The sequence below is a fragment of the Talpa europaea genome (genome assembly GCF_964194135.1).
Source record: "Talpa europaea genome assembly, chromosome: 1".
Taxonomy (NCBI): Eukaryota; Metazoa; Chordata; class Mammalia; order Eulipotyphla; family Talpidae; genus Talpa; species Talpa europaea.
In genome coordinates this window covers 9,514,811-9,645,178 of record NC_140073.1, presented here as the reverse complement: position 1 = coordinate 9,645,178, position 130,368 = coordinate 9,514,811, and the positions used below count along the sequence as shown (strand labels likewise).

General features: G+C 54.2%; 5 protein-coding genes across 5 annotated transcripts in view; 1 reads left to right on the top strand and 4 right to left on the bottom strand.

The window, feature by feature from the left end:
• Positions 1-32,164: 32,164 nt before the first annotated feature.
• TNKS1BP1 (tankyrase 1 binding protein 1) lies at positions 32,165-51,185 on the bottom strand (the record flags this gene model as incomplete). Its single annotated transcript, XM_084232428.1, has 10 exons — positions 51,080-51,185; positions 49,369-50,002; positions 47,948-48,017; positions 42,746-44,107; positions 38,558-40,899; positions 33,906-34,272; positions 33,485-33,635; positions 33,229-33,365; positions 32,447-32,604; positions 32,165-32,225 (listed from the first exon to the last, which is right to left on the bottom strand). Exons 1-10 carry the CDS (start codon positions 51,171-51,173, stop codon positions 32,165-32,167), a joined length of 5,376 nt encoding a protein of 1,791 aa, XP_084088554.1. The 5' UTR covers positions 51,174-51,185.
• Positions 51,186-55,524: 4,339 nt separating this feature from the next.
• On the bottom strand, positions 55,525-63,556 carry SSRP1 (structure specific recognition protein 1; the record flags this gene model as incomplete). Its single annotated transcript, XM_084232462.1, has 16 exons — positions 55,525-55,596; positions 55,811-55,997; positions 56,533-56,621; positions 56,819-56,989; positions 57,407-57,536; positions 58,913-58,958; positions 59,095-59,233; positions 59,654-59,726; positions 60,452-60,673; positions 60,915-61,043; positions 61,135-61,238; positions 61,388-61,618; positions 61,702-61,892; positions 62,161-62,266; positions 62,898-63,083; positions 63,503-63,556. The coding sequence occupies 16 exons, from the start codon at positions 63,554-63,556 to the stop codon at positions 55,525-55,527; spliced, it is 2,130 nt and encodes a 709-aa protein (XP_084088588.1).
• Positions 63,557-66,050: 2,494 nt separating this feature from the next.
• Positions 66,051-91,747, top strand: P2RX3 (purinergic receptor P2X 3; the record flags this gene model as incomplete). Its single annotated transcript, XM_084232619.1, has 12 exons — positions 66,051-66,169; positions 72,976-73,111; positions 73,488-73,559; positions 73,769-73,832; positions 74,737-74,830; positions 75,083-75,160; positions 75,704-75,845; positions 76,375-76,511; positions 89,661-89,754; positions 90,059-90,124; positions 90,722-90,799; positions 91,634-91,747. 12 exons carry the CDS (start codon positions 66,051-66,053, stop codon positions 91,745-91,747), a joined length of 1,194 nt encoding a protein of 397 aa, XP_084088745.1.
• A 4,018-nt stretch (positions 91,748-95,765) lies between these two features.
• LOC311168183 (proteoglycan 3-like) lies at positions 95,766-110,163 on the bottom strand (the record flags this gene model as incomplete). Its single annotated transcript, XM_084229547.1, has 9 exons — positions 95,766-95,935; positions 96,666-96,777; positions 97,639-97,770; positions 98,407-98,729; positions 99,147-99,212; positions 108,218-108,329; positions 108,789-108,920; positions 109,223-109,536; positions 110,106-110,163. The coding sequence occupies 9 exons, from the start codon at positions 110,161-110,163 to the stop codon at positions 95,877-95,879; spliced, it is 1,308 nt and encodes a 435-aa protein (XP_084085673.1). The 3' UTR covers positions 95,766-95,876.
• A 13,248-nt stretch (positions 110,164-123,411) lies between these two features.
• Positions 123,412-130,368, bottom strand: part of SLC43A3 (solute carrier family 43 member 3) — a gene marked incomplete at both ends in the record, with an annotated part of 14,406 nt that continues 7,449 nt past the window's right edge. The window contains 5 exons of the mRNA XM_084229423.1: positions 123,412-123,507; positions 124,404-124,527; positions 126,051-126,237; positions 129,271-129,390; positions 129,616-129,870. Of these exons, the coding sequence (XP_084085549.1) occupies positions 123,412-123,507; positions 124,404-124,527; positions 126,051-126,237; positions 129,271-129,390; positions 129,616-129,870 (782 nt within the window). The remainder of the gene's footprint in view (positions 123,508-124,403; positions 124,528-126,050; positions 126,238-129,270; positions 129,391-129,615; positions 129,871-130,368) is intronic.

Here is a 130,368-nt window from a genome sequence, read left to right as displayed (position 1 = left end):
ACGGGACTTGAGAACTCAGGCTGTGTCACTCCAGCCTAGTTCGAGAGCTATTGCCCTTCACTCATCCGCATCCCAGGTGAAAGAAGCAGGAGGCTTCTGTTCCCAGAGTCTCTGGCCTACTCTCTTCCTCTATCCTGTGACTGAGGGGTGGAGAGTATAGGCTCTCCAGCCCCAGGGGCTGCAGCAGGAGGTGGGGTGAAGCAGCTACAAGCCCTTTTAGGTATGTTTTTGTGACCTGGGGGACCAGGTAGCTCTCTGGCCACTCTCATTATCACTGAGTATTAGTTTACTCAGGCTGCCAGAACAAATGGCACAGAAGGAATGGAGTAAACAGCAGAAATTTGTTTTCTCAGTTTGGGAGACTATAAAAATCCAAGGTCAAGGTGTCAGCAGGGTTGGTTCTGGGAAGGATGTGTTCCCAGCCTTTCTCTTTGACTCAGGGATGATCCTCTTCTCCCTGTATCTTTATATGTTCTTCCCTCGGTAGATGACTGCACCCGAATTTCCTCTTATTAGTATACCAGTCATGTTGGATGTGGGCCCACCCTAATAGCCTTGTTTTAATATAATTATCTCTTTAACAACCAGTCTCCACCTGTGTACACTACTGGTAGGAAGGTAAATTGAGGCCACAGTAGAAAATAGTATGGAGAGTCCTCAAAAACTGAAAATAGAGGGGACTCCCTGGTGGCAAAAGGGGTTAAACATCAGCATTATCAAGCAATCCACAGCTACTGCAACAAGAGTTTGATCCCCAGCCAGGGAGCTGACCCGCATGGTGCAGCAGACCTTTCCTGGCTCTCATACTGCTCCCCTCAGCAGTGTATTTCAGTCAGTCTGCTGTTCTGATCCCCACTCTGTCTCTGGTGAATCCTTTCAGATACACCCACACCTCTGGCCTGCACCCCAGCTCTTTAAAAAAAAAACCTGAAAATAGAAATTCCATATAATCCAGTTATCCAACTTGTGGGTATATACCCAAAAAGTACAAAAACACTGATTCAAAAGATACATGTATGCCCATTGTTATTGAAGCACTATTTCCACTTGCCAAGAGTTGGAAATAACAAATGCCCATCAACAAACGGGTGAATAAAGAAGATATGGTATATACAAATTGAAATATTACTCAGTTATTAAAAAAAGATAAAATACTGTTATTTGTAACAACAAGGATGGACTTACTGAAATAAGCCAGACAAATAGATAAACACTACAATGTGGTATATAAAGAAACCAAAAATATGAATGTCTAAATGAAACTAAGATACATTTGGAGGCTATAATCCAAAGGAGAAGTTAATAGAAGGAAAGGAGGAAGGCACTTGAATGAACAGCTAGCCAGCTAGCCAGGATGACACCTAGGTCACATAGGTAATAAAGGAAGCTGTCAAAGAACCCTGGGACTCAGAGAATGATGGCTATAACCCCTATGAATAAGATGTGCCTGCTAAGGCAGTGGCCACCACTACCCAGAGAGAGCCTCGAATTCCAGATGGACCTGAGAGCACCAATAAACCAGCATAAGGCTAAAATTGATACTGAAGCTGTATGAAAAGCAGCATAGGGTTCCCAGCATTGCAGGGAAATATGGGTTTCAAGGTCCACCAGCAGGGCCCATCAGCACTAGCCTAGGGGTCCAAATCAATGGACAGCCCTACACCAACCTGACTACCACTCCTGAGGCTAAGGGCCCAGAACCTCCCAGACAGAGCTGCAGGATCCAAGGTCGGCCAGTTAGCCCAACCAAACCACCTGGGGCTAAAATTGATACTGAGGCCCAATCCTAAACAGCATAGGGCTTCCAGGCACAATAGCTTGAGCGAAGTAGGAGGCCAGGGATCCCAGAAATAAGAGCAGACAACATTCCTGCATCCCATTCCAAACAAGGATTAAGCTGCAAGGCTCATTAGCCAGGATGACACTCCTGAAAGAAAGTAAGTAAACCCTCCCTCCCCAATGACCTGGTGTCAACCAACAGCCCTACTCGAATCAGCCTGCAGATAGTCCTGCTCACAATTCTGCACAAATTGCATCCAGCCAGGGGCTATGATGTCTACCAGTTGACCCCATCTGATCAGCCTGAGGCCACTACTTGGATCTATAGCCCCATTAAAAGAACCCTGGGGGTGCCAGACCACACAGCCAGCAGCAACCAAAACTAACCTAGGGCTCCCAAGTCAAACAATTGGCTCCACCTAAGAAAATTGAGGCTTAAACTTGAACTGATTCCACAAAACAAGCTGGCTGGGCATACCAACAGTACCAGCACCCAAACTAGGGTATCCAGGAAGACCAGCAGGACAAATAAACAAAGCTTCAGAATCTGGGGTCAACCAGTTACACCAAACAAAAGAGTCTGGGGCTTAAATTAATGTTGGAGCACTATCTGAAGCAACATACAGCTTCCAGGATCAACAGCCTCAGCATACAAGGAGTCCAGGGTTCCAGATCGCTCAGCAGGACCCAAAACCACCTGGAATGGGTAAGAGCCTAACATATAAACCCAACAGAACTAGGCTTATACTGCCAAGGCCAGTTAGCCAAAATAGACAGGACCTAACCTGGGGCAGGAAGGTAACCCAACAGGACCAAATAGAAGAAACCTGGGGCTCCGAATTGAACCAACAACCCAATTTAACAAGCCTGTGATTCCCGAGGTCAAACCAGCATTAACTACACCCACCAGGACTATGAGGATAACAAATTGACACCCACACAACCAGCATGGAGCTCAAGTTGATACTGGAGCCAATTCTGTTTGACCAACAGGACTGAACACCCCCAATCCTGGAGTCCAAAGTAAACCATCAAGCCCAGCAAAACTAGGTTTATGATGTCCAGGCTGCTTTGTCAGGATCACCTGGACTGTTCACAGGAAACAAAGGAAACCCCATAGGTCCCACTCGAAACAGCCTGGGGCTCCCAGTACAACACAAAGCCAAACCCGAACCAACCATAAGCTGTGTATCAGAGCAGCCAGCACTATCAGATCCAGCTCCGTGACCGAGGTCAAACAGTTAGCCCAACCAAATAAGCCTGGAGCTTTAGTTGTACTGGAGTCCAAAGGTGGACAGCAGGCCCGATACCTCCAGCCCTGGGTCTGAAGGAAACATGTAGACCAGCCGAAATAGGCTCATGTTGCCAGGCTCCTTTGCGAGGATAAATCAGATCATTCGCAGGGAACCATTGAAATCCTGCAGTCCACACTCCAAGAAGCCTGGGCCTCAGAGTACAAGCAAAACCCCCACCAGAAACAGCCTTCAGCTGCTGGAGCTAGCATCCAGCACTTCCAGAACCAGCTAAGCATGGGAGGTCACCCTTTAGACCAACCTAATCAGGCAGGGACTTTAGTTGCTACTGGAGCCAAAAGGTGGACCAACAGCACAGAAGACCTCCAGCCCAGGGTCTGAAAGAAACCTACAGCCCCACTGAAACTATGCATGTGCTACCCAGGATCCTTTTCCAGGATAAACAGGGAAAAATTCTGGGGAACAAAGGAAACCACACAGGCCCTACTCAAACAAGACCTGGCCTCCCCATACAAGCAAAAGCCCCACGAGAAACAGCCTTCACCTCCAGGAGCTCAGGAGCCACACAATGGACTCAGCTACATGTCTGAGGTCGACCAGTTAGCCCAACTTAATCAGCCTGGGGCTTTAGTTATTTGTGGAGCCCACATGTGGACCTGCAGAACAGGTCACTTCCAGCCCTGAGCAAGAAAGAAACCTGCAGCCCCAGCCGAACTAGGCTCATGCTGCCCAGGCTCTGCTTTCAGGATAAGGAAGGACCAAACATGGAGCACAAAGGAAACTCCTCAGGCCCCACGCTAAGCAAATTTGGGCTCCCAATGCAAGCAAAAGACCCACCCGAGCCAGCCTTCAGCTCCTGGATCTCAGAGTCCGCACTTATCAAACACGGCTCGCGAGAAAGGTCAACCAGTTAGCCTAAACTAATCAGCCTGGAGGTTAAGTGGCTACTGGAGCCCAAAGGTTGACCAGCAACCTGATCATGGCCGGCCCTAGGTCAGAAGGAACAGTGCAGCCTCAGGCAAACTAGGTTCACAATGCCCACACTCCGTTGCCAGGATCACCCAGACTGTTCACAGGAACCAATGCAACCCCACGGCCCCACTCGAAACAGCCCGGGGCTCCAAGTACAAGCAAAACCCCACCCGATCCAGCCTTCAGCTGCTGGGGCCCAGCAGTCAGCACTTCCAGACCTAGCTAAGCACGGGAGGTTGACCTTTTATCACAACCTAATCGGCTTGGGGCTTCAGTGGCTACTGGAGCCCAGAAGTTGACCAGCAGGCCTGATCACAGCAGGCGCTGGGTCAGAAGGAACCCTATAGTCCCAGGCATACTAGGCTCACGCTGTCCAGACTCCTTTGCCAGTATCACCTGTTCCGTTCATAGGGTACCAATGATATCCTGCAGGCCACCGGCAGAGCAGCCTGCTCCTCAGAACACCAGTGAAATCCCCACCACAACCAGCCTCCAGTGGCTGGACTCAGCGTCCAGCACTTCCAGTTCACTTAAGCATGGGAGGTTGACCTTTTAGCCCAACCTATTGAGCCTGGGGCTGCAGTGGCTCCTGGAGCCCAAAGGTGGACCAGCAAGCCCGATCTCCTCTGCCCCTGGGTCAGAAGGACACCTGTAGCAGCAGCCGAGCAAGACTCACACTGCCCAGACATTTTTGCCCTCATCACGCACACTGTCCCAGAAATGAATGAAACCTCACAGGACCCACTCGAAGCAGCTTGGGGCTCAGAGTATAATCGAAAACCCCACTGTAGAGGCAGGAAGGGACACAGTGCAGGTTTTCTATGATCCAGCAGACCTGGTAAAGGAGGAGTCAGAGTCCTCAGTGGCTTTTGCAGGTTTTTTTATTTAGGTTACCAGGCACACGGCAGGAAGGGGTGCTGGGGGGCTGGGAGGCAAGTCTTCACTCTGGGCTCTCCGACCTTCTCTCACATTCTCTCTGCTTTTCTCATGGCTCTGCTTCTCTCTCGGCTTCTCTTTTGGCTTCTCCTCGGCTTCTACTGGTGTCCCTGTGACGCCGCCCTTAAAAGCCCAGTCTTAGCCCAGGTGAATCCCATCTACCTATGCCCACACCCTATTCCAGGTGCCCGCCATCAGGCATGCATTCAGGACCGCAAGGATCCAGCATCTATCCTGATGGCAGGAGGGCAGAAATGCCTGACATTTTTCCTTACCCTACACCCACCCAAATCAGCCTTCAGCTCCTGGATCACAGCGGCCACACTACCATATCCAGCTCTGTGTCCGAGCTCGACCTCTTAGCCTGACCTAGTCATCCTGGGCCTTCAGTTGCTCATGGACCCACAGTACAGGTCACCTCCAGCCCTGATCAAGAAGGAAACCTGCATCCCCAGCCGAACTAGGCTCATGCTGCCCAGGCTCCGTTTCCAGGATTAGGAAGGACCTAACATAGAGCACAAAGGAAACCCCTCAGGTCCCACGTGATGCAACTTTGTGCTCCCAATGCAAGCGAAAGACCCACTCGAACCAGCTTTCAGCTTCTGGATCTCAGCAGTAGCGCTTATCAGACACAGGTGCATGGACGAGGTGGACCTGATAGCCTAAACTAATGAGCCTAGGGCTTAAGTGACTCCTGCAGCCCAAAGGTAGACCAGCAGGCCTGTTCACAGCCGGTCCTGTGTGAGAAAGAAACCTGCAGCCCAGACAAACTAGGCTCACGCTGCCCAGACTCCTTTGCCAGGATCACCCGGACCATTCACGCTAGACCAATGAAACCCACAGGCCCCATGCAGAGCACCTGCACCTCAGAATACAAGAGAAATCCTCACCAGAACCAGCTTCCAGTGTCCATCACTTCCAGACCCAGCAAAGCATGGGGAGTCAACCATTTAGCCCAACCTAATCAGCCTGGGGCTTCAGTTCCTCCTGAAACCCAAAGGTGGACCAGCAGACCCAATCACCCTCAGCCTTGCATCCAAACGAAACCTGCTGCCTTAGCCAAACTAGGCTCTCTCTCCCAGGCTCCTTTGCCAGCTTTAACTGGACCGGTAGCAGGGAACTAAAATAACCCCGCAGTCCCCACTCGAAGAAGCGGCCATACTAGCAGACCCAGCAATGCCTCCGATGTGGACAGATTAACCCAACCTAATCAATATGGGGCTTCAGTTACTACTGGAGCCCTTATGTGGACCAGCAGGCCAGATCACCTCTAGCCCTGCATCAGAAGGAAACCTGCAGTCCTAGGCGAACTATCTTCCCCTTCCCAGGCTCCTTTCCAGGATAAACCTGGACCTAACTGGGGGAACAAAGGAAACACCACAGGCCCTACTCGAAGCTGCCTGTCTCCTAGTAAAAGCAAAAGCCCCACCCGAACCAGCCTTCGGCTCCTGGAGCTCAGCATTCACAATACCAGATCCAGTTCTGCATCCGAGGTCCACCAGTAAGCCCAACCTAATCAGAGCCCAAAGGTGGACCAGCAGACTTGATCATCTGGGTCGGAAGGAAACCTGTAGCCCCATCCCAACTAGGATCACCCTGCCCAGGCCCCTTTGCCAGGATCACCCATACGTTCATGGGGAATAAAGGAAACCCCACAGTCCCCACCCAAAGCAACTTCGGGCTCCTAGTACAAGCGAAAACTCCAACAGAACCAGCCTTCAGCTCCTGGAGCTCAGCAGCCAGTACTTTCCAAGCCAATGATGCATCTGAGTTCAACCAGTAGCCCAACATATTCAGCCTGGGGTTTCAGTTGCTACTGGAGCCCAAAGGTTGACCAGCAGGCCCAATCACCCCCTGGCCCTAGGTCTGAAGGACGCCTTCAGACCCAACAGAACTAGGCTCATCCTGCCCAGGCTACTTTGCCAGCATCAACCCCGACATAATACAGGGAAAGAAGGAAACCCCACAGGCCCCACTTGAAGCAGCCTGGAGCTCTGAGTACAAGTGAAATCCCCACCAGAACCTGCCTTCAGAGCCTGAACTTCAGCAAGCAGCACTAAAAGACCCTGCTATTTTTCCAAGGTGGAGCGGTTAGCCCAACCTAATCAGCCTGGTGCTTCAGTTGCTATTGGAGCACAAATGTGGACCAGCACAAATGTGGATCACCCCCGGCTTGGGTCTGAAGGAAACCTGCAGCCACAGCAGAATTAGGCTCATGCTGCCCAGGCTCCTTTGCCAGGATCACATGGACCAAATACTGGAAATGAAGGAAACCTCAAAGACCCCACTAGAAGCAGCTGGGGGCTCTGAGTACAAACCAAAACTCTACACGAACCAGCTTCGGCTCCTGGAGCTCAGCTCCTGGAGCTCAACACCCAGCACTACTGACCCAGCTCTGGATCCGAGGTTGACCAGTTAGCCCAACCTAATCAGCCAGGGATTTTCATTCCTGCAGGAGCCTAAAAGTGGACCAGCAGGCCCAATTCCCCACAGCCCTGCGTCCAAAGAAAACCTGCAGCCCTAGCCGAAATACTCACGCTGCCCAGGCTCATTTGTCAGCATCACCCGGACCATTCTTGGGGAACAAAGGAAACTCTCCAATCTCCCCTGGAAGCAACCTGTGGCTCCTAGCACAAGAGAAAGCCCCACCTAAACCAGCCTTCAGCTCCTGGAGCTCAGTGCCCAGCACTATCAGACCTAGCTCCACAGTCGACCAGTTAGCCCAACATAATCAGCCTAGGGCATTGATTGCTACTGGAGCCCCAAGGTGGACCAGCAGGCCCGATCACCGATCACCGCTGGTCCTGGGTTGGAAGGAAACCTGCAGCCCCAGGCAAACTAGGCTCACACTGACCAGGCTCCTTTGGCAGAATGACCTGGAGCAAATGTGGGGAAAGAAGGAAACCCTGCAATCTCCACTCAAAGTGGCCTGGGGCTCTGAGGGCAAATGAAAGCCCCACCTGAACCAGACTTCATCTCCCGAGTCTCACTGACCAGAACTCCATGACTATCTAGGCAAACGAGGTCGAACAGTTCACCCAACCAGTCAGCCTGCACCTAAAGTTGATTCTGGACTCCCGACAGGTCAACCAGCAGACCTAAGACCTCTGTCCCTGGTGTCCTAAGTAAACCTGCAGCCAATCCAAACAAGGCTTTCACTGCCCAGGGCCTTTAGCCAGGATGACCCGGACCTATGCTGGGGAACAAAGTTAATGCTCAGAAACCACTCAAATCTGTCCTGGACTCCATGTTCACCCTAAGGTCCCACCTGAACCAGCCCTCAGCTCCCTGAGATCAGATGCAACCATGTTCAGACCCATCTAAGCATTGAAGTTCAACCAGTTAATCCAACCAAACTAGCCTGGGCCTAAAGTTTATACTTGAGCTCCACCAGGTCGACCAGCACGCTGGGTCACCAATGTCCCTTGGTCCAAGGTAACACTGCAGCACCATTTGAACCATGTTTTCGATACCAAGACCCGTTAGCTTGATATTCAGTTCCCACTGGGTTCAGGTAGGCCCCATTTCATCCTTTCTGGGCCCATGATTTTAACCATCATTGGGAAAAGCCTGGGTTTCCCGATGCTCCACACTGTCACAGCCTTTGTCGCGCGTTGGGCATTGTTGACATGTTGACCCCTCCTAACCAGTATGGGGCCTCAACTTGGACCTGAAACTACCTTGAAGCACCTTGGGAATCCCGCGACCCCATAGTAGCACTGCCTAGACTGAGCTTCGTCTTTCCAGTTCCATAACTTCGCCCCTCATATTCCTCTGGGCCTCCAACTTGGCTCTGACACCACACATCAATCTGCCTCATGATGCCAGGGCTGACATCAGGCAGCATCCACAACAAGCCTAGGGTTCTGGGTCAACCAGTGGGCCTCTCTTTGCCCACCTGGTGGTCTGATTTCAACCTGCAGACCCATCTGATCCTGATTGACTTGGACCCATCCTGGGGCCCATATGTAAACCCGCAGCCCAACTGGAAACATCCCTGGCTTCCGAGTTCAACTGACAGCCCCACTTTAACCATCATACAGCTCCCTTTGTGCAGTGCCTACACTGCCTTGACCCATTCTCTAGCTCTGAGGTCGACAAATTGTCTCCACCAAAACAGCCTGGGACCTTGACTTGACTGGAAGATCCATAAAAGCACCCTGGGGTTTCCAAGATTCCACAACTGGCAGCAACTAGATTGAGCCTCAGGCTCCTATTCAAACATTTGGCCAGAACAAACCTGCTGGGGCTCCTACTGTGACCTGAAGCCACATACCAAGCACCCCAGTCAAGACACCTGTCTTTTGCCATTCTGCCCACACCATTTCTTGGCTGCTTGGAGAAACCAGTGGGGCACCACTGAGACAGTAGGGGCCAGAGGTGCTAAATGGGGAAGGGGTGCGCACAAAAGGGAAATGAAAATTCTGGGAACCAAATGACACCCTAAATCACTAGCTATCAGGGGTACTTTGGATTGGGGGAAGGAGAACCTGCTAATTGTGGCTATTTATTGATTGCCTTCTCTCTATCTTACCCTTTAACACATCACTTCATTTAATCCCCTCAACGAAATCGCAGTTTTTACTGACATCCTGTTTTATAGATCAGGAAAATACTCAGGGTGATTTAAAAACCATCTGTGGGGTCAGTGGGGCCAGGGGACATGGATTTAAGAATCATGGGGGCTAACTTCTCCACTCAACAGTCAAAAAATTTGTTCATTCCTTTGGTTGTCTTGCTCTTTCCAACCACAGAAACTTTGCCAGTGCAGTTTCCTTTAGTCAGGGATGCTTCCCCATCTCAACACTCCATTTGTCTCAGTTAACCACCGCTCCTCCTTCAACTATCAGCTCAAGCATTTCATCTTGTGAGAAGCTGCCCATCCACCCTGAAACCAAGTCCAGCTTGAGGCCAGGGCCCATATCTGTTTGCAATCAGCATGACACCCTCAGCACCTGGCACAGCAGATGCACAGAGCAGGTCCTCAACAAATCATTATTGGAATGAATGAATATTCACTCCTCTCTACAAACTCGCTAATGCTCCTCTCTCTCTGCCATTCAGCCTTCCTTTTTCTTCTTAGTTCCCATGACAGATTTGTTTTTATCTCTGAACATCTTACATTGAATTGTTCTAGTTACTCTCCAGATTATAACTCTTGGAAGATAGTGTTAGAGGAACAGTAAGGAGCAAACTCTGAGCCAGCAAATGGCATCCTAAAGAAACCTCATCCCCTGATGGTTTTATAGACAACACCCCCATCTTCCACAGACAGGATCTGAGGGATGGAGAACTATAACCCCAGATTGCCATAAATTTCACTTCCGGGGGGAGAGGGGGCAGGCAGGGGCTGATAGCTACTAGGGGCAGACTTAAGCAGCCATCCTTGACTTGTAACTTGTAAAGACAAGTTGTACAGCCATGCTTGACTTGTAAAGACTATGTTTCGACCCTTGGCTTTTCCAGCTTCAATTTGCACCCTCACACTACTAGAAGGAGATACATGTGGAGGAGAGACATGGAGAGACTTAGAAGAGATACTTGGAAGCAATATGTGGGTGAGAGACAAGTGGGGAGGCTGCTCCTGGTCCTTGGTAGAGACAATGGCAGCTGTTATCTGGATGTGGTATATTTTGAATTTTGAGTCTCTCAAAAATTCTCTGGGACCTGCCTAATCCTTTTTTTCTGGTTCTTTGCTATAGGTACCTTAGACTTTTTAGGACCCCACTTTGGGCCAAGCCTACCTGGCTAGACAGTTACCCATGAGGATATGGATAATTGTTGGAGTTTTATTGGGAAATCCTTTCTTTTATCTCCCTGTTCATACCAATTCTATTAAAACTCTATCAGACTAAGAGTGTGCTTCCTTTGCCATTGGACATAAAAATGGTCAAATCCCTTTGAGGGCATGCACTCCTTAATAGTTTTGGATCCTGGTTACCCCTTGGTCATGAGCTAACATTAAGACCCAGGTCCTGGGCCTCCCTGGTGGCTCAGGGGTTAAAGACAGCACTATCAAGCTATCACCAGCCACTGCAGCACAAGTTCTATCTCTGGCCAGGGAGCTGACCCACATGGCGCAGTAGACCTCTCCTGTCTCGCCGAATGATACCCTCAGCAGTGTATTTCAGCAGATCCTCCTGTTCTGCTCCCCACTTGTCTCCGGTGAATCCTGTCACCCCCACACCTCTGGCCTGTACCCCGTTCTTGTATGCATAAATAGATCTTTAAAGAAAAAAAGACCCAAGTCCTATTCATTTTTCTATCTCAGGAATCCAGTTGATGAGCATGTGCACAGTAAGTTACCTATTTGCACTGAGAGGAAAGGTGGAGAGTGGAAATACATCCTCATGGTGAGATTCCTCCATTTATAGTCTTCAGAGAGTCAGTCTTTTTTGGAGAATGCATCTATTGCTTATGACTATAAGCTAACTGAAAAGTTCAATCAGCCTTCAGATGTGGTTGGATCCTGGGGTTCACACATAAAGGTATCAGGGTGTGACATCTTTCCTTCTTGTAGCATGATGTTTTGCTATGTTAACCCTGGGCAAAGTTTCTCCACATACTTACTAGCTTCCAAAACCTCTATGTGCCTATCCTCCCAGCTGAGAGTCCAGGGAAAAGAGATTCTATTCTCCAGAAGTTAAAAAAAGTTCACGGATGGAATTCCAAGTGCCAGTTAGAATAGAATCAATGACCAACCAGAGTAGCCTGGAAGAACTGGCTTCATAATTGGTTGGGTTTAGATCTCATGCCCAGCCCTAGAACTGGAGATGAGTCAGCCCTGTTGAAACTATGTATTTAGAGATGACTCAGGAGACAGGACAACAGATGAGGCCCATTACATTCATTCTGACCAGTCTTTACAGCTTAGTCCACCATGCTGCCAAGATGACCAGCCTGCCAGAAATGCAACTGCTGAGATTTGGCGATGCTCGCCACTCTCTGTGGCTGTGAGACTTAACTTCAGTAAATTACAGCCTGGTTTCCCACCATCCTTCTCTCCTTGCAACAATGCAATCCTGGTGGACTGCAACCCAGAGATCCCTGGACGACCCTGGCATGAAGATTCCCCACTCCATCCCATCAAGCTATTCACACAGAGGGAAGATCCACCCCTAGGAGAGGCACTTATCCTTGAAGCCAATTTCCTGTCACTGCCCTTCCTACCAAGACATCATTGCCTTAGCTCCCTTCCTGATTTTTCTTCCTGTTTTCTCTAATAACCCCAGAGTTTCAGGTTCTATTGCCTTGCTGGCTAGAGACGCCTTTATAGATTCAGAGGATGGTATCAAATTTTTTAATTTAGTTTGTTGGATGGATAGATGGTGGATGGATGGTAGGTACATGGATGGATGGGTGCAGAGTGGAAGAATCAGTTCTAGGTACCCTTAGAAAGTCCCAACTACACGTCTTCTCATATTTACCGTCTTAGCTCCAGATAATTCTAAGAATGGAAAATACTTTCTCCTAAAATAAGTTTCCTTGAGCTAAGCACTCATTCAATCTTTATAGCAAGTCTGGGTGCTGTTATTATCTAGAATTTACAGTTAAAGACACCAAGATTCAGATTCGTTTATCCCAGGACACAGCCAGTCGATGCAGAGCCTAAAGCCACTGTGTTACAGGGTCCTGGGACCCAGGAGCTCTATACCAAATTTCCCATTCTCCCTTTAACTTGCCATGTGTTTGTTCACACTGCTTTGCCTGGAATAAAGTCTTCTCTCCACCCCCTATAGAGACTAATCACAAAAAATATACTTATTGGGTCAGCTCCAAGTTCACAAATTAACCCCCAAACAGCAGTGGCTTATTACAACAAAGTTTGTCTTTATTTCTTGTCACAAACTGAAGGTCAAGAGGCCTTCATCCATCTCAGCAAGGCCTCCAAAAGGAAAGGAGAGAGGAAAGGGCATTGTTGCTCTTCATTGCCTCCACCAGCAAGGAATATATTCAAGTTCTGCTTATATTCCATTGGCCCCAACAAATGAGGGTAAGGACATTTGGTGAACACACCCAGTCTCTGTCCCAAAGAAGCACACAATTCCTGCCAAGGGGCAAGAAAAGGTAAAGTCTCAGTCATCTCAGCCAACCAGAGTCAATGGGAGTTGGAGGGGGTGAGGGACCAAGGACCAAGATCCACACTGGTGGTGGGGAAGTAGCTAGGGATGAATAGGATTCTGGAATTAACCAAATATCACAGACTCCAAGATCCAATGCATGGGTGTGGCCCCAACTCCATTGTCTAGAATATTGTTCAAAATAATGAGCCAACACTGAACTTCTTGGCTAAGACTGGAAAATCTTGTTATCTGCGTTTAGGGCTGCTAATTACAGGATTTGACCTGAAATCTGGGAACAATGCAATAAGAATAACAAGCCATGATTTTTTTGGACATTAGCATTTACAAATTATTCTCACAGCCACGATCTCATCTGACCCTCACAATAACCCTATCGCATAGATGTGTTATCTCCATTGTGTGGTAAGGAAATTTAGAAAAAGATGATGTCATTGGCCAGAGTCACACAAAAACTGTGTTGTGCCAAAGGACGCTCAGAGCCAGTGTTCTGAATCCATGCTCAGGTCTTCTACATCTCAGCTGCCTCCCTTGCAGATTTCTATGGAAATTAATGACGTGAAAATGAACATCAACAGGATTTGGATTCAAGAGTGTGGGGCCCTGGGCATGGAGACGGGGGTAGCTAAGGTTGCAGGTGATATTTCCTGACATGTTATAAAGGCTGAATGGGTCCTCCTGGAGAGGTTATTTGTTTCCAAGTACCAGAAGGTAATAATTCCTTGATAGCTGCAAGAACAGACTATGTTTTGTCTAGAGGAGGAAAATATAAATGATCCAAAGGATATTTCCAGAAAGATTAAGAAAACTGTTTAAGAAAGGCATGACTCAGTCCTTAGGTGTGCATACCTTTCAACATCCTGGGGATTTGCACATAAAAAGCAAAATATTTTTCCCATTCCAGGCTATTTTAAGGAATTCTTTTTTTTTTTTAAAGACTATTTTTCTAAAGCCCAACCTTTTTTTTTCTTTTTTTTTAAAGATTATTTATTTTATGCAAGCATTGGGTACAGTCAGAAGCGCGGGAGGGTGAGAGAATTCACCAGAGCCAGAGCAGAGTGCAGAACAGGCAGAGTGATGAAGTACACTGCTGAGGGGAGCAGCGGGCAGCAGGAGAGGTCTGCACGCCATGTGGGACCCTCCTCCGGTGGCCGGGGATCAAACCGGCGCTGCAGAGGCTGCGGGCAGCTTTGCAACCCAACACTCAACCACTGCGTCACCGTGGAGGCCCTATGTTAAGGAATTCTTATTGTGCTCTTTTGTCACAGTTAAAATAAAGTGTTGGGAATTCAGTTATAATTTCAGAAAAAATATGACCCAAGACAGCTAAATGACTCTTACTTGGTGTGACGTATAAGGGAAAAGGGACCCTTGTAAATTAAGTGGTAAAAGGATAGGACAGGATAGGATAGAATAGGGGAGGGGAGGGTAAGGTTGGGCAGGTAGGGTGGGTGGGGTGGGGTAGGTGGAGTGGGGTGGGTGGGGTGGGATGAGATGGGATGGGATGGGATAGGATAACATAAAATAATATCATGAAATGTAGCTGGTGTTAAAGGCAGACAGCCTGGGTTTGAATCCCAGCTCTGCCACCTGCTAGCTGGGTGAAAGTTGGAAAATGAATCTGGGTTCACTATGCTCATTTGAAAAACAAGACAGAATGGGGACAGAACTAGAGGGGATGGTGCTGAGCAAAATAAGTAGGAGGAGAAAGACAAGTAGCGCATGATTTCACTCATATGTGGACTGCAGAGAAACGAAGCAAAGGAGCAGACAAGACCAGACCAAAACAAACCCTAGATGGCTGACTATAAAACTGAGGCTACCAGAGGGGGAATTGGGGAGGGGGCCAAGGGACTATGGTGGAGGACTGTGGGTGCTTTGGTGGTGGCTGTGGTGTGGTAATACACATCTGAAGGGTGCGGTATAGACCTCTGAATCATCTAGTGTTGTAAACCAATGTTACCTCAATTAAAAAATACGTACAGGGCCTCCCTGGTGGTGCAGCGGTTGAGCGCTGGGTTGAGAAGCTGCACGCAGCCTCTGCGGTGCCGGTTCGATCCCCGGCTGCTCCCCGGCCACCGGAGGAGGGTCCCACATGGCGCGCAGACCTCTCCTGCCGCCCGCTGCTCTCCTCAGCAGTGTACTTCGGTCCTTCTGCCTGCTCTGCTCCCCGCTCTGGCTCTGGTGAATCCTCTCACCCTCCCGCGCTTCTGATTGTACCCAGTGCATGTATAAACAAAAACAAACAAATAAATAAATAAAATAAAACATGCCTCTATAAAAAAAAAAATCATAAATAAATAAATAAATAATACGTACAATTTAAAAAAAAGAGTGAATGGCCCCTAACCCATAGAATCATGGTGGAATTTAATGAGGTGAAGAGTATAAAGCCTAGCACAACGCTTGACTCAGTCTTAGAGTTTAATAAACCCCAGTGCCGCTGCTGAGATCCTAGCTGGAGACAAACCACGCCACTCTCCCTTCCCCCCTCCCCAGGGCATGATCAAGTCTCACTACATTACACTCTGGGCTTCAGCCCAGAGAACAATCTGACCCCCTAACCCAGCTTCAGATGCAGCTGCCTGCAAGAAGAGAATGTCCTTTCTTTCTTTTTTTAATTTTGAGATGTCTTTTAAAGTTACTTTATTTTGGTAGGACTGATGTACAAAATGTTGCCTGTGTTTAATGTGCACAACTCACTGTGTTTGGGGGTAAGGACAGACCCCTGAGTCCACCCCCACAATCCATGGCACGCCCTGAGCAAATCCATCCCCTCCAAAGTGCCGTCTTGCCCTCTTCATTATTACTTTCTGTGATAAGGACACTTGACACAAGATCTACCCTCTTAGCAAATGTGCAAGTATACAAGATATTATTCACTGTCAGCTCTATGTCGAACAATAGATATTTAGGAATCACTAACTTCATGTAGCCTAAACTCTGTACCCCTTGATGAACACCCCCCGCCATAGTCCCTGGCAACCACCCTCCTACTCTCTGCTTCTGCGTCTGACTATTTTTGGTGCCTCATCTAAGTGGTATCGTGTGCTACTGCCCTTCTATGTCTAAAATATTTTCCTGACATCCTGCAGGTCCATCCTCGGTGCAACGAATGGCAGGATGCTTTTTTTTAATAGACTGGATCCTATTCCTATACTATACTAGGTGTAGACCACGTTTTCTTGGTCCATCTGTCCATCACAGACACAGGCTGCTTCCACATCTTGGCCATTGTGAATGATGAGGTGATGAACATGGGGGTGCAGAGATCCCCTTGAGATCCTGGTTTCAATTTCTTTGGCCATATCCCAGGAGCAGGGTTGCTAGATCACAAGTGGCTCTACTTTGAGGTTTTGGAGGAGCCTCGGGGAGGCTGTCTTTGTGAGCAGCTTCCTGCTCTCTGCTGCTCCCTCGTCTCAGTTTTGCTGCCATCCAGAGGCCGTTCTGGGCCTCACCAGGCTCCTCTCAGCATTCCTTTCTGGACTGTGGATTGCAAAGGAAAATGAGGGGAGAGGAAAGAGAAAAGCCTTGTCCTAAGCCTGGGGTAGGTGAGGTTGGGAAAGCTGAAAGCGACCCCGGATATTGGATCCGTGCCTCCTCTCTCTGCCAGAGACCCGCTGATCTGGGTAACAAAAGAAATGAGGGGAAGGGGACCAGGGGTCCCGTCTGTGTCACCAGCATCTGGAGTGTGTATGAGCTGTGGCTTCCAAGGGGCGTCAGCTCTGCCTAGCTGAAGAGCCAATGGTTTGTCTCTGACGCAACTCTCCAGCCAGTAAACACGGGAAGTTACAAAGTGCCTTTCCAAAGATCCTTCAAGGATAAGGGACTCGCATCCAGACTATAGAAAGAACTGTTCTTTCAATGACGAGGGCTCAAAGGTAGAAAGAAAATAACTTAAGTTACAGGAAATAGGTGTAAGTCAATACCTTATTCACTTTGCCCATCTATCAATGATTATACAATAAAAAGGTAAACATATTAGTTTTTTAAAAAAAAAAACTCTTACAAAAGAACAAAAACACAAATCAGAAAAGGATCTGAATAGATGTTTCTCAAAAAAAGATATACAGGAGAGCAATAAGCCAATGAAAAGATGATCCACGTCATCATGCCGCAGGGAAATGCAAAACAGGACCACAAAGACACCCCAGTGGTCTAGGGTGGAGGAATATGGGTGTTTCGGTGGCCAGGAGCTATATGGCGACCACATCTAAGTGGAGAAGTCCTGTGCTGTCAAAATATTAACAAGGATGTAAAACAATGGTGGTTCAATAAATAAATAAGAGAAACAAAAATGGTACTTCATTTTAAAATATTAAAGAAAAACAAGGAGGTGTCCTGAGGATGTGGAGACATCAGAAACCTCACAATGCAAAATGGTGCAACTGCTTGGAAAACAGACTAGCTGTTCACCCAAAAGTTTCAACATCGAGTTAATTAATGTATGACCCAGCAATTCCTGTCTTTGGTAGAAAGCCAACAGAAACGAAAACGAAAGTACACAAAAAAGAAGGTACACAAATGCTCAGAAATGCAATATTCGGAATGACCCGAGTGCCCATCAAACAGAATAGTCATAGGAGGAATATAACATAGCAATAAAAAGGAATGAAGTACTGATGAGTCCTAGGACAAGTTAGGATTAATTAGGCAGCCTTGGGGACAGTGTAGGCAGGGGCTTAGAGAGTTAGAGAGACTTCTGAGATAAGGACAACAAAGGAATAAGGGAAGGTGCAGAGATAGGGGCAAACAAACTCCAAAGGGGGTTAATCAAATACCCCAAAATCAGGGACAGTGGATGTTCCTGGATAAGGGTAATAAAAATAGGGGATTCTCTGATAAGGGCTGAGATGCAGGAAGATTCCAAGCATAGTAGCAGATTAAGTGAGACCACTGAGAACAAACCAATCATAGTGAGACTGACGGAATTTTAGAGTAACTAGAGTAAGAAAGTATCTATTCCCGAAGCAGGACTCCATAATGGCTGCCTTACCCCTCCCTTCCAGGTACATCACACCTGGGTGTCTTTGCTTTTGCCTCTTCCCCTAAATAAACTTTACTTTCTTAAGTAAGGTAAGGTTTGTTTCTCTTTGCTTATTCACCTGAGCTGCCTGTGAATTCCTTTTTACGGCTTCACGAGGCCAGAACTCGTGGTGGTTAAAGGGTTACCAGGGTGTGCAGCAGCAGCAGCTGTAATCACAGTAACAGCCAGTGCATGCTGGCTCCACTGACACCAGCTCTGAACATGCATGACGCTTGTGAGCACTATTCTCAACCCAAGGAGCCCATCAGGAAGCCTTCCTGTTTTACCATCCCATGTGTATGAAATGTCTAGAACAACACACAGAGAGACAGGAAGTAGATCAGCAGCTTCCCAGGCTGGAAGTGGGAGGAGGCAGGAGATGAGGGCTAAGGGATGCAAGGTGTCTTTATGGGGTGATGAAAATCTCCTCAAATTGTGGCAGTGGTTGCCCGACTCTGTGAATATACTAAGTGCCACTGATGTGAATTCTATCTCAATAAAGCTATTAAAAAAATAAATCAGATTCTTCTTTGGATACCTGTTTGAGGAAGGGCAGTTTCTGAGCACCTGCATGCAGCATAGCTCACCAGGAGTAAAACAAGTCCTTGGGGGGGTGGGTGTGGAAAATTGTATGCCCTGCAGCCCTGGGCCCAGAGGGCTCTCCCATGACTCCAATGCTAATGAACAGTGCTCAGCTGGGGGTGGGGGGGGCGGGGGGGGGCACCAAGCTGGCCCAGGCTGGAGGAGAGCAGGCGTCCACACCCCAGGAGAGCACACAGCTGGACTGGCCTTGACCATGGCTGTGAGCCACAAAGCTCTGCAAGGTCACTCATGCACTCTAGATCCCCCAGGCACCTGCTCTAAAGACAAAGACGGAGCCGAGGAGCCCCAGACCGCCCTTGCTGGCACCATGTCTCTTCGACCTATTAGCTTTATGACCGCAGGTCTTTTTTTAACCTGTTAAAAAATTCAATAATGCTTATCATGTCTTTATCTCCATACTCTCTCCTCCTCCCCCCTCAGTTTTGTGCTTAGCCAAACATTTGTAGAAGGCTGTTCATGCATTATTACCTCCTTTAGTCTTCACTGTGACCCTGGACAAAGCCTGGACTATGGTTACTATGCTCTTTTTACAAAAGAGGGGGCTGGGGCTCAGGAAGACCAACCAATGACTCCATTGTCACACAGTCAGTAAGTGGCAGAGCCAGCAAGCCGCTGTCCCCTGAAGTGCCATATTGCCCTCTGCGCATGCAGCAAGGGTGACATTTCATAATGTCAATAAAGAGCTTGACACAGAGCTGGGCCTCAGGAGAGAGTTCTCGGAGCCAGGGTGCCAGAGTCCTGCTCTGGGGACACCTGAGGAGCATCTCCATCCAGCAGCCACAGAGGGGACACCTGGTTAGCAGAAGGATGTGATTGTTTTCTGTGCCCGGAAGCTGTGTTATGGGATTTACCAGAGCTTGTTGGAGACTGAGCTCCCCAAATATTCCAATGCTCCCCTCTTCAAGTGTCCTGGCAGGGAAACAAAGGTCTATGGGAGGAATCGCATCCTCACTAGCACATGCCTTAGCTTTTTGAGGGTGGAGGGAGCCAGACATTGACCCTCGGCCTAAAACAGACCAGGAGGCTTTTGGAGAAGAGACCGGTAGGCCCATCAGACCTGGGAAGGAGCCGGGGCTCCGAAGAGCAGACTTTCTGTCCATTTTCCTCCCAGGGAGAAGGCTAAACTCAACTCCCTGAGTCCAGTCCCTTCTTACCCTGTGTTTCCATTATGATGGCCACATAACCCCGGACTCAGCAGCTTAAAACCACCATTACCTCACGCACCTGTGTGCTAATGATGGCGAACAAGGATAGAAAAACTGGAAAGGAGCCTACACAGATCAGATCCCTGGCTCACACAATGCCAACAGCTGGAGGTGAGAGTAGAACGGATTAAAACATAGTCCTCAAAACCAAATCTCCAGTCCCTTACAAATTCTACATAGTTAGCCAAAATCAACAGCAAACAAACCACTCCATGAGGGAGTGGGCCCCTTTCAAAGCAAGGAATCTCTGCACCGCACAGGGCAGCGGTCTTTCTGCCTACCTGTGACTACGCAGGTGCTTCTTTTCATCAGCTCTCCCTCCGCAGGGCAGCAGCCTCCTGCCTGCCAGTGACCTGTCCCACGCCGGAGCTTCTCTCCACTGACCTCCCTCAGCAGAGGCTGCTCCTCCCAAGGCTGCCCGCCTGCCACCATGCAGGCCTCTCAGCAAACCTGTCCCTTTCAGGTATAACCATTGACTGAAGCCAAAGACTTACAGGTGGTGCCCCCTGGAGGGGGTTGCTGTTGAGGATAGCCCTGGAGAAAATGCTATAAAGTATCACATTTGGGAGGTGAACAACTGATAAGAAATATAAGCAGCGTGTATCATTCAGTGTCTGGGATTCAGCGGTTTTGGATCTTCAGCAATTTTGGGCTCAGCAATTTCGGCCCCCACTAGGCCGTTTTCCAGAGGCTGGTGCAGGCCTCAGAAGGACGTGGAGAGGCTTCCAGCAGCCAGCCTCAGAGAGGAAGAGCTCGGAGGATTGCAAGTAGCCGAGCGGCTGAAACTGTCCCCGGTTTTGCTGCTGTTACAGCCTAGCAGGGCAGGTGAAGGCCCGAAGCGTGCGCCTCGCCCAGCTGCGTGTGTGGCTGTTCGTCGGGCCGTTGCACCACTGCAGCTGCTGTTTTGAGTGTCGCTTTCCTGTTACTGTGCCAGGGTGTCTCGGCAGCCCCAGGAGCATCTCCTGTTGTGCCTTCTATTGTCCTCATGAGCTGGGACCTGGCCTAGAATCTGGCTACTGCGTGCTCCAGGCGGGAAGACACCATCTTGGACACGTGACCTGTTGTTCAGGGAGGACCTGCGCATGCTGGTGGCATCGTAGCTGCTTTTTGTTTAGGACTTGAACACACCGACACTGCTTCAGGTGAGGTAAACGGCAATTTTTGGCCTCAGTAAATCTTTGTTTTTCCCTGGTTTGTTAAGTAAATTCCTGTAATGGCAGAAGGACACTGAGCAGGATCTCTGATTCCAGCAGACGGGTGAAGGAGGAATACTGGAGCCCTCGGTGGCTTTTGCAGGCTTTTATCGGGATTTACCAGGTACACGGCTGGCAAGGGGTTCCAGGGGGCTGGAAGGCCCCCAGCAAGTCTTCACTCTGGGCTTTCCGGCGTGCTCTGCTCTGCTCTACTCTACTCGTGGTTCTACTTCTCTACTGGCGTCCCCGTGACGCCGCCTTTGTAAGCCCAGTCTTAGCCCAGCTGTACCCACTTACGCATGTCCACACCTCAGGCATGCATTCAGGACCACCGGGTTCCGTCATCTATCCTAATAGCAGGAGAGCAGAAAAGCCTGATATTTTTTACCTTCCCCTACAATCCCATTGTTGTTCTGAGCATGAATAGTTTTGCAGTTATGCACGCGGGTGAAGAACCAAGACAGCAATGCATAAACTATTTGGGCAGTGTCCTTGGCCAGTTTTCGTGCCCCTTGCTGCCGGGTATTAGGGGCAGCTCTTTCTGCCCACTTGTGTCTATGCAAGTGTCCTGTATTCTTCTCTCCCTTTTCTTTTTTTTTTTAAGATTTATTTATTTATGCATACAAGAACCGGGGTTTAGGCCTGAGGTGCGGGGGTGGGGGGGGTGGCGAGGATTCACCAAAGAGAGTGGGGAGCAGAACAGGCAGACTGACTGAAATACACTGCTAAGGGGAGCAGCAGGCGAGACAGGAGAGGTCTGCTGCGCCATGGGGGTCACCATCCTGGCCAGATAGCTTCATAGTGCTGCGTTTTAACCCCTTGCGCCACAAGGGAGACCCCAAACCTGCTCTTTTGGATATAACTAACATCTCTGTCTCATGGACAAACTTGCCTGGTGTAGGGGAAGGTAAAAAGTATCAGGCTTTTCTGCCCTCCCGCCATCAGGATAGATGACAGAACCCTGGGTCCTGAATGCATGCCTGATGGCGGGCACCTGGAGTAGGGCGTGGGCATATGTAGATGGGATTCACCTGGGCTAAGACTGGGCTTATACAGGCAGCATCATGGAGACACCAGCAGAAAGAAGAACCACGAGAAGAACAACCATGAAAAGGCCACAAGAGAAGGCCAGAAAGCCCAGACAGAGTGAAGACTTGCTGGGGGCTGGGAGCCTGCCAGCCTCCCGGCCCCCCAGCACCCTTGCCTGCCGTGTACCTGGTAAATCCCAATAAAAGCCTGAAAAGCTGCTGAGGGCTCCAGGACTCTGTCCTCCTTTACCCGGTCAGCTCGGTCATAGAAAACCTGCACTGTGTCTTCCTGCCTATTACACCGGGGAAACTCACCAGTGCGGCTGAAAGGGGAGCTCTGGTGAAACCTTTCCCAGAGTGAACCCAAGGACCCCGCACTCAGAATCCAACAACTCCAAAAAACAACTTCACTAGGGGCCAGGGATTTGGGCAGGGCGTAGGGAAGGGGCAGTCAGGATGTGACTTGGCTCTGTCCCTTGATGTCTGTGGCCTCAAAGACCCAAGGGCAAGCTGGTGATTCGAACTCCAATTCCAACATGGGGGGGGGTCCCCAAACCACCAAACAATTTTCTGAAAACAACTGGATGCCCCAACAATTCAACCCAATCTACCCCGATATACCGCCCAGTTACACAAATGAAGGGTTCAGTCCAGCGAGACTGCCCCCCACACAGGGCCACCAGCAGAAGCTTCATAAAATCAGGTTGACCTTTGCTTCTGGCCCATTGGCTATAGACTGGGAGGGTCCAGGAACCCCCTCCTTAAGTTATATTAGTTTGCCAACATGGCTCACGGAACTCAGAAATACTTTACCGCCTAGGGTAACGGTTTATGATAAAAGAATATGATTCAGAGACAAGGTGCAGGGAAAGGGGCCAGTCTCCCTCCCCTCCACCTGTTCACCCACCTGGAATCCCTCCACACCTCCTATGGGGGTTTTGTGGAAGCTGTGTTGTTCCAGTTGATGGTTGACTCACTCACTGGTCATCAGTGATTAAAAGTTGGGAGAGAGACTGAAATCCCAAGCCCCTAATCATTTGGCAGGAGCAGCCAGAAGCCCCTCCTAAGTTACCTGGGGCCTTTCCATGAGTGACCTCATTAACATAACAGACTCCTTTCTCATTCTGATCACTTAAGAAATCCCAAGGTTTGTAGGCACTCAGGGCAGAAACTGGGGTGAAAACCAAATATCTATTTCTTATTCTAAGTCCCGGGGATGATTTGAGAGGTGGGGTCTGGAATCCTCTGGGGTCATTCACTCAGGCTGGATAGTCTCAAAAGGACACTAACTACAGGGGATCTACCAGCCTCTCCCTGCAGGGGGGCTTCCTCCAGCGTGGCGGCTGGGGTGGCTCCAAGTACCAGATCCCAGCACGGCACAAGAGGCAGAAGCTGCCTCTCCCTTTATATCTTGCCTACGGAGGGCTGCAGCAGCCCTCACTGTCCACCCACCTGGGTGGAAGCAGCCACCAGCCCATCCAGACTGCAGGACAGAGGATTTGGGAGCCCTGTTTCAGGGCGGAGGCAAGCTCAGGGCACATGTGGAAGGGACTAGCTGAGGAGGGTCTTCCCTGGTCTCGCCCCGTTTCCTGCAGAATCTGGTGGGAAAATTTTTCTCCAGCATACCAGGGAGCAAATGCAGCCAGACACAAGGGTGCCTGTGGTTCCGTCTATGTGACATTCAAAGACAGATAAATCTCATCTATATTCAGAAAAGTGGTTGCCTGAGGATGGGGTGCAAAGGGGCACAAGGGAAGGGGACTTCTGGTATGCTCTATGCCTTGATGGGCATGATGTGACATACTGTCTTCCCACATAAAACCTCAAGCGCTGCATTTCCTGCATAGGGCACCATAGGTCAACACAGGGCTTTAGGGAGAATTATCCAGTCAAAGTAGCCCACACTCCACCCCTGCCCAGCCAGCTTTGCATGCCCTAGAAACTCCAATTCCCCGGCCTCCGCATCCTGGGTGGTGGATGGGCCCCAGCAGGCTCTCCCCTGGGGCAGCAGCAGCTCCACCCCCTCCTCTGGCCCTTCTGCCCCCACTTCCTTCTCCACTTCCTAATCCCAAAGCCAGTGACAGAGGGGCCAGGCCCTGGGAGACTTCAGTCTGACCCCTCGTTTTATGGTGGGAAAGCAGGAAGCAGAGAGGTAGGAGGGACTTGACTGTACACCCAGAGAGACAGCGTGGAGTCCTCAGACCTCCCTGCTCCCAGGCCAGGACACCACCCCCCACCCCACCCAGCATGGCTTTGGGGACTGGAGCCCTAATAGCTAAAAGCAGCTCTGCCTCCCCTCCCCCACACCCCTGCTGCCCGGGAGGCTGAGCTCTCACACTCTGCTCAGGGAGGCCTTTGTGTAGCCATGCCCATCCGGATGGGAGTTTCTGGAAAGCAGAAGGTTTCCTACTTGATAAGCGCCTGGAGCCCGCCCAGCTGGGTGGGGTTCCTGCGGAGGCTGGAGAGGGCCAGGCTGGCCCTCCAGGGGCGTGGCCTCGAGAGCAGCCCTGGGGAGCTCACCACGCCCACAACTACCAGGGCTTGGGGGCTAGAAGATGAGGTGCTTCCGCTTTCTGGAAGCCAGAGCAGGTGGCAGCCCTGAAACAGGAAGCCCACCCCAGACAGGCCAGGCCTCTCCTAATCAAGCCCTGCCCACCCTCCTCGAGCCCCTAACCCCACCATCCTCGCCCCAGGCCCATTTTCTCCTCTTCCACGCTCAACTCCTGTTATGGACTGAATTGTGCCCCCACGCCATACACACACACACAAAATTAAAATAAATCACATGTTGAAGTTTTAACCCCTACATCTTGGATTTTGATTCTATTTAGAGAAAGGGCCCTTAAAGAGGTAATTGAGTTAAAATGATGTCAAACAAGGGGGCTCTAACCCAGACAACCAATGTCTTTATAAAGAGGAGGTAAGCTCATAGACACACCATGTGGGACATGGGGAGAGGGTGGCCTCCACAGCCTCCAGATCACCAGCTGTGACTTCACCTGGGCAAGCACCCCCACTTCTGGTGTTTTGTTTCACAGCCTAAGCTGACAGAGGGTCACAGGCTTTCACACCTGCCTTTGCCCAAGCTGACCCCCACATTGATGGAGGATAGGAATAGAAAAACTGGAAAGGAGGTGCCACAAGATCAGAAACCCAGCTTGCACAATGCCACGAGCTGGAGGTGGGGGTAGAATGGATGAGCATGGTCCTTAAACCAGCTATAGGACACCTCTGGCCTGTACCCCAGCTCTTGTATGTATAAATAAATAAATCGCTATAACACTTAGGCACCAAGGCACAGCCCCAAGCAAAGTGTCAGATGCTGTTAGTGTCTCAGTGCACAGACCAGAGGGAGAGAGATGGAGATTGAGGGTCATTGTAGAGTCTTCTGTCCCTTTCAAATTCTACATAGTTACCCAAAATCAATGGCAAACAAACCACTCCAAGGAGTGAGTCCCTCCCAAATAGAAGACTGTATCACCACCACCCCCGTCCTGGGCTCCTGCCCTCTGCCCTCCAAGCCTCTAACAAACTCCATCGTCCAGGCCTTCATCACGGGTCAATGGCCCTTCCCTTCGAGTTCCCCTGAGTTGGCAAATTGCCTGCACATTCCAGGCCTGCACATGTGGCTCTGACCATCCTCAGGACGCCCTCTTTTGTTATCTCCTGCGGCTGTCACCCAGACTCTGGCCCTGAGACAGACTCATCTCCACATCCCAGCGAGAACAGCAGATGGTTCCATGAAATGTTGGACTGAGTTGGATGGAGGAGTTTGCAGAGTGTCCCAGCCAAGCCCTATTGGGCTCTCTGGCCCCCAGAGCCCATGGCTTCCCTGTCGGGGCCTCTGCCCTGTTTCCTGCACTGAGCTGAGAAAGGTTTTAAGGTCAGAAGAATCAGCTCTGCCTTGAAGATTATACATTCTTAAACCCAGGAGGTCAATGCTTAACTCAAAGATAGGGGTTGTCAGTGATGACAAGGCAGGCTGGAAATTAGCAGATTTAGAAGAGGGGAAACCCTTCCCATCTTCCCAGAACCCCCAAAGCTTAAGTCAGTGACTCCTTCCCAAGGGTAGTCCCCAGTCTTATTTTGCCTGTGAACCTGAGGTGTATGCCTGTGTGTGGACTGGCAGTGGGGTTGGATATGTGCGTGTTTTGGGGAGGAAGGCACCCCAAACCTCAAACTCTCCTGTGTGATGAAGCAAGACTAGAGGTATCATGTCCCCTGGAGAGACCACAGCATTTGGGATTCAGATAGGCCTGGGATCTGAGGGCTAGAGCCTCTGCTGCCCACGGATTCAATGAGCCTCAGTGGGTGACCTGCCTGCATGAGATGGAGCCCTGTGATGTCTAGCTTGCCCCACAGCTGGGCCTGGAGCAAGGAAGCCACCCAGGGCCCAGGCTGGCAGGGGTTAACAAGAGGAAGGCGGGTTGTTTCTGGAAAACAAAGGACCGGTCAATAGATCTGCTCTGCTGCAACTGTGATTGACCAGCAGGGGCAAAGGCCACGGGGGAATTGCCAGCCAGCTTCTCTGAAACATCCAGAACAGAGAATCCGGGAACAGAGTCCACAGAGGCCCTTGCTCTGTCTGTCCTGGGGTCAATATCCTTGGGGCACAGGCCTCCTTCCCACAACCCCACCCCCAGCCCCTAGGGCTCAGACCAGATAACAAGGTGTGAAAACAGGAAGGGACCCCCCCCCCCAACGCCAGTTCAATTCTTCATCTGGGGTCCAGATTAAGAATTCAGCCATCTGTGAAACTGGATTGAATTTTAAAAAGTTCATTAATCTGTAACTGAAATTCAGGGTCCGTTTCTGTTATGAACACAAGTGTTAGGAGTGCAGTATTTAAGATTGTGTCACTAATTGTAATGACAGGTATTTCATAGCTCATGAGAGTCAAGCAGGAACTCTCAAAATGTATTAATATCACCTTCTCAACATTGTAGCAGTGATTGCACCCAGCGCTAGATCTGGTTTAATGTGTCAACAAACACATGCATTAATTACTACGTTGCAAATTTGGTTTTCAGTATTTGTGATACTCAAACTTTGATTTTTGGTAATTGGATATATTTCTGTAGTTTCTTTGCTATCTTTTATATCTTATTTTACTAACCTGCCAAAAGGATCCACAACACAAAAAAAACAGTTAACAAGTCCTACTCTGGGGGCCTCCCTGGTGATGCAAGGGGTTAAGTCTCAGCACTATCAAGGCAGCACTGGGATCCTTTGAATCCCAGGCCAGGGAGCTAATCCACATGGTGCAGAGACCTCTCCTGTCTCACCTGCTACTCCCCTCAGCGGTGTTTTTCGGTAGATCTGCCCGTTCTGCTTCCTGCTCTCTCTGGTGAATCCTATCACCCCCTGCACCTCTAGCCTGTGCCCCAGTTCTTGTATGCATAAATAAATCTTAAAAAAAAAAGTCCTACTCTGGTTCAAAACCCACTATCGATGGGGAAACAGTGTTTTTCCTGGATGGATGGATGGATGGATGGATGGATGATGAATTGACTTACCCAAGGCCACACAGCTCAGTGGAAGAGGCCTGATTCAAACCCACGCCTGTACCCACACCCCACATTGCTCTTAGCCTGTCCAGTTCAACACGTTTCGTGCTCCGCTCAGGACCGCAGACCAAGGCTTGGATTCCAGCACTACCACCTGTGGGCTGTGTGCCCTGGACAACTTCCTTCACTGCTACAAACCGCAGTTTCTCACCCACAACACGAAGGCGGGAGCATCATCTCCATCACGGTCCTCGGGGACCGGTGGCCCGGGAGCACTGAGCCCCGTGCCAGGCACCAAGTGCACCATCCTTTTGCTTTGATTGATGAAAGCGAGGACTGGACCCATTTGAAATGCAATGCATACTAAGAATTCCAGAAATGAAGACACAGTGTCAAGTTAGAACCCGGCTCCCAGCTCCTGGCACAATGGGTGGATGTCGGAAATTAACAAGTGCACTTCAGGAGTTTGCTTTCATTTGGGGGTTAAGGGTTGGAAAGGTGGAGACTAGAAGCAAATATATGGAAATTTCAGAGTTAGAGGCTTCTGTTAGTTAGAAAGGGGGAAGGAGAGTGACTTTACACGGGAGAAACCTGACAAGCACCCCTCAGCCAGCTGGTCAAGGTTAGAATTGACATGTTGTGTTGATAGTGACATGATCACATAAGAAGTCACCTTCATCTACCTCCCCAAAACCTATCATCCCCATCTAAGCTTGAGAAAAATATCCTGATAACTCAGATGGAAGGACCTTCTACAAACGATCAGACCAGTGCTACTCAAAACCGTCAAGGTCGTCCTAGATAAACATGATGACTAAATGTGACGTGATGTCCTGGATGGCAGCCTGGGCCAGAAGGGGACAGCAGGGAAATTAAGGAAAAGGCATAAAGTATGGACTTGAGTTAATAACAATGTAATCAATCAGCTATGAGTCCCATACAATGTAAGATATTAACCATATGAACTTAAAACATTGAGGAAACTGGGTGTGGGTTTAGGGGAACTCTCCTACTATTTTGCAACTGTTTTGTAAATCTAACTCTATCCTGAAATAAAAGGTAATCTTTTAAAAGATGTTAGCCGTACCCTTGGGCGCTGTGGTGACGACCAATGTTTTCATCTGACCGCCTCTTATTCTCTAAGTGGCTACAACAGAGTGTGCTTTGCTTTTGTCATCAGAAAAAAATTCAATCAACTTTGTTTTTTAAAAAAATGAATGAATGGATGTTTGGCTCTTTGGAGACACAGCGCTATATAAATAAAAGTATAATTAGAGTCGTTCCTTGGGCAGCGATTAAAACCCACTTTATCATGCAGCGCCCAGGAGGCTCTAGCCACCAGGGCCTGGCACTCTCCCCGGGCAGGGCGGTGCGCTGCGGAGACCTGCCAGCTCTCTTCCTCTGCAATCTGCATTTGCTGGCAGGGGAGGGGTGGGAGCCAGGGCAACTGCTACAGCAGCCAAAGGGCTTGTCTCAGGTGAGTCTGGCTAAGAGGCCCTAAAGGCAAATCAGCTCCCAGAAAATCCAGTCCACCAGCTTCCACACCAAGCATCAGAGGAAATAGGAGAAAGGGAAAAAGGTCCTCTGTTCCCACCAAACAAAACAAAGACAAGAGCAGCCAGAGCCACCTGCTTTGTCTCAAGTATGGTCCTTCACCATCTAGACTTCAAGCGGTTCAGTAAAGGGAATGTTTTGTGATGCCGCCTTTTTAAAGCAGAGGCTCAGAGGGCCCCTGGAGGTCAGGAGCAGAATCTAAATTCCAATCTGCTCACTGCCACACCAGAACGGGCTGTCTGGAACCTCTCGGGATGGGCCGTGACCAGTGCAGACGGCTGGACCCCATCCGGAGGACGGGATGCTGCAGGAAGGAAATGCCGCCAGTGGCAGTGACACTTCAGAGCACCAGCCCAGAACCGCCAGCCAAGTACTGCGGGCAGCATGGCCAGGCCTGCTGGTCCCAGGCCCACCCCAGCCCAAATGCCCGCCCAGCTCTGGGTTGTGGGGACTGCAGGTGCCACACCTATTTCCAGCCCCAAAGGCAGCCTCCTTGCGGGCAGGCCCTTGGCGAGGAGCACATAAAGACACTGTAGAGGTGATGGGATGGGGACAAGATTCTCTGAGCAGGGACAGCTCAGCTTCTAAGCATGTAGCACCGGTGGCTGTGGCAGAGGCAGCACACGTCCCAAACACTCTCCAGGGCTCATTCAGCTCTTCGGAAACTGCCTTGGGAGCACCTGGGACCAAAACCGTCCGACCCGTTCGGCTGCCCAGTGCATTCCCTAATACGGGAAGGCTTTCGGCTGTTCCCAACATCCAAATGCCACTCCTGGAGGCCACACCTGGCCCTCGCGGCCACTCCTGGAGCCCCAGGCAGTCCAGGCAGAAGAATCTGACAAAGACTTTCTCAGCAGTGCTCTTTGTCAGACACCTGCCTTTATGGCCAAAGCTTGTATGTGTTGGCTCCTTTCTCCCGCTCCCCACAGGGAGCAAGTGGGACACCCCACCCATGCCCCAGATCTGGCCCTGCTGCCTTCCGCCTCCTGTCCCAGGCGAGCCCAGGCGCTGGGAGACCCACCGGCTCCATCTGTCCCACTAATGAGCCCTAAGTGTTTGGCTTGGGCTCCTGCCAGTTCTACTGCTACGGGGAGGGGTGGTGAGCACAGGACAAAGCTCAGAACAAAGCCCAGGCCAGCTCGGCCGGGCCAGGCTCTCCGGGGGCTGACACCCACCCAGGGGCATGGCCAGGCACCTACTTGAGAACCCTTTCCTTTGCCGCCTGCCCCTGCACTTAGGGGGCTCCCCCAAATGCAGAATCCTGGGCCCAGTGAACAGACAGGTATCCCAGGGAGGGCCCACAACATCTGAGATGGGAACCCCAGGCCGGCCTGTAAAGCCAGACATGGAGCATTTTCCTAGAGAGCCCAGAGCTCTGGACAAATTCTCATATTAGGATGACAGCCCCAAGCCACCCAAAGCCCCAAGAAGACTAAGCAGCCCTGGGAATGGGAATGGGATGATTTCGAGCTCAGCTGCAGTCCTGAGCAGCTTCCTCAGGGAGTGTTGAGGACCCCCCCCCACCCCCAAGGCTGGGCGCCATCAGCCTCTCCTCTCACCAGGCTCCAAGGAAGGACAATGTGGCCCTAACAGAGGCTGGCTAGTCTGGGAGACAGGCAGGCACAGATCGAGCCTGCGGGGCAGTGGGGTGCCAGTGGATGTGGGCTGGGTGAGAAGGCCAGAGTCTGGAACACTCCAGAAGCATGGGAACCCGTAGAGATCACAGAAACCAATCACTCTTGGCTCCTCTTTCTCTAGCCACTTGGCCAAACTACATTCCAGTCTCCCCTCCAGGGCAGGGTCAGGCATGGCGTTCTCGTGGGCGGAAGGGCGGTCTCCCCCAGGATCCTTCCCTTGCTTCACTGGAGGTGCAGAGGACATGGAGGCTCCTGAAGATGGTTGAGCCTCAATAGGGAGGCAGCCTGGGTTCTGAGCGACTGTGGGGTGCAAAGCCCAGGCTGGATTGTGCCACAAACAAAAAACCAACCTTTGTGCATTCAGTGCCTGGAATGTAGGGGTTGCTGAATCGGACACCAGCCTGTTCTAACCAGCGCAGCCTCTCCTGCCCATTGAGAAATGACGTGCCCAGTGTCAGGGTGAGCTGCCGGGGGCCCAGGGCTGAAACTGGCACCCAACGGCAGCCTCGGACGGGGAACGAGGTGTCACAACCACACACCACAGCCTGGGCAGCACCAATTCCCAAAAAACTTTATTGTTTCAAGTGGCAAAATGTCATTGGTCTCTGTGGGGCACCTGGAAGGGTGAGGGAGACCTGGGATGGGGTCGGGCAGGGCTCCGCCCGTTACAAAAATCAAAGGCTTTTATAAAAAATGCTATAAATTGGTATCAAAAGAAAAACAACCCAAGGGAGGCTGGAGGAGGAAGCAGAGAGGGAGGCAGAAATAGGACGAGAGGGGACCAAAACCTTCGACCACTAATGACTGAATCCAGATTGGGAGGGAGGGCGTCGGAGTGGGGGGCGGGGAGGTGATACAAAGTGCATAAATGTGCCTCCCAGGATGCTCCTCAGAGGCGCTGGGGGACAGAGGCTGCGGCCTGGGGTGTGTGGGCCCCCAGCTGTCTCCTCACTGGGGACCCCACAGGAGCGGGCACTGCCTGAGACTTCCAGATGGAAGGACCTGCGGAGGGGAGGGAAGAGCAGCAGTCAGGAGCAGAGACCATGGAGGAGGAGAGGAGATAGCTCCTGGGGAGATGAGAGGGGTTGGCTGACCACGCTCAGGGCACAGGGGCTGTCCCTGAGCCCAGGGAGGAGGACAAGAACGAAGGCCTTCTGCACTGTCCCCGGCCAGACAACACCCTCCTCTGCGACCAACTCAGGGAAGCCGAGACCCACCGAGTCCGGGAGCTTGGTCTCACCTGCCTGCTCCCAGCCGCCCACAGGAGCATGGGCACTAAGGGCCAGAAGAGGAGGGCCCCCGAGTCCTCCAGAGCACAGCCTCGTCACCCTTAGCCCCACGCTCACCCCAGAGGCCAGAGCCAGGCACCCGCCCTCACCTCAGTGATTTCTCAGACCTTCTTCTTCTTCAGCTTCAGGGCTTGCAGCCAGTTGGGTGATGATCCTTCTGACCTACAAGGCAGAGGGCAAGGCAAACTCAGAAAAGCCAAACAAAATGTGGACGAGTGTAGGGGACAGAAATGCCTCCAACCAGAAGAGGCAGCTGGGCCTGGCTGCAGAGAACCAGCTCACTTCGGGACCGACGAACACCAGCCGGGGCCCGTGTTCCTCTCCGCCAAGCGGGTCTTCCCCTTTCAGGTCAGCACAGTGAGGTCCCCAGCGTGGTCACCTACCCTGAGGACTTGTCTGGTTTAGGAGGTAACGCCAGGGGCTTCCCCAGCCCCGGCACCTTGCAGGACTTGGAGCGCTGGACCGTGGTCTCCTTCTGGCTGGACTTGCTCTCCACCTGCTCCCCCTCCTCAGCTGAGCGGTTGCGGGGGCGAAGCTTGGCCTGAGAGACAAGTCCAGGTGCAGTAAAGGTTGGGGGGGACGGGCAGGGGGATTCATTCCAGGCCTTCCCCCCGGAGCAGCCACAGACCCCCCCTCCGAAGCCCCTCCACCGGATGAATGGGCAGTCCTTGAGCTTCCCCCAAGAGCGGAGCCCCCACAAAGACACTGCGCAGGTGAGTGCAGACTGATGGACTGGACCAAGCCCGTCGTGACTCCCAGCCTGGTGCCTTTGCTCATTCTGTGCCCTCTGCCTGGAATGCCTCCCCACCAACCACCCGGCCCTCCTCAGCCGTCTGCTAAGAGCCACGCCCAGCTGTGTCCCCCACTGTCAGGACGCAGCGCCTCTCTCCTCGAGCTGGTGAAGGCGCGTCTCTGACTCCCCAGTGGCACCTAAACCTCTATCCACCGGAGCCAATCACGGTGTCCATCACTGCCCGTGAGGTTCTGGACTCGAGAGTGCCTCGCTTCCTCCCAGCCCCTGAGACACAGCCCTGGCCCCACGGAACACAAGGGCTTTTCCGCTCTCACTGCAGAGCAGACGGGGACGGTGGCGGAGATGGTGGAGAGGAGGCAGGGCCATGCAAGGGGCCAGCTGGCCAGCGCTCTGCGGAGTGGTCAGAGGTACCTTCAGGGCTGACGGGCTCAGGCCCGGAAAAAGGTTGACTTTCAGGCCCTTGGAGCCCAGGGACATCTTTGTCCGGCGGTTCTGAGGCTCCTCCACGACCTCCTCATCGGAAGAAGGTACCCGAGCAGCCCGCGGCTCTGTGAGGGCCCAGACAGGGACTCAGCCAAGGCAGTCCGGCCCCCCGGCCCCCCCGGTCCCCGGCCCCACCCCTGCACAAGGCCAGGCAGCCGCACGCCCTCACGGAACCGCACGCTACCTGTACAGTCCCGGAACAGGCGTGCGTCCGAGTCCGCAGCCTGGGACAGGCCCAGGGTTCCCCCGGGCCGGATGGCGGGGGCCCGGTGTCCACGCTTGCGCCCCAGGCTGGCACGGCTCCGGTACATGGCACTGTCAAGGATCTCGGTGTCCTGCTCAAGACAACGGCGACACCACTGCCGTCGCTGTCCCGTGGTCCTGCCCATCCCGCCGAGCCGCTCCTTGGCAGCCCTCGGCCTCCAAGTCGCAAGACTTGCCCGCTCTCCACCTCCCAGACTGACACAGCTCAGGGCGCCCCACAGCCGAGGGACACCCCAGACACCAGGTTCCAGGTTCTGTCTCCCGTAGCCCCCACTGGCACAAGAGCCCACCCACTGCCCTGGGTGACCGCGAGGAAGAAGTCCTTCACCCACGCCACTGACCTCAATGAAAAAGAAGTCCTGACTGGGGGCGCTGGGGAGAGGGCCTTGGGGGGGCCGCCGAGGGGGCCGTGTGGGGGCCTGCTCACCCCGCCCGGCCTCGGCAGCGCCCCAGGTGCCGTCCACCTCTTCTGTCCGGCTGGCTTCGCCATCAGGCTGGGGCCTCCAGGAGGGCAGAGGGTCCCTGCCAGGCTCCCCGGGCTCCCCTCGATCAGCACCTGCTGTGGCTCCTGCCTCTTCCAACAGGCCCCTGAGGCCCGAGGCTGCAGACTCCCTGCGGGCCGCCGCCTTGGAACTGCTAGTGGCCAGTATCTCCTCCAGCAGGGCGTGGGAGCCGGAGGGTGGGGAGCGGGTGGAGCACCCACTGGGGCTGCAAAGGAGACGGAACAGAGGACAAGGTCACCTCTGAGGCCACACACCCCCTCCCACGAAGCCCACTCCCCAGGTCTCTTTCCCCTTCCTCCTCCTTCCCACCATTTCCCCGACTCCTTCAGGAAGGACACGGTCGTCGTGGCTTTGACAAACATGCATGGCCTGCAGAGGTCATGGTCTGGCTCAAACGCCAGCCCCCACTCGCTGACCCTGGGATGATTCCCTTCCCCTGTAAAGGCCTCAGGCTCCTCCACCGTCACGGGCCACTGCGAGGGTTAAATGAGAATGTAAAGCGGACAGCGCAGTGCCTGGCAGTCAGCACGTGCCCCGTAAGTAACAGCTACTATTACTGCAGCCGCTGCTGTTACTGATGTTAATGTGTGTCTCAGGACACCTGCTTGGGCCATTCTCCTTGGGATGAACCAGGTACTGAGACAGCTCAGGGCTCCCTGCAGCTGAGGAAAGCCCGGGGGAGATGGGCCCATCTGCCTAGCAACCTCTTTGCCCACCCCCCCCACCCCCCGCGTCTCAGCCTCCCAGAACAGGCAGGGACTCCCGTGTACACAGGCCCCGCACACACGCTGTGCATCTGGAGAAGCTGTTCCTTGGCCGGGGAACACACCCCGACACATCTCCTTTCCTGCAGCCACCCGCCAGTGCGCCCCGCCCTGCCAGCCACCGCCCCTACAGTCTGCGCCGCTGTGTCCGTCTGTGAGGTCCGCAAGGGCAGACAAGCAGGGCCCCTGTTCCGTCGGTGCCCCCAGCACCTGGCCCAGTGCCTGGGAGGAGCAGAACGCAGGCAATGTTTGCAGAATGAATGAGAGGCTGGGTCACCTTGCACCCCAGTGCAGCTCTGGCATCTGCCACACCCACAAAAGCATGGTACGAACACCCCACGCAGGCAAACGCACCCCTCACACAAGGAGCAAGTGTTGTCCGGCTCCCAGCCCGGAAGTACACAGATACCAGACACGCCCTGCAATACCCAAAGCACACGGCAAGCAGGGGGTACAGCAAAGCCAGCTGCTCCCTGAGACACACCTAGTACCCACTGCCCCCACGGCACAGCAGACACAGTGCACACTGGCGTGGGAAAGGCTGGCAGGCCAGTGCCCGGAAGCCAGGCCGCCAAGTTCCCGGCAGGACTGGAGGAGAGTGGAGCAGGTGAGTCAGGACCAGGCCAGAAGGGGGAAGGGCAGGAAAGAACATGTGTCAGTCAGTCCTTCCACAAGCTGCTGACAGAAGGAAATTAAAGCGTCTGGGGAGGGGGAGGGCGGGGGCGGAGGCAGCATAAGTGCCGCAAAGCAGGAGAATGGAGAGCAGCCCTGGACGGGGGCCAGAGCCAGCTCGCCCTGCCTAAAATCAGGAAGACAGGGCAGGGGGTGGCAACAGCACCCCAGCCTGAGAAGCCCTGCCCAAAGCCTTTCCCTGGGGTGAGTCAGGAAGAAGGCTGAGGGCATGTGGGCTAAGGGGATATGAGGGCTAAGGGGATGTGAAACGCTGGGCAGACGGCCCAGGGCAGAGTTGGCACATGGTAAGTGTTTTGAGTCAGCATCATAAACACAGTCCCCTGTATTGATCGAGACCATCTCTGCCCCTCGCCTCTCGTGGCCTTCTGAGTGTCCTCCGGGATTGGATACAAAGCCCCCCCACCACCACCACCACCACTCCAGGGCAAACGCTGATGGGCAAAGAACAGAGCTGCAGAAGCTCAGCCTCCCCGGGCTCAAGTCTGGAATGAGGGAGCCCTGGCCATGACTCCAGAGAGAAGGAAGGAACCCAGAGATGACCACAAGGCTGGCACAGAAACAGCAAGGGCCCTAAGTAACAAGCTGTGACCTTTGCACAAGGAACAATGCCTCTCTGGACCTCAGTTTCCCCACCCATAAGGTGAGTGTTCTCGCTGATCCCTGAGGCCCTCCCAGATTTTGCAAAGGCCCAAAAGTGAGCTGGAGGTGCCCGCATCCCTGGGGCCAAGGGGGAGGGGCAAGAGATGACTAAGCCAGTGACAGGAGCCTTCAGGGGACCCAGCAGCACCACTACGACCAGGAGGTGGTGGCCCCAGACACAGGGGAGGGGCTTGGGTTCTCCCCACATTCTCCCACGCTCCACCCACCCCCATCTGGCCTGGTCACAGCTGTCCAGACACAATTGCCATCAGGGTGCCTGTGTCCCCAAGGGCCTCACTCTACGGACAGTTCACATCCATCCAAATTTGCAAAACAAATACAAATATGGGCCATGAGCGCTTTTTCCAGCAATTTCCATGTACCGGGCAGGTTTCCATCACTTACCACATACTCACTCTTAACCCTCACGACAACTCTGAGAACTGGGAATAAGGACTAGGAATCAGGAGAGAAAAGCAACAGGCCCAAGGTCACAGAGGTGCTGGCGGAACCAGGACCCAAACCTGGCACAGACTCCTGCTGTCCTCAAGGACCTTCACAGTTTCCTTCAAAGAGATACTTTCCAAGGTGTAGAATTTCCCTAAGTCAGAAGCAAGGACCATTGGATCCCTAGATACCAAATAAGTGGGAATCACTGCCTTAAAGAAAGGTAAACACCCTTCCTATTCCTGAGCTATGGTGCTAATGGATGCTGAGAACACAGCTTCCTCCAAACTTACAGCACAGCCAGAAATACCTGCACGGAGTTTGTTTTGTTTCTCAAATTTGATTTGCCCATCGTTTTCAAGAAAGGTGCAGGGAGCCCGAAACGCAAACAGCTGCGGACTCCCCACTTCTCTTCGGCCATTGCACTTCCCCTCACCCAGTCACCTCATAATGCCCTGCCCCAGGGAAGCCTCTCCCTCCATCCAAAGCAAAGAGGAAGACATTCCTGAGTAGGGGACTGGAGACTCAAGAGCCACCCTACTCAGAGGGAGGCCCCAGGTGGAGGGCTGTGGGTCCCATCCCTTAGGAGACCTAACTCAGTGGCCACACCTGAGAGCTTTTAAGATGAACGCGGGGGGGAGAGGCCCTGCTAACTCTGTGACCCGAGCAGTCACACCTTCTCTCCACCTGCAAACTGGAGCTGATAAAATCCCCTTCCTGCTTCTCAGGGCAGCTGTGAAGATGAAGGAGGTGAGATGTGCCCGGCATCGGGGGGCTGACCCGGGAAGAGAAATCACCAGCAACACAGGGAGCCGGTGTTGTCCCTGCACTAGCAAAGTGAGAAAGTGAGGCCCAGAGATATGAGGGCTCAGGCCACGGACCCTACTCACCCACTGCCTGCAGTCTCCAGCCCCCCACCCCACGCCACCTACTCAGAGCTGAGCACCCTGCCAGGACACCTTCCACCCTGGGAACCATCCTGGTAACACCCCACGCGCTGCCCACCTTCCTGTCTCTCTCTCCACCTGACCCCTCTGACATCCCTCGATCCTGCAACACCCCACCAACACTCCAATTCTCTATCCTTCCTGTTCCCTCTGCTCTCCCCCCCCACCCCGCCCCGACCACCAGCCCTTCCCTTTACAACACGGTCCCACCAACACCGGCTTCTCCTTGCCCACGTGACCTGGGAGAAGCTCCAGGGCTGGAAAAGGCCAAACTCTCTCCTCAGTCAAGAGAATCAAACCAAATGGGTGGAAATGTTAATGCAAGAGACCCGATGCCTTTTTAGCACCCTTTCCAGGTATGAAATCACCTCAGTTGGTTTTAGAACATAAAAATCCCTGAGCCATTCGGTGGGTGCCTCATAAAACCACCAGTTCTTCCCTTTGGAAACCTCTCTGGGCAATTTGGTGGAGGTCAGGTGCCAACGCCCTTCAGGTTCCTGAACAGTTGCTCTTCTGGGAGTTAAGACAGGGCAGGCAAGAGACAAACCTTTCCCAGCCTCTAGGAGAAACCAGGAGTGCACTGGCCCCCCCCCTCAGACCAAGAGGACAGAGTCCTCCCTCCCTCACCTGTGAAAGCTTCATGTTCCTGGCCCAGGAGCACCTTGGCTTTGAGGCCAAGAGGCCTGGGGACGAGCCACAGAGCACCATGGAGGAACCCACCAGAACCATCCAAAAACATGACACGCATCCTGTCCTGCAGCACAGTCATGACACAGAATGTCCAAGAAGCCAAGAGCATGGAGTGCAAAAGCAACCCAAGCCTCGCCATCACCCTTCAAAAAGACTTCGCCTGTGTTATGTTTCTATCTAAACAAGTCAACTTAAAAATGTGCAGTTGAGACCATCTCAATTTTCCAAATGCTAGAAGTCCTTGGGAAAAGCTCTTACTTCCCCCTCAGAAAGGCTGTGACTGTTCCCACACTGGACACAGCTCCCTTACCTGGCTCCAAAGCTGGGTGCTTCTCCTGTCTCCATGCCTGGGTCTCCAGGGCGGGTCTCCAAGGAAGGTGAGGAGTCCTCATCCTCGCCCTGGGTCTCTGGCCCACTCGTCTCGCCGACCCCCAGCTCCCTGGCCTCCAAATGGTCTCCAGCCTCCAGGCCAGGGGACGAGCTATGGTTCCTGAGGCCTAGCTCTGGGCGCTGGCTGACCTCTCCCACCCCACGCTCCCTGGCCTCACTTAGGGCCCCAGAGAGCTCCGTGCTCCGAAGCTCCAAGTCCTGAGTCCAATCCATCTGCCCCACTCCACATCCCCGAGGCTCCCGAGAAGCTTCAGGTTCCAGGTCACACGGCACTTCCAAATTCCTCAGGCCCAGATTGTTGCCCCAGTCCACCTGGCCCACCCCAAGCTCCCGAGAGCTACAGCCAGCCGCCACGTTTCTCAGCCCAAAGTCGGGTGTCCAGTCTGCTTGCCCCACTCCACGTTCCCTGGATTGAAGGGACTCTCCAGACTCCACACCAGACCAGTCGGTCTGCCCCACACCACTCTCTCTGGCCTGGCTGTGGCCACCTACCTCCCCAACCCCAGCTAACTCTCTGCTCCTCACCCCGACATCTGAAGTCCAGTCCTTCTCCCCAACTGCAACACCCCTGGGCTCCTCAGGCCTTCCAGTCTCCAAACGGCTGGTCAGGCCCAGGTCTCTCGAGCTCAGCTTGTCTGACCAGCCCCTCTGGCCCAAGGCATCCTCCCTGGCCTCACTTGAGGTCCCAGAACCTGCACAGCTGGACACTTCCAAGTTCCTGAGGCCCAGCTGGTCAGTCCAATCCAGCGACCCAGCAGAGGTCTTCTCAGGAGACACAAAGTGACCACTTCCCAATTTGTCAGGAGGGCTCAGGCCCGCGCCGCTCACTCGATCATTGCCGATGATGCCAAACTGATGGCTCCTCTCGGGAGTCTCCATGCAGAAGTCGCCACTCCAGCCTTGCTGCCCTGGACTGAAGGTTATCTCTGGTTGGGGAACGACACTGAGGCTGAAGTCGCTGGCCCAGCCTCGCTGCCCCATCTCCCTGTCTCCCTGGTCAGCCCTGCCTGGGCTCTGGCACCCTGCTCGTGGTCTCCCCTGCAGCCCTCCAACCTCCTGGCTGGCACCGTCGCCTTGCCAGCTGCTCTGGTCTCTCTGTCCGAGGGCCCCGTCCTGCGAATGGGGTGTGTTGGGGCTGAACAGGCCCCCCAACTCTCTCTCTTCAGGCTGGCTGCCGTCCCTGCCTGCCTCCCCCAGACTGCCTCCACTGGGGAGCTTCTTCTCAAACTCCTCATCCTGCTGCTGAGCATCCTCAGGGCTGAACCCGGCACTCACAGTTCTCGACCCGAAGCCCCTGTCCTGCAGGCCAAGAGCCAGGGAGCTGCGGCCACCACTGCCGTCCCTCATCCAGGCACTCTTCCCGAAATCCTGCTCCAGCTGCTCTGCAGCCTGGCTGCCATAGGTGCGGAGGGCAGACTCTTTCCCTCCAAACTCCCGGTCCCGTTCATCTGCATCCTGGCTGCTGTACCTGCCCAGGTGCTCGCTATTCCCCAGTTCCTGGCTCTGCTCATCTGCGTCCCGGCTGCCATACACACCCAGAGAATCTCTCTTCTCAAATTCCCAGTTCCGCAGGCCCGCATCCCGGCTCCCGTAAGCGCCCAGTGAATCTCTCTTCCCGAATTCCTGGTCCTGGAGTTCCGCGTCCCGACTAGAGTAAGAGCCCAGTGAATCTTTCTTCCCGAATTCCTGGTCCTGGAGTTCCGCGTCCCGACTGGAGTAAGCGCCCAGTGAATCTCTCTTCCCGAATTCCTGGTTCTGAAGTTCCGTGTCCCGACTGGAATAGGAGCCCAGTGAATCCTTCTTCCCGAATTCCTGGTCCTGAAGCCCCGCGTCCCGACTGGAGTAAGAACCCTGAGGGTCCCTCTTCGTGAACTCCCAGGCCTGGACATCTGCCTCCGGGCTTTGTGGGGTGGGCTTGCCAATCACCCGGTCCTGGGCTGCCAGGCCCCCTGGGGCAGAAGCTCCACTCCCACCTGGGCTGCTGACCTCCGCCTCCTCCTGGCCAGTGCCTCGCCTGCTGGCCCACTCCCTAGTGCCCCCTTCCCCTACTCCTTGACCACACTTGGGGGACCAGTCCCTCTCTCCAAGGCCCGGGTCCCCTCTAGGACTGGCACTCCCGAGGCCATAGTCCTGAGCGGTATCTTGGGACCAGCTGGGCTGAAACCGCTGGGTTGAAATCACTGGGCTGAAGCTGCTGGGAGGGGGGTCTGCTGCAATCCCAAATTCACTCTGTAGATCCTTCTGGGCCCAACCGAGGAGTCCCTGGGAGTTGGAAATAAAAAAGAGACAAACAATGCTCAGAGTCAATCAGGACAGGAGCCGATCCAACATGGCCTGGTGCCCGAGAGCCCCAATTCGGCATCAGAAAACCTGGGCTGGGATCTCAGCTGTGTGATCCTGAGCAAATCACTTAACCACTAAGGGCCTCAGGGTCCTCATCCTTAAATGGGGATAGTTCCTACCACGTAGGGAGGTTTAGGAGAAATAAACAAGATCCTTTGAACCAGGTACTCAGCATAGCACACCTGGCACACACTGGGCACTCAGCAAGGGGCAGGCACTCAGTCAAAGATCCCATGGTCACGTCTATGGCCTTTGGGCAACACTTGGCTGGCAGCCAGGAGAAAGGGTGACTGGAGGAGGGGGTTTCACTGTGAGTGAAGCTGCACTTCCAGATTCCAGCAGCAGCCCCCCAGCCCTCCCAGTACCCATGAGTTCGAAGCCCCTTCCTCCCTAAGGAAAGCCCCCGAAGAGAGAAGGCTCAGCACTCCCCAGGAAGGCTGTTCAGCCCTGCGCTGGTCTCCGGGGAGACAGGAGGAAGCCTCTGACACAGATGAAAGGCCCAGCCAGGTCTCTGCACCCCCACCCATACTCCCTGACTCACTCCTGTGGCCGGCTGAGCCCTGGGCTCCGGGCTGCGGAGCCTGCCCGCCTCATCTCTCAGTGCCGCGTTGGCCAGCAGCCTCTCCAGGACAGACATGTTCGGCTCCCCGTCCCCAAGCCCAGCCATGGCCCCTGCCACCCTGCCTGCCCCCGGGCTGCTGGGCGCGGCAGGTGCTGGGACAAGGCTGGGCCGCTCCCCACGCCAGGACCTGTCCGACGGCTCTGGCTCCCGCTGGCCCTGGCCTCACTCCCTCTAGAGCAGCTGCAGCTCTGGCAGCCCCGCCCAGAAGCCAGTTGAGTCACCCACATCCCGGGACAGACACACCTACTGCAGGAGCCAGCTCAGGCTTAACTCCTTCCTGCTCTCCCTCCCCCTCCTCCCCGGAGGCCCCCAGGCTCCTCCTTCCTCCCAGCCCCGCCCCTACCAGCCCAGGCCGGGCTTGAAAAATCCACTTCAAAAGCCACCTGGACCCCAGCCCTGAAATCAGAGGCAGCGGGGAGGGAGAGGGTGCTGGAACCGGTGCTCTGGCAGGGGCCCAGCCAACCACTGGATAGGCCAGCTCAAGACTCTGCCCCTCGGGGCCCAGCAGCCGGTCTACAAGGCCCGGCCCGCCGGTAATAATAATGTCCATAAAACCAACTCTGACTAAGCACCCGTGACAAGCCAGGAGCTATTCTTGGTACTTTACAGGAACCGTAACTCGCTCCCTCTTCACCCATCACTGTTATGCCTGTATTACAGATGCGGAAACTGAGGCACAAGGTGGAAAAGTAACATGTTCAAGGTCACACCTGGGCAAAAGAACAGAAGAGCCAGGCAGGGCAAGCCAGGCGACCTGGTTCTGGAGCCCACGCTCCAGAGGCCACGCCGACCTCCCTTTCACAGCGCTCCTCTCGGGAGGGGCCTGAATGGCTGTCCAAATCCAGCATTCCCCAGGCCTTCCCCATCTCACTGTGCCCACAGGGCGTGGGCCAGCAGCAAGTGTTACTGTTTCGAAAGGACTCCAGGCCTAGAGGTTCTGGCACGTGCCAAGACCACTCCGCTAGCGAACGCTGGAGTCAGATGAACTCACTCCAGACCCCGAGTACCAGCCCCTGCCCCTCGCTCCGCCAGCTTTGCCAGATTGCAGCTCTGAGGGCCAGGTCCACAGAGCAATGCACGGCTGTATCCAAGCTCCTGGATAGGAAGCCTCCCTGTTCCCACCTCCCTGTGGCCTGTCCTCACCTCGGGGCAGGCACTCGGGGTCTGCGCATCAGTCAGTTCAGATCCAGCTCCTCGCCTGGCACTGCCAGCACTAGGTGGGGGTGAAGCCAGGAGGTCATCCAGCCAGCGGGAGCTGCTCTCAGGGCCTACAGGCTCCGGGGACACCCTATGGGGGTCTTGAGCCTCTGTCCTGGCTTGGGTGGTCTCAGCCTGAGTCAGGGTCACAGCCTCCTCCTCGGCAGGTGATGCTTGCCCGGGGTCAGCGGTGTCGGCAAAGAGGACGCAGGGCTGGTCAAAGGGTGCTGGCTGCTGCTGCCCCAGGATGGGCTCCAGGACGGGCAGAGCAGCCTCCCCAGTGGCCAGAGGGAGCAGAGACTCCTGTCTGGCCAGGGGCTGCCCCTCCTCGTACCTCTCCTCGGCTTGCAGCAAGATGGATCCAGGAGGGCTCCCTGTTGTTGGTAGGGGCTCAGGGGGAACAGCTGGGGCCTGCAGCTGACTCTCCCTGTAACCCTTTGGGCTTGAGGAGATGCCCAGATCATCAGCCTGTACCCAGGAACCCGGTCTTCCTGGCACCTCCGGAGCTGACCGGGCGCTCTGCCCCTGCTGGGACTCTCCTTCCTCTCTGCTGGATGGAGGCCAGTCACCAGCCTCAGCAGCCTCAGCAGCTTCAGTGGCTTCGGTGATGGGAGAGGGGGGCGGGGAGTCCAGCCGCCATACCCCGAGACCCGTAGGCCGAGTCGGGAAGGTCCATTCAAAGGACTGTGACAAGCTCCAGTTGGACTCTGTCCCGCTCCCAAAGGGACGATCCAGGGCCGACTGGCTCCCCTGGGCTTCGGATAGGGCAACCAGAGAGCCCCCCAGCTTCTCCTGGTCTTGGGGTGGAGGCCGGAGCACGCCTTCAGAAAATCGGCGCTGGGCCAGGCTGGTGGGCCGGAGGTGAGCCGGGGGAGCCTCCTCGCCAGAGGGAAACGTCCGCTGCAGATCCAGCAACTCGTCCGCCTCCAACAGGGGCCGGGGCGAGGCGGTCAGGAGCAATTCTGGGCTGTGGCGCTCAGAGACCTTGACAAGGGGAGGGCTGCCAGGGCCGGAGGCCTCCGGGGCTCCCGCAGCAAAGGGCTCTGGGCTAGGGGGGTGGCAGGAGCCCTCTTCAGGCAGGGTAGCAGCTGGAGAGGCTGGAGTCGTAGGGAGGCAGGGAGAAGCCCCAGAAGCAGCTGGACTCTGGGCTTCCGGAAGCTGAGATTGGTGGAGGGTAGTCTTCTCTGGTGAGTGGGGACAAGGAGACCCAGGGGCTGGGCCTGAGGCTCTAGTGGGAAGGCCTGGACTGGATGAGTCTCCATTCTGTGAAGCAGGGCCAGGACTTGCGGGCACCCAAGGCTTGGAAACCTGCGAGACAAAGGTCAAGAGCTGTCACTGAACTCTCGGCTGGCTGGGAGGCCAGGTCAGTTCTTCCTCCCACTACCCCACGGATAGGAGGAGGAAACTGGGGTTCAGCAGGGGTGAGGGGCATCTCTCTGGACAGCAAAAAAGCGCCCCAAAGGTGATTTAGGGCTTCTAAATTCTTCAGCTTCCTGGGGTTCACAGACCCCTCCTTCAGACTCTCTCCCCAGAAAGTGCGCAGAGTCTGACTCACAGTATCAATCCTTCCAGCTCAGAGTTTCAATTCTCCCCGCCCAAAGCTCGCCTAAGGATCTCCTGCAAGTCTGTGGTTCATGAGTCAAGAACACTCGCTTTATAAAGGAATCATGCCACCTGGGCCTTTGGGGGTTCCACTGGAACCCCTGGAGCACAGCACAGCTCTGGAAGGGGGTGGGGCACTCCCCACCTGCTCTGGGGACCCACAGGTCCCTGCACTACCCAAGGGAGCAGGCCGGCCTCAGAGTCCGAGAAAGGCACTGGGGGGTGAGGGCATCGGCGCCCGCCCGCACGTTGGTCCCTGGTCTGAGTCTCAGCCTCCCATGTGGGCCAAGGGCAGCAATGTCACCTTACAGAGTCAGGAGGGGATTAGATTTAAAAAGAATGGCCACCTTGAGGATGGAGGGAGGCACCGGGCACCTGACATTACTTCTCTGCTGTGCCAGCCTGAGTGGCTGGCCCCAGACAATGACAGGAGTCCTGCTGTAGGTGACCCTTGTCCTCCACAAAGGTCACGCCCACCCTGTCACCCTCTCCAAGGGGCTGTCTTCCCCTGAGTCATCATCTCCTGGGTCTGGACAGAAAGGATGTAAGTTGCTTCTCAAGGGCCGATCCATCCCTCCCTCCTCCTCTCTACAATACTCTAGTCTTACAGCTCATGCCCTTGAGCTACACCTGCCCCCCAAGCCCTCCTCGTGACACCCCGCCCCCAGACCCCGCACCCCTTGAGAAGCTGAGCTCTGGACCCTGCAGCCTGACCTCCAGCACCATGCCTGTTAGAATTCAGTGACTGCACCAGCCACGCTGTCCACCTGGCCAGCATCCTGGCTGTCCATTCCTTGACCTTGGGAACCACCTCTCTGGGGTCATACCCAAGACCTTGTCCTTATAACAAGACCCATTTGCAGTGTCTGCTCACACCCTCCCACCTTCCACATGTCCAGCATCTTCCTTGCTCCATCCTGAACAGCCAAAAGCACCAGGTTCGAACCCCCACCCCCTCCACCTCCCTGCCCCCCGGCCCTCCTGTCCTGGCTTCTTTTTGCCATCACTAAAGCCATCTCTTCACACTACCCTCTACGCCCTCCATCATTCACTTTCAAACTCTGCCAGCAGCTCTCCACCAGCTGAGGCTTGCGGGGGTAGCCGGTCAAGAGCAGGCACCCAGGATGACAGATAACACTTTAGATTCACCCTCCCCGACACGGGCCACCTAGCAGACCACCCTCCTTCCCCTGCTCCCAGGCTGGGCCTTCCCATCCTGTCTAGGGCTCCAAAATTCTCCATCCTCTTCAGGGGACAGCCTTGCTTCCATCCGCTGAGGACATGCACCCCCTGCCCGGGGCGGCCTGACTCTATCTCCGAGAACCCTCCCAACAGGAGCTGGGCGACGATCTCCTCCGCTCTGCTGGCAGGCTTCCATCAGCACACTAAGTACTCTTGTTTCTTCTGTCTTAAAATAAAAACACACTCTGCAGCGCACCTCTACCACCAAGCTCTCGCTGTGTCCACATCTCTACAGCCCTCTCATCCACTCCCGTGGAGCCATGCTGAGTAGGCCCTACTTCACCTGCCCCTAACTGCCTGAGTCAAGGTCACCATGAGCTCCTGTGGCTAAACCCCACTGCCCAGTGTTCACCTTGATGGACTGTGAGCACCTGTAGGGTGGGGGTGCTCCCGCAGTGCTGGGGTCTGCTATTACCTGTGGGTCTCCAGAAGCCACTGTCGCTGGCTTCCCTCTGACCTTGGGGCCACTCCCTGCACCCCCTCCTCTGCCTTCACCCCTTGGTGACCTCAGCTCATCTTTTTACTTTTTTTAAGATTTATTTATTTATGCACACAAGCACTGGGGTAAAGGCCAGAGGTGTGGGGAGTGAGAGGATTCACCAGAGACAGAGTGGGGAGCAGAACAGGCAGATTGACAGAAGTATACTGTGAGGGGAGCAGCGGGCGAGACAGGAGAGGTCTGCTGTGCCATGTGGGTAGCTCCTTGCCGGGGATCGAACTCATGCTACAGAGGCTGGTGATAGCTTGATAGAGCTGTGCCTTTAACCCCTGCGCCACCAGGGAGGCTTCCAGTCCTCAGCTCATCTGAACAACAATTTGTACACTGACAAATCCCACCTTTTCCCCCCCGACTTGCCAGTTTTCCTGAACTCCAGGCTCAAACACCGAAATGCCCACTTGCCATTTAACTAAGATGCCAAAGAGGCATCTCAAACTCAACCAACTCAGAAGCGAAGCCCTCCTCTGTCCCCACCCTGTGTCACCCTGACAAGTCCCCATCGCCGTAAATGACCACCACCTCCTCCCCCGGCTCAGGCCAAAGCCCTAGCGTCACCACTGATTCTGCACCCATGTACATGCCCTCTCCCTACATCCTTCTGCAAGCCCTGGCCACTTCGCCATCCACCCCTACCCAGAGGCACCACTTCTCACCGCAGGACACCTTCAAGGTTCCAGGCGCCATCATCCATCTCCCACCAGGATGACCCCACAGCCCAGCCCTGCTCCCTGCTGCTGCTCTTGGCCACCGCGGCCAATTCTCGCCTGGAAGGCAAGGTGACTCCTCACCACTAAGCCAGTGTGTGTCACCCCCTCCCCACATCTCCCAGCAACTCCCCACTCTTACTCAAGCCCAGGCCCTTCCCTGACCAATCACCTTGCAGCCCTCCCCCTGCATCCAGACCCCTTGGTCTCCTGTTTTCAAAGGCACCAAGGCCTTTGTTCTCCCAGCTCCCCCTGCCAAGGGTGCGGTTCCCAGCATCTACACAGCTCGCTCCCTCACCTTCACAGCATGAGCCTCACATGCTCTACTTCTGGGGCTCCCCAGCAGGGGGTTACATCTGCTGCTTTGCAGGAATGACTGTGCTTGTCCGCCACCCCGCTTTAGAAGCAAGCTCCCCGAGAGCAAGGGTGGCGTGTGGCCTGTTCTCTGCTGTCTCCCGGCCCCAGCTCCGGATAGGTGCTCGGTAAATATTTACTGGATGTCGACTGGTCAGCTCTCGTCACAGGGCAGAGGGGGCGGCACTGGCTAGCAAGGGCTCCGTGGGCAGGGAGACCATCCTCGACATCATTTACTCGGGCCCACTCAGGTGGGCCGTGGAGCAGAGGAGGAGATGGAAGAGCAGCCGCCCCAGGGAAGGACCCTCCTCTCTCCTGAACCCCGAGAAGTGCCCAGAGGGGAGAGCCCTGGTCAGACACTGGAATCCTGCCTCAGAGGTGAGCGACTTAGCGTCGGAAGCGCCGAGTGCTCCTCTCCCGTGTGGGACTAACAGGCCCCGCGAGCTGAGCCGTCACGGGGTAAGTTGGGGGAGGTTTCCGGACAAGCCCGCACACAGAGCACCTGAGGGGCGGGTGTGAAGGATGTTATCGCCCTTGGTCAGGAGGAGCCTGGTGGCCTGACCCGCACTTTGCCGCCTTGCGACAGACTCCCTGGCCCGAGAGCTGATAAATCTGTGTCCAGGGCCAGCCCTTGGGCGAGTGGCCCTTCGTTCTCCCATAAAAACTAGAAAGACGGTGGGAAAGATTCCCCTGGGAGGACACTCATGACACGCATGGTTCGAATGTGTGAACAGGAGGACAACTCACCTCGGCAGCTGGCTCCAAGCTGGCCAGCCGAGCCAGGTCACCATTGTAGGCCCGGTCCGCAGGGGGGCTCCTGGAGGGAGAAAGGAGGAGATGGGGGCACAGAATGAAGAAGCCGGTCACAGGTGGCGAAGGGACAGAGCCAGGCGTAAGTCTGGTAGGTGACTTTCCCAGCACTCACTGCTGAGCCCCGCCGCCTGGAACAGGCCCTGGACCGGTCGCCTGCTCCCTCCTGCACACCAGGGGTTAAAGTCCTCCAGGCCCTTCAGGAAAAGCATTCTGCAGCCCCACACTCTCATCTAGGGTTCCCAAAAGATAACTCCTCCTTCCCCTACCCCCTAAGGGGTTGAAGCACTCCTCCCACCAGGGAGAGCAGCTGGGCCGCCTGGTCTGCCTGCCCTGCCAATACTTCTTGAAGCATGGCCGGGGGAGGGGATGGGGAAGCGTGGCTTTCCAAGGTTGAAGCTGTTCCTTTTAAGCTCTGCTGGGTGCAGGAGGGGAGAAGAGGAGGATGGAGGATGGGATCCAGCCTGAGCGGGGTGTGCGCTCTTGAGACCCCCGTGTGGGACACAGGAGGGTTAACTTGGGGCCTTGCCTCCAGGCATTTTCAGCTGAGAGAAGGGCATGGCGGGAGGGCAGGGCGAGGTAGGGCAGAGGCATTAGTACAGTCAAGACCAAAGCAGCCTTTCCGGGCACAGGAGGGAACCCAAGGCCCCACCTGGGAGCCTTGAGCTGGCACTCACCAACCTGAGAAGGGTCGCGGGCACATGAGCGGCCTCAGTCTCTTTCCAAACAACCTGTGCCCATCACCCAAGGGCTCCTCCAGAGAAGTGGATCCCATGCCAGGATCCGCCTGCTGTAATCTGCACCCGACGTGAGCTGGCCCAGCCGCCAGGAGTGCTCACATCTTATCTCTCCCATCGGACACCTCACAGGCAGACGTGCCCTGCTCACTCTCTCCCTCACAAACCAGCACCTGGCACACAGCTCCACCCACCCAGGAGCCAGCAGGCCCAGGAATCCAACAGAAGGGAATCCAAACCCCAGCTCCGACTCCGCGCTGCTGAGGGATCACGGGCAGTGACTCCCGGCACCTCGGTTTCTTCACCTCTAAGAGGGAGCTCAGGTTCCCTTCACTAAACTGCATGGCTGCAGACGACACGAGGCCAAGTTCAGCGCTCAGTGTACAGAAACTAAAAATAAACTCCCATACTTGAACTCTACTATAAACAAACGTTAACTCTGTAAAGAGAATGGAAGTTGTAAAAAGAATACAGTACCGGTGACACCGTCTGCTGCGGAACGTCTGGGACAGAGACGGGGCTGCCAGGGCTCCCCGCACATGGCCAGCCCAACAGAGGAGGGCGCTGCCCAGCATCCTCATCCACAGGCTGCTACACAACACACGGCCTCCCACCCCTTACCTCTCCTCGGGGGTCTTGATGTGCTCTTCTAGGCACTCCGTGGGGGCCTTCACTGGCCCCTCCTGGGACCACCCCCTGGAAAGGGTCCCACCATCCTCATCCCGAGGACTCGTGGTCACGCCATAGGTCCTGGAGCCGTATCTGGAGCTGCCATCATGGTTAAAGGTGAGGCGGGAGCCCCAAAGGCGGTCAGGGCTGGCCGGGACCTCCTTTCGAGGCTGCTCCATCTTGGCCAGGATCTCCTCCACCGTGGTGGCTGCAAAGCGCTCCGAGGTTGGACGGAAGGGAGCAGGGGCCTTCCGCACACCCCCGAAGGGGGCACATCGAGCTGGGGGTGTCAAGGGGGGAAGCTCTTCTTTCCCAGACTCCTCTTTCCCAGTCTCTGGGGTGGCTTCCCCTGCAGTAGAGGCCTCAGTCACAGGCCTCGGTGCAAAAGGAAGGGGGCGCTTGCTGCCACCATAGGGCTGGGGTCCCGCCAGCATGTTCATCTTCCGGGCAGAAGGCAGCTCAGCCAGGGGACCCCGCGGGGGTCGAGGCCCAACAGGTACCAGCAGGCTGGGTTTGGCTGGCAGGGCTGGCTTGGCCGGCAGAGCCCGGGGTTTGGGCTTGACAGGGGGTTTGGCCCGAGGGTCACCTACCAAAAGTAAAGGGTTGTTTGGGGGACTGTCAGAAGAACCAGGAAGTAGAGCTTCTTTTATTTCCCACTCCAGCTCACCCCCCCACCCTACAAACTCAAAACATTCACAACTTTCACATGTGAGATCAGATGTCACACAAGAGATCAGATGTCACCACTTCCAGGAAGCCTTCCTTGAGTTTTCATACACATCTCAAAAGCATCTTCTCCCTTCTCCAAATTCTCAAAATGTTTAGTCAACTCCCCTTATAAGCTAAAGATATTTAAACTAGCACCTTAGTCTTCCTTGTACCCGAATATGCATCTAGCATATTTTCTTATGGAATGAATGAATGAACAAACAAGCCAATAAAGGAAAGACTGCCTGCCCACATCAAGCAGTCAGTCCACCACCTCCCCTGTGCACTCTTCCTCTTACGTGACCACTTAGTCTACTGTCACCCATAGTAAATCTTACATCCCAAATGAATTTCCCCACTTCGCCTCCTGGCTGCCCCCTCCCCCAGTGCACACCCGGCCACCTCCCCACTGTCATCCGGTGTGATGAGGAATGCAAACTTACTATTGACATAAGCCAAACAGAAGTAAATCTGCCACAGGAAAAAACACTAGATCTGAAACCTACCTTCTATATAAGGCATTCCAATGCCAAATAAGAGGCCTTGGAATTACTCATGGCCACAGCCCTTCTAATGGGATCCCGTGTCACCCACTCATCTGGCTCGGGGTAAGAGTCTAGACAGGGAGCCAGGAGACCTGGATTCCAACCCGAGGCGCACACCACTTCTCCTCTGGGCCTCAGTTTCCTCTTCTATAAAACATGGGCTTGGTCCCCATCAGCCTTGGTCCCCAAGGTCAGTCTGCTCTGATGCGGGGGGAGGGTCTGTGATCTCAAGCAATTCTGAAGGGTCTCAACAGAGCTGAGAATCTTCCAAACTCATTCCCCACAATCTGGCACTGCTCCCCACCTCACGCCCACCTCAGCAGATCATCCTTCCAAGACAGAGTGGGGATGCAGCCCTGCCCCTCCTCCTTCCTCTCTGCCACCCAGCTCCACCCTGCACCCATAGGTACCTGGCTCAGAGCCAGCAGATACCAGCTCCTCCTCCATCTCCCGGGGCGCTGGGGAAGCCATGGCTGTGCTTTCCCTGAGAGCAGACACTTTCATCACATGCGGCAGAACCTGCAGGACAATCAGGGAGCGGCGGGGTGTGAGCCGGGGTGGCCGGTGACCCAGGAGCACAGACACCAGGAGAGAAGGCAACGAGGGCAGGGCCTTGGCAGGAGGCTCAGCGGGGCAGTCTCCAGCTTCAAGAGGAGGCAGAGTGTGGGACAGGAAGAGGGAACTTCAGAAGGGAGGTAGGGGGAGCCGGGAGGGCCCAGCAGCCCTAATCGCAACTCTTCCCAGCTCACTCTCCAACTCTTGCCTCCTAACCCCAAAGTCCTGGGGCTACAGGGAGCCCCCCACAGCTCCCTCCTCTGGCAAGCTCTCCGGACACCCCACTTACCGTTCCCAAGGCAGCCCTTGGGTCCAGCGGCCCAGCTGGAGGTATGTGCTCCTATCTACTCCCCGGCAGAGCGAGAGGGCCACACGGTCTGAAGACGCTCCGCTCCGTGAATCACCTCATGGGAGACGGGAAAAACCCGCTCCTCCCCAACCTGCGGCTCCGCCCCACGGCTGCCTCCCCCTTCCCGCTCACCCTCCTTCCTTCCCTCCCCCTACAGCTGGGAGTGGTTCCCTCTCCCCCCTCGCCCCCCCCCACGTCCCGGCCCCACTCCCGCCTCCCTCAGAGCTGTCTCATCCAAACACGGAAAAATAAAGAATAAAAAGTAAACATCTGGAATACATTTTTTTCTCTAATTTCTCAATCGCTTTGGCTTCAGCTTGGAATTTGATGAGGTAAAGCCAGGGCCTAGTCCCGTTGCCATAGCAATGGCCTCCCACTGGATTTCCAGAGCCTCGCCAAGAGGAAGGAGGAGCCCGGGCTGGCCTGGGCTGGGAGAATGGGACAGGGCTTGAGAACATCCGGGGGGTGGGGTAGCTTGGGGGAAAACTCCCTGGGGTTCCCCCATCTAGGACAGTCAGGGTAAGACAGTTACAGCCTCTGAAAAGGGGCTCTGTGGGCATCACCCACCAGCCTAGGCTTGGCCTGAAGGAGATTTGAGGGGGACAGAAGAAGAAATTTAAAACCCGGTGGCAAGGTGCTATGGAAGAAGCCAAAGAGACAACCCCCCCAAGCCTGGGCCAGGAGCTTCAGATCTGCTACACCAGAGTTCAAGTACTGGGTGGCTCTACCACTTTCTAACTGTGTGACCTTGCCGACTTCTCTAAGCCTCAGTTTCCCTCTCTGAAAAAGGAAATGACTGAACCCGTTGGGAGGGTCACACGAGATAGTGCATGCAAACTGCTTAGCCTGGTGCCCAATAAATGCTGGCCATTATTAGTATGACTCCAACCAGTATCACCCACGAGCTATCGACTTTGGCAACCACCTCCTCCTCTCCCCAGACCCCAGCATTCCAGACAGGTCCTTCACTCCCGCAGGCCCCAGTCCTGTCACCTGTCTCCATGTGCTCCTCCACCTCTTCAGTTCCCATCCTGGTTCCAGAAGCACCTTCCCACTCACCAACCCCACCCCCAGCTCTCCAGGGAGGGGCTGGGGGGCAGAACGCTGCCCCTCTGGTTCCAAAGAAAGGGAATGTTTCCTATAACCTGTTAGGTATACACAGAGCCCTGAGGACAACCTCAGCCTCTCCTACCTGCAAGAAGCACTGCCTGCCTCCTCCTCCAGTTACCCACTCCAGTCAGGAAGACAGCACCAATCCTAAGGGACCTCTGCTATGGACTTTTGCAAAACACCCACTCCTCACCTTTGACCCTGCCCCAGCTTGCTTCAAAGGTGGAAAGAGTCGACAGAAACCCAGGGCTGCGAACCCCTCCACCCAAGTACGGCCCAGTACCCAAGCAAGGGGAGGGCTGCTCACCGTGGGTGGGTGAATAACTGTGCAGAGCCATCCAAGTGTGCGTGGGGGAGGGGCACGAGGAAAAAATACCATTAGAAAAAAAACAAGATCGTTTCCTTGTCCTTGAGTATTAGTACCAGGGACATGGTGTGGGTGGTCAGAAACAGGGGCGAACTGGCCCAGAACTGCCAAACCGTATCCCATCCCGGAGGGCCTGCTAGGTACCTCGGCAGTAGGCAGCAATGAAAGAGGGGGGCTCCCCCTCCCCAATTGAGGAGGGGGCCCCAGCAGCACAGAGGCCCTCGCCAGGATGGCCAGGTGACCAAGGCCTTAGCCAAAAGCCACGGAAGAACAGCGACTCTCAGCACGCCCACCCACGAGAGTCGGGGAGACCAGCCGACCCCGGGAGCCAAGGCAGCTGGGAGACTGGGCGCAGCCGGCAGCCCCGGGAGCCCCGGTGGGGGCCGAGGGGGCGTCGCTGCCGGCAGGGCGGCCCCTCCGGACCTGGGATCGGCGGCGGGGTCGGGGGCCAGGGAGGTCGGCGGGGCCGCACGCTCGCTGCTGCAGGAGGGCGGGCCAGCGGGAGGACGGAACAGCCCGGGGCGAGGGGCCGTCTGGAGGGGCCCAGTGGGGCGCTCTGGACAGAGGGGCCGGCGGCGGCCGCGCGGGCGCGGGCGGGCGGGGGCGGCGGGCGCCGGGCACCGGCGCGCGGGATGGGCAGCAGCCGCGGGCAGGGGCCGCCGCCGGGGTGGGGGCGGGCTGGGGGGCTGGGGGCGTGCCGAGGGGGCCGGGGAGGGGGCGAGCGCGGCCCGGGGGAAGGGGGAAGCGGGGGTCCCCCGGCAGCTCCGCCCGCCCCCGGCCCCGCCTCGAGCCCTCGCCCCCTCCCCCCTTTCCTCTGGCCGGGCCAGCGGAGCCCCAGACCGTGCGCCCCCCGCCCCCGCGCCACGCGCCGGCGCCCCCGCGCCCCCGGGCCCGGCCCCGGCCCCGGCAAACTTTCCTGCTGACACCCCGCCTCACCCCCGGGTCCGCGCTGGAGGCGCCCGCCGCTCCCTGCCTCTCCCCCGCCCCGCCCGGCCCCGCCCCCTCCTGCGCCCGCGCGCCGCCCGCCCCCGCCACTCACGCGCGCCCGGCTCCGGCTCCGCTCGGCTCGGGCTCGGCGCCCCACGCCAGCCGCCGCCACCGCCGCCCGCTGCCGCCGCCGGCGCGGGACCGAGCCAGAGCGAGCCCGGCGGGCCCCGCCCCGCGCGCCCCGCCCCGCCCCGCGCGCCTCATGAATATGCAGAAGCCGGTGAAATCCCGAGCCCCTGCGGGGCTCCTCTGGCCGTATGCAAATCGGCGCGGCCCAGCTACTTAATTATTCATGATCTTGCAAATGAGGGGCCCGCCCCAGGCTCGGAACTGGGCGAAACTGACGCAATTCAGCCAACCCCGAAGAGCGCGCGGGCACCGCGGCCACCGAGATGACAGCCTAGAGAGGACACTGCCTCGGGACGGCCGAGCCTCCGCCCGCAGCCCGCGGACGCCGCACCATCGAGTCACGCTAGGAAGGAGGTAACCGCTGGCGGCCTGGAACGGCTCTCGGTGCAGACGCCTGATAACCTTCGCCACGTGGCCACCCCACGTGTATAAATTCTGGTCTGTCGCCTGGGTTAGACTGGAAGCTCTTCCCTCGTCGGAGCTCTGCTTAGCTCCCGCTGTGCCCCTTCCCAGATGTGAGTCCTTCCCAAACACAAAGTGTGGTATTCCCTTCTCCTCTCCCGTAACTCATCTCCCCAAATTCTCCAGGCTCAGGTTTCTACACCCCCACCCAGCTGCGGGGGAGCTGGTCAATTCTGATTCCATTATCTAAAGCCTTGGAAGACCCTTGCCTCATATTGATTAAGGATGGAGCCTGCCAAGAGCTGCCTGCCTTAGGTTGGCTAATGGAGTGATCTGCGAGCGAGAGAGACTTCCTAATCAGATCAGCTCTCATTTCTACACTCTCAGGTGGCCCATTCCGGCAGAAGAGGGTGAAAACCAATGCTGGTCCAGCCGGGAACAGCACAGGATGTACCTGGAGACCTGCTTCCCAGCCCTGACCTGTCAGAGTGGTGTGGTAAACAGCACCAAGAAAAGTACAGACATGGTTTCCAAAGTCACTTCCCTTTTATTAAATGTTGATTTTTTTCACAGACCAGAAATACAAAATAAATGTAGAAATAGGTCCCAGATAGGAGCTACAGGCCTGACCTCACATGACCCCTGCCTGCTGCAGCTACATGAACATGACAAGCAGCAGCTGTATCCCTAAGGTCAGGAAAATAGGACAGGATTTGGATCCTGCACTGCCCTGCCTCCCACCCAGTCTCTCCTCCAAATTATAAAGAGCCATCCTGGTGAGGCAGCCCAGCAAGACAACACCTTTGCTGCCCCGTGAAGTGCATACTACCAGGAGAGCTTGTTCAGATGGCACAGAACCCAAGGACTACATTTCATAAGGAGAAACAGGTACCAAAACATGAGTGGGGAGCCTGGGGGGTGTAACGGGGCAAGCTGAAGGAGAGAATTTTCCTCCTCTACTCATCAGATCCCGACGCTGAGTCTTCTGAGCTGGGGGGCGTACTGGCTAGTTCCTCTTCTTCGGAGTCCTGAAAACCAAAGGTCTCTTATGGAGAAAGGTGTGGTCATCGTCCCTACCACATTTTAGTGGTGAAGGATCCGCAGTTCACACCCCCCTCCCCAAACTCCAGCACTCAGAACGTGACTCACCTCCCCACTCCATCTCATCACCTCATAGACCAACCACAACCCTAGCCCAGAAACACCCACTGCCCCCAACCATAGCAAAAACTCCTGGCACACCTCACTCCGCCTTCTCTTCTTTTTACTCTTGTTCTCTCCCGAAGAGCTCTCATCACTGGACACAAACTCTTTGCTCTTGAAGCTCTCGCTTAGCTGCCTCGCTGAAGACTTGGATGATGAGCCCCTGGAGGGCGTTGACTTCTTCTCCATCTTCACCTTCACTTTCTTCTTCTTCTTTGACTTGTCCCTGTATTAGCAAGAGCTGTGCGTTCAGGTGCTCCCATCATCAAGGCCAGACCTCTCCTAGTCTGACCAGGGCCTTTCCCAACCTGTCACACCTCTCCTTTCACCTACACATCAGCCACCGCGCACATCAGCCACCGCAGCCGCGCGGGGCCTAAGCGCCTGAGGGAGAGTACGCGGGTCAACAGCCAAAGGAATCGGGCCACAGCCCCAAGTAGCTTCATGCAGAACTTTTTTCACACACCTGGCTTTATTGTTAAAAACTCATGTGAATTATGCTGAACAATAATCATTTTTTTAAATCCCCCCATACCTTCAAATAAAATCAACCCTTAGGGAAATGGGTCCTATGTATTGGTGACTTGAGGAATTCCCTAGCGGCTTAGCTATACTTGCTCAACTGCCTATCCAGATTTGAGAAGCATCACCCTACTGCCGTGAGAAGCCTGTTATCTTAATACCCCAATTCTCAACTTGGACCTAAAAAATGAGCTGCCCAAAAAATGTAGTTACTGTGTCATTTTGTTCCCAACACTTACCTCTTAGAAGACTCACCCCGGCCCCCTTCATATTCTTTCATGGCTTTTTCATAATCCCTCCTGGCATCCTCTGCCTTGCGATCCCACTCCTGTTTTTCACACACACACACACACACACACACACACACACACACACACAGAGAGAGAGATTGAGAATATATGAGAAAAAGAAAACCTCTTCTTCCCTGGGGCAGACAAAATTTGCATAGAAAAGGTCCACCACTGGCCCCCCAGGCCCCTCCAGCATCTATAGGACTAGCCATCCCTCATTTTTGCGGTTGCTCACCTCTTTCTTTTCTTTGGACATTCCCTTCCAGATCTCGCCTGCCTTCTTGGAAAGATCCGTGATACTGATGCCGGGATGGTCTGATTTGATCTTCTCTCGGCTGGCATTGAGCCACAGCATGTAAGCAGACATGGGCCTCTTGGGGGCATTGGGATCTTTGCCCTTTTTCACCTACACAAGAATCCAAATGCCTTCAGTCACCTATTTTCCACTCATCCCCCACATTCTCCCAAAGAAATTACTGAGATCACTGCTTGGGGGAGGCAGGGGGGATTGGAGAAGGGACTCAACTATAGCAAGCCTCTCTGAGACCGCCCCAAGGGCAAGTCCACATCTCCCCCACTTTATACCCCAGTGCCTAGTGCTCAAGGCCCCCTTCCTTGGACTCCTGGGACAGAAGGCTGTCTCCTAATTCAGATCTCCCAGGACCAAGAGAAAAAGATTTCCAACAAGATTCTCCTCAAGGCCATAATCACTGGCTACACAAAGCAGCCCCAGGAGGGCCCGTCAGCAGATCCGACTGGTGGCGGACAGGGAAGACAGGGACTGGGTTCCCCACCACCCTTCCATCTTGGGGACAGCATGCACCTCTGTAGGCTTCTTGCGGCTCTTGCGATCCTTGGCCATCTTGGCCTTTTTAAGCTGCTTCCGTTTCTTCTCCTCCCGGTCACTGTCACCCTCATTACTGGAGGAGCTGGCAGAAGCGTTGCTGTCAAACCTGCCAAAAAGCCGGGTTTACACTCTGGGGGGAGCCAGCACCCACTGCCACAGGACGGGAAGAAAACATATCCAAAGGCAGCTGCCCTAAAAGGGGGCAGGAGAGGCACGGGACAGCCTCTGCCACCAGCCCCCACCCTGCTTCCTCCCCACCACCCCTCCAGACCAGCCACAGCAGGGTCAGTTGTCCAATCAATCAATGAAAACCAAACGAACCGATGGGTTTCAGCTGCTCTCCTTGGTCACGGCCTAGCGCAGTCCCACTCTATCCCCATGATCCCAGGGACAGAAAGGCTGTCTCATTCTCTCTCACCTGAAACAGGCCCCAAGTCTGTTCCTTCACTGCTTCCTTGAGTTAATCATCTCAATCTACCCTAGTCTTTTCTGACGAAGAGACAACTAGTTAAGATAAAAGTAGAGGAAACCAGCTTCAGTGCAACCTAGTACACATGAGCTGCGTGATGAGTAGTCCCATTTGATACATGCGGAGCTGGGGCTACCTCCCCGACTGGTGCTGAGCAGTTCTCAAGGTATTTTCACACGCACTGCTCACTCATCTCCACGAGTATATGGCAAGAGGAACTAGTGGGCTCCTGTACATTTTTTTCTTCTTTTGTGCTGCCAACCTTCATTCCCAAGTCTTCCGGATTAAGAGAGTCCCACTTTTCTTTTGGGAACCACCCTGCCTCCATTCAGGAGGGGCTCACCCTACACACAGGCTCTAAGGACTCAGCTCTGGCCCATAAGAGCACATCCTGGAAACTCAGACTCAGGAAGGGCAAGTAACACCGTGCACTGCTGCTCTGAGGAGGCACTTCTGGGTGTTAATCCACAGGGGTCAGCCTGCCCACAGCTCCTGAGGGTCATCCGGCTCCACACCGGGCAACCCTATCTAAAAATAAGGAAATCAGAAGAAATAAAACAGATTCCCCAAAACTTCTGAGCACCTCGACCCAGGTACCTGAAGCCCTGAACTCTTCAGGTACGTGACCTGATAAAATTCCCTTTTATGCTAAGATCAGCATGAGTCCCTTTTCTAAGGCTGGCCATCCAGGGTCTTGAGCAGTAAGCACAGGACAACTGCTGCTGTCTTAGAGGCAACAGTCACCAACAGACCCAAGAGCCCCCAGTTGTAAGGACAAGTGTGGCTGACACCCATCCTCTTTCCCCGCACTGGTCTGGCTTCACGGTAGGCCTCACACTTACAAAACCCTGGGCAATTTCTGTAGCATTTTCATTTTCATGCATCACCTCGATGGAGGCCACTTTCCACCCTGGGTCAGTAGCTAATGCTGGCACGTGACAAACATCCAGAAATCTGGCCCCTTAAGCTTATAAGTCACCACCTCACCCCCATAAAGCAGAACCAAAACTCACTCTTCTGCCACATCTTCCTCTTCTTCACCTGGGTTAAAAGACTCATCTAAAACAAAACAAAACACAGGCTGCATCAGCTTTGCCTCAGGGGAAATCTGCCCCTGACCTGGACACCCAGCTCTGGCCCCGGGGTGAGCCCGGCCCTGGTTCCCGGATGCCCGGCACTGCCAGGGCTAGCCCACCAGTTTCTTCTCCTGAGTCATCACTGCTGTCATTGGCGTTTTCTTCCCGGATCTTGCCCTCCTCCTTCATCCGCTCCAAGTAGGCATCGTGCTGATCCTCGTCGGAGTCAGCGTAATCATCATAGCTTGGGTTCATGCCCTAGCCAGGGAAGAGATGGGTGTGAGGGCCCACTCGCCTTGGCACCAGCACCCCTGCACACTCCAAAGCACTCCCCCATGCCTGTGAAAATCAAAGCAGCAGCTCCCAGAAGACCCTGAGCTGCATTGTCCACACACAGCCAACGTGCAGGGCCTACAACCACCAACTTCCTGCCAACGGGGTTAGTCCAAGCCCCTCCCTCTCCCAGCCCCACTGGGGGCGCCTGAGGGACTACAGAGACTGCTCTAAGGTCATGCTGAGGAAACCTGCACCAGGAAGGGGGGAAGGGTCACACGCACCTCCTTTTTCTATAAGGGTAAGAAGAGAAGAGAGAGTGAAAAAGCCGCCAGAAAAAACCCTGCCCTCTTCCCCCTTCAGAAAGAACAAGAGAGGGGCTCATCCTTCCACACACAGAGGTACCTCTTTCAGTCCTCGGTTTTTGATGTTGAGTTTTTTTGCATTAACAAAATCAAACAGCTTCCCGTACTCTTCCCTGTGAGGGGAGATGCACATGTTACCCGGCGGTAGGAAGGCAGGGGGTGGGCCACAGGCTGTTCTGACACCCCTGAGCAGGGAAAGACCACAGGGCCTGACTCGCTTCACTCCATTATCCAACCCTACGGCTCCAAGACCCTAGTCTTAAAAGAGGGACCTGCTCAGCTCTCAGGAGCTCTGAAAGGTGGGGAGGGCTGTGCACCTGTTTGTTTACCAAACATGCACAGAGCTGGAAGTGGCTGGTAGGGGAGGGGATGTTTTCATCTTTTCACTGGTCTGGATTTCACCACTTCACAGGGTCACAAAGATGGAGCAGGAAGGTGTTTGTCAAACATCTAACCCACAATGAGCACTTAATAAACATTAGTTGCTGTCTACCCAGACACAAAGTTCACTCCGAGAGAGAGAGAGAGAGAGAGAGAGAGAGAGAGAGAGAGAGAGAGAGAGAGAGAGAGAGAGAGAAGCGCGCATGCGCGCGCACGCATCCCCCGTCACGGGGAGAGCAGAGGAGAAGCAGGGCTAGCACTGAACATACAGAGCTTTCAGAATACAAGTACAAAAAGCAAGCAACAGAGAAGCTTCCAAGGCTGAGTGTTCCAAGGAGAAGGACCAAATCCCAGGGAAGCAAAAGAGTAATTCTGCTCAAGGTCTGAAAAGCCAGGGAAGAGTCACAGGTCGGGAGGGGCCCAGGATGCCCAACAAGTGGCCGGCGGCGGCTCTCACCTCTCGATGCTACTGAAGGTATACTGAGTGCCCTGCTTGGTCTCGATTTCAAAGTCAAAGGAACGAGTGGTGGTGGTGCCGCGGGCAAAGTTGACAAAGGAGATCTCGTCGAAGCGGATGTGCACAGGTGGCTTGTGGACGTAGATGAAGCCCCGCTCCAGTGGGTACAGGAGCCCTGAGCTCGCCTTGTAGGAGCAGGTGATGCACTGGGCCCCCGAGTGCCTGGTGGAGGGACCAGGAGCCCGGTCAGTGCTACCTGAGCAGAGGCGGCACGGAGCCCTAGGGCACCTGTGTCAGCATGACACCTGCACTCAGGCCCTCAGCGAGCTGCCCAGCAACAAGCTACAGACCCCCATCTCAGCACGAGCCAGCCACCTGAGGTTGTGTTCCCATCCCAAAGGGGTTCCCCAGGAAGAAGTGGCTTAGCTCACAGGACTGGCCAGGATGCCAGCCTCATCCTCACCCTTGGAAGTTTCCTGGCACTGTGATCTTGCGGTTCACCAGCGCCTTCATGACCCGGCTGACCATCTCGTAGAGGGATCCCGACATGTTCTTGGTGAGCCGCCCCTCAAAGCGCTTCTCCACCTCTTCCCTACGGAGGGAGGCATAAGAGGTCACGAGCCCTGCTGCCTCCCAACGGTACACCTGGACAGGGGCAGGAAACGTGTCCAGGGAGCACTCACTCGTTCATGTTGAGAGTCAAGGCAATGTCCTCATCCTTGGAGAAGAGGAGGATCAGGAAGTGGTAGCGGGTCTGGCCCTGCTTGATGGGGGGATCCAGGCTGATCTGGTAAGGAAAAGCCCAGGAGGATTAGCACCAGTCGTTCCACATGAACATGCTAATTAGCCTGCTAATTAAATAACTAAGCACCAGTGGGACCTATCTACTAACGAGGCAAAACCCACGACAACCCACTTCCAGGGGTTTCTGCTCACCACAAAGAACATCTGGCGCTGGTCCTTGTGGGGCAGCAAAAAGAGACGCAGCACAGTGGTGTAGGGGATCTTGTAGTCGAAGGTCTTGCCATGCAGGTGCAGAAAGGTGGGGTAGATCCGAATGTCGTACCGGCCTCGGGGAGTAAGACACTGCAGCTCCCGGAAGATGCAGATGGCGTCCCCAGTGGCCTGGATCACGTCTGCCTTAGACAGCACGTTCTGGGCAAAGGCCTGCCGAACACACAGTGGTTACTGAGTAGCGGGGAGCCAGGCTCAGCACCGTCTGCTCCCAAGGCAACCGGGGAAAGCCTCACCTCCACAGGATCCACACCGTCCTCCTGGGTGGGAGGCACGTAGAAGCGCACCTCCATGAGCGAGACCTCCGCGTCATCGTTCTGGTGGAACTCCAGCGTCACCTCGTTCTTGCCTGTGGTGCACTGGGACACGTTGCTTAGGGGTATCTCAAAGACTGGTTGGTCGCCAATGTCAAAGGACAGCAGCTGCCCTGTGAGCAGGGGGTAATCGTGTCACAAGCGCCTTGCCCCCAGTCCGCATAAACATCCCCACCACACCGGGACTGGCGCCAGTATGTTCACCCTGTGCCCAAGCCCAGGCACAGGGCCTGAACCATCGCTGGTCCTCACTAAATGCCTGATGAATTACCCATGGATAGGACGTCAGAGGCGGTGGCAGAAAGCAAGTGAAACAAGGCAAAGGCTGCAACCCTTCACCCAACCTCCTCCCCCAAAACCTCAATCTTCCCCAGGACTCACCACCAAATTTCACCGTCCCCCAGTTCCAGCCCTTCACACACAGGTCCTTCTCCATTAGCTCAAGGCGATAGTGAGTTTTGAAGAAATCAGAGAGTTTCTCAAACTCCTGTGGGTGGGAGAGAGCAAGCCCAGTAAAGGCCGAGGGCCTTCACACAAACCTCATTCTACTTCTGAGAAACTACCCCCACTATACCTTTTTATCAGAAATGCATGCCGACTTAGAATCTCAGCTGTAAAAGTATTTAAAAGGCTGTTGAAAGAGGTGGTTTCTGTGGGCTGGATCTCAGGCTGGGAGAAGAGTAAAGTAAGGCAGTGACCACCTGCTATGGGCCTCACGATGCTTCCTGACTTTGTGCACGATTGCTTTAGTGAAAGTGGAAATGAAGTCAAGTCTTTAACTCGAGCAATTCAAAATGCAAAAACACAACTCAAACTAATGCATCAAGTTAAGACAATGAACTGAGATACAGGTTTTGAGCAGAATCTACCGAAAAACCAAAATGGTTGAAAATCTTCTGGAACCAAGGTACAAAGAAACTCCCGTGACTTTGACGCCTCAGGCTGGACACTGATCATGTACTGGCCTCAGTATGTACTGGTCTGCTCTAAGCAGCCCAGACTAGCAATTACGTTGTTTGTTAGAAGACTAAGTCCCAATGTTCTCTAGAAGATTAAAAATAGACAATAGATGACACAGTAAGTTGGGGGGGGGGGGCTTCAGCAACAGGGCATCTCACCGATTCTCGGAAGCCATCGTATTTGTAAACATGGCCATTCTTCGTGAGCAGTTTGAGTCCGTGGCCCAGAGCCACGCGGCGCCAGATGCCTTCCGTCAACTCCCCAGCCTGGATGTTGTCCACTTTGCCAGTCTTACTGTTCTTGAAGATGATACCCTGGCGGCTCAACCTCAGCCGACCATCATTCTGTGGGAAAGACAGGCCCAAATGCACAGAAATGTACTGCCAGGTACAGTCCCATCCAGCACTTACTCTGGGCAGGCCAGGTTTCAATGCAAAAGGCAACAGCTAGTGAGGTCCGTAAGAGGACCAGTAACAGGAAAAAAGAAGCCAGGAAGTCTGGGTTCTAATCCTGGCTCTGACTCCAGAGCCTCTGCAAGTCCTCAGCAGCAGGGCTCTGGAACCAGCAGCCTGTACTCAGTTCCCACAACTTGCTAGTTCTCTCTCAGGAGTGCCTCTCGTTGGGGGAACGCCAGGTACACGTTGTATTTCATTCCTTTTCCAAAGGGAACAACATCACCACCAAAGCAAGCTCTTGCTGATGGGCAGAACATCTACTCCCCTCCCCTCTCCCCACCGATGTTAAAAGCCCAAGTCCCTCTCACCATGGAGCCTTTCACCTCCTGATAGACATCGTTGAACTCCAGTGTTTCTGCCATGCTGACCTGGGCCGGGCCGCACCTTCCCGGGTGGGTAGGTAGATCCTCTGCAGGCTGGGGGGGGGTGATTTCAGGAAGGAGAGCGGTAAGCACGGAAGGTAACAGCCCACTCAGCCGCGGCGTGAAGCCAGGCGGCCAGCCCTGGCTCGGGGATGTCTCAGGCCCGCCGCTGCCCGGGAACTCACCCGGAGGCGGGCTCGGCAGAGCTCGAGGGGCCAGGCCCGGCCCGGGCTGGAAACCCGGGCCTGGAGAAGCGCCTGCACCCCAACACCCGCTCCCGGCGCTCCCGCGGCGCCATGGCAACGAGCAGCGGGACTCCCGGGCCAGCCCGGGGCCCGCACCTCGCCCGGCCCCCACCCGGCTCCGCGGGCCGGTCTCCCCCCCCCGCGCCCCCCCCGCGCCGCGGCCCCGAACCCACGATCCCCCTCCCGCTAAAATGGATTCGCCCGCAGCCCGCGTATTCGAACGCGGAACGGTCCACCCCGGGCGTTCGGCGGCGGAGCGGGGCCCGCGCCCTCTCGGGGCACGGGACGGCCACCACCCACCTCCTCGAGCGGCAGCCTCGCGACGGCCCGGGGGCGGGCGGTGGGCGCGCTGGGGGACGCGAGGGGGGGCGGGGACTCAGGGGATGGGGGGACGCTGGGGAAGCTTTTCCCGCGTGCGCGGCCCCGCGTCCCGCCACCGGAAGCCGCGCACGGACCATGGAGACGACGGGCTGGCTAGAGCGACGCGAGCCCGGCCGGCCTGCGAGGCGGGCGCCTAGAGCGTCGGCCGCCGTGGAGGACCCCGGCGAGCCCCGCGGCGAGGACCCGCCCCTCCCGCCCGGGAGCCGGCCTCGCTTCGCGCCCGGGAGCGCGCGGGGCTCTCCGGGCAGGCGCTCCTGGGGGAGGGCTGGGTTCTCGGGGGAAACGGTGGGGTTTTATTTTATCAGACCGTCCACGGATGCGTGTGTGGATGCGGCGGAGCGAGGCGCAGCCTCTGTCCTGCACGCGGGGGTTTCCACGGAGCCCGGGGAGCTGGCGGGACCGCAGCCGCCGGCCAGGGAGGGGCGTCTCGCCCCCCCACCCCCGCCGCGGGGACCGGCCTCCTGCCCCGGCGCGTTCACACCCCACCCCTGCCCCGCCGGGTGGGCCGCCGGGCAGAGGCTGGCAACCAGCAGGCTCGATGCAAGTGCTGGTGTCAGGTTCACGCTGGAGCCAGAGTGATTGGAAATCACATTAGCCCGGAGGCTCTGCGCGCGCCGGCCCCTCCGCGGCCCGCAGGTGCAAGGTCCGGGGGCGAGGCCGGCCCCGACGGCGAGGTTTGGGGCTCTCTCCTCCATCCTCCGTTTGCAGATGGGAAAACCGAGGCCCAAAGGGATTTTGCAAACTCCCACTGTCGGCGAGTTGGCAACAGAGCCGGAGACCAGAATCCAGATGTCCACACCCGGCTGCAGTGCTCTCCTCTCAGCATCGCGGCGATGCTACGTTCAGAATGACCGTGACCCGTGGGAAGACATGAGGACGGAATATGGACACTCAAGGTTTCTTTGATAACCTGACTTAAAAGTTGCTGCACCTGGCTAACTCAATCCGGGGATTAGAGGCTGGGGGAACGCACTGTTGCGCCCTGAACTCCCGCCTTGACCCCTGGGTGACGGCCCCTGCAGCACTAACTAGAAACTCAAAGATAAACAGGTCCAATAAATATGCACTGGGCTCCAACACAGGTCTAGGGTTTGAGGACACTGATGAACAAGGCCGAAACAGCCCCGCCCTTCCAGGGACATGTAGTGCACTAGTGCTTCAGATTAGAAAACTGAGGGTTTTAAAAAATCCCCGCTGCAATGATGTCAGGCTACAGGTAGGGCTGCAGCCACCGCCAACTTGGATAAGAAAGACAAACTATGTGACTATATTCACCACCCTCCTCCCAGGAGACAGGGAGAACTATCCAAAAGACCCCCTTCCCCTAGCCCATGTATTGGGGCAACTCAGGAAGGGTGGGGATGGCTGCGGGAAGACTGCAGGGAGTGACGTTAGGAAGACACGGGAATGAAGGGGAACTCAGCTCAGGTGGGCTTTCTGGAGGCTGGGGCGTTGCAAGGGGCTTTGAGAAGAGCCTGGAGCAGCTGGTGAGCTGGGATGAAGATGCGGCATAAGCGAACGGAACAGAAACGGTAGACAGTGCAGATAAAACATGAGTCCCAGGGGGCCCAGCCAGCTGCATTCCAGGCAATCAGGAGCCTGGGATTGGAGACCCCACCCCTGCCGTGACATCACAGGGGAGTGGGGTGGAGACGAACAAAAAGGGGGTCCCCCGCCCTGGTCTTAGACTCTTGGCAGCCCAGAGTGTCAAGAGCAGGGAGACCCTGGCCCTGGTCTGGGGTTTCCTCTCTGGAAGGAGACCGCTCCCCTGTCTTGTGCCTCTCTAAGCTGCCCCCTCCTGGCCCTGAGGACCACTCCCTCCTGAGCCACTGTGGGTCCCTTCTGGGTGGCCCCTGAGCACTCTCAGCATGAACTGCGTGTCAGATTTCTTCACCTACGAGACCACCAAGTCAGTGGTGGTGAAGAGCTGGACCATCGGGGTCATCAACCGAGCAGTCCAGCTCCTGATCATCTCCTACTTTGTGGGGTGAGTCTGGCCCTTCGGGTCCTGGAAGGGGAGGGCTGCCCCGTCCTGTCCTCTCCTCCTCCCCTCCTTGTTGATTTCTAGACTCCTCAGTGTTTCCTCTCTTGGAAGAAACAGTCTCTTCTGTGGGGACAGGTCCCAAGGACTGGTCTGTGCTGCCCCCCACCTCCCAGGGGTGAGTTCCTTCTGGAGGATGGGGCAACTAAATCCTTGGAGTTGGAGAGATGTCTAGGCTTATACCCAAGGAGTGGAGCCAACCCCCCCTCCACACACACATGCGCACACACACAAACGCACGCACTTGTACAAGCAACTTCCCATTCCCCTCAGTGAACTCATCTCAGAGGACAAGGGAGCGCAGAAAGGGACGGGCAGGCACTGACACAGGGCGCTGTGACTGCTTGACCAGGTTGATGGTGGGGAGGAGAGGAGAGAATAGATCTGCTTCAGAATAAGGAGGCCCCCCTCTGGCATGGGGAGCTGAAGGAGACCACAGTAGGAAGGGCAGAGGCCCTGCTCTGGGAAAGCAAGGCGATGCTGGGGTGGGGAGGGGGTCTCCCCTGGGGGAGGGGGGAAACATGCACAAATAACACTCAAGGGGAAGACTGCTGAGGAGAAAGTGGCTATTCTAAGCAGGGTCCTTCCTGGAGATTCAGAAATGGGGGGCAGGGAGAAGGAAGGTGGATGGGAACCCAGGGGGAGGGGGCCCAATGAGTTGGGTAAAGGACTCTGGGTGCTTGCATGGTGGGGTGGGTGGTCCCATACATCCGAGGAGGTGTGAACCTGTTCCCCTACAGCATGCACAGTGTTGTTAACTAGTGTTACCTAAATAAAGGACAAATAAATAAATAAAAAGAATTCAGAAACTCTGCCCCTTGCCCGGAAGCATACACTCCCCACTTGTACCCCACTTTATACCATCTGACCCATCAGGGATGGCTTGACAGCAAGCAGGGTCTGCACACCTCCTCTCAGCCCCCACCTCTTGGAGGCACCCCCCACACACACACACACACAAAGGGCCGTGGAGGAGACAATGGCTGGGGAAACCACAGCTTCTGTCCTGGGGTCCCTCGCAGGCTCCGGGATGAACGCAGGCCAGCACCTCAAGGATTTTCTTTCCTGGTGTGTGGCGCTCGGTCGCGCTGGTCCTCAGACAATGGGCCAGTGTGTGGACAGCAACACCCCAAACCGGAAAGGAGACAAAGCTTGTGTGCCGTGGGGGCCGTGCAGGAGCAGCCTGCTTCCCCAGCCTGCTTCCCCAGTGGTTAAGGGGCTTTTGCTCCACGTGTTGGGCACCAGCCAGTGTGCTTGGGCGATGCGGACATCCAGTGCCCCCGCGGAGCATTAGAGAAGGGACTCAGCCCTGGCCGTCAGATTAAATGGCCTGACTTCCTTCCAACTTTGAGGTTTTGTGCCAGGCACAGTTTGCGAATGCTCCATGTCTACCTCTCCTGGCCAGGACTGGCTCTTAAAGATTCGCCGGCTCACATGCGCGCCAGCCTGTGAGTGGGGATGGCCTGAGATGGTCCAGGTGTGTGCAAAAGCTGCCTCAGAGCACTCCCCGCCTGGCCTGGCTCCACTGGCTCTGGGAAGATGGATGGAGAGTGGAGACAGCCCGGCTCCTGGGCCAGCAGGCTCGCCCCCCCCCCCACACTGCCCTGCTCCCTCCTTGTCATCCAAAGCGGCCTCTGGTCCTCAGGGCTGGAGCAGGAGAAGCTCTTTGCATCTTGATATCCAACTCCATCCATCTCCCAGCCGACAGCTCCCGGCGGAGCAGCTCTTCCCGTTACATCAGCATGCTCCAGGCCCAGCCCCCTGGCCCGCGCCCCATCTCTGTGCCCATGAGCCCGTGCACCATTTGGCCTGCACGAATCCATTGTCATGAATCAAGCAAAAATGCGAGGAGCGTGTCTTTGTGCCGCTAGGCCAGCGAGCAGGGCAGAGTCCTTGCCCCCAGGAGCTAACAATGTAAGAGACAGGCTTGAATCAAATGATTTCCACACACAAATGTAAACTTTCAGTGTGGCTCCAGGGTCAAGGAATGGAGGCGTGGTGCTGGGGAGCCCTGTGGGGCGCATGGAGGCTGCTGGGAGCTAAGGGCAGGCTTCCTAGAGATGTCACATCGGAGCCAGGCCCTGAAGGGCGAGTCAGTGCCACTAGGTGGACGGAGAAAGGAAGGAAGGAGGGAGGGAGGGAAGGAGGCAGGCTCACTCAGCCCTGCAAAAGGCGAAGAGCCTGGCAGGTAGGGAAGAAAAGAGGCCTTTAAGGCTGAAACCAAGAGAGTGGGGATCGCGGGGGCTTGGGGGCAGGAACAGACAGAGGGCAGGCCTCAGCACCCTCCAGTCTTATGCTTTACAGAAGAGTAGTGGGCAGAAGCTATGACACATTCTATTTTTATTTATTTATTTATTTATTTATTTATTTATGCATATAAGAGCTGGGGTACAGGCCAGAAGCACGGGAGGCTGAGAGGATTCATCAGAGGCAGAGTGGGGAACAGAACAGGCAGACTGACTGAAATACACTGCTGAGGGGAGCGGCGGGCGAGACAGGAGAGGTCTGCTGCACCATGGGGGTTGCTCCCTGAACCAGCCGGGGACCAAACTCATGCTGTGGAGGCTGCAGACATATGCACAGCGCTGTGCCTAACCCCTTGCGCCACCAGGGAGGCCCTAGGAAGCATTCTGAAGTGCACACGTGCAAACGTGTGTGTTTGGGCTTGCATGTGGGTGTTTTTGAAAGAGATACAGACATAAGGTGTGTTTGGGGACGCTCTTTCTGCTGATACCCCTTCAGGCAAGTGTGCATGCAGGAAACCTGCTCAGAAGCAGTGCAGCCACGTAGGAAGGGATGAGAGTGGCTTGGACTTGGCAGGACTGGAAAGGGTGCTGTGATGTGAGGACTTAAGAAATATTCAAGTCTCTTCCATAGGCCCAGCCAGGTAGGCCCAAGGTGCACACCTGGGACAAGTGTGACGGGAGCCAGCCATCTGATGTGCTCACTGAGACAAACCACCTAGTGGCCCCCACGTGCTCCTGGCTGCTTCAGCTCTGCTTCCCTCTAACCCCCAGTACACAGGGAGGCCAGGGCTTAACTGGTGTTTCTCATATCACCTTTGCCACCACCACCCAGGGGTGACCCCATTCTCCTCTGTGTACTTCCTACGAGGCAATCCCATTCTGGGTCCTCCTGTGGGGGCCTGAGGAAGAAATGGAAGGAGATCCTGGCATCTGAGTCCCCTGTGCGCAGGCCCTGAGCTTGGTTCGCAGGCTTTCCTGGAGAAAGCGCATCCCCAGAAACAGGTATTGAGGGGATGCCCCGTCTTTAATGTCCCAGCCATTGGCAGGACCTATGGGGGTGATGGGGCTGTGACCTCCCCTCATAGTCCATCTCTCCCAACCTGTTCCCCTCCCCCACCAGGCCCTTTGTGCACAGCCCACCCCCCACTTTGGCTCATAATATTTAACCTGATTTCAAACTGATATAGACACTCAATACATAATGTAGGCAAAACAGGGGACTGCTCTCCTTTAAAGAGGAGGGCCGGGAACACGCCTTCTTGGCTCCCCACCCCATCTTCCCATTACTGAGGCCCTAAGAGAGAAATATGGTGGGCAGACCCATCGGCACCCCACATGACAGGTCAAGAGAGAGGGGTGCCTTTCATGCTGGCTTTCCCTCTCCCCTCATCGCAGCCCCATGGAGCACCCAGGGCCGCGGAGGTCCGGCTGGCAGCCTGGCTCAGACGCCACCTGGAGTGGGCTGGGACCCGTCACTTTAGGTCTCTAAGTCTCAGTCGCCATATCTGGAAAATGGGCTGAGGATGCCTCTCCCGGGGAGTTACGGCTGAGGCCGCGTACATCAGCGCCTTTCCCAGCACGGTGACGTGTGAGACCGTGACTGTTATTATTTCATTAACTCCCCAGCACGCCCGCCTCCCCTCTGCCCAGCTCACCCCCTTCTCCTGCGCACACGCCTCACACCCGCTCCATGGCCTCCGCCTCGAGTCCCTGGGGGTGAACCGGACGTGGCTTTGGCCTCCTTCCTGCACATCCCTCCTGCCAAGGAGCTGCCACCCGCCTTGGCTCTATAAATAATAAACCAGAAACACGAGAAAAAAAATATTAAGTCAGAGCAGAAGAGTAAATGCCAAGAATGGCAAGCTCAGTCCTGCCCCATCCCTTCAGCCTGGCCCCCAGGGACAGACTCAGCCCCTTCGTTCAGGAAAGGAAGCGTATCCCCTCATTCCAGCTCCCCTCTGACGTCCGAGGGTCCCAGGGGGGGCCTTGAGATTCTTCCACTTGTTATTTAACTCAGAGAGAGGATTCTAATGTGGCCTCTCTCCCCGCTGGGCACATGAAGGCGCCCTGAAAGAGGAGAAGGAGGGAAGAGATTGGCTAATTGTTCCTCCGAGACACCGCACCTTCCTCCGGAGACATCCCCGGGCTAGGAGGTGCTCTCCAGGGTGACGGGGGAAGCCGGAGGACCGAGGAGCCAGGCTCCAGCTCAGAGGCTGGTGTGGGCTGGCCCTGAGCTGGGTCACGGAAGGAGACCCTATAGTGAGGCCGCCTGGCCAGTTAGCCCATCCCTCTGTGCCTCCCTTTCCTCATTTGTAACTTAGTGGTAAGAAAACCTTATCCCCAGGCCGTGGACAGGATGTGATGAGCCCACTGCTGGCCTGTGGTGTGCTGTGTTGGATCTGTGATATCATCATCTGATCGCAGCTTCTCTGCTGCAGACAGTCCTGGATGAGGGGGGGCGGGTATGGGGGCAGGGAGGGGGTCCGCCCAGAAACCACCTCATTCCATCACCCTCAGAGATGTGTCCGTCCCGTGGCTAGGTACCCCGAGGTTCCGGAAGGGTGTGTCTTGACATGGCATCCGCTCGGTGAGCAGAGCCCGGGCTGAGACCTAGGTCCCTCCAGGCCCAGAGGCGGTGCTGTTAGGACTGGGCTTCACCATGTCCCCTCCCTGCTAGGACAGATTAGAGCTCTCCGGGGAGGCACACCTCCTTGGGGGGCCTCGATGAAACCCCTTTCCTTCCCCCCAAAAGAAAAGTGCTAAGGAAATGAAGCACTCCACACCAGACTTGCAGAAGCTCGGCCTTCACCAGCATGTTTTATTGGCAGGCGAATGTCTCTTAGCTGTGCATCCCAGGCTGTGGCTGGAGCCCCGAAGTAAGGCAGGTGACACATTCGCAGCCGCCTGCCAGCACTGGCCATGACCCCACCCTCTCTCTCCCACTCAGCAGCATCTAGAATCGAGCACCTGAGGTACCACCCACCGCCCCTGGTCAGGAAGGACCTCTGAACACTCCCAATAAAATCCAGCCAGGAGCTTCTTGCAAATGGAGTCCTTGTTCACACACACAGGATGTGAGCTCACCCATCCCACAGGTGGCTGTGGCCCATGTGACTCGGGGCTGCACCCCTCTGGTCCTCCAACCTGGGGAGACCCAGATAGTCACCCGTCTGCTCTCCATACCCTGGAAGGTGGACGTGGGGCTTCCCCTTGCATCTGCCCAGGTGTGTGGCCCCACGCCTGCCCCCATAGCAGCTGTCCCTGGATGGCTGACTCCTACGGCTTCGGAGCTCCTGATTCGAAATCCTAACCCGTCCTTAAAACCCCCTCAGCTCAGCCCTCATGCTGCTCCCAGCCAGGACCTCCCCCCACCCCAACTATGTCTTCTCTGCACTACACAGTCTCTTGGCCCTTCCCCTCACCTTCATCTCATGGCATTCTCCAACCTTCTAGCCTGCAGGACACGATCCCAGCCCAGTGAGCTTGCAGGAAGGACACAGCCCAATCCAGCGCCTCCAAAAGCCTGCTCCAGGATGTCACCGTATTTCTGGTGCCACTGGATGTCACCAGTATTTCTCCAAAGCAGAAAGCGTGCCCCACTTTCCAAACACATTCATGAGGTTTTCTCATCTGTACAGGAGAGATAGTAACACCCTCTGCTTCCTGGGCACGGTCAGGAACGCCCAGAACTGTGCTTCAGGCTGGACACAGGGCCAGAGAGAGTCTTGAGTCCTGAGGACTGTGCAGGGTGATTCAGAGGAACGGTGGGCACCCCACTGAAATACAGAGGAGGAGCTGTTGGCAGTATCTGCAGACCCCTCCTGCAGCTGGGGAAGGCTGGGGGACTCTGGGGGGAGGTGGGCACAGAGGAAGGCAAGGGGGGACCCGCTCCCTGGTCTGTCAGCCCGAAGTTCTCCCAGGAGAGGCCAGACAGGTAAATGACCACTGGGTGGCAGCACAACCCCAGGAATAAGCCTTGAGCCTCCTCCCGCACCCAGCTCCCTGGGCCTGAGAGGTAGAGGCTCAGCGCTGTGGCGCCCTGCCTCCTCCATGCAGATGGAGACCAGCAAGTCAGCTGAGTTGTTTACTGAGCACCTACTGTGTGCCTGGCCCTTGGGATACAACTGTACTTAACACCGGGATGCACAGGGTCAGGGCCCTGGGTCCCGGCCCCGGCTCTCTCCGGGTGCCTGTCCTGCATGCAGGTGTGTTCTGAAGGGAACACACCTCGGAAGGAGGTGCAATTGCTAAAAATCTCACTTTTATATCTATATAAAAGCACAAATGTGCACACAGCACATAAGCAGATGTCTATAACATAAAAATTTCGTGGGGAGGGAGACAATCAGGGGACAGTTTTCTCCTTAGGGAGAAAATGCAGGGACCGAGTGGAAAACCTCCCCCTGCCAGGAGCCCGCTGCATCCTGCTGCGGCAGGGAGGGCCCTCCTGCCTCTGTCTAACAGGCCCTGCTTCTGTCTTGCCCTCCATACTTGCGCCCTGCCCAGGTGGGTTTTCTTGCATGAGAAGGCGTACCAGGTGCGGGACACCGCCATCGAGTCCTCGGTGGTGACCAAGGTCAAGGGCTTTGGACGCTATGCCAACAGAGTCATGGACGTGTCCGATTATGTGACCCCACCCCAGGTACGGCCCTGCCCCCGTGGTGTGTGGATGCCAGACATTGGCGGGGGGAGGGGAGGGGCAGGGCGGTGCGTGCCCGTGGCATTCCCAAAGCAGAATCGGAGGCATCAGTGACCCAGAAAACCCTCTGCTGACAGCTGGGCGATATATGGGGGGGCTGGGGACCTTGGACCTGCACCCCCCAGCACAACATCTGGAAAGCAGTGTGTGGCTGGCTACCACAAGGCAGGCCCGGAGGGTGGTAGGAAGGACCTGATTTGAACCCCCTCTGCCCTTGCTCAGCCAGAGCCTGGCGCCCGCGTCTGCAGAGCTGGAGACAGCAGTGCCGGCCTCGGGCCTCCTGCACTGTTGCTTCTCTCTCTGCCTTCTTCCTCCCAAGGGCACCTCTGTCTTTGTCATCATCACCAAGATGATCGTTACTGAAAACCAGATGCAAGGATTCTGCCCGGAGGTGAGCCAAGGGGTAAGGGGGGAGCCAGGGGGAAGAAGATGGGGGGGCAGGGGAGGGTGGGGATGGGAGTAGGGGCAGGTCAAGGGGGAAATGTTGGGGGGCAGCCTTGGAGCTGCAGCCCGGGGCCTCCCCACCAGGGGGCGCCGGTTGTGGGGCGGCAGTGGGTGCCCCGCTGACAGGGCCCGCACCCCCCTGCCTGTCCCCCGCAGAGCGAGGAGAAGTACCGCTGTGTATCCGACAGCCAGTGTGGGCCCGAGCGCGCCGCGGGTGGGGGTGAGTGTAGCCCCTTCCCCACGCCACCCCTCACTGCCCACCCCCCCCAGTGCAGATCCCCCAGGGGGACGGGCTCATCGGGGAGAGAGCGGCGCTGGCCTGCTCCATGGCATCCTGCAGCATTTATAGGGGCGCGATGTGTGCGTGGCCCAGCGCGGGCCTGGGGCGAGGAGGTCCCGGCCCCCAGAGGTGGTGACGCTGGGGCCATGAGGTGGCAGCTGAGGGCCAGAAGGCACTGCGGGAGCCTGGGAGTGAGAGGGGGTCCTGGACGGGGCCCCGAGCTCCCGAGAGGCGGTGCCTTTGTGCTGGGCCTGCGGGGTGGGCAGCACAGTGGGTTGGGGGGTGCAGAGGCCGGCTGCCGGCGCCACTCAGGATCGCCAAGGGCAGGGGGCCGGGAGCTGAGGCGACTGCGAGGCCTAGTTACCCGAAAGGTAAAGACAGGTGCGTGATCTGAGGAGGAGCGAGGACAGACTGAGAAGTAACCCAAGGAAACTCGTGGGCTCGGAAAACCAAACTGAGGCCACAGCAGAGGTGAAGAGGGCGGGGTGGGGCAACCCGGCCGGGGACTACATTTTGTGGGGCGAGTCTTTTGTTTAGGCTGGCTTTGGTTTCGCTTTCCAGAACAAAAATTAAATAAAACAGAACGGGTGTGGAGGTGGAGGACAGCGAGGCCCGGAACAAGAACAAGGGGTCCGCGGGGGGTGGGGTCTGGCCGGGCCGAGGTGTCGCCTCCCTGTGGTCTGGCCCAGGGCTCGGGAGGGAGGACAGGGGCTCCCTGCAGGGTGGACCTCCCTGGCCCTGCCTGTCCTTTCCCTCCAGCTCTGGGGTGGGGGTCCCCGATGAGGTGGGCAGGGGAGGGAACAGGGGGCACCCGGGCACCCAGCAGTGTGGCCCCACCCTGCAGGCATCCTCACTGGGCGCTGCGTGAACTACAGCTCTGAGCTCCGGACCTGTGAGATCCAGGGCTGGTGCCCCGTCGAGGTGGACACCGTGCACATGTAAGGCCAGTGGGGAGAAGCCAGCACCCCTCAATGCGGGGGGCCTGCAAGGGGAGGGGCTCCCGGGCACCCCCCAGCAGTGTCCAGTGCTGGGGCAGCGAGGTGGCCTCAGGATTTCATCTCCCCCAGGGGCCTCCCTGCCTCCCCCTCTCCCCCTCACCTGGGGCCCGTGGGCCCGTGTCCAGGGCAGGAAAGGCGGGCCCTGCACCGAAAGCCCCCTTGTAAGCCAAGGCCGCCTGCCCCTGCCCACAGGCCGGTCATGATGGAAGCCGAGAACTTCACTATTTTCATCAAGAACAGCATCCGGTTCCCCCTCTTCAACTTTGAGAAGTGAGTCCTAGCTCACCCCCTAAAACCAGGAAGCAGCCCCCACCCCCGGCCTGGCTTCCAGAAGAGCAGAGACGCCCTGCTCCGGAGACCCTCTCCTCTCTCCCCATCCCAGCCTCCGGGCTGCTGGACCACCACGGAGGAGGGGACTCTGGGGCCAAGTTCCCCGCCAGCCTCCCCACCTTGGGCCCCAGAACCCCAGGGGGGTGGAGCAAGCCAACCCTGGACCGGGTGCTCTGACGCCTCTGGAGCTCCGGGCCAAGGGGGCACGTAACCTTTCCTCCACCCTCCTCGCTGCCCCCTTCACTCCTGGGGCTCCTGCCACCTGCAAAGCAAAACCAAGGCGCCAGGAGCCCCCAGGCCTGACACACACAACCCTCATAAGGGAGTCATGGGGAAGATGGGGCCCGGGGGATGGGGGCCCAAAGATCAGGTCTCACCTCTGCCGGCCTGGCTGTGGCTGGCCGGGGGCTCCAGAAGTCCAGACAAACGTGTGCGCGGGGCTGTCCCTCCACGGTAACCCGGCTTTGCCTCTGTCCTCCCCAGGGGCAACCTCCTCCCCAACCTGACGGCCCAGGACATGAAGACCTGCCGCTTCCACCCTGACCGGGCCCCTTTCTGCCCTATCCTGCGGGTGGGGGACGTGGTCAAGTTCGCAGGACAGGACTTTGCCAAACTGGCCAGCACGGTGAGGACCTGGCCGCTCCGGCAGCACCCCAGCCCTTCCCCACCCCTGGCAGCCCTAGGGCGCTGTGGGGACCCCCCGCGAGGCAGCGCCACCTGGTGCAAGATCCCAGATCTGCACGGCCTTGCGCCCAGCGCACCTGCCTCCCTCTCTTCTCCTGGCCCAGGCCAGCTCCCGGCCGCTCCCTCGCGCCTCACCTGCAGGGAGAGGCTTTCCTTTCCGCCCCGAAAAGACTCGCACAGTAGCTTCTGTGATCCTGCAGTGGTCCCTGGCGTGGGCCACTTTCTCCTGGCCAGGAGCAGGGCTCCCGAAGCAGGGCTTAGCGGGCACGTGCCTCACCCCAGCTGCAGTGCTTGACTACGCAGCCGTGACAAGTGACAAGTCGCTCTTCTTTCTCCCTCAATCCCTCCTCCATCGAGAGAGTGAGTGGGAAGAAACCACTGGTCTGTGGCCAAACCCCACCCCTTCCCTGGCTGGGCCAGGGTGCCTGGGCGCTGGAGGGGTGAGCTCACACCCGCCCTCTGCTGCTCAGGGTGGAGTGCTGGGCATCAAGATCGGCTGGGTGTGCGACCTGGACAAGGCCTGGGACCAGTGCATTCCCAAGTACTCCTTCACCCGGCTGGACGGCGTGTCTGCGAAGAGCAGTGTCTCCCCAGGCTACAACTTCAGGTACCTGGCTCCGGGGCTTGGCGGGAGGCGACCAGGGCTGCTGAACAAGGCTGCATCGCAAGCAGCATGTGTGTTGGGAAGAAAAGGTCACGTGCCCCCCAATCCAGTTATGGTTCAAAATCAGGAAGGGCTGTCTACCAGGGAACAGACAGGCCGTGCTGTCAAACAGAGGGTGGGGGCACTGAGGCCTGGGCTCCTGGCTGGTCAGCAGGGCCTTCTGCTGTGCTGGGTGCGTGCTCCTTGGCAGTTCTGTGAGTCTGGCTCCCAGCTGAACTTCCCTCAGGAGCTCCTCAGGGGCCCATGCCTTCTCCTGCAACCACATCTTTGGAGGTTTCTCCATCTGCAAAGCAAGGGCAGGAGCTGGTGCTGCTTTTCAGAAAGTTGGTGTTTCCTTCCATAACCAGGAAAGTTCCTGAGTCTCAAATAGCGGTTGCCGTGGTCATTAGCTCTTCAATGCCTTTCCAGGCAGAGTCAAGTGAGACTTCAAATATCTGGTTTATATTCCTAGTGGCCTTGAGACATAAGGGATCTGTCCCCCACCCCCCACCCCTGCTCCCCCACCTCCCATTTTGGAGAAAAGGTTGAGGAGAAGCCACGATTAACTACTGGGAACCACCTGAAAGTCCTGAATAAGCCCTTGACTGTCTCCCATCCCATTTTCCCCACCTATGCAAGGGCCATGGCGAGGATCCTACTAGCCAGCGTGTGAAAAGCTTCAGCATTCTGGTTTCCCTCTCCTTAATTTTTGAAGATTCTGAGCTCCTGGCTGGATCCTGATTAAATCCGCAGTGTTAGACACCAGATAGGTTATGGGGTTAGACTGGCTGAATAGGCAGGGGTGGGGGAGGTGGGGACGCATGAGCATGTATTTCAGATGTATGCTCACATTCCCTGTGCTGTAGTGATCAATTCCAACACAATGGCAGACTTGAGCAAAAAAAAAATTTTGTAAAATTCACCTTTATTTGTAGTTTTACAAAGTAATTATCCACCCCCATTAAACTTCACATTTAATGGTTTAAAATATATATGTATATGCTCTAGAAAGAATTTTTTAAAATTGAAAGTGCTTTCATAATCAACTCCAAACTTTAAAAAATCAGAGGAAACAACACATATTTTAAAGTAGGTTAAAAATACTGTTTGGCTCACTGGCAGAAATTGGCATATTTATTCAGTCAGTACATCACACTGCAATCAATACAAAGGATATTTGTATGGCAGCTTAAAATAGTAACACATTAATAAAATCCTCATGATCTAAAATGTAAGTTTTCATCTTCATAACTTCCCTCTGGCCACTGGGAATTCTTTAATCCTCTAAATAACTTATTTGGCAGGAAAGCTTACAAAGGAATCAGCTGTTATGAAGACCCCGACTACTGGTGTCGTACAATTTTAGAACAAGCTCTCTCATTTAAAGAGTTGGTTTGGAGGCCTTTGTCTCCTCCTGGAGCCCTTTCCTGCATGCCCCTCCCCGCCTGGACACAGCAGGACTAGAGATAGACCCAGTTTAATAAACCTGGAGAGACCGGACAGAGGCTCTCAGAAGGCGCCTGTGAGCATCATTCCCAGGGACCTCAGGAAGCCATTTGAGAGGTGTGGACCCCTCACCAGACACCTCTCAGCCAGACTATTAGGGGCACAGCTGCACATTGGACCCTTTGTGTTTTAGAGATTTCAGACAGCCTGGGGAGTCACCCTGAGATCTGACTTGGGGGAATATCTGACAACCATAGTGAGCAGAGAGCTCTGCCCACCCTCGGCCCTCAAGGCTATGCTCACCCCCCGCCCCCAGGCTATGCCCACCCCAAGGCTATGCTCACCCCAAGGCTATACCAACCCCCCCAAGCTATGCCAACGTCCCCCCCCCCCAGGCTCAACGAGGGCCCCAGAGGGCTACTTCTCTGAGTCCTGGGAGAAGAGATAATTGGTCCGAGGCAGGTTCAGCACAAGTCACCGGGAGTTTTCTCTGCTGGGTAAAAGGCACGCTGCCCTTTGAACCTCACAGGGCAGTACCAGCTGCCCAGGTACAAGGTATTTCATGTGCTTCGGCTCACCCCACCTTGCCAGGCAGGAGCCACCATACCTCCCTCTCACAGGTGAGAAAAGCGAGGCTTGCATAGTCAAGCCTCCCCAGGTCAGGAGGCCAGTCAGGGGGGAACCCAGAGGCAAACCTATTCTTGTGGCTGGTCTCCATCCCAGGCTGGAGGGCTAGGGCTTTTCACCTTGGCTAATCCTCAGGAAGCCTGTGGAGGCATTGACACTGTCATCCTCACTTCAAAACGAGAATCTGAGGCAAGGGAGCCTGGGAGAGTAGCAGCTGCTGGGGACGCCATCCCTAGCCTTTGGTCTCCCAAACAAATTCATTTGTGTCTCCCGCTCCAACAGAGGCCAGCTCACCCCCTTGTCCTCCTGTTGCCGTGTGCTCTGGAGGGACTGGTATCTGCCAGCCAAGATGCAGCCTGACTTTAGCCTGCAGCAGAGACTTCCAGCAGCAGCTAGAGATCCGCATTCCCACCACTAATTACCTCTGCAGCTCCCTTCCAAATGCCGCCCCGCCCCATGCCTCATGCCCCTGCAGCACCCTCCCTGTCGCTGGGGGAGATCCTGGCAGCCCCCCACTGCAGATGAGGAAGGGGCCCCAAAGAGGGATACGATTGGCCTAAGACACAGGCATTACTTAGGGGAGCCTTAGAGGTCATCTGCTAACACCAGTCTCCCCATGACACAGCCCCCCACCAGCGGCTGTTTCAGAGGGCCCCCCCCCAGGAAGGGGGGCCTCACAGTGAGCCAACGTGTCCCCTCAACTCCCACCCAGAGGCCTGTGCCATCCGTCTGGGTAAATCTGTATGTGCATGTCCCTCTCTGAAAGGGGGTAGCTTTGATTTTCACTCTGAGGTCTATTCTGTATGGCTAAAGACACCAGGGCCACTTTAACTCAGCATCCTTAGGAGGTAATTAATAGCTCGAGTGTGGGCACCTGGTGGGTCCCCCGGGCTGGCCGCGGCACTGGGCAATATTTCTAAGTTGTCCCTTCCGTGGTGCAGGGTGACAGGCACCCCGGCGACAGGGGCCTAGACAAGGGTCAGGCTCCTACCTCCCTCTTGGACCCTCAGCTGCCGGGTATGAGTATGTAAGGGAGCGTTTAAGTGTGGGCCAGTCTGTATGAGTACGTGTGAGGGGAAGTGTGTCCACGCATGAGCAGGTTGTGTTGTGTGAGTGTGTTGTGTGAGCGTGTGCGAGTGTGCAGGCAGAGACAGCACAGACGCATTAAAAATGCTGTATCAGTCAGGGTCCCAGCAGGAAACAGATGGCGCGTGCAAACTGGGTGATTTGAGGAGAGTTTCATAAAAGAAAGATTTCAAAGGTGTGGGCAGGGTGTGGGGAAACCACAAGGGACGGGGCTGAGCCTGGGGACAGTAACCCAGAAACGGGACTTTGGAGACCTCCCAGGTGTGCAGGGCAGAGGCACGATGCAATTACTAGAACCTGGCGACAGGGGGCGCTGTGAGGAGGGCAGCCTGCGGGGAGCTGTGACCCCCCCCCACCCCCCACTGTGGACCCCTCCAGAAGCTGGAAGCCCAGAAATCAGCTGAGGCAGGACAGGGGGCAGGATAGGGAGGGAGGAGCGAGGGTCAGAGATGACCGCCGCAACTCCTAGCACCGTCCATTTGTGAAATCACAGCCCTTCATTATCATGGAGGTCCTGCCCTTTCAAGGCCCTGGAAAAAGCATGGACCATTGTCCAAGAAAAAAATGCACTTAAATCCCTAGATGTGAGCGATTTTGTAGACCTTTTTTTTTTTTTTTTTAAGGATACTTTGTTTCTACAAATAAGACATAAACCTACCCTCAAAATAACACACCCAAGCACTGGCTACATAGAGCCACGACATGGGAACTCCCCTCCACCCCTCCTGGCCTGCGCCACCCGCAGGAAGTCCCATCCTGGAGTTTGGTGAATTTCCTTCCAGTCCTTTTTCTCTGCACTTATATTTATGCAGCATAAAATTTCAGGATTTTGAAGATTTTAAAAATCCATCCCCGAGCCTCAGATGAAAAGCTCCTAGAGTTAAGTCTGCAAAGCCCTTTCACGCAGAGGATTCACAGCCACTGCCCCCACCCCCACAGTCAGCTCAGATAGATTTTGAGACTTGCCCGAGATTCCACAGCCTAAGGAAGAGGCGCTGTGCTTGGGACTCAAACCCAGAGCCCTGATCTGTAGCCAGTGCTGCTAACCACCTCCCCAGCACACGGCTGGCACACACACACACACACACACACAGACACACACAGATGCACACATACAGACACCCACAGAGACAGGTGCACACACAGACACTGATGCACACACACGTAGCTGTGAGAGCTAGTCCTTGCAGTTGCCACGCGATGGGAGGGAGCAGAGCCTTGCATGTAACAGCTTCTGGCTCCTCCGTTCTGCCCCACAAGCTCCCAAGACAGCCCTGCTACTAAAAGGCAACGCCGGCTTGGATTTCCTCTCCTGTGTCTGGGACAAAAAACACTTGTTCAGCTGCTAGATGTTCCTCGTGTTGTAGGTGTTTCTAGTGATCGCTTCGAGTTGGAAGCGTCCCCGCAGCAGCTTCTGCTCTGAAACTGGCGCCTGCCCTGCTTCCACGCTGAAATGAGCGGATCAGCAAGATCCTAGGCCAACTGACGGAGACAGTCAAGCGCACCCTTGGCTTGGATCACTCTCCCCACAATCTGGGTTCTTCTCCTTCCAGAAGCACAGACCATGTGTGAAAAGCAGCCATTTCCACCATTTCCATGATCCTGTCTCCTCTCTGCATCCTTTGTCTCGGGTTTCTGGGGGAAGCGAGGCAGCGGGAGCTGTCCTGAATTTACACAGCCCTCGTGGTCACCTCCATCCTGTTCCAACACCAGGGGCAGGAAATCGGGCTCACCCTCCGCGGGCACTGGCCTGGGGCTTAGCAGGAGCTCTTTGTGGGTCAGCTCATCCACTCAAAAGAAAGACAGGGCATCCTGTTCCGACCCCCGCGGCCCAGGGGGCCACACAGCACCTGGTGCTGAAGCTGGAACCCAAACCAGAGCTGCAGGCGCCCAGCCGGGCCCGCCTGGTGAGATGAGGAAACCCACATCCAGAAGATCATCTTGGGAGCAGGCGGCCGGTGCCGACGCTCAGGTAGCTCTGCGGCCACTGCTTCCCCCTGCCTCAGGAACGATAAATGAGTAATATGCTTAAAACAACAACAAACCATGTTTTGAATTCTGCCTCTGAGGTGGATTAGGCGCCTGGAACACTAGTAAATAAATATGGCTGGGCCCTGGAGTTAGGGGCGGAGCCCGGGCCTGCTCCAAGGAGGCCTCCCACTCCCCAGCATCGAGGCCGCCAGCAGATATTTTCCTATGAGTATAAAGTCAACTGTAAAAGTGTGTTTCTGCTGGCAAAGTGACTTCCCACCAGTCAAAAGCATCGCTGGGAACACCACCTCCTTCACTTCGAAACCCAAATCCCAGGCCCAAGTTTTCTCTTGCAAGCCCATCCACACCCCGCAAGTTTGCTGCTGTTTTTCCTGCCGCTGTGACAGTTACAAGCCCTGCTTTGGGGACGGGTTTCCAGCTCTCTGTGGCAGGACAGATCGTGTCTCAGCAGATGTGGAAGAGCTTCCAGGGGATCTGGAGCTGATGAGAAAAACCCTCCTCCATTCAGCAAACATCTCTTGACTGCCGAGGGCTGTGCGCCTCAGCGAGCAGGAAGGCTTCTGCTCCACGTGCTCCAGGCCCTGCAGGGAGTGAGCTCCCTGTTGCATTTCAGGCAGCCGCAGGGGAACCTCCAGGAGCTAATGAGATAGGAGGGGGACTTCCAAATTATATCCTGTGCCTGGCTTTGTGGCTGATACAGAAAAGAACAAGCCCAGGTCCTCTGGCCCAGGAAACTTATAACCAAGTGGAAAGGATAAACCTGAACCCAAATGACAACAAATGTTTACACAGAAAAAAATTTGTGCCGGAGCAAGTTAAGAGTAATAAGATGAAGCAGAGAGGCCGGACTGTAGGTCCAGAGCCTGAAGTTCTGGTCAGAGGCTCTGTGAGATTCCCAGCACTGCTCATCCCCTCCATGGCCTGTGTCCTCCTCTGTAAGGTGCGCTCACCTAAGGTGATGATCTCTCAGGCCCCTCCCAGCTCTGGAAGTCTGAGTCAATGTGTGTGGGTGTCTGGGGAAGGGCTCTGGAACTCGGGCTGCTAAGCATGCACTATTATTTATAGACCTCTCACTTTGGAATGTAGCTTCCACACGCCCTGCAGAAGCACATCTGATAGGTGATTTATTATGGTAATTGACGTTTGTACTTACTCATCCTTTATCTATTGCTAATGGTGGCATGAGAGTGCGTGTGTGTGCGCGCACACACACGCGCGCACACACACACACACTGTATGTCAGCACTGTTGGGCCCCAGTAGTGCTCGACTGAGTCCTGGGTTGGGGTGTCCTGTCTGGTCAGGGGACAGGTGTGGCACTGAAGGTTCAGGTGAGACAGCACCTCAGCTGGGATTTGTGAAGAACTCACACAACAGGGAGCTGAGAGCCTCAGGGCCTAGGAGAGTTGGTGGCTGTTTCTACCCCTTTTCTATCTCTCTCTTCCCCCTTTCTGGTCCCCAGAAACCAGAGAATGTCAAGGTCAGCCTGCAGGACACCCAAGTCCAGAGACTGGGTTTAGGGACAATGGGAGTAGTAGGTAGTAGGTAGTCCCTCCTCTCCCTTCAAATGTCTGGGCTGAGGTGGTCCCCAACCCTGAGAGCTGCAGCCCTGCCTGTGCCACTTCCCCCCCCACCAAGCTTCCTCCCCTTTGCGGGCTCAGGTGTGGGAGTCCTGTTCTCCCCTCTGATGGTTCCAACACCCTCATAGTCACAGCTCTGCTGCGCTGGCCTCACTGTGGAGGTGTTTTTACGGGCACCCACCCTTTAACAAGCTCCCTGCCCAAGGAGGATGTGCCGAGTCTGCCTCCTCCTGGGGACCCAGCAGGGGTTGCGCAGGGGCTTCGGATTCTAGCAGCCCAGTTCCGCTCCCCACTATACCCCTTGCGGGCCAGTAGCTGGAAGAGACCCGCTGTGCTTCTCTCCAGCCTGTGGCCCGTGCGTTGCTGCCTGATGAACAATAGGTAACATTTATTCAAAGCTTCGAGCCAGATATCATCTCAGCCGTCACCTCGCAGCTCACTGAATCCCCCCAGCAGCTGGCTGCGACAGCTACCCCCTGCTTTCCGTAATCTTGACACTTCATTTTTACAAAAGACCTGCCTTCAGACCTTTTTCAGTAACTGAAGGAAATCGGAAGATACTTCTGCTTCTATGACAATAGGTGAAAAGTGGAAATAGGCTTCAGTGTTTGCTTGCAGCACCAATCTAAACACTGTGGCCACCCAAGTGGTGAGAGTGGCTTCGCCAAGTCCCTGCCCCAAGAACGTTTTCCGTAGGCTGTGCTTTTACCCTACCATTCCTGCCCTTACTGCACGTCAGTGTTATTTTAGGTTTTATATTATTTGGTACATTGTTTGGGGGTGGCCTGGGAACACTCAACAGTTTTTCCATATCAATATATCAATCAAACACTTATGAAAGGTTTTGTAGCACGCTCTACTTCAGAGTGGGGGCAACCCTGTACCTCTATTTCTCATTTGGGGAAACTGAGACTCGAAGAACTGAAGCGATTGGCCCCAGGCTATGTGAACTAATACCAAGAGCGAAGCCTTGATGCCAGGCCAGGTCTGTCTCATTTCAAAGCCCCTAAGCCACCAGTTCCCCCTGAGTTGCTCTTGTAGGACCTCTAGCCTGGCGTTGGCAGAGTAAGAACCCCACAGACCCTTCCGGTCTCCCCCATTTCCATTCAGCAGGGGTCAGTTCCCATCCATAACACCTACTTTCCTGCCCAACCACCCGCAAGGTGTAAATGCTTGCTGTTTGGGAGAGAAATAGCCTGTGGTTACAAACTTCCACTAGCTCCACCTGAAGAAGTGGGAGGATCTGGAGTCAGTAGGGGGTACTTGGAAGCCAGTATTGCTGAGCTCCACCTGTGAGACATCACAAAAATCAGAACTAACTTTTTCCTGCAGCATGCATTGCTCTTCCCCTGCTGCACTAGGCCAGTGGGCAAAGAGACAGAGCTAGGGCACATTCAACAGTCCAGATTATTAAGTGCAACCAGGTGTGGCAGTGGCAGATGGCCTAGGCCCAGGCAGAAGCAAAAAGGACAGGTAGACTGGGGAGTGGGGGCTTTACAGCCTCAGCTCCACATTGATAAACTGGCTCTCTGCAAAAGAAGAAAACAAACCCCTGATGTGTGTGGTTTGCCATTTGACGTGGTGTGAATGCTCCATCAGAGTCCATTTTGAACTTGAGCATGAAGTCCCTGAACGTGGAATTCACCCGTCTGTTGTGCAGCCAGCTCACTGGGTCCTTCCTGCCCTCAGCCAGAAAACCTGCCCCCACCTCCGACTGTCTTACCTTTGAACCCTCCACACCTCCTCTCTCAGCTCCAGGGTCACCTCCAAGCCAAGTCTTCCTTGTGCCTCCTGCTTGGGTCAAACTGTGTCCTCCATGGTGGCCTCTCCTTCCCACCTGTAGGGGCAGGAATGACACAGGGCAGGATTTCTATGATCCCAGCAGATGGGGTAAAGGAGGAGAGAGTCCTTGGAGCCCTCAGTGGCTTTTGCAGGCTTTTATTGGGATTTACCAGGTACATGGCAGGCCTCCCAGCCCCCAGCAAGTCTTCACTCTTTCTGGGCTCTCTGGTGGTCTCTGCTGCACTCATGGTTCTGTTTCTCTCGGCTTCTGTGTTCTTCGCATGGGTCACTCTGCTTCTTTCTCGGCTTCTATTCGTTCTTGGCTTCTCTGCTTCCGCTGACATCCCCGTGATGCCGCCCCTAATAGCCCAGTCTTAGCCCAGGTGAATCCACTTCAGGCATGCACTCAGGACCACAGGGTTCCCTCATCTATCCTAATGGTGGGAGGGCAGAAAAGCCTGATACTCTTTCCTTACCCCACACCACCCTTATGCCCAAATTTAGCTATTTATTACACTGTGTGATGAATTAATATTTCTCTCCCTCTCATGAGGGTCAAGCCTCTGGTCAAGGTGGCAGCCATGCCCAGCACAGCGCCTGGTGTGAAGGAGGTGTGTTCTAGATCGGCTGAAAGAAGGAGAGGCCGCTGTGCAGGGCCCTAATGGATGACTAGGAAGGCGGGAAGGGTAGGACAGGGAGCAGCATGGGGAGAGGCAGAGTTGTGTGTCTGTAAAGTGTGTGCAGGAAATGCTGCCTGCTGAGTGCGGCGGGGAGATAAACTAAGTTTGCAGATGAGCCAGGAAGGTAGACGGGCCAGCTCAGTAGGGGCCGAGGGGTGGATGGCAACTTCATTCTCACCAACCCCATTTCGCAGCCAAGTGAGCCAGCACTGCAGAGTGGAACTGGAGAATTTGGGAGAAATCAGGCGCCAGCCTGGTGCAACCCAGCCCTTCCCCTTCTCAGATGAGGAGGCCGAGCCTATTCTTCCCACACTTCAAGGCTCTCCTATGCTTTCTTTCCTGCTCCCAACTAGTGACTCTGGGTGTTGAGACTGAACTTGAAATGCAGACGCACCCTCCAGCTGGAGAGCTGAAAGAAATCAGCCAGGATCTAGTAGAAACTAGGTGACAAAGACAACGGTCTAGAATGGTGGCTGAGAGTGTGGGCTCTGGACCTGGTCTGCCCGGGTGTGAAGCCCAGCGTGGGCTTGCTGACTATCGGTTACATGTCAAGTTGCTTAGCCTGTCTGATGTTGGTTCCTTGTCTGTCAAATGGGAACGTCACAGTCTTGTGAGTAGTCAATGAGTGAGTGTAAATCACTTAGCAGGGTGCTGAGCAGTGCTGAGCCCCCAGGATCTGCTGGCTGTTGTTATTGCTAATACTATTATCCCCAGGAACAGGAGAGTATAATAGGTAAAGTGGTTGTAGATAGCCTGGTTTCATTTTACTGTGATCTTAGAATGAGAAAGAAAAGGCTCATGCATCTAGCTCTTACTCTATAGGACACTATCTCGTCTCATCCTCCGCATAGCCCTCTTTATCCTCACTTCTTAGTGGAGGCAAACACTCAGAGAAGTTGAATGAACTGCTCAGGGTCAAAAATCCTGTTGAAGACAGTGGTGGAACTGCCTGGATCTTCTAGGATGTATCCCTAGGAATAGAAAGATCATTGGAATTTGCCCTTATCTCTGTCTCATTGCAAATAACTGCCCAGTTTTAACTCATTCTTTATCCTTTGGCAAATAACTTCTCCTCCTTGAGCCCCAGTCTCAGTCTCTATAAAATGATGGGAGTTTGTAGTAGTCAGGGAAGGTATTGCTCACTGCTGTAACAAACAAGCCCCCAGCCCAGCGGCTGCAGGAGAGCATTGTTCTGCTTGGGGTACAGTGCGCTGTGAGGCACCAGAGCTCCCCGCAGCCTCCCAGGGGTCTGGGCTCCTGCCATGTACCGATTCAGACTCCCAGGGCCTGCATTCTCCCCTGGCTCCTGGGCAGCTGGCCATGTATAAAGGGGGAACGAAGTGGGTACCCCACCCTAACACACCTCAGCCCTGGGGAAACTGAGCTCCCTCCCATTCACATTCTGTTGGCAGGAACTAGTGGTGGGGCCCCAGCTAGAGGCAAGAGGTATGGGAGATCTGGTCCAGCCATGTGCCAGGGGAGAAGATCACCCAGATCTGGTGCCACGGATGGGCCAGCTTCTGTGACCCCAGGCCACACTGGTGAGCCAGAGTCAGGATCCGGGTCCTGGCCCCGTCTGCAGCTGGGCCCTCCCTCCCTGAGCCCTGTTCCTCCTCCCTCCCACCCTGGAGAGGACAGTCCCTGCCAAGCCTTCTCCCAGGGTGGGTGGGTGGTGAGATAATGATCTTATCATGCTTATTGCCTCTTGGAAGGCAGGTGCTGGACAAAAACCAAGTCCGCTTTGGTTTTTCTCCCTGTTCTCTGCACATTCCTTCTGAAGATAAATTTAGCTAATCCTTGCTTTGAACAGCAGCACCCAGGATGCCGACTTTTTGTTCTCCGAGTCAGTGTCGGTGCATTTTTCATGGCTGCAGCCTCCGCCCTGCCCCAGGCACTTGTGACACTGCCCCCCAGTTGCCAGGGCACACAGGCAGGTGGAGTGAACACAGAGGGCTGGGGAAGGACCCAGGGATGATCAGGCGGGAAAGCTGCCATCTCCTCAGGCTGGCAGGGCCAACAGGAGGGAGGGCAGCTGTGGAGCAGGCCCTGGCCCACCTCCAGGCCCTGGCCCACCTCCAGGTTCTGGCCCACCTCCAGGCTCTGGTGGGGTCACCATTGCTGCAAGGTGCCCAGGGGAGAGGAACTGGGGGGCTCACCATCAGAATTTTCTCTCCTCCTTCTCAACCTCCTGCCCTGTCATGGCCTTGGTGCCCACAGCTGGCTGAACCCCACCAAAATCAAATGGCAGGGAGCTTGGAGGGAGCAGCGGGTTCCAGGTCCTGCAGAGAGGGGCAGGGACTGAGGTGTAGGGACAGATATGGGCATCGCACCACTGCCCACCCAGAGGGTTGGTCTTGATGTTTATCCCCCTCACTAACAGACCAGTAGGGAGCCTTGAGCACCCCCATTTCATAGAGAGGGAGAGTGAAGCCCTGGGGGCTAAGTCACACAAGGCCACACCGCTAGCAGTGCTGGAGCCAGGATTTAGACGCGCTTCTGCCTGGTTCCAAAGTTTTCCTGGAGCAGCTGTGAGGACATTCTATGATTGGGAGTGACTCTTCCTCCCCGCTCCCCACTAACAGGCTTCCTCCCAGTTACAGGTGAGGCCTCACTTATTCCCGTACTTGAACCGACCCTTCGCTCTCCCAGCTGTGCAGGCTCAAATGCACGTGTCCCTGGGAAAGGCATCTCATGGGCGGTGGGACACTGTGGGGAAGGGGTTCTCCAGCCCCTTCTTTCTGTGGGGGGAGGCCTGGGATGGAAGCTGTGGGGGCTGAAACGCTTCAAGGAAGGCAGCAGCTCCAGAGAAGAGCCGTGTGGACCCACAGTCTCGAGCTGGCCAGCCCTTCCAGCGCCACTGGTGCACTGAATCCTCCCCTTTTTCCTGGGGTGTGGCCAACAGGGGTCCACTTTGCAGCCGAGGGCCAGTAGCCCAAAAATATAACACTTTGCTTGTGTTGAGTTTTGCGTCTGCCGGGCAGAACCACATAGAAGAAACACACTGGCTTTAGACATAAGGAAAGTGTAAATCGAACCTTCAGAGTCTGAGCCTCCAGGCGAGTCTGTCCTGAGATGTCAGCATCGTCCCAGCAGGGCAGACTCAGTGGCTCACCCTTCTCCATCCCGGCACAGCCCCTGGCCCCAGCAGCCAAGACAGAAAGCCCAGAGCATAAAGCCTCGAACTGGGCAAATCTAGCGCTGAGCCCCCACCAGCTGGGTAGCCCTGACAAGTCACTTACCCCTGGGCGCTTCCTTTGAAAAATAGAGCAGTCACATTCCCGTCCACAGGTCTGTGGTGAGGGCGAAATGAGATGAGGTGTCTGAAAGCACTTTTTTAAGCTGCTATGTAAATGCAAATGTGTTTCTGCAGCAGCAACACCAGCGAACATTTCCTGGGCACTCGCCGCGCGCCAGGCACTGTCCTCACCCCCACACCTGTGCTTCCATGCGGTTCTCACGACAACCCTGTGAAACGGGGCTTCTGTATTGTTCCCACTCACAGAGAGAGGGCGCTTCAGGGAGGTGACTGGCTCGAGGTGGCCCCACTGGCTAAGTGGCCGAGCCAGGCTCCGCGCTCAGGGTGAGAAGCCTGTGGGGGCCCAAACACCTGGGCCTGAAGAAGCTGGGGATCGCCAGGGCGCAAACTCTCATGCATCAGAATCATTTAGGGAAGTTAGTTAAAAGGTAGAGACCTGTCCCCACCCAGGGAGAGGCTAGTTCCAGGGGCTTGGGGCGGGACCGACACGCCTCTTTAATAAGCCCCCAAGATGGTGTCTGTGCAGGACAGGCCTCACAGGAGGCCCGAGGCAGGTGTCCCACCAAACCTGCCGGTAAGTGCGGGTCACAGGCCCTAGAGCACCTGAGGGGTCAGACAGGAGAGCCGAGTCCACAGTGGGACCCACCTTCGCCTCCGGCCTCCAGGTTTGCCAAGTACTACAAGATGGAGAACGGCAGCGAGTACCGCACACTCCTGAAGGCATTCGGCATCCGCTTTGACGTGCTGGTGTACGGGAATGTGAGTCCTGGGCCCGGGGTGGGGGGGGGTGGTGGGCAGACAGGGAAGGAGGCCCGGATCGACATTGGGCCCAAAGAGGCTCCTCCAAGGAGCGGCGGGGGACAGGGTCCTGCCACTGGCCAGCTCTGTGGCCCTCAGTGGCTCACATTGCCGCTGAATGGGGTGGAGGTGGGGGCACCTGCTGACCCATCAGGAACCCCTCTGGCTCCATAGTGCCGCTGGCTGGATGTCCAAGTTCAGCCTTAGGCCTCACTCCCCGCCCAGCCAGACTCTCTGCCACTTGCCCTGGTCTTTGTGCATTCAGGCCGGCAAGTTCAACATCATCCCCACCATCATCAGCTCAGTGGCAGCCTTCACCTCCGTGGGAGTGGTGAGTTGAGCCCTCCAGGCTCTGGCAGGTTAGGGCCCAGGCGGGCAGGGGTGGTGGGGGCTGGGGGGTGACCCATGTCTGCTGGAAGGGAACACCCAACCTCTTGCCAGGTGCTTCTGCTTCCTCCTCCACCAGCTGCCTCTGGCTCAGCCCTGTGTGACCCTCTCCAGTCATGGGCCCCCCTCCCATTCACGGGAGACACCACAGGGCCAGTGTCCTGTGCCCCGCCTTGAAGGTGGGGGCGGAGAACCCAGAGCTCCACAGCCCTGAGGAGCCTGGACACGGAGCAGAGCCCATTCCCAGGGCCTCCCACCGTCTCTCTGCTTCTCCCAAGTCCTCTCTGCACTGCTGTCTGGGTTGCCCTGGAGGAGGGGAGTGGGTAGGAAGACATCTGGCAAAGCCCCTGGACACTTTTCTAAAAGGAAACAGCTGCCAGGTGCCTCTGGGGGACTCATCCCAGCCCCTGGCCTGCTGTCCTGCCTGCCTGGGGGGTCCTGCCCGCTGCTGGCCAGCTCAGGGCCACCTCAGCCGCTGCGTCCTGTTACCCTGCTCCCCACTGTCCTGGCAGCCCTTGAGCCCCCCCTGCCTCTCCTCCAGGGGACGGTGCTGTGTGACATCATCCTGCTCAACTTCCTCAAAGGCGCCGACCAGTACAAAGCCAAGAAGTTTGAGGAGGTGAGCAGGGCCCACCAGAAGCAAAGGGCCAGGGCAGGGAGAGGTGCTGGACCGCAGGGGTGCTCAGCAGCTCACCTTTTGGGGGCCTCTGACAGGGAGTGCTCTGGGTCTCAGTTTCTATCCGGGGCTCACGCGTGGGCTCCACAGAGAACCTGGGTGTAGGGGCAGGAAGGGCCAGAGCAGGTTTTTCTATGATTCCAGCAAATGGGTGAAGGAGGAATCCTGGAGCCCTCAGTGGCTTTGGCAGGCTCTTATTGGGCTTTACCAGGTACACGGCAGGCAGGGGTGTTGGGGTGTAGGGAGGCTGGCAGGCCTCCCAGCCCCCAGCAAGTCTTCACTCTATCTGGGCTCTCTGGTGTTCTCTCATCCTCTCTGCTTCTCTGCTCTTCCCTCTCGTGGTTCTGCTCTCCTGGCGTCCCCGTGACACCGCCCTTATAAGCCCAGCCTTAGCCCAGGTGTACCCACTTACGCATGCCCACACCCTACTCCAGGTGCCCGCCATCAGACAAGCATTCAGGACCACAAGGATCCATCATCAATCCTAATGGTGGGAGGGCAGAAAAGTCTGATACATTTTTATCTTACCCTGCACTGGGCCTCTGTGGGTCCTCACCGCCTGCATTGCCTCCACCTGTCCCCCCACTGCCTGTCCCTGCAGGACAGACCCGGTGGGCTGTGGTTTGTTTGCTCTTGGGGGGCAAGGAAAGAGTAGGGTCACACAGATGTGCTCTAGTTTCCCAATGACCAGCCATGTGCTCCCTGCTGAGACTGTCCAATGGGGATCCCCTAGGAGGCCCCCACAGTCACACAATAAACCCGCCCTCCTGCCTGCAGGTGAACGAGACCACGCTGAAAGTTGCCGCCTCAGCCAACCCTGTGTACCCCAGTGACCAGACGACAGAGGAGAAGCAATCTACAGACTCGGGGGCCTATTCCCTCAGCCACTAGGGCCTCTTCCCAGGGCCTCCGCTCACCCTTGGGCTCCAGGCCTCCCAACAGCGGCCCCCACCTAGACAAGGCGGGGGGATGGCAGAGGGGATCTCTCTTCCTGCTATTCACCCCATGAGGCCACAGCTGGGACCCGAGCCTCCCAGTGCTCCCGCAGATAGGAAGTGCTCCCTGCTAAGACCCCAGCCTCACCCCTGTCCCACCCCTGTCTGCTTCCCAAGCTCCCCTGAGTCGGCCCCCTTCCAAAGAGTAGAAATAATAATAGTAATAATGAGTGCCAGGTACTTTCACGCAATTATCTCATGTAATCCTTAGAATAGTCCTAGGAGGTAGATTAGTAGTTTCCCAATGTTAGAGATAAACCAAGGCTCACAGACACTGAGCCACCCGCCCAAGGCCACACAGCCAGGCAGGAAGAGCGCTGAGTGGACGCCAGGACTGACGAGCTCTGTTGCCCACACCCCACAGGACTGAACTCCCAGGGGCGTTCTGGCCGCTTTGGCCACGGCTGCTTTGGCCTCCCCGACCTGACCATGATCACCTTCAACTTAATAAAAAGTAAGCCCCTTGCGTTCCAGAAGCCCAGGCAGACCCAATTTCAGGGGAGACCAGTTAGACAGTGGTGTGGGCTCTCCTTCTCTGACTTGGGTGGGTTCCAAAGTCAGAAGGACATAGGAGGCATGACTCCTCACCCCACAGTGCCCTCTGCAAGCCAGGAGGGGCTGTTTCTGTTCTGGCTCCGAAACCCCGCACAGACACATACACACACTCAGCCAGATCAGGGCGGGACCTGATTCCCAGACCTGGGGCCCTGCTGGGGGTCAGCAGTCCTCCCTAAAAAACAGAAAAAGGCGACAATGAGGCCTGGCGTCCTCTGCAGGGGCCAGCAGGCCTGTCCCCTAGGGCCCAATGACAGACACTGCAGGAGCCTCGAAACCGTCTTGTCCGAATCTCTTGGTTGCACTAGAGAACAGGGAGAGCGAATGGCTTGTCCCGTGCCACGGAGTGGCCCTCAGAGGATGCAGATGCCCTACAGCTCAGAGAAGGAGGCCAGGGCCGGAGGCTGCTGAGCTGGCAAGTCGCAGTCCCCATCGGCTGGAAGTCCTTCCTGGTTCTCGAGGATGAAAGGCGTTGAGACCCCCCAGGGCACCATGGAGGAGCTGGCCCAGGCTCGGTGCCACCTAAAGCACTTACAATTGGGGCATCTTTTAAAAAATAATTCAAAATCGGGTGTGAAAAGGGGCTCCTTCTGCCAGTGAGCAGCTCTGAAGTATATAAGTTTCATTCGCAAATCCACTCGGGAAATGTCGGGGGGGCAGGCAAAGCAGAGGTGATTTCACTGGACATGGAGGGCTGGTCCCTCTGCAGGGGATGCAGGCACCTGGAGGGGGCAGCTTGGGGATGTGTGGGAACTGGGCCCTGGCGAAGGCCCGACCCCAGGGATCCCACCCCAGGGGGAGGGGGGGTAAGATTCCCTCGTGGCGCCTTCACCCCCAGCCTCAGGATGGTGGGTAACACCTCCCCAGGGGCAGCCCCAGGAATTGGGCAGTGTCTAGAGAGCCATTCAGCGGGAGCAGCTCCACCATCTCCAACTGGGAGTCTGGCCACACCCCTGTGACTCCAGCTCTCAGCAAGCAGAGCAGAGGAACATTGAGAATGTTCCTTGAGGAGACGGTCAAGGCACCCTCAGGGAAGAGTTGCCCTGCCCCCAGGCTTTCTTCAGACTGAGGTGATCTCCCTGCGGGTGCATCAGCTCCTCCTGAGCCTGGAGCCTGCCGGCGGCAACTGTGTGAACACACATGTCAGCCTGACTTCCCGCCACAGCTCAACTAAGTCACCACGTCCGTGCGCTCCACTGGGGGCTTGGTATGGGGAGTACGAACAGGAGCTTGCTCCTCCCAGCACCATCACCAACATAATCACGTGGCCCCTCCTTCCAACCCAGCTGAGGTTGCTATGGTTTGTTATAATCATATTTGCTAGAAAAAGAAATTTGCAATACGTGGAAACTTGAACTGGAATCCCTGTTCATTCCAAACACTCCGTGGTGTCTTTATGCAGCATAAAAGCTACCGCACCGCGGCCAGTGGGTCAACACGTACAGGCATTGTCTGATCCAACCCTCGCTTTACAGAAGCAGAAGCAGAGGCTTGGTAAGGCTCAGAAACTGAAAGGGAAGAACAGGGACTCAAACCCAGAGCTTTAGGACTCTGGAGTCTGGGATCTTGAGCAGTGAGCAGCCCTGAAGTATATAACTTTCATTCACAAAGCCACTCTGGAAAAGTTGAGGGTGGGGCAGCCAAAGCAGAGGTGACTTCACTGGACATGGAGTGCTGGTCCCTCTGCAGGGGGTGCAGGCACCTGAATGGGGGCACCTGGAGGGAGGCACCTGGGTATGTGTGGGAGCTACACATTCTTTGCTACATTCCTCTGGGGGAAAACAGGACATTTGTTGGCGCCTTCATTTCTGAATGTGTTGGGCTGAACCATGTTTTGCTGCAGTAACAAATAAAATGCAAATTCCCAATAAAGTAAATCAGACAGTTCTCTCTACCTGGTAGCTGTGCCATCCAAGACATGTGGACCCCCAGATTGCTGTGGAGAATTGGAGCACATCATTTAAATGCCAGGCCAGCATGGGGCTCAAAAGGCCAGCGCAGGGCTCACATAGTCCCCAACCCATTGCATTGGGCATGCCACAGAGCCCAGCCTTGCTGCAAGGAATGCTGGGAAATATAGTCTTCCCAGGTCTGCAGGAAGAGACACATCTCTGCTTCATTGCTTCCTTTTTAATGGCTTCTCTTCTTTCCACTCCCTCCCCCACTGAGAGTTACACACATCCTTCCCTTGTGTTTCTTTTCATAAAACCTTGTTCTCGGCAAGTTACCAATCAGTCTCCCAGAGGTATTAATAGATAACACTCTCAGGGGTTTCTTCTCGGAGTGTTTGCTTTTTAATCAAGGGCTATTCGAGACTGAAAGGTCTTAAACAGCCAAAGGAATGAATATGTAATGGTTGAAGTTGAGACCCAATATCCCAGTGCTGTTTCTGTGAAGGACATCTTATCTACCCTAATCATCCTCAAGCAAGGGCTGAGTTCTCCTTTCCCTGCTCTCCCACTATCCCTGGCCTTGGCTGCCAGGATTTTGGGCTACTGGGAGTGGCTAGAGCCCATTCTCCTTCAAGCAGATAAGCAAGTCTGATACAAAGGGGGTTGCCATTCAAACAAAGCATGAGTCCAGAGCTACCGATGCAGAGTTTCCCTTATTGTCCACCCTCCCCACCCCCCACAAACAGATCCCACTGTGGTGGTGGAAGCAGAGCATCAAGAATTAGCCCATTGCAGTGAGAGTGCAGGGCTTTGGGACTGCAGAACCAGGACGGGAGTCACACTGCTACCAGATGCCCTGACTTTGACCCCTGAGGCAGCTTCCTCCCGAGAAGTGGCCTCTCTACTGAGGTACGACCCCCCCCCCCCGCCCCAGTGGAATGGAGAACATATCTCAGAGGAAGATGAGGCCTTTGACCCACCCATGGGTGGATGGAAGAACGAAAATCAGGGCTAGTGTCTGCAGTGCAGCATACCCGGGCCGCAAGAGCAGGCTGTCCCCAGGTGGAAGTATGTTCCCCTCCCTCCCCGAGCTTATCCAGGTAAGAGCTCATCACCCCCAATTCTTGAATCAGCTGACATCATTCCCACCTTCCCTGAACCCCACTCTGAATCAGGTCAAATCAGGAAGGCCAGTTCCCCAACCCCCCACCCCCACCAAATGTGCTCCTACCCCGGAACCTGGGTGAGCCAGGTGCTCCCAAGTCAGGGCTAGGAAGGGTCTTTGGAAGACAGCGGCCTAGTCCGAGCCCCAACCTAGTCTGAGCTGCAGCTGAATACCTCAATACCCCCACCGGGTCCTCTTTCTTCAAAGCCCCACCCTATGGGAGGGAGCACTGCCAGAGTGTTCCGACCTGGGGGAGTCCCCAAAGTGAACAAAGAATAAACAAGAGGCATGAAATGCTGTGAGAAGTTTAGATTTATGACCAAAAGAGGCGGAGGCAGGAAGTCCTGTGCCCGGGAGCAGCCAGGAGGGTATGAAGGGAGGAGGGTCCAGGATCCGGTCTCTGTGCCACTGGCTTAGTAGGAGCAGATGAAGGGCAGGCGCCTCCCACACCGAGCTCGTTTCCAGCGGCCCCCTAGCAATGGAGAGCACACGACGCCAAACTTGACCTGGCTCCATGTTCCTCGCATCCCTACCAGCTAAGGGATGCAGTTAGCTCAGCAGTTCTGGGAGGGGTGTGCGTGTCAAATGCTTTATGTGAACTCTCGCCCTTAATCCTGGCAATGGCCAAGAGGAGGAAGCCATCCCCATCCCATTGCAACGATGGCCGAGGAAATTGAGACTTTGGGGATGAGAACTTGCCTGTACCTCAACCAGCAGGGCTGCGATGCGAGTACAGCAGCCTCCCCTGGCACATATGGCCGGAGCCGCTGCGCCGTGCTGCCTCACCTCTGGCACCCAGGCTGCTCAAAGCTGGCGAGTTATCTGGCAGCCATTCCTGATCCTGCAGCAATGCCTTGTCCCACATCCGCACCTGACGGTCACATCTACTACTCTCATCTGTCACATCAGAGTCCCCTTGTTGCCCTCACATCACAGGAAGGAAAGGAACTCCCCTGGCCTTCCCTGACCTTCGCTCTGCCTGTGAGGTTGGAGAGCCTTCATCTACTCCCCCACATTGGCCGCCCCATCACCTGGTTTTGCTTGAAGAATCCTGAGTCCTGCTCACATACAAATGTTGGTTCTCGGGGCGGGGGGGGGGGGATCGTGTGAGTTTGAGGAGGTATGTTCAGGAAACTCAAAGGTACAACATGAGAGGGGCCACCTTTCACCCCTCCCCTTTCCTGGGGCTCAGTCCCCCTCACCTCTGGTTAACATGGTCACGCAGCGGCCTCTCCCACACTTTGGCTGCCCCGAGGCCCAGAATCCAAAATCCCATCTGCTCCTATCCATCCAGCGAAATCTTCTGCAGAAGCGCTAGAGAAATGATAAGCCGGGTCAGAGGGTAAAGGTCCAGGAAGACGGACAGATTCAGGGGCTCCAGAGCATGCCCACCAAGTATCCCTTTCTGGACACTTATACAATAAAATTAATATAACATAATTAATATAGTATAATAATATAAATTCTCTTCTCACTGTTCCCTCGTCTGGGAGACAGACACCATAGGATGGGTCTCATCCCTGAGGGTTTGCAGGCAAAGACAAGGAAAGACCAGCCCTCACTTCCAGCCACCACACAGATGGACGCTCCAACTGCTACTGCATGCACATCTCCTGGGCATCATGTTAAAGTGCAGATTCTGACTCAGGAGGCTGGGGGTGGGGTCAGGGAGGGACTGCACATTTCTAACCAGCTGCCAAGCGATGCTGGTACTGCTGGTCCATGGACCGCTCTTGGGAAGCAAATACAATGGCACTTATTCATCCACAATCCTGAGCCGGTCTAGGGAAGGATCCTGAAGGAAACGGAAGCTCTGAGGAAGCCATTCAGTGAGTAAGTAATCAAGCTGGGCAGGAAGCCTCTCTCCTATCCCCAATCCGTGCTCGACAAGCAGCTGGAGGGGGATGGGAAGGTGAGAAGTCAGAGGGAGAGCTGATTTCCTTGGTGCAAACAATTGCTGATTTCCTTGGTGCAAATAATCCACCATGGCAGATTTCTGGCTATAAGCATGGAGTCACTCAAGACAGGGTAGGGAAGAAAGCACTAGTCATGTTTCTGAGCCAAGACAAACCAACCTGAGCACCTCACTGCCTGCCTCTCTGAGGTCACCTCAGCTGCTGGAATGGGGCTTGGTGCCACAGGTGCCCCTTGAGGGAATCCCGTCCCCTCACTTACCCAGCCCCTGATTTGGCCTCCAATCCAGACCTGGCGTTGGTTGAGCCTACTGGCCAAGCACAGGAGGCGATAGTTGAATCTGTAGCTGTGGATGGAGATGAGGTTGCCCCGGTAGCACCTCCTGCAGATGTTCTGCAGAGAGAAGAGGTCAAGTAGAGCATTCTCGCTGGCTTCTCTCAAGTCCCTGAGTCTCTAGAAGAGAGCCCTGTACCCTTCCTCAGGTCAGAAATCAGGACCTACTTGCTCCCCTCCATCCCATATCTTGCTCCTTTATCTGTTGTCAGAAACTTCTTGAATAATAACAATAATGCTCAGAATAATGATTGAGTGTTTACCCAGAGACTAGCCATTCTAGTTAGTCCTCACAACACTAGAGGTTGGAACAATGTATCTTCACTTTAAGATATAGATTCTGAAGTTCTGAAAGTTCAAGTGGCTTGATAATAATGGGCAGAGCCAGGATTTCACACAGGTATATCTAACCCCAAACACTGTTGTCTAAATCAGTGGTTCCCAAAGCGTAGTCCCCGGGCCAACAATGTCATCACCACCTAGGCATTTGTTATAAAAGCACTCTTTGAGCAGCGCACCCCCACCCCCCCACTCAGACCTGCTAAACTACAAATCTCTGTTTTAGCAAGACCTTTAGGAGATTCTGATGCACACTAGGTTTGGAGAACCACTAATACAGGTGAAATAGGAAACAGTAGGTTGCATCCCTCTATCCTCTTCCCACCAATATTCTTGGGGAGCCTCCCTGGCACATACCTGAGCCCTTCTAAATGACCGAGCTTTCCGAACCAACAGGTAGCGGCAGGCCTTGCACCCAGGATTGCCTGGCAGTTTAACTGCGTCCTCTTCCGGGGGACACTGCAAGTCCTTGTCCTCGTCTTGGTCATCTGAGTCCGACTCCATGTCCTCCTCTTCATCTTCAAAGTTGTCGGGATTGTCGGAACAATTGGCCATATCCTCCTCTGACTGAATCTCCTCGTCAAGCAGCGCCAACTCTCCCCCTTGCTCCCCTGAACCTTCCAGATTCTGGCTTAGGTCTGACTGTGTGTCCAGGCTTTCCAGATGGGGGGCATCATTCTCTGCAAAGAAGAGGTCACCAGCTGTGAGGGTGGCTGCTCCCCTCTTCCGGGACCATGGACAGCATCTCAGCCCCCCTCAAGCCCTCCTGGGGACACCATCTGGATCCCCAACTGGAGTGGTCTCCTCAATGATGGGTGAAGAGAGAACTCTTGGGTCACACACACAAATGGGTGGGAACCTGACTTCTGGGTGACACCAACAGCATGTGTTGGGCAGGCGGGCGAGGAAGCTCCTGTGAGAAACAGTTCATCTTCACAGGCAGCTAGATTTTCTTCATCTGTGACTCAAGTCACAGTTGTGAGCCCAGGAGAAATCCAATCAGGGATGAGGGGGGCAACTGAAGAGGGGAGGCTGTGACCCTGACCCCATGAGAACAAAAAAGGTGACGAGGAGAACAGACATGGATGAGGACTTACCCAGATGAAGAGCAGCAACTGTCCCCAGCAGGAGAAGGGGCAGGAGCAGGGGGAGATTCATGTCTCCTCACTCCTGTGTCGGGCACGCAGCTCCACCTCCCTCCCTGGGGATGTCCTGTGTCTGCACAGCCCCTAGCAGAGACACAAGGTTTAGCTAATGTAAGAGCCTCCTCCACCTCCAATGAACGGACCCCGAGCTGGAGAATCTGGGGTGACGGCTCCTGAGAGTGCCATTTCTGCTCCTGGGGGAACGCGTAGGCTGGACCCTTGCTCCCGCAGGAACGGCCCTGCTCAGGTTCCATTTCATGCACACTGGGGAAGGACAGTGGCCATTATTGCCCTAAGCAAAGCCTCCAAGGTGTCTTCCAGACAGGGTTCTGCTCCCTCCCAGGGCCTGGATCCCTCCTCTCTGAGCATCTGAAGTGGGCGGGGGGTAGATTCTCACCTCCTAAGTGTCCGAGACCTCCACTGCCAGTGCCTCTGGCTGCTGGGCCCCACCGGTGGCCTTTATACTGGGATTTTGGGGAAGTGGGAAGAGGCCAGGATGATTGCCTCAGGTTGGGGTCGGGGGCAGTGGACCTGATAATAAAATGTTTGCTCAATTCTCTTGCCCTTGAGCCTCTCTCTGCTGAGACTGTTGGAACCTGCCACCGCGTGCAGATGCCCACAGCCTGGTGTGCTGGAGAGACCCCGATGTCTACAGGCAAACTTATTATTAGTGCCCTTAAAGTGTCCTGGCCTGAGCAACACCCCCTCCCCGCCCCCCCCAGAAACAGCCTCTTCTGGTCAACATCCTAACAAATGCACAGGGGACCCCAAGCAAAGAAGAGGAGGGTGAGGCCAAGGAGCCTCAGCATCCTGCACTCTTTTTTTTTTTTAAGATTTATTTATTTATTTATCTATCTATTTATTTATTTATTTATTTATTTATGCAAGCACTGGGTACAGTCAGAAGCGCGGGAGGGTGAGAGAATTCACCAGAGCCAGAGGGGGGAGCAGAGCAGGCAGAAGGACCGAAGTACACTGCTGAGGGGAGCAGCAGGTGGCAGGAGAGGTCTGCGCGCCATGCGGGACCCTCCTCCGGTGGCCGGGGAGCAGCCGGGGATGGAACTGGTGCTGTAGAGGCTGCGGGGCAGCTATGCAACCCAGCACTCAACCGCTGCGCCACCAGGGAGGCCCAGCACCCTGCACTCTTATCCAGGTGCTTCATATGCATCACATCATGAGCCCTCACCTTCCCCTCATCTCCATGAGAGTGCCTGTCCCTACTGCACAACTGGGAAAAATGAGATTCAGAGACAGAGAGGGACTTGTCACGTTCCACCAGAGGTAGGGGAACTGGGATCTCTAAGGCTTTTTGGCCCCAAAACTTCTTTGTGTCTTTTTTTTTTTAAGATTTGTTTGATTTATTTATGCATACAAGAGCTGGGGTGTAGGCAAGAGATGCAATGTGGGTGGTGGTGGTGGGAGGACTCACCAGAGACAGAGCGGGAAGCTGAAAGGGGGGATCGACTGAAATACACTGCTGAGGGTAGCAGCAGGAAGACAGGACAGGTCTACTGTGCCATGTGGGTAGCTCCCTGGCCAGGGATTGAACTCGTGCTGCAGTGGCTGCTGATAGCTTCATAGTGCTGAGACTTACCCCCTTGCACCAGCAGGGAGGCCCTTCTTTGTGTCTTTTCCTCTTTCCTTCCCTTCCTCTCTTCCTCTCCCACTCTTCTTCATGTCCCTCTCTTTCTCATCTTTCATGTGCAAAACAAGCCTATGCTTTTTCTTTTAAACTGTGAATCTACACCAAGGTTCACAACCTTTGCACTATGACCATCTGGAGTTAAGTAAGTCTTGGCTGTGGGGAGCTCTCTGTGCATTGCAGAAAGTTGAGCCGCTTCCTCGGGCTCTATCCACCAGATGTCAATAACACCCCGCAGTCACGACCATCAAAATATCTCCACATGCTTCCAAATGCTCTCTGGGGAACAAAATCACCCCAGTTGAGGATTGCTGGTCTAGAATATGCCTTTTTGTCCAACCTCAAGGCACATCTTCTAGTAAGACGGCAATGGCTAGAGAGGAAAGCTCCACAAGGAACCATGGAGATATCGGGGTCCCCTTTCCTACTCCCACCCCCCATCTCCCACCAGCCTGCTGTCACCAGCACAAGGGGAAGTGAGTGAAGTGCTCTCCTCAAATGCAAAATTTAAGGGGATACTAAAGAATTCAGCAGTGATGATAAATAATATTTTAGTGCAATCATTCTTTAAAATCACATAAATGCAAAAAAATCCACAATGACTATCAAAACTTGAATCAACCAAGCTCCAGTCAAATTCACAGTGATCTGAGAGACCAGCAGGTGCTGACTCTGCTGGTGGTCACTGCCAGGAGCTAGTGGAATTTTCAGGGTGGGCTCTGGGACACCCTAGTGCGTAATTGTTTCTTGGATTCCAGTCCAGCCCTCCAGTGCTTAGAGCACCAGGAACAGGTAACCCAGAGGTGAAAAGATCTGGCTTCTCCCCCCACCTCTGCTCTCCTGGGGGCCTACAAATGAAGAAGTAGCTGAACAGTCACTTCTGGCCCGATTGCAGAGTAACGGACTTGGCGGCTATCTCCCTGGTCCAACAGACCAGACACCTGCTTATCTGCTTGACCAGGAGGCAGAATTGGCCAATTCCAGTGCTCTGCCTGGATCTCCAGCTTGAGACCTCTCTAGTGAGGCCATGGGGAGGGAAGGCCTCATTTTCGTCCTTCATCCTGGGCCCCACACCAGTGGTTGGGATGACCAATGCAATTGGCTCCTCCTGTGAGCCAACACCATGGAAAGCTTTCATTTACATGCTCAGCTTCACTTGGACATTCCTGCTTTACTCAGGACCTGAGAGCTTAAACAAGTTGCCCAAGATGACCCAGCAGGCTGGAGGCAGTGCTAAACCCAGGTCTTCCAGTCCTCTTTCCTCTGCCTCCTCTCTCTGACTCCCTTCCCTGCAGCTGATCCCTTCCCAGCATGGACCCGGTTTTCTTCTGATGCAGACCTAGGCCAAGCATTCCCTTCACGTCAATGGTCTCTTCAATAACTGTGGGGATGCCTCTAGTTTTTTTTTTTATTTAAATATTTTATTTTATATAATTCTTACATCTTTTTTCATCTTTGCACAATGTTTGCATTTTCATTTTGGTTATATTCTGCTGGAGACCAGCTCCAGCTAGAAGTCGTGTCAGGGATCTCAGAAAGGAGAGGATGGCATCAGTGAAGTTTTTTGGAGGGCTGAGGGGAAGTGGAGCAAGGTAGAAGAGAGGTAGACACAGACACCTTAGTTCGTGCAAGTATCTCCTGCGGAGGGTCTCAGCAGGCCTTTTTTTTTTTTTTAAAGATTTATTTTATTTTATTTATTTATTTATTTATACAAGCACTGGGTACAGTCAGAAGCGTGGGAGGGTGAGAGAATTCACCAGAGCCAGAGCGGAGAGCAGAGCAGGCAGAAGGACCGAAGTACACTGCTGAGGGGAGCAGCGGGCGGCAGGAGAGGTCTGCACGCCATGTGGGACCCTCCTCCGGTGGCCGGGGAGCAGCCGGGGAGCAGCCGGGGATCGAACCGGCACTGAAGAGGCTGTGGGCAGCTTCACAACCCAGCGCTCAACCGCTGCGCCACCAGGGAGGCCCAGCAGGTCTTTATTTATACCTTAAGGCGAGCGGAGAGATTACACCAGCAAAGCATCAAAGCAGAACAGAGATAATCATTACATATTTTCTCATGAATATACAAAGACCCTCTTGATCTCATACTACAAAAGGACACTTCTTTAATCTGATTAAGAAAATCAACAGGGACAATTACTCTCCTTGGTACAACTCATTTTCTAACATAATCAGTTGTCTAAGACAGTACAATGTTCAGTAACAATCAATCATCCTGTCAAGCCTCCCTAATTTGGGGGTGGACATGAAAGTCCATTGTTATGCTATATTACTAAAATCAACCCATTCTCTAGCACCCAGTTCATCTAGCCTATTATCAATTACTTCAAAGTGATCTAAAACAACTCATCAAATCTATGTAAGTTCTACTGAAGTCTAACTCTTAACTAGAAATTCCTAACCTCCACACACCCTGCGAACTGTTGGCCTTCCACATACATCAGGAGATGTATTGTTGCTGCAAACAGGTACCCCCCAAGTTAGGCTATGGTTTCCAAGCACAGCTGGTTCAGGGCAGCTTGTTCTCCATAGTTCTCAGGGCTGAAACATTTCTTTCCTAACTATACCTTTAACAATTTTTACTTCTTTTGTGATAGTTCATGTGTAAGAACAATGAGCCAATGGTCACCTGGGTCCGAATTAGGTTTTCACATGCCAGTTAATAACTGACTTACTTCAGCATTAACCAAGAACAAAGAGGAGAGCTTTAGCAGGCATTGCCATGGAGACTCCCTAGTTCAGATCTTCTTTGGGAAGTGCAAGAACTCCCCTCTTCCAGGAAGTACAACTTTCCCTCTTCGGGGGAGCACAGGAACTCCCCACTTTGCTTCTCGGGAGTCTCCCCCAATGCCCGGACCATGTTAAGAGACAGCATGGGAGGCGCAGCCTGCCGCAATATTCCCCATACAATTCCACCCCCCCCCCTTATTTTGACTCTAGTCCTTCCTTTCCCCGCCCCTCCTTCCCCCACTCCGTAGTGTGTCTCTGGTTTATAATTGCTTGTTGATTTTGATTTTTACTTTGTATTGATTAGTCTTTTTCCTGGTCTCTTATTCAGATTTTCTACATGAGGATGCCTCTACTTTAAAAGTGGACAGAACATTTTTGAAGGTCCACCACAGACCAAATGTTATGCTCCATTAAGGTGTTTATATCTATGATCCTACTTACTTGATCTCCATAGTCATTCTACATATTAGGTATTGCTGTCTCTAGTCTCCATAACCACTGCAGAAGCTCAGAGAGCTTACATGACTTGCCCAAGGTCATACCACCCATAAGAAGTGGCCTGTAGAATTTGTCTGACTCTCACATTCTTGCTTTCCTTGATGAGCCCAAATGCATTACCCCCAGGCAGTGCCATGAAAACCTCCAACTCTCTGATTTAGTATTTGCATTTAGGTTCCTGTTTTGGCTATTTTCTCAGAATTCAGGAGAGGGTGGACTCTCCATCTTCAGAGACAGCACTGACCTTCAACAACATGGGTTTGAACTGTAGGGTCCACTTATATGCATGTTCTACACTCTTGGACTCAACCAACCATGCACATGGATTGGTTGAACATGAGGATCCTTTGGGTATAGAAACCAAATATAAGTTCTACATGGATTTTCTACTGCATCAATGCCCCAAACTCCACATTGTTCAAGGGCGTACAATTGTTCATCTGTATACAGATTGTTCAACTGTATAATGAAATCACAAGTCCAAATTTTCTCACTTCAAGATGTGACTGATGGGGCCTCCCCGGTGGCGCAGCGGTTGAGCGCTGGGTTGCGAAGCTGCCTGCGGTCTCTGCATCGCTGGTTCGATCCCCAGCAGCTCCCAGGCCACCGGAGGAGGATCCCACATGGCGTGCAGACCTCTCCTGCCGCCCGCTGCTCCCCTCAGCAGTGTACTTCGGTCCTTCTGCCTGCTCTGCTCCCCGCTCTGGCTCTGGTGAATTCTCTCACCCTCCCGCACTTCTGACTGTACCCAGTGCATGTATAAACAACAAATAAATAAATAAAAGATGCCTCTATTAAAAAATAAAATTAAAAAAAATTTAAAAAAAAAAGATGTGACTGATGACAGGATGTATTGTTCATGAGATCAGCCTGGCATTGGGGCACTGGGGTGCCTGTGTCATGAAGCAGGGACTGGGATTTTGGCCCTAATCAACAAATAAACACAGGGTGTTGCTCTTTTGCAAAGGGATTCCATTGCAAAAATGTGATCTGAGTCCCACTGAGCTTACTTGGGGTCTTGTTGGAGAGGAAAAATGTGCATACACAAACCCATATTTTAGGATGACAGGTCAACCCTCTTATTTTATTCCTTTTACTTTTTCAAGACTGTTTTTGTGTGTGTGGACATCCACCATGCACCCTGTAAAGTAAGGGGCACCGTTAAGGAGTTTGAACAGAGTGAATGTACCCAAGTAACTGTGCCCAGGTCAAGATATGACTCTGTCATGCCCCCTTCTTGATATTAACCCCCCAAAGAGGATCTATAGGGACTGAAAGTCCCACTTCTGTCACAACACCCTCCCCCAACAGAGGAGCTTTATGAGGAACAAGACAGTCCATCCACCACTGAGCGCAGAGCCAGGCACCTAGTAAATGCTCAGTAAATGGGAGACTTTGTTACTCTCTGTTATTAATAGAGGAATAGAGGGAAGCAGTGGCTTTCCACAGTAGAATAGAAAGCCCACCAGGGCAAGGAGCAAAGTCTGCCCCACCCGCCTCCTCCTCATTGGCCCGATCCCATGAGTGTTTCAGAATCTCACCCACTTTGAAATCAACAGACCGGTGAACAGCAGTTATGATGAACCACCGTTTGATATTTATCTCCTTCTCAACTTACCATGCAGCCTTGAGCAAGCAGCTTCTCCTATTCAGATCACACTCAAAAAACTAAAGGTCTTGATTCGCCTGTCCTTAAGACCCTGATCCTATCTGTACTTCTCCTATTTGGAGGAATCTGGGTTGAAAGGGGTTTCAGGGAACTGGCCCTTTAATTTCTGCTCACCTCCTTAGGGAGAGGGTTTGCAATGCCTTCCTTCTTCTGATTGGGACTCCCCATCTACAGCTGAATTAGAGTCCTGTGCCCCAAGATGACTCCAGAGTAAGGGTTCCTACCCGCTGTGCTCCTGCCACACATGACCATGACCTGTAGGGGAGAGTGGCCCACGTTTCCAGCCATGGGATCATATGATTAAAGGAATGTGCTCTGGAGCAGATGGTCCAACACCAACACTAGTCACATTTAGATGCTCAGCTTTGGACAAGTCTTTTAATGGGTCCTAACTGTGCCCCCCCCACACCAACCCTGCTCCTGTAAAGTGGGGTTGTAATTATTGATCACACAAAGTCATGTATGGAAGGTGCCTGACAGGCAGGGAACACACAATAGACAGTAATGATTAGTAGATGCTTGTATTATAAACAACTTATGATCCCAAATGGCAACGGGTATAATTTATCATCTTCCTGCGCTGTATATGCAGTTGGACGTGTAACAAGTTGTCTGATACTGGGCCTCCTTGGTGGTGCAGGGGTTAAAGTCTCAGTCCTAACAAGCTATCAGCAGCTACTGCAACATGAGTTTGATCCCCAGCCAGGGAGCTGACCCACATGGCACAGCAGACCTCTCCTATCTCCCCGCTGCTCCCCTCAGCAGTGTGTTTCAGTAAATCTGCCTGTTCTGCCCCCCACTATCTCTGGCAAATCCTTTCACCCTCTGCACCTCTGGCCTATACCCCAGTTCTTATATCAATAAATAAAATAAATCTTTTAAAAAAACCAACTTGTCTGATACTGGGTTTCTCCAGAAACAAGGAGTTTGGGAGGCTCAGGAACACTGAGCCTGTGTAATAGGGAAGAGGAGTATTCACAGTAAAATGCATGTTGTTAACCCAGCTACCTTGATGTCAAAGTGGGTGGGATTCTGAAATACTCAGGGGCTCAGCCCTGAGCTGGGTGCATGGAGGAGGCAGCTGGGGCGGAGTTTATTCTTTACCCTCGTGGGCTTTATGTTCTGGTGTGGAAAGGTACTGCTTCCTTTACTCCTCAATAATAGAGAATAGCAAAATTTCCCATTTGGATGAAGGAGAAGCCTGGGAAACGGTACTCAATGTGTGACCTAGACTTCTCCTCCTCAAGGGCAAGAGACTGCGGTTCTCACACGTGGAGTTCCTGTAACAGGGTGGTCCCCTCTCCCTGTCCTGTAACATTCCCAGCCCCTCTTGTTCTCAGGAATATTGTCTTGGTGCCCAGAGTCCCTGCTTGTCAGCTAGTATAGGGTCACCAAGGGCAAAATTCCTGGTATGAGGAACATCCTGGGAAACCAGGATTTGCTGATAACAGCAGGCAGATATTAGAATAGAGATAACACACTCATACTGGCAGGAATAATGGCGCCTCTAGGCAATATACAGCCCCTGGTCACTCCACCCCAGCTTATATCCCTAACCCTATCTCCCACGCATGCACACTCCTTATGAACTTGCTCCATCTTTGTACTCAATGCTAATAAATATTAGACTGCCTTTGATGGGGCTCCACGTCACTTCCAATGTGGCCGCTCTAGGCTTCTCCTTGCTCCATGTGGACTTTGAGTGATGTTTCCCTCACCCCGCACTGCTTCCAACACTGCAGCCCCGTGAGGTGACACCCACATACCCACTCCTGGGAACTGTGGACTTTCCCCAGAGACATGTTTATTTCCCAGCATATTATGGCAACCAGTTACAGAGGGAAAGAAAGCCCTGGGGCAAATCCACAACATCGAGCATCACCTTGAGAGGCTGTGGAGATAGGGATGGCATCCGGGAATCCTGCTCTATGAAGAGCCAAGCAGGCCCATTCTTTGTCTCCAGGAAGTTTCCAGGAAGACCCCTTGTCTCAAGGGAGCCCCCATCTCCTTGAGAGTGATAACTTTTGGGCACTACAGGTGGGAGCTGAGCAGAGTGCATCAATAATCAGAGTAGAAAGAAATCGGTTTCAGAAAAAGAATTTTATTGTAGGGTGTGGGGGGAAGGGGAAGCATGCAGGGGGGAGGAGGCCGCCACGTAGGAGTGTGCCACAGGGTCCAGCTCAGTAGGAACAGATGAAGGGAAGCTGTGCAAGACAGTGTGCTAGACGCCACTGACCTCCTGTAAGGCAGACCGGGGTTGGGGGGGAGGGGGTACTCTTAGCCTCTTGCCCTGCCCAGCTCAGCCCCAAAAGGGCCTCTTCCCCTCCCTGCCCCACACCTCAGGGGAGATGAATCTAAAGACCCAGGAGGCAGCTCCCTTGGGAGGCTCTGGCAGTGCTTTCTGGCGCCAACCTGCTCTCTGAGGCCCTCTCCCAAGCCCATCCTTCCCCATCATTCGCCCGCCTGCCCCCGCCACCTCACCTCGGGTACACATGGTCACGCAGCCACCACTACAGGCTGAGGGCTGGCCAGAAGCCCAGTACCCAAAATTCCAGCAACTGCCATCCATCCAGCGGAAACGTCTGCAGTGACCCTGGAGGAGGCAGGAGGGGGAAGGTAGGGCATGAGGGCAAAGGGAAGGCAGCCCCTGCCAGATCCTCCTGTGTCTGCCAAGCATTGCCCTTGACTGCTGGACTGCAATGGACACTGTCCTGGTCAGTCAGGATGCTGACCCATGGAAGTCATCACCATCACATCCTGCACATCCCAGTGACACAGCCATCAAGAGGCCAAGCAGGAGGTGTGACCTCTCTCCAGAGACGAGCCAGATTCAGTCTTGCCCAAGTCATATAGACAAAGGCTGAGTGACCTTAGGTCCACACCTCTGATTTGAAATCCTTGGCTCTCCCCAACACCTAAGCATCCTCCTTTGGTGCCCATCGACCCCCCTTTTTCCAGGGGACCTTAGAGGGGAAGCACAGCAAACCTGAGGCAAGTTGAGCACTGGCCAGGGTGGGGGGGTGCCCTCCACTGAGAGCTGAGACTGTCTTACCGTTCCTGTGACCACTCCTCCAATCCAGACGTAGCCCTGGTTGAGTCCCCTGACTAAGCACTGGAGCTGGTAATTGAGGCCGAAGTTGTGGATGGAGATGAGGTTGCCCCGGTAGCAACTTCGGCAAGTATACTGCAGAGCAGAATAAAAAAGGAAGAATTGAGTGCCCCTCCCACAGGAATTCATGTGGTCTTCATCTTGGATCTCTGCGTCTCCAAAATTCTTCTCCACCCTTCACTCCTACCACACAACCATGTGAAAACTAGAGATCAAATTGTACTTTGGGTTTCAAATTGACCCTCATCTCTTACCTCCAGCACCTGCGTGGGTCTCAGGTCCTAACTGGTGAAAATAACCAGCCACATGGAGGCTGGAGGCCTTCCTCCACCCCCACCCCTATCCCCAGACTTCAGCCTCATCCAGAGGCTACTCACCTGAGCATGGTTAAAATTCATGGCCCGTCTCACCAGGAGGTAGCGTCGGCAGTACTTGCACCCAGGTCTGCCTGCAAGTTCTACTGTGTCCTCTTTCTTGGGGCACTGAAAGTTTTTGTCCACCGCACCCTGGTCTGGGATTGCTTCGACAGCCCTCTCTTCCTCAAGGAAACCTTCACTTCCAGAACCTCCTTCCTCCTCTTCGGGCAGCTGCATCAATTCCCCCATAGGGACCTCATTTGCCTCGTGTTCTGGGGTCTTCCCATCTTGAAGCTGGGTCTCATCTACCAGGGGGCTCCCAAAATTGGTAGTCTCTGGCAGGGAGAAAGAGTAAGTCACCCCTCTATACCATATCTTCACCTGTTCTTCCCCAGAACCATGGACAGCTCCCCCTAGCCTGTGCCATCAGCCTGCTGCGCTCTGGAAAGAGCAACCTGGAACCCAGCCTCCATGAAGAAAACCCAGTCTCCCACATGAAGTTATGGGGATTAAAGCAAGGACTCAGAGCCACGCAATTGTGGTTTTGGCTGCTGGTTCCAACATCTACCAGCTTAATTTCTCTGTGACATGGGTATGTAACACTACACGCTATGAGGATTAAGGGAGAAAATGCATAGAAAATGCTTATCACCCTGCACTCAGTGAGCTCAGAGTAAAAGGAAGCTTATGTTGTGATCATCATTAGCATGATGTAGAGCCAAGACTACAGACACAAAGATACCCTGAGGAGCCCCTGCAACTCCCAATTCTAGAGTCCCTGCCCCTTTAAGTGCAGAGATTCTGAAATAGGGGGTGGCCAAGCAGGAGGTGGGCTATGTGACTCTGACCCCTGATGCTATAGAAGAGAGCAAATTAGAAAAGGCTGATAGCGGGGGATACTTACCCAGATGAAGAGCAGAAGCTGCTCCAAATATAAGAGCCAGAAGTAAGGGGATATTCATCTTGACTTTGCTCTGCAAAGGAGAACACAGTTTATCACACACACACACACACACAATTAGGGGACTTTGGGAGTGAGGTAGAGAAGGAGATATGACTTAGAAGTCAGGATAAGCCAGGAAAGCTAATTGCAGAGCCCAGCCCTGGTGCTCTGAGATGCAAGGACCTCATTTGGAATAGAATAAGGCAGACAACGCACAAGGGGCAGCCACAGCTGGTTTTCCTGGATGTAAAGAAGGAAAAATTACCTTTATTTACTTGTGTTTAATTAGAACCAAGAGAGGATTCTTGGTTACCTTAGGAGCACACAACACTTAGAACATGTATCCCTTCTCCAAGCTCAAACAGACACACACCCACACTCCACCTCCTGCCTTCCCCAGCCCAGGAGAGCTTTCCCATCCCTCTGAAGGAATGTGAAGGAGGACATCCTGCTTCTGCTGACATCACAGCCCACTCTCCAGAACCTCTCCGTCTGGGCCAGGCGCCTCCCAGGAGGATGAGCACTGAGCTGGAACCTGCTTCATGGCAAGAGGAAAAACACATACCTGTCCAGAAGTCTTCCTAACTCCTGAGCAAGCTGAACTCAGATCTGCCTTTGCTCCATCCTCTAATGGGTTTTTATAAGGGTAGCTCAGAGGAAGCTCCATAGAAGAAGGTAGGTTGGCCCCAGCCTGAGGAAGTGGGAGGGCTGATAAGAACTGTTTCTTCACTTCCATGGGGAGCCCATTCTTTGGCTTCCAGATTCTCTCCTGACACCCCCTTCAGGAAACTGCAGGCCATTTTGGCATTGCATTGGGTAAGGCTTCTTCATCTGAGCTGCACTGCAGAATCTTCTATTGAGCTTTTCCAAAATACACAGTTCTCCAGCTTTAATGGTGCAAATGTAAACTGCTACTGACATTTTGGAAAGAAATGTCAATATCTCCTAAAATTACCAGTGCAAATATCATTTGAACAATCTCACTTTTTGGAGACAATATTTTGGAAATGAAAGTATCTATAAGAATCCTTTTGCGAAGTTGTGTATAGTTTGTGTTTGTAGAAATGAACATCTCCATGAAAACAAGGAGCTGACTCTGGTCTGGGTGGATTGGTGGTGAATAGAAAGGAAGGAAGCAGGTGTTCTGGGTAGAAGGAACAGCAGGAGCAAAGGTGGAGGTGGGATGCCCTTGGCATTAGCAAAGGAGAGCAAAAATTCTTTGCTTTATGGCCAAAGTTAACAGAGTACACATAGGGAAGGGGCAGGGAAAACAGAGGAAAAGGCATCCCATCTTGAGCCGAGGAATGGAAGCATTCCTCACCTGTACCCACTGACTTAAGGAGACCAAGCAGACATCAAGGAAGTGACTCCATGAGAGCCTTAACAGGAGCTTTGTGCTGGCTTCTGCTCATTCCCATTCTCAGGCCCTCCCAGCAGGCCACTTTGTAGGCTGGGCAGAGCTATTGCTTTCAGAGCATGCAGAATGGAGCTGATCCTTGGAAGTTAGATGGCCACTTAGGCACCCCTACTCCCAAGGAAGTCTCCTTTTGGGGTCACACAATCCAAGTCTGAAATCCACATCTTAGTGATTCTAGAAATTCCATTTCGTTGACACACGGTGAAGGAACAGAGTCAGATGAATCCGAGTTTGAATCTAGGGCCTACCACTTAAGAGCTGTATGGCTCTGCACAAATTCCTTAACCTCTCTGTACCTCATTATCATGATTTAAAGTAAGATAACCTACCTACCTCCCTTCATTCAGAAGGGATGAATGAGATCATGCATGCATGGCAGACATGCCAAGTGCCTGGCCCAATCACTACTTCCCTGTGTTTCTTGGAATCCCTCCTCTTGTGGACTTGGTGGGGGGCAGGCCCCTCATTATTGAAGATCAAAGTGCCAAACTTGATGAGTACATGACTCAGGCTAGATCAAATAGAAGGATCCATCCAAGACTTTGAATCTATAGTGATTAAAAAATGAGGGCCAAGAAGACTCTTTCTGGTGATGGTAATGACAAGATCTCATTCCTGCGGCCCAAAGCTAAGGATCCTGCAGTGGCCACAATGCTAAGGATGGATCCAGCGCCCAAGCCTGAGAGCATCCTGGGTGCCAGCCACAGGGTTTGACACTGCTGTAGGAGTAATGGGATCCTCCCCAGACCTGTTCTGTGTTATGGTTTTGTTTTTCGTTTGTTTTTCCCCCCACATTTTAAAAGGACAGGTTTATTAGGAAAAGGAGAAAGAAAAAGGAAGCCACCTCATGGTCACAGGTGGGCAGGAGTGCTGCTGTGTTCTGGTTTGGGCCCCAACTGGTTTTCTAGCCCTTGCTGCAATTTCATGAGATGCCCCATTTCCTTTTAATAAGTTCCTTTTTCTACTCAGATCAGCCAGGGAGAATTTCTTTTGCCTGCCACTAAGAGCCCTGACTGATGCGGCATTTAGCAGAGGAACTGGCATTTAGTTATTGCTCAACAAATGACAGCTACTCACAATATCAGGCCCAGAAGTGATCGAGGTCTTTGGGGCTGAATCACATTAATCACACTCTCAAGGGACCAATGTCTACTGCTGGTGCCAATGACATCATTCAGGTTGACTTCTACCCACCGCAGACCCACCTGCCAGGCCCTCTGCTCAGCACATTCTCTCCCTGCAGCACAAGCTGCGGTGTGCTCAGTAGCCTTGGATTTTAAGTGGGAGCAAAGAGTCCTGGGGCCCAGAGACTTTGAGAAAGGGGATTTGCTGTCCATCCTCTCAACTCCTGTCTCAGGCCTGCCCATCCCCCTAAGAAGCATTAGGTCAACACTGCACAGTCCTGAATCTCAGAACTACCTCCTTTCCTAAACAGACTCAGGCACTCATTAGGATGTCCCTAAACAGACTCAGGCACTCATTTGCACAGCAGCATCCTAATGGGGACCACAATGGGCCATCCTTACATTTCATCTTCCTAATCTCATTCTTGGGGATTCATCCCAACCTTAGTCTCAAGGGAGAGCTTGCTGCAGCCCCTGTTCAGCCTGCCTGGGCTGGACCTGGCGCTGCAGGCGTGGCTGCAGCACGTGGAGCACATGTGTACACAGAGCACCGAGCAGAGGTCACCGTGGCGAAGGCGACCAATGCCGAGGAGCTGGTTGGTGTCTTCCCATGACCAACACTCTGCAGCTCTAGAACCCAGTTCAGGCCATCCAGCCCTCACCTCCACCTGCATCCCTCCCATACCTGCCCCATGGTTTATCAACCTGGAAACAACGAACGGCTTCAAAGGCCTCCAAGTTCTGCAATCACCGAGAACATCTAGTGTGGAGGCTCTAGGATGAGCATCCCAACCTTCCGTGAGATTCTTATATGACCTCCCACTGGCAAAAGAGCCTCTAACTGGGGGATTTGTTCTCAAATTTCCAGAAATGACCTCACAACATTTTTCACAAGTAATGTCCTGCTTGGCCGTTGGGGTAGTTAGGAGGCTTTGAGGCCCCCAAGATCCTTCTCCTGCTCCCATCCACATACACTGCATGATCCCTGAGGCTGTGAATATAGGTATTTTACCCCCGTGCTGGGTTATGTCATGTGACACAGTTAATTAGCTTAAGAAAAGGAGACTAGCCAAGGGGAGTCTAGCCTAATCAGGTGAGCCTTCAAAGGCATTAGACTCTTCCCCAAGTCAGGGAGTCCACCCATAGGAGGATTCCACCCGAGTTGAATTTCCCACCACCAGTGTTCATAGGGAAGCATGACAAGGAACGTAGGTGATCTTCAGAGGCGCCCATCTGACAGCTGCCGTGAGGAAACAAGGACCTCAGTCCTACAAGCATAAGGAAGAGAATTAAGCCACAACCACGTGAGCTTGACAGAGGACCTTGAACTGTAGATCTGAATACTGCCCAGCAAACACCTTGATTTTAGCTTTCCCTGCACAGAAAACTGAGTTGTGATGTGCCCACACCTCTAAACTACAATGGTGTGCTAGTAAATGCGCCCTGTTTGGAGTTGCTAAATTTGTGGCAATTTGTCATGCAGCGGAGAAGATTAATCCAGACCTCCAGACCCATTTCTTATCCCGGATGAGATGCAGTTGGTGTAGCTGGAGGGGAAGGGTAGGGAAAATTGACACAGAGACATCTCCAAAGAACAGCCTTGAGGATCTGCTGGAGAAGATTCCAGAGACAGAAGTGGGGGAAATACGGACACAGACAGGTTTGAGTCAGCCCAAAGCCCCACCACCCTGCCCCTCACTCCATAACATGCTGGGAAGTCCCTTCTCATGCTAAGTTTTGTTTCAGAGCAGGGACAGGACCCGTTGGCCATAACTTCGGGGCTGAGCAACTGCCCGCTCACCATGCTTGACCAACATCCGTGTGGAGATAAGAGGTGGCGAAAGGGCCAGCATCATCCCAACAGCCCGGGAGATAGGGACCTGGCCGTTGCTCTCAGCAATCAGCCGCTGACACTTCCTCATTTGGAGGTCCCCACAACGGACACACACCAAGAACACTAGCCCCGAAGGGCCCTGGGAGGTGACCCAGACCAGTCTCCACGTCTCGGATACGGAACATGCCCCTGGACACACAGGCCTTGACTTCCGCTCAGTGCACCTCTTGCTCCCTGGGAACCTTGCTCTCCTTCCTGTCCAGGTAGCTCCCCTCCCCGTCACCGTGTACACAGCAGGATTGGAAGGAATATGTCCTTGCAGCAGGTGCTTTCCTCAGGTCCACCTTCCACTTTCAATACATGCCCAGTCCATGGACTTGTCGCCCTCGCTGTTCCCACCTCCGTAGCCCAAGCAGCTGTGCTGGGACACGTACACTGGAGGCTGGTTTTCCACTCAGTGTCTTTCCTCTGCACCAGCGATTCGCCCATTCCCACTGCCCACGAGGGTCTCCGTAGCCTGGCTCTTGTCCCTTGTCTGACGTCCCTGGCATGAGTGACCCTTGTCTTACTGCTCAGCTCCATGGCCAAGCTAAAGCTTCCATGCTGTCACCTTCTCAACTATCAGGTGGGCTCAAAAGCCCCTCAGAGGAGTCTCCTCTGAGAACTCTTCCTAAAGAAGCCCACCCATCCCACTCAAGTAACTTGTTACTTTGTCGCACATCAGCCCCTTTGCTTTCAGCATTTACCAAAAGGATATCATCTTGCTTCCTCATTGGTTTCCATGTATTGTCTTCCCCCTGACTAGGGAGTAATAAATAGGCTCATGAAAACAGGGACCTTGTCTTTCTCTTCACTGCCTAGAATACTACCCAGATCCTAAGAGATTTCCAGTGATATGTTGAATTAATTAATTGATTAATCCACTTGAACTTTACCCCCTGAAGAAAGTCCCACCGACAGTGTAAGTCCATTCATTTCAATTCTGCAGGTATTTTTCTGAGCACCACCTGCTGGGCCAGTCTCTATGGTCCTGATCGTTCACTCATTCATTTCAATCAGCAGATGTCTCTACTCTCAGGGAGGCACAAAGTAGCTGATAGAGCAAGATATGTGGGATTAGCCAGCAAACAAGACCCTATATGGATAGAATTTACACAAGATACAGTTTCAGTGCTACCCGAGTCACATTAGGGGTAAAGGTAGGCACAGTGCTTCCTGGAAGAGGTGTTTATTGAACTGGGTTCCAAAAAACTAACAGATTAATAGAAGAGGCAGAGAAGTGGGAGGCACTTTTAGGAGCCACGGCATGGCCTGGCACCGCTGGAATTTGACAAGGTATGGATGATTTGGTGTTTCCTGGAGGTTCCAAAAAAATGAGGTGACTTCTCTGCATTGCACAAAAGCCAAACTTCTCCAAAGAAATCAGAGGTGAATGGTGAATGGATCGGAAGAACCTAGACACGGGGCTCTCTCAGGCAGAGACCCATGTCCCTGCAAGATGCAGGTGGAAATGACTGGGAAAGGTGGATGGGGCGTGTGTAAGGGTGCTGGAAAACAAAACTCACAAATGTAGAGATCTAGCTGGCTTTATCACACAATTCCTGAGTGAGCTGCGAGGGATTCCATGCCACTGGGTATTTCTAGACAGAATGAGGGCGGAGCTCCATGTTCAACAAAGGAAAAGAGTAGTCTGGGCACGGCCACAGTCCCAGGGGGAGGGGAAGGGTCTCAGCCTGCAGATGCCCCACAGTGCTGACTGGGAGACTCCAGATGATTGGCTCAGGATCACACCTTGGGGAGAGGTAGGACCTGCAGTGAGGGTAGGTAGTAGATTATTAAAAGTCTAGAATGAAGCGTTCCATTTGGGGGTCTGTTTTTTCCATTTTTAACAAAGGTGTGATGGGCTTACATGTCTGCTAGGCTCAGCACCCAATTGGCCACACACCACCCCAGCAACCGCCTGGCGGTGACAGAGGGGTCCCCCTAGAGGTGGGGTCTGGTACCGCAGGGCCTTGCTCCTCACGACAACTGAAAGTGTTAGGGGGAAATGATGTCCCGAGATAATCCCATACAGGCTTTGTGGACCCCACCCCCACTCCAGACCAAAGCCATCAAGACATTGGGAAAGACAAATCCCATCACCACCAAGGGAGGGTGGTTGGGACCTGAGGGTAGAGTTGGGCAGCCAGGTTGGATATAAAAACCAAACACGTGGGCCTTGGGCTGGCTCGCTATCGCTTGCCTCCTGGCTTCACGGCTCCTGGCTCGCGGCCAGCTCTCAGAGCGCCATTTTGGGATTCCTGATCGGCGGATCGAGTAGGACGCATTTAAAACTTTGTCTCCCACTTTTCTCCCTGAGCTGTACATTTCCTCACTTGCCCTTCCCTTGTCAATAAACCTTTTATTAACCTTTCACGTGTGCCTGCAGTAGAGCATGGATAAGTCCTTTTAAGCGCGCGGGTGAGGACCCACAGTCAGGCACCCCGTTATGTATCGGGGTTGCTCTACAACAAAAGGGACAGCATTCTGACTGACTCTCCATCTGTCCAGCCCTTCTCCATCATGCCACCCCCGAAATGCCGCAGTCCTCTCCAAGTCTTCCCAGCTCAAGTCACCCTGCTGTTTCTGAAGGTAAGTTCCTGTGAACGAGCAAATAGAAATTTCAGAAGGGAAGTTAGTCTTCCTCCCATTCCTTCCCTCCATTTACTCCCTCCCTTTCCTTCCTGTGGGTCTGCTACTCCTAGGCAGCCTATACGGCCACCATTTTGTTAACTAAACAAGGTCAAAGTGGTCCGGCCACTTAGGAACAGGAGCCCTAACCCTTAAGCCCTTCAGATCAAACAAGAGCACAAAGCTGGATCACACTGGGAAGTTTGTGCATCACAAGGTATGTCCAGAACACCCAGAGGGCTGAGGACCGATGCATAACATGTGCATCAAGAGGTATGTCCAGAAAGCCCAGGAGGCTGAGGACCGATGCACAACATATACTCCCGATTTATACATCACGAGGTATGACCGGGAATGCCCGGGGGGCCGAGGACCAATGTATGACAAGGGACCCCAGAAGCTGATCAGCGGAGGGCCTTGAGGAGATTAGAACCATGGCAGGGGATTAGGGTGTAGCATCAAGTAGATTAGAAGTGCCTGGAGGGCAGACTCACCTAATCCCTAATCTTCTACACCCTTCCCCGTTCCTTAATCTCCCTAATCTCCTAAAAACCAATTATGTGTGTCAATAAAAGGGCCAGGATCTTGCTCTTCAGCAGCAGCCTGCATTGTGCAGCCTGCTCCACGACTCTCGTTTGTCAGTGTGGTGTTGCCCGATGCAACACTTTCCTGCCCCCCTCTCTCCAGCTCCCTCTCCCTCTCTCTCTCTCTTTCTTACATTCAATATTTCTGGGACTCTATACTGTGCCCAAGTGGGTACAAAGCCCTTGGGATTCAGTGAATGAGAAAAGACACAGCTCTTACCCACCTGGCACTCCCAGCCTGATGGTGGACACACATTAATTTTGAAAATCATTTGTTAATCTGCAACTACAACAGGTCCTATCCTAGAGCAGTACCTGGTGCTGTGAAAACCTGCACTAGGAGGCAGGGGGACCAGAAGGAAGCCACACCAGAGATGAGTTGTGGAGGGGGAGTAGAAGCCACTCTTTCCAGTGCCCTCCAGCACCAGGCTCCCCTGGCCCCAGCCCCGGGGTCCAGAACACCCAGCCCGCCTTGCTCAGTGCCACTTCTGCATTCATGGATTATCTGCATTGGCAGCAGGAGAAATGGATTAGAGCAAAACCTGAATATGAAGATTGACATTTCCCAATGGCTTGGGTTAAATTTGGGGTAATCAGAAAGCAGGGGTTTTGCCTTTGGGGTTTTCCTATTCTAAACAAGGAAGCTGCATGGTTGTTAGGCACAAACAAGCTGGACAAGTACCTGCTGGATGGTTTCCTTCCTGAACCCAGTCCAGGCTGCATCCGGAGTGAGAGTTGGGCACAACTCACTCCGCTCTCCCTGGAGAACCACAGGTGTTAGCAATACCAGCACGCGCAAGGCCTGCCAGGTGGCTCACCTGTCTCGTGTCATCTGCTCTATGCCATGTTCCTTTCATTGTCTCTGCTTCACAGATGGAGAAGCTGGGCAGCACGAAGAGCCTTGGACAGGCCAACTGCAGGGCCCAAGCTGCCTCTACCTCTTCCTTCAAGTGTTCTCTCTAGTCCTCCCAGCAAGCCCCCGGGGTGCTTGTCACCTCCAGTACAGGTCAGGAAACTGAGTTTCCAAGTGATAGAGGTTTCCTTAAGGTCACACGAGGTCAGTACCTGATACCTGATATGCATTTGCACCACCACACACGCACACACAGCATTAAGCCTACTCATCCTGTCACTTAGTCACATTTCCAAGCTGGCGTTTGAGGACTAATTGATGGCACTAGAGGTTTATGAAATCATTTCAGTGATTGCACACAGTCTCAGGACAATGGGGAAACACACACATGTGTTAGCCATGGTTACTTCCGCTCAATCGTGCAATTAACAGTGATAATTCCTTCTCCTGCAGTTATGTTTTCATCAGTTGTCCAACCACCTTATGTTTCTTAAGAATGAATATAAAGAGAAGGGCATGTGACCTTAGGAGCCCAGTAGATCTGGGTTTAAATATCTGCTCCCCGGTGTGCTGGGCCTTGGGCATAACTTGCCGCTGAATCTGGCTTTCCTCATCTGTGAACAGGGACAGATTAAAGGAGATGCCCCATGAAGTTTCTAATTCATGCCGTTGGCTGTTCCTTGAATGGTGAGTGCTTTCCTTCTGTAAGTGTCCTCTGCCCCAGGAAAGTCCCGCCTATCATTCATCTCTGTGTGGAGCCGGTGGATCTGCGGGGGAGGACAGATTTCCCTCCCGCCCCTCTGTTGAGGGCAGTAACCAGAGAGAAGGGTTGCACTGGGAGCTGGCTGCTGGGTGAAATAAAAATTTGTGAAACCCCTGGCTGCTTGCTTCCTCATTTGAAAGAGCGGCGTGAGCTGTTTGAGGAAGTAGTTGCAGGAGGAGACTCTTGGGACAGAAATGGGAGTCTCTACCTTCGGACTGCTTCTCTCACTCATCTTCCCCAGAAAGCAGCTCTGATTCTGGGAATAAGTGTTCTCTACACTTCTAGAAGCATCCAGACATCTTTTTTATATATATATAGCAATTTTATTAAGCTATATCTTACATAACCATACAACTCCCCCATTTAAAGTGTATGATGCAGTGGCTTTTAGAATAATTAGTTGTCCAATCATCACCGCTATCAGTTTTAGAAAATTTTCATCACTAGGGCCTCCCCTGGTGGCGCAGCGGTTGAGCGCTGGGTTGCGAACCTGCCCGCAGCCTCTGCAGCTCCAGTTCGATCCCCGGCTGCCAGGCGAGGGTCCCACAAAAAAAAAAAAAAAAGAAAATTTTCATCACTATAAAAAGGAGACCCCTTACCTATGAGCAGTGACAGCCTATTCCCCATCCCCCCCACCAGTCCTAGAAAATCACTAATCTACCCTCTGCCTCTGGTTGCCTATTCTGGACATTTCATCTATGAATGGAATCACCCATACATGGTCTCTGTGTCTGGCTTTGTTCACTTAGCACAGTGTAATCAAGGCTCAGCCACAGTGCAGCATATCAATGCTCTATTCCTTTTGATTGCTGTATAATATTCCATTGCATGGGCCTTCTAATTTAATCATCCACTTCTAGTTGATGGATATTAGCCATCCTTTTTGAAGTTAATACAGATTAATTGCAATGTGATCTGTTAAGCACCTACTGTGTGCTAGGCACTTGACCTCATTTCAAATCCCAGTAATGGTCCAGAGAGGCAGGTCTATTTCTCCCATCACGCTGATAAAGAAACTGAGTAGAGATGACGTGGCCCATCCAAGGTTACACTAGTATCAAAGATGGAATGAAAAAAGATCAACCTGGTCCCTAGTTTGTGTTCTTCCCACTGCACCCCTCCCACTCCCCCATCATCCCAGCCCCTGAGCCCTGCTCTCTTCCAGGTGGCTCTGGGGCCAGAACCAGAAAGAATCTACTTATTTGGCAATTATTCATTCAACAAGCCCTTACTGGACCACCTGGATGGCTCACACATATTAGTCATGAGCCAGGTGAGACGCAGAGGTCACCTTCTAGAGCTCACTGACTTCCAGGGTGTCAAGAGTCAGTTGCTGCTTGCCAGGAAGGGGGTGACTCAGAGATCAGGAGAACCCAAGCAGATATTTAGAGGAGAAGGCATTTTGAGCAGGACCCCAGGAGACCCAGCAGATTTCCCCAGCAGACACAGGCCAGCCTGGAGGGCTCACAGAACAGAGACCAGGGAGGCTGTAGGGTAAATGAAAATTATCGGGATTTTCCACCCTCCCACCATTAACATTAATGATAAATCCCTGCAGTCCTACATGCATGCCTGATGGCAGGCACCTGGAGTAGGGCGTGGGCGTGCACAGGTGGGCACACCTAGGCTGAGAGACTGGGCTTGTAAGAGTGGCATCACGGGGAACCAGCAGAGAGCAGAACGAGAAGAGAAACAGGATGAGAGCAAAACCAGCAGAGCAGCAAAGGAGAAGCAGAGACCACAAGAGAACGCAGAGAGCCCAGAAAGGGGGAAGACTTGCCGGGGGCCGGGAGGTCTGCCAGCCTCCTGGCCCCCCGGCCTCCCTGCCTGCTGTGTACCTGGTTGCCACACTACAAATGGTGTAAAAAGATCAATAAAAGCCTGAAAATTCACCAAGGGCTCCAGGACTCTCCTTTACCCGTCTGCCCGGATCATAGAGAACCTGCCCTGTGCCTTGCTGGCGCTACAGTGGTGAAGCCGGTAGGGGAGAGGTTGGAATCACATTGCTGAGAGCCTTGAATGACAGGCAGAGTTGAGCTTCCTCTGAGAGCAGCAGCCCTGGGAAGTGTTGAGCAAGCTAAGATGGAAGCCACCCAAGGGTGCTCTGCCCACAACTCAGACCCTGCACAGCTCCTAACTCCCAACACCTAGAACAGCGCCTGACTCAATGAGGGGAACCTTACACATTTGTTGAATGAATGAATCTGCTGCCACCCCCCTCCCTCACTGCCCTCTCCTAGCCCCGCTCCTGGCTAAATGGAACAAGGCACCTGGTGCAGCCCTAAGTAGGGAAAATGGCTACTCAGGCTTACACACACACACACACACACACAACCTGCCACTAGCCTTTATGGCCACCATGCACGGCCTTGCTTTCCTCCCAGGCTTCATTGCCCACTTGTGATATCATGTTGGTGCAAAAAGTGCACGGGAGCAAGCTTGGGGCACACACACCTATGATTGCAGACATCTGGGGCTGAGAGGCGTGCACACAGGGCTCGCGCGGACACTGTAGCAGAGAGGCCAGTGAGCACGGGCACGCACACCTATAGGTACTGACGCCTGGGTGAGCTTGTTACCAGATTACGCAAGAGAGATGTGGGGGGAGAATGCCAAAGAGAGGGTGTGGAAATCAGGGGCCTGGAGGCTTTGTCCCTGCCAGCCTCCCGGCCCCCCTGCCTGCCCACCACTACACCCCGGTTCTCCCATCTCTCTCGCTCCTTCTGGTCACGAGTCAACAAGGGAACAAATGCTCACGCCCCCACGGCGTGTCAGGCAGTAGGAGTGACTTGTGGGGAAATGGTGAATTCGTGTGGGGTGGGACTGGCCCTGCTGCTGAGTGGCAGAACTGAGACTCCCCAGGAGAGGGGATTCATTCCAGCTTCCAGATGGGGGTGCAGTGTTGCAATGGGGAGGAGGCCCCCAAGGAAGGGACGAGGCCACAACGGCGTTCCAGGTCCAGTGGGGTGGACAGCAGGCTGAGGACTCTGCCCCCTCTGGATGAGCCACCACACCAGGAGCCTCAGCCCCAGACGACTGCGCCCCTGTCTTTGCTCCCAGGCTGGACATCCCTGGGCACGCACTGGGATCTTTTCTATAAAATGATTCCCGCAGAGAAATTGTTTCTATAATACCCAAAGTACAAAATCTTCCCTCTTCATGAAGGGAAAAACAGCCCCAAAAGACGTCATCAGAATTCCTTTGGTCAGGCAGGTGAGCTGGTTCCCAAGGCCCTTTGGGTGGCCTATCACTAGTCTTAAAACCTTCTGGAACATTCTGTCCAGAAAGAACCATCATTCCCAAGCCCTCTCCTTATTCAGATGGGAAACCTGATACTCTGAATAGGGAAGGGGCTGCTAAGGTCATCCAGGACATGGCAGAGGTGGGACTCAGGGCTAGGGACCCCCCACTCCCACCCAGTCTGCTCCATGTACCATCCCAGGCCGACCACCCTTCTCTAACCATGGCTGTGCCCCTTGGGGTTCTGCCGAGTGGCAGAACCGAGACTCTCCAGGACAGGGGATTCATTCCAGGTGGTATTGAAGAGAGTTCAAGGTGAACTCTCTTCACCTGGAAATTACTTGGCAGTGCAGGTAATTTTGAGCCCAGGCACTAACTGGCTTCAGGCCCAAAATAGCCTAAAGGAATAGGAACCACCCTCCTCACCCATCATGCCCCGTCCCTCAGGCTAGAGGTCGGCCAAGCTCTACAAAGAAGGCAGCCTTGCCTCGGCTCTACACGGCCTCCATGGCTTGAGCTCAGACCCTTGCATTGCTGATCAAAAATCTCAACTGGAAATAACATAAGTTTCTTTATAAATATGCGCGCGCGCGCGCGCGCGCGTGCGTGCGTGTGTGTGTGTGTGTGTGTGTGTGTGTGTGTGTGTGTGTATAAAGAAAAATACAATGGCTACTTAATACAGGTAGCCTGAGTGAGCAAAGTCGTTCTGGATCCGGGGTCTCAAAGGTGGGGAAAGATCAGTGAAAGCACCTCGGGGCAGCAAAGTGAGGTTGGTGACAAGCTCATTCCACGGGACTCTCTTTCCGCTGGCATTCCCGGTACACCAGGAAGGGGTGGACGAAGGTGAGGAGAGTCACAAGCACCAGCACCACATTGACCTGGAGAGGGGAGACAGAGGAGAGAGACCACACCCAGCATCAGCCGCGTCCACACCCTCCAGCCAGGGGATAAAACTGCCTGGTGCATCTTTCTACTCCCGCCGTGGTGCCCGGGGCTTTCAGACGTTTTCGGGGAGAGTATTACGCCCATTTCACAGAGGATGAAATGGAGGCTGAGACTCCCAGGCCATCAGGAGGCGGGCGGCAGCAGGGGCGGCCACGACACTGCTGATGACTGAGAGGGCTGTCGTCTCCTATCACAGCCAAGCAAGTCTCCTCAGTTTTAAGTTCAGAACTATTCTTTTTATCCCAGTAACTGAAACTTTGCTGGGCTTTTGAAAATGAAGCTGGCAGAGCTGAGCAGTGCCCAGAACACTGAGCTCCAGGGTGGAGATAACTCTCAGGGGGGGTTTCTCCAGGCAGAAGCCACGGACCCAAGTCTTAGAGCCTTTTCTGGCCCCTTCCCAGGGCTGGGCCCAAGAGCACCCCTGCATGCAGAGGTGAGAGCACAGAGCTCCAGCCCCTTGGGCCTGCCTGGGATCCAGAGCGGCTTCAGACCTAGGGCCCAGCAGGGTCAGCCCACACTGCAGGCAGGAAATCTGGAAGTCTTTGGGTTTTGTTTGAAATGTTGTGTAAGGGTTTCATATTCTCCTCCAGAATATGTGTATTTATTTACAAATATTTTCTTCCCAAATATCACAATAACAAGTACTCTCTGGGAAGCCCAGTGCAATGTTAACCCCATGGCTCCAGACAAATCCAGCACAGGGCAGGGTCCCCACACTGAACCCAGTGTGGGAGGCAAGGCCTGAGGCACACTTTGCTGGGGCCACTGAGTTGCCCTGATGGGGACGCCCTTGCTGGTCCAAGGTCCCACCCCTCCCTACCATACTCACGTAGAACGGATCATTCTGGAGAGGGCCTTTGATGAGGGTGAATATAGGGAACTGGAACAGAGACACAATGGCAGACAAGGCCATCACCAGCCCAAAGAGCTTCCCAAAGTGCTCCGCAGGGAATCTGGGGAGAGAGACATATGGGGTTCCAGGGCGCTTCAGTGACCAACCCACCCAGTAAGGGCCTGGCGTTGGTGGTTCTTTGTCAGCCACATCCCCTGAGCCCCCTGTCCCAGGCCTGCTCCATGCACCCACACCCCAGCCCTTGCTCCCTTCACCTTTGCTCTGGTTTTCAGACCACAGGGCAAAGGTGAGGCACCAGGAGCTGGGAAACCAGCGGGGACCCAGGCTCAGTGTGAGCCTGGGAGGATCAGGGCAGACACATGGATCACGACAGGCCAGGGCAAGTCACACACACTCTTGAGGGAAGCAAGTACCAGGTGTGAGGACCACAGAGGCAGGATGCTTTCGGCTCCTTTCGGGGGCACTGAAATGGACATGGGCCTTGCTGTGTCAAAAAGACTAGGAGCAACAAATGTTGGTGAGCATGGGGAGAAAAAGAACCCTCATCACTGGTGGGATGAATTTGGTGCATCTTCTATGGAAAAGGTCTGGAGGGTCTTCAAAAAAAGAAAATGGAGGGCCTCCCCAGTGGCCTATGGGTTAAGTCTCAGTGCTGTCACTGCTATGGCCTGAGTTCCATCCTCAGCCAGGGAGCTGAACCGCATGGTGCGGCAGACCTCTCCTGTCTCACCCGCTGCTCTCCTCAGCAGTGTATTTCTTCAGTCTGCCTGTTCTGCTCCCCACTCTGCCTCTGGTGAATCCTCTCACACATACCCCCAAGCTCCTGCCTATACCCCAGTTCTTCTACACAAAAATAAAAAGAAAATGGAAACACCATAGGATATACACTGCCAGGTGTTTACCTAAGGAGTGTGACATTTCTAATGCAAAAAGACATGTGCTGCCTATGCCCACAGCAGCATAATCCACCACAGCCAAGTCATGGGACCAACCTGCAAACCTAACCACAGGTGGCTGGATAAAGAAACAGGGGATGTCTACTTAATGGAAAACCATTCAGCCATCAAAAAGATGACATCGTGCCTTTTAAGACAAAATAGGTGGCTCCTGAGATGATGATGCTAGGTGAAATAAGTCCGTGAGTGAAAGACAGTGACACCGTAACTTGGAATATAAATAACCACAGAAAACACAACAAAAATAACTCCTAGACATTGTGAACAATACCCTGGTTACCAGAGGGGTGGTGACGACGAGAGGGCACTGGAGCTCCTGGTGGAGGGGAATGAAGCACATGCTGTATGGAGGTGTGACGTTGTATCCCCAAATTATGTAAATTTGACCAAGTTTGAGATAAAAAAAAAAAAAAAAGAAGCGGGCCTTGGAAGGGGAACAAGTGTTCACCAGGTAGAGAGATACCAGGCGCCGAAGGGAAAGCAGACACCAAGTTTCAAGGACATGCTCTATATCCCCCCACCTGTCCCAGGCATTGCACCTGCTGCAGACCCTCTGCCCCCCACCAGCTCCCAGCTCCTGGTCACCCCCACCTCCGGATGTCTCCACCTCCAGCAGGCTTCCTTTACCCCCGTGTCCACACTAGAAATGCAGCCCAGGGCCACTTACGCGAGGGTGAGGAAGGCAGCGTTGCCCCCGTAGAGGAAGGAGCGGCTGATGACCTGCAGCACGAAGGTGGTGTACTGCAGCGGGAGCACTGGCACCGAAGCGCAGAGGGCGAAGCCCAGGCACAGCAGGGAGGTCAGGGCCAGCGAAGGCACCGTGGAGCAAAGGGCCACAGCCGAGGCCGAGGAACCTAGGCCAAACGGAAGAAGACAGGCTGCCCAGAGGCGGGGACAGGGAGGGCAGGCAGGGGACGAGATGGGAAAAGCAAGGGACCACCATCCACCAATGGCCCAGCAGAAACCCGGGGCTCATCCTTGAATCCCCCAATGGCGTCTGCTCAGGCCCATCCTTAAATGTGGCTCCTCTGCCTCCTGAGCATCATCCCAGCACTTCCTCACTCATTCATCGAGGACCTGACCACCGTCAACCCACAGGCAGGCCACGACAAAGGCCTCCTAGCAGGCTCCACATCCTACCTGCACGGCCCCTCCAACTCCAGGCCAGATGTCTGTCTGGCACCATTCAGCAAAGGCGGGGAACAGGGCAGACAGTTGGGGAAGGTGCCCCAATATCACCACACAAAGCAGAGCCCAGTGGTGAGGCAGAGGGGCGCCCTACACAGAGCAGGCTGAGGAGGAGCCACCTGGACAAGGCAGGACAGGGTGCTGCCTGCCACCCTCTCTATACACACACACACACACACTGAAATATATACTCTGTATATCACATCCCACGTTCTAGCATAACTGTATATATGTATAATGTCTGCACTTAAGGAAAAAAAATCATTAAAAATACCAAAAGAAAGAGGGAAAGCATGGGGGCAGGGAGCACAGCAGGAAATTAAACTCCTGTGAATAGGTCTTGTTTCACACTGTTGGCTTTGGGGAAGTGTAAATGTTTAAAAAATTAAATCTAAACAGGAAGAAAACAAGCAAAGCAAATCCCCCCCCCCAAATCAGGAAAAAATGAAACCAGCGAACATAACTTTGTCAATTTGGTACCAGTTAGACACAGCCACTTGCCTGTGTAACCCTTGTGAATATATCCCGAGACAGGGTATACCCGCTCAGCAGGCAGAGGAGGGAGTGAGAGCAATCAGCAGTCACGCTGTTGTTAACAGTACATATTTTGCTAGACCAGTAATTATATATTAAATACCATATATGTGTGCATATATTACATGCATAGAGTATACAGTGTACATCTACACACGTAGTATATGTATATAATATTGTAGGGAACCATGATTTTCAAAGGAAAAGAGATACAAAGGTAAAGGAAGTAAAATCTGAATTAAAATATCCTTTGCTAGGTATCCCTAGTATTCCTAGCCATACCTACTGTTAGATATTCATGATATTATTTCTATTCCTCCAGCAGGTTTCCTTCACCCCCGTGTCCACACTAGTAATGTGTTTTATTTCCACGATTCTCTCGATTCTAACTATCCAATGACAATGACAACCCGGGAGAGTCAGAAGCCCTAGGGTCCAGATGACAGTCCTTCAAAACATTTTCCATTCCAGGCCACTTGGAGAAATGGCCAGTTCCAGCCTGGGGCAGGAAACACACAGTTTCCACATCCCATTGTGCTAAAGTCAGGGCAGTTCCTGAAACAAATGGGATTAACAGACACCAGAGCGATGAGAGTGCCAGGGGCCAAAAAGGGAGCAATCTGAGCATTGGGAAAATCATGACAGAAATGGATTGAAACCTGACCGACATATTTAAAATGAGACTTTAAAAAAAAAAAACAAAAAAAACAAAAACAAGAAATGAGTCATTCATCCCTGGGGGTTTAGGGCACCAACATATTATGATGAAACTAGTAAAGAGAGGAAGAACCAAACATGTTAGTCAGGGCCACAACCCCGTGAATGAGCCAGTTTTTCTTTCCAGAGGGATCTGAGCGATGAAAAGGAAAAGGAACTCTGTTTTGTAATCCTAATAAAATAATGGGTCCAGGCCCTGGCATCAGTGCTCGCTAAAATCGTGAGGGCTGCAGCTGCTGGGAAACCTTATCCCAGGGGGCTCAGACCCACAATGTTGGAACCCGCTGATCAACCTTCTCATCGCTGATCAACCTTCTCATCGTAAGGAGAGCACAGACCGGGGGGGCCCTCAGCAGCCACGGCTCCGCCTCTGAGCTATTCTTGCCCAAAAGTGTTAAACAGCCTCCCCCCTCTGCCTCCCATGCTCCTGTTTACAGGAATTAGCCAATCAAAGGAATATGATGCCAAATCCAAACTACGAAAAATATGACAGGACAAACGCCCAGCTTCCTCAGCGAATAAACAAGAAAACAAGGGCGGATGTTCCCTTAGATTGACAGAGACATAGAAGGTACATGGACCACGTACATGGGGGGAGGGCTTTGTGGATCCTAATCTGAACAAAGCCACTGGAAAAAAGACATTATTTGAGAAAAGTAGGTAAATTTGAACAGGAATGTTTACCAGATGCTATGAAGAACTTGCTGCTTTATTAAAGGTGTGATGATGATATTATGATAAGGATGTTATGGTGATGTTTGAGTAAAAGATTCCATATGTGTTGGAGCTGCAAACGGAAGTTTTTCTAGATAAAATGATTTGGTGTCTGGAGTAGGATGGCAGTGTTGGGGGCTGGGCGAGGGGACAGATGAAACTACAGGGGAAATGTCACCCTCCGCTTTTCACCTTTGTCCCACCCTGTCCCTGACCCCACAGGTAATAGCACACCAGCTCCCCTCTGCCCCTCCATTCACATGCAAACTCCTTGGCATAGCATTGCCGCCCCTTCTTCTGACACCCCCCACCCCTGCCTTATTCCTAGGCCACTCTTCCAGGGCCCCCCTCATCTCCTCACTTCTTGCTCATATGTCTCAGCTTACACGCCACTTCCTCCAGGAAGCTTTCCAGGATACCAACTCAGTGTTCACCCAGAACTGGCTCTGTGCCCATGATCCCCTTTGGGTTTACTTAATAGATTATAATGTATGATGACTCTCCAGACTGCAAACAAGGACACACCTGTCTGTCCACTGTTGAATCTGGAACTAAGGCTGGTGCACAGTGACTAGTAGCTGGATGGAGGTGTGGATGGAGGAGCAGATGCAGGGAGGGAGGGAGAGAGACATATGGATATAAGTAGATAATATTAAGAACAAAAGACAGACCCGGAGGAAAAAGACTTCTCTCCTCCCGTATCCCCGACCCTCTGACATCCCAGGTGGGCTCACCTGTCTTTTTCATTTCCTTCTGGTACTTCTGCTTAAGGCGGTCCATGAGAAGGCCGTTCCAGGGGGCGCACAGCACCCCGAAGAACTGAGTGATGGCAAAGGCGTTTGTGTAGGTGCTGACTGCAGAGGGCAGAGAGGTGTGGGGTAAGGAGAAATTTCTAGGACTGCCTTGCAAGTCAGGACTCTCCACCTGCTGTTCCCCGCCTGACCCTCCTCCCCACACCCTGCTTGGACCCACCCTGGAGCACACAGCCCTGCTGGGCTTCACACCCACAAGGCTGGGGGCCCCAAGTCCACAGCTGAGATTCACAGAGCGGTGGGCCAGCACCCAGCCCCGCCACACACCCAGCGTCCTGTTCCCTCGGGCCAGGTTGGTCAGCAGCGAGTTGAGGGTGCCGATGAAGAGGTAGTGCCACAGCTGTATCACAGACAGCCACACCAGGTGCCAGGCAAAGCGCCGAGAGAACGCATAGCTCCAGAAAGATCGGGGCTGTGGCGGCGGCTGCGGCTGCTCAGGATCTGGGATCTCTGATGGGGGGAGGAGGGCGTGGGCATGAATTACAAGGAAGGTGGAAGTGCAGTGGCCAGGAATGCAGAGGCCTGAGGGGGCCGGCACCCCCCCACCTCTACACCTCTGTCATCCTGGCCCTGCCACCTGGAAGGACCCCACCCTGTGTTCTCTGGATCTCCTGAAATCTGGTCTTTCACATCTTGGATTCAATGACATTTCTTGCACTAACAATGATATTTCTTGCACTAACAATGACATTTCTTGCACTAACACTTTCCTGATCTTTTTCAGCCAGAATGGTGAAAAGAAAGACGAGGAGAGGGCAAAGCGCAGAGATGAGGGGTGGGGTGGACAGCATCGCCCAGTGGCTCCACATCCACTCTCTTCCCCTGGCACTGGTAGCCTGAGTTTCTTCTGGAAATCTTCCTCTACCCTGGTCCTCGTGGTCCAGATGGGACCGTGGATCAAGAGTCCCGCTCCGCTCGCCGGTCGACCAACCTGATCATTCTCCCTAGAGAGGCGGGCTGGCCAGGACGACCTCAGGAGGGAAGCCCCGGCAGCCCTGGCTTCTCCTCCTCCTGGAGGCT